The 144,179-nt window shown below is 41.9% G+C and overlaps 1 protein-coding gene across 1 annotated transcript; it reads right to left on the bottom strand.

The window, feature by feature from the left end:
* Positions 1–26,089: 26,089 nt before the first annotated feature.
* actr1 (actin related protein 1, centractin) lies at positions 26,090–140,060 on the bottom strand. The gene is made up of 11 exons (XM_034191853.1): positions 139,874–140,060; positions 101,518–101,582; positions 101,310–101,385; positions 90,295–90,420; positions 81,827–81,951; positions 50,388–50,604; positions 50,200–50,292; positions 49,940–50,114; positions 45,229–45,290; positions 39,068–39,108; positions 26,090–26,223 (listed from the first exon to the last, which is right to left on the bottom strand). Exons 1-11 carry the CDS (start codon positions 139,991–139,993, stop codon positions 26,121–26,123), a joined length of 1,203 nt encoding a protein of 400 aa, XP_034047744.1. The 5' UTR covers positions 139,994–140,060; the 3' UTR covers positions 26,090–26,120.
* Between the last annotated feature and the right edge of the window lie 4,119 nt (positions 140,061–144,179).

The following is a 144,179-nucleotide window of genomic DNA, read 5'->3' as shown; positions in this document are numbered from 1 at the left end:
TCCGTGGCATCGGACAGCTCGGCTTTGACTTCCTCTTCGTGAACCCGGGACAAGTCGTCAGATCTTTGGTTCTTGGTCCCGGGACGGTAGGTGATTTGGAAGTCAAAACGCCCGAAGAACAGTGACCAGCGGGCTTGCCTGGGGTTCAGACGCTTGGCGGTCCGGATGTACTCCAGGTTCCGATGGTCCGTGAAAACCGTGAATGGAACCGCAGCTCCCTCCAACAGGTGTCTCCACTCCTCAAGAGCCTCTTTCACTGCAAGGAGTTCTCGATTACCCACGTCATAGTTTCGCTCAGCCGGGGTCAACCTGCGGGAAAAATACGCACAGGGGTGGAGGACGTTATCGGACTCCCTGCTCTGGGACAGCACGGCTCCTATCCCTGAGTCAGAGGCATCCACTTCAACAACAAACTGGCGGTTAGGATCGGGCTGCACCAGGACTGGCGCAGTCGAGAACCGGCGTTTCAACTCCCTAAACGCGGCTTTGCATCGATCCGACCAGGTGAAGGGGACTTTGGAGGAGGTCAGGGCTGTCAAGGGACTAACCACCTGACTGTAATCCTTAATAAACCTCCTGTACAAGTTTGCAAAGCCGAGGAACTGTTGCAGCTTCCTACGGCTTGTTGGTTAGGGCCAGTCTCTCACCGCCGCAACCTTGGCTGGATCAGGGGTGACGGAGTTGGAGGAGATTATGAACCCCAGGAAGGACAAAGAAGTGTGGTGGAACTCGCACTTCTCGCCCTTCACAAACAGCCGGTTTTCCAACATCTGCTGCAGGACCTGACGTACATGCTGGACATGGGTCTCAGGATCCGGGGAAAAGATGAGTATATCGTCCAGATATACGAAGACGAACCGATGCAGGAAGTCCCGCAAGACATCATTAACCAAGGCTTGGAACGTCGCGGGCGCATTGGTGAGGCCGAACGGCATGACCAGGTACTCAAAGTGACCTAAGGGGGTGTTAAATGCCGTCTTCCACTTGTCTTCCTTCCGGATCCGAACCAGGTGGCACGCATTCCTAAGATCCAATTTAGTGAATATTTGGGCTCCATGCAGGGGCGTGAACACCGAATCCAACAGAGGTAACGGGTATCGGTTGTGAACCGTAATTTCGTTCAGCCCTCTGTAATCGATGCATGGACGGAGTCCGCCGTCTTTCTTGCCCACAAAAAAGAAACCTGCACCCATCGGGGAGGTGGAGTTCCGGATCAACCCGGCAGCTAAAGAGTCCCGGATGTAGGTCTCCATTGATTCGCGCTCTGGACGTGAGAGGTTGTGCAGCCTGCTGGATGGGTACTCAACGCCTACGCACGCCGGTGCGGGGGGAGAGTGAGTGCCAGATCTTTGCTGAAGACGTCAGCAAGATCGTGGTACTCCTCAGGCACCGCCGTCAGATTGGGGGAACTTTGACCTCCTCATTAGCTGTCACACCGGGTGGGACCGAGGATCCTAAACATTCCCGTTGGCAGGTTTCGCTCCACTGCGTCACCCCCCCAGACGGCCAATCTATCCAGGGATTGTGCTTTACCATCCATGGAAATCCCAAAATCACTCGGGAGGTAGAAGGTGTTACAGAAAACACAATCTCCTCCCTATGATTCCCAGACACAACCAATGTTACAGGCTGTGTCTGGTGTGTGATTAATGGGAGAAGGGTGCCATCTAGTGCCCGTACCTTCAATGGTGAAGGTAGGGCCACTAGAGGGAGCCCTACTTCCTTTGCCCATCTGCTGTCCAGCAGATTCCCTTCCGACCCCGTGTCCACCAGTGCTGGGGCGTGAAGGGTTAGATCCCCACTCAGGATCGTAACTCGGAGTCGTGCAGATTTACGTGCGCACCCCTCGTGCGTGTTATGACCCACCCTTAGCCCAGTCTCTAAGGGCGAGTGTTGTCGTTTTGGCCGTTTGGGGCAGTTTTTCTGTATATGCTCTTTTGAGCTGCAGAGAAAACACTCCCCGTGGGCCAGCCTCCTCAATCTGTCATCTGATCTGATTTTGGCCCTGCTCATTTCCTTAACAACGTCATCAGGGGGAGCTGTTGCCACACGGAGCCCTCTGGCTGTGGAGCGTGGGGAAGACGGCTCCCTTTCGGACCCGGAAGGAAGAGGGACGGCTCGTGCCTGACCACGCTCTTCGCCCCGCTCCCGTCGACGTTCTGCTAATTGGTTGTCTAACCATACTACCAGGTCGATAAGCCCGTCTAAATCCCGCGGCTCGTCCTTAGCCACCAGGTGCTCCTTATGGACCAGAGACTGTCCGTTTACAAAGGCGGCGCGGAGTGCAACAGTATTCCAGCCGGCCCTCGCTGCCGCGATGCAGAAGGCGACTGCATACTCGGCTGCACTTCGACGCCCCTGTCTCATAGACAGCAGCACACTCGAAGCGGTCTCGCCTCTATGTGGGTGATCGAACACCAGTCTGAACTCCCTCACAAACTCAGTATATATCGTTAGGAGCCATGCATTCTGCTCCCAGAGCGCCGTAGCCCAGGCGCGTGCCTCACCTCGAAACAGATTAATAACATAAGCCACCCGGCTGGAGTCTGACGCGTACATAACGGGACGCTGTGCAAAGATGAGCGAACACTGCATCAGGAAGTCTGCCCACGTCTCTACACAACTTCCGTACGGCTCCGGAGGGCTTATGTATGCTTCAGGGGACGGTGGGGGGGGTTCATTGAACGACCAGTGGAATATCTGTATTCGGTGCCTGAACAGCAGGAGGAGGAGCTGCAGCAGCGCCCTGCGTGCGCGCTTCCACCTGGGCGGTGAGAGCCTCCATCCTCCGATTGAGAATAACGTTCTGCTCGGTCACCAAGTCCAACCGAGCAGTGAAGGCGGTTAAGATTTGCTGCAGCTCACCTAATATGCCTGCTGCCGGCGCCTGTGCACCCTGCGTTTCCATTGGTGGTTCACTCGATGGTTGATGCCCCTCGGGATCCATGACGTTGGCCGAGATATCCTGTTGGGAAAGTGTAGTTACACGGACCCACAACAGGGGGCGTAAATGAATGGACAATGGATAAGCCAAAATATAACAATTTAATGTTGTGAATTGTGCACAACAGAATACAGACAAATGCAGTTTGATAATGACAGTCAATTATACGAAACGTGACGTGTGGGCAGGCTTGAGGATAGAAGACGTCTGTCCAGAGAAGAGCCGGGTCCCCACACGGCTTCCACCACCAACGGATCTGAAGAACACCGGGGCCACCAAGTCCTGGGTCCCCAGGTGGCCACCGTCTCCAGCTGTCAGACCTGGTACTGCTGGCAGGAAGCAGAGACAGTTAATGGTGGGTGTGTGGATACACACCCAGTAAATCCGCAGACACTGATACAGTTCCTCCGGGAGGGAGCACCTCCACCTCCGAAGTAGGAACACACTAGCAGCTGCTGTTACCACTTATCTGGATGGAGTGAGAGGCGAAGACGTCGCTTCTCTCACTAAACGCCAACCCAGCAGAGAGTGCACCACAGGAAAAACAGCTGCAAAACAGATCAGACATAAGTCACAGTTTGGATACAGCAGAGAATATTACCTAAGCAGTAGATGATATCTCGATTGCAAGGTGGAGTTGCTGCCCGGCTTTTAAGGTGATGGTGATGATGAGTGACAGCTGGTGCTTGTTGATGAGTGACAGCTGTCACTCCGGCGCCCTCTCGTGCCTGAAGCCCGCACTTCAGGCAGGGCGCCCTCTGGTGGTGGGCCAGCAGTACCTCCTCTTCAGCGGCCCACACAACAGTTAATGTTACAATGTGTGCAGTCAAGGGTAATGTTAAACCTAACTAAACAGTTTATCCGCTTTTTAAAAATAACAATGAGTTGACTTATTTTGTAGCCTGTGTGTAGCTTTGTTCTGTAATGAACTACGTTAGCCAGCGTTACCAACAATTAGTGCTAGTTACTGTTTAGTTAAGATGGTCTTGTTTACCTGAATAAACAATCCACAGTACAAGTGTTTCTGCAGTACGTCGGTGAAAATTTTACGGGCTTCACAGAGAATAAGGACTGTTACTACAGCTTTAAGGATGGCTTTTAGGATGCCTGGCTCGCTGTGCTCCATGCCGCCATCGAGAGCCACAAACCACCGGATCATTTCTAAACGGATGGCTGTCTGGATCCGTGACCATCGTGTGCACTTTCTCTGGTTATCACAAGAGCTGGACATCAACTATTTTCCGGCAGATTTCACTTTTAACAAGAGATTTTGTCATGGAAAGCCAAGCGGAGGCTTCGCGCGTCACGATGCATTCGCTACTGGAGCGAGACAAAACCACCTCCGTTTTGGTCTCACAGGACGGCTTTGAGATGGCGTTCAGACAGCTGTCGGTGGTTTTTCCATCGAGTGATTATCCAAGAAATTGTGGATGTGCCTGGACATGCCAGAACATGTCCCGTGCTTCATCACGGCGTTGCTTTGCGCCATGCGGCACCGCCACGACGCGCGGAATTCCTCCGCACGTCTGTCTCAATGTGCCGAAAAAGTGCTGATGTCCACGTCTTTTCACAATTCCTGTGCTAGTCAGACGACGTCCCGGATAAAATACAGCGTCCAGTTTGGAAATGAATGGCACATTCCACTGTTACAGGAGTTTTTGTCATGGAAAGAGGAGCAGAGGCTTCGCATGTCGAGGCGGTGCCGCATGACGCACAGCAACGCCGTGATGAAGCCTCATGGGACATGTTCTGGCATGTCCAGGCACATCCACAATTTCTCGGATAATCACTCGATGGAAAACCACCGACAGCTGTCTGAACGCCATCTCAAAGCTGTCCTGTGAGACCAAAACGGAGGTGGTTTTGTCTCGCTCCAGTAGTGAATGCATCGTGACGCACGAAGCCTCCGCTCGGCTTTCCATGACAAAATCTCTTGTTAAAAGTGAAATCTGACGGAAAATGGTTGATGTCCAGCTCTTATGATAACCAGAGAAAGTGCACACGATGGTCCTAGCTCCACAGAGCCATCCGTTTAGAAATGATCCGGTGGTTTGTGGCTCTCGATGGCGGCACGGAGTGCGGCGCGCTGAGCGTCCTTAAAGCCATCCTTAAAGCTGTAGTAACAGTCCTTATTCTCTGTGAAGCCCGTAAAATTTTCATCGAAAGCCAAATAAATTTTTCAAATGCTTTCCAGCTGCCAGTCTCTAACAGTTTCTGAAAAACTTCTGATGGAAAAAAAGCCCAAATCATTCCGCCATTTCCTGACAATGAAAATCTGCCGAGGGGGTGGACCACTCCTCACTCAAAGCCAGCTCACAAGCGAATGACGCAACCGACAGGCGTGGAAAAACTCACGCATGCGCACGAGGGTTCAAGCTTGTCTGATGCAATCACATGTGATTCAAATCCATATGGTTTTTGAAAAAAATAATAAGGTTGGATACTTTTCTAATTGACCTCATACAACTAACTATACACAGTACAACAGAACTAGGCCAATACACAAGCTATATACACTACAGCTGTGTGATTTATGTACAGAGTTGTTGTGCAAAAAGACGGAGGTTTCATTCTGGGGTGAATTCACACTGTAATATTTGAATGAAGACAAAAATTGATGCTTTATTCAACAGGAATATAGACTTTCAAATCAAGTCATCCCTGGAAGTCAGTCATCACACAGCAGTTGGTCCACAGCTGCTTGACTTTCCCAAACAAGGTCAGAGGAAAAGCGCGCTCCCAGACAAGGTCAGAGGAAGAGTGCATTCCCAGACAAGGTCAGAGGAAGTATCAGGTCTGGGTGATGGTTCCTGCAAAAGCAGGACTCAGACAACTGGTTCTGTATGTAAAAGCAGTTTACTGAAACAGTAAATGGGGTCCGGTACACAGTATGGCAGTCCAACAGGAATAACAAAACTAGGAACATCAGGCAAAGGCGTGGTCGAGGATACAGGCAGGTGGTCGTAAAACACATGAAGCAGGCAGAACGAGATAACAGGATACAGAGCTGGAAAGAAGGCACTAGGCGCATCAATCTGGCGAGGGAATAAGTCAAAATGAGGAGCTTAAATACACCCAGGTGATGAGGTGCAGATTGAGAGCAGGTGTGCGTGAAACACACCAGAATGAGGGTGTGGCCAGAGAGGGGGAAACACCCACCACCAAGAGCCAGCAGAGACAGACAAGACAGAAAGTGACAGTGACCCAAACAGAAAAAAAATCCCAGCAAGAGAAAAAAAAAAAAAAAACAGCAAGTAACTCAAAAAACACATGAAAGCCAAGAAATAAAAGCAGACAAAACTCAAATCCTGACAGTACCCCCCCGCCCCCCCCCCCCCCCCCCCCCCTGCTTCGAGGGCCAACCCCAGATGGCCCAGGAGCAGCAGGATTAGCCAAACAAAAATCATGAATGAGACCAGGGTCCAAAATAAAACAAGAGGGAACCCACGACCTCTCCTCTGGACCGTAACCCTCCCAGTCAACCAAATATTGGAACCTGCGGCCACGACGGTGTGAAGCAAGCAGCTGCCGAACAGAAAAAACTGGCTTCCCCATCCACGCATTGGGCCGTAGGCGGGGGAAAGGCTGGAGGGCACAATGAACTACACTGGAAAGGTTTGTGTTGCTAACATGAAAAGTGGGATGAATGTGCATGGATGGGGGCAACCGGAGATGAATGGAAATGGGGTTGATAACCTTGGACCAACGAACCTGGGGGCCAACGAACCTGGGGGCCAACTTGCATGGAACCCCATGGAGAGATAAGCGGCGCGTAGACATCCAAACCTTTTGGTCTGCAGAATAGGCAGGAGCAATCGACCGCTTGCAGTCAGCCACAGCTTTATTCAAAATTGAAGAATGATTGAGGGCTCGACGAGTCTGCTCCCAGGTTCATTGGCACCTAACGACCAGACCGATGGAACCGGGAAACGCAGACTAAGGGACAAAAACAGAGATGGTTGATGTTGGCCATCAGCCATCTCTGTTTTTGCCCCTTAGAAATGAAATGTGAATACTGGGTATTCACGTTTCATTTCCAAGCCACATGAAACATGAATACCCAGATGAAGCAGAAGGCAGACTATGATGCGCTAACTCAATCCATGATAAATGTGACACCCAAGTGGATGGATTTTGAGAACATAAAATTCTAAGACACCTTTCCAATTCTTGATTAAATCGTTCAGTCTCACCGTTAGCTTGAGGATGGTACCCTGATGTGAGACTGGAAGTGCCCCTCGAGGAGACGGCAAAATTCTCTCCAGAACCCTGACACAAACTGAGGGCCCTGGTCTGAGACGATGTCCTGTGGGAAACCATGAAGACGGAACACATGGGTAAGCATAATTTCAGCAAGTTCCTTAGCAGATGGCAACTTAGACAAAGGCATGAATTGACACATTTTCGATAAACAAACTACAACTGTTAGAATTACCGTGTGCCCAATAGATGGCGGAAGTCCAGTGACAAAGTCAATGGAAATATGAGTCCAAGGCTGTTTGGGAATTGACAGAGGCAACTGCGTACCAGCAGGAGGTCGCGTGGTGGACTTGTGCATGGCACAAACCTGACAGCCATGTACAAACTCTGCGATATCTGCCCCCATATGAGGCCACCAAAACCATTGCTGCACAACAATCATAGTTTTCTTAATTCCTGGATGACAGGAGAATCAACTACTATGACCCCATTCAATGGCCTCCCCCCTGAGAGACCCTGGGACAACTTTCCCGTCGCCGATGCTGTAATTACATTCAGCTGCTGTTACCTTACGGGTCAGAAAGGCACACAGGTGTAGCCTTCTGTCAGTGGGGCACATCTGCGACAGAATAGCTCCCACCAAAACATCAGAAGCATCTGCTTCAAACTGCCGAGTGGGGTCAGGAAGGAGCAGCACTGGGGCTGCCGTAAAGTGTTGTTTTAGGACCCTGAATGGCTTGTCACACTCAGGTGTCCATTTGAACACTCGAAGTGATGAGGTCACATGGTAAAGTGGAGTGGCTACCAAGCTGAAATTACGGATGATTGCAGCCCCGTTTGCGTAGTGTGACATCGTCCCTCTGGTCGTTCACTTGGATGCTGGAGTGCAGCGAGGTGTTTAGGGTCATAAAACAAGGCTTTACTGTGGCTCCGTGTTGCTCCTTCCTGACCCCACCTGACAGCTCGTGGTTGAGGTCGATACGTCTGACATGGGTGTCAGAGCGGTCTTGTCACAAACTAATCCCTCCAATAACAAGCTGCACTCATGTGCTTTCCTGTCCAAGAAACTGACCAGTGCCAAACACAATTATAGCATCAGAGACTAAGAACAGAAATTCTGGCGGCCTGGTTTACTAACTATGTTAATGCCTGCCAAGTATGTGCTATGCACAAGTCCTTCATTCGTCCACCTAAGGGCACGTTACTTCTTTTGCCAGTTCCTATACACACGTGATCACATATGATCTTTGACTTTGTAACCAGCCTTCCGCCCTCTAAGGGAAACACTGTTTTATTGACTGTGGTAGATCGATTGTCTACAATGGCTCAATTCATTCCTCTGCCTAAACTTCCCTCAGCCAAAAAAATGGTCGAGGTCATGCTGTCTCAGGTTGCACAGTTTCCCTCAAGACCGTTTCTGACCGTGGACCACAATTCGTCTCAAGGTTATGGAGGTAGTTCTGCCACTTACTTGGGGTCACCTCCAGTCGGACGTTGGGTTACCATCCACAAGCCAATGGCCAGACTGAACACCTCAATGAGGAGCTTGTAAAGGGACTCCGGATCCTCACCTCTCAACATCCAGCTACCTTGTCATCTGTTATCATGGATTGAACTGGCTCACGATCTGCCTTCTTCATCTTCTGGATTCTCTCCTTTTCATGTTGTGTACGGTCACCAACCTCCCTTGTTTCGCTCCACAGCTTTAAACTCTTCTGTTCCCTCAGCCCTGGCTCTCATCCTCCAATGCCAATGAACCTGAGAGAGGGCAAGACAGGCCCTGCTATGTTCCTCGGTGGCCTACAAGATTGCTGCTGACTGGAAGAGAACCACTACACTGTACTCGCCCAGACAGAAGGTGTGGCTCTCCACATGCCACCTGCCCCTGCGAGGACTGCCCAGGAGACTTGCTCCCAGGTTCATTGGTCTATTCCCGATTTCCATGATTATTAATCCAATCTGTTCATCTTCCTCTCCTGAGATCCATGTGCATCCATCCCAGGTTCCATGTCATCCATGTCAAGAATGTTTGTTCCAGATCGTTGGCCAAGGGTTACAACTGGATTTCAGTAGTACCACTGCAGGGAGGCGGCTTCCTGCTGTTCAGGTGAACCTTAAGCAGATACCACTGACTGATGCAGGTGTGCTGCAACCACAGGTGTGGATGATGATCAGTTCCCCTGGCACGAAAAACACAGGAGGGAGGTGAGAAGAACAAAAAGGAGCCAGACTGACTCTCTAGACCACAACATATTTTGATGATCAATGGAGGAGAAAAATGAGTTGAGCCAGAAGGACAGACTCTGGACTTAACAGTCAATTGATGCTTCTGAACTTTGGGTAATGATTGGAACAACATGGATACAAACGAGAGGGCACCATCAGGTATCTGAGAACCTTGATATCCAGGATGGACTGGATATCCCATCCAGCTGAGGTGGATCAAAGATCTGGTGAAGATGTCCCCTGGTCGTCTCCCTAGGGAGGTCTTTGAGGCACGTCCAACTGGGAGACCCTGGACATGCTGGAGGGATTATATTTCCTTGCTGGCTTGGAAACACATCAGGATTTCCTAAGAAGAGTTAGACGACTTGGCCAAAGATAGGGAAGTGAGGGAGAAGCTACTTGGTTTACTGCCATCACGACCTGGATAAGCAGCTAATACATGAATGACTGATTGAACGGATGAATAGAAATTTATCATGAGCAAACTGATACATTTTGCCTGACAACATTTAGCAAACACACGTGCATGAGTAGGTGCATGTATACTCACTACTATTACTGTCTACGAGCATCATACATGCACTCAGACTGCACAAACGCGATGTGTGAACTTGGACTATGTACGAGTGCCGTGCGTGCACTCATCTTATCCTGTACTGGATCAGAGCAGTAAAAATGTCAAAAAAGGTTTGTTTTTTTTTCCCCCTTCACAGGGACTTGGAACTGCAGGTTTTCATTCATGATCCAGCAGTTAGTCTATTTATGGTCCAGCCTTTAGTCTGTATCATAAGATCTGCACTTCTACAGATGTAGAAATGTAACTGTGCAAACATCCAAACTGAAAAGACACTTTTTCTATGTTTTCTAGTGTTGTTCCACTGTTTGCCATGTTGCAAAAAACAAGCTGGCCCACCCTGAAAAAAAATACAAAAGTGTGAGACAGACAGACCATGTAAAACCTACATTCCAAAGTTTGTGCTCCATCTGTCAGCTTTATTTGGACAAGGGAATGTTCCCTTATTCAGAAACCACATCCCTCGCTCTCTCTCTCCCTTTCTCCCACACACACACACACACACACACACACACACACACACACACACACACACACACACACACACACACACACACACACACACACACACACTTGTTTAACCCATTGGTGGGGCTCCATGACAGTCAAATATAACACGATGTGTTAGGTCCACCTGCTGGTCCTCAAACAGCACAGTACTACAGCCGGGTTTTTACAGCCAGGTGGTTTTAATTGGGGTGACAACAACATATCAGAGGCGACAGTGACAATATCTTTATCTTTATTTAAAGATGACATCATATTCTACAATTTAAATTTAGATTCATATGGACGGCCCCACAAAGGCAAACTGAAACCAGGGTGTGTGTGTGTGTGTGAGTGTGTGTGTACATGTGTGCGTGTGTGTGTGCATGTGTGAGTGTGTGTGCATGTGTGCGTGTGTGCCTGTCCTCCATTGCTATAAAAATCCCTTTGATTTAGACTCTTGCCATGGACTCCACGAAGAAGAACAAAGAACCGTATGAAGGGAGCTTGCTGAGGGCCCCATTACGTAGGAGTCCAGAGTTCAGAGTGTCTGTGTCTATGTATCAGATTCTGTCATTGTTTCTATTTATTACTGGTGTTTAAGCATCGATTAATCCAACAGATCTATTCTGGGATAAATTGCTAAAAGATACTTCAATTCACTTTCAGTGATCCTGCATGTTTGATGTTCTGTGCAATCAAAACTGTTTTGACATGACACCTCTTAATGGGTGTTCCCCCACCCCGTGGAACCCTTGCCCAGTATGGAAGGTTGCGAGCCCATGACGGGTAAGATCCCATCTTAAACCCTGGGACAACCTCAGGCAGGCCCAGTTACGATTACTCGACCTTGTCTCTGTGACGCTCTGACTCACTAGGACATGAGGATATGGCACTGGGGTACTGTGGTGGGGTCAAATTTGCCCGTATGCCTACATGGTAGGCAGTGTATTGATTTAATTGGAGTATTGGATCATTGTCAGGAATTTAATTGTCATATTAAGATTGGCCTGCATGTAATAATGTAATAATGGGCTGCGGTCGTAAGTCATGGACATTGCCATGTTTCCACGGCTGGGATGGTTGGACTGGTCAGTAATCATTTTGTGATGTTTGGATTTCAGGCATATGCAAAAACATTACTGCAGAGCATGTTTAATTTATGCAAAGCACAACCCACAGGGGAATGAGAGGCCAATACGAGGGAAATTTCCTACACCTCAATACCCGTTCCAAATAATCCACATGGATTTTATTGAATTGAACCAATGTGAAGGGAAAAAAAATGTTGCCTAGTATTGATTGATGCATATAGCGAATGGGTAGAGGTGTTCCCTGATTAAACATGCAGATGCTTTGACAGTTGCAAAGATTCTTTGTAGAGACATAATTCCAAGACATGGACTACCTGAAACAATGTACAGTGATAATGGTACACATTTTGTAAATAAAATCATCCAACATTTAACAGAACACTTGAGAATAAATGCAAAAACACATTGTGCTTATCATCCTCAAAGTGGAGGTTTAGTGGAGAGAATAAATGGGTCAATTAAAAATAGGTTCAGGAAACGGGGAGAAATTGGGTTTATTGCTTGGATTTGGTGAAATTGTACATACATATAATACCCAGTTCAGAGACTGGCTTTACCCCATTTGACATTTTGTACGGCAGGCCCTACAGGATACCAGACTCACAGAAAATAGCTGGGCCTGACAGTGAAGATGAGAAATTAGTTGATTATATGACACATACGAGGTCTGTCAATAAAGTAATGGTCCTTTTAATTTTTTTCAAAAACTATATGGATTTGATTCATGTTTTTACGTCAGACATGCTTGAACCCTTGTGCGCATGCGTGAGTTTTTCCACGCCTGTCAGTGACGTCATTCGCCTGTGAGCACGCCTTGGGAAGGAGTGGTCCCGCCCCCTCGTCGGATTTTCATTGTCTGGAAATGGCGGAATGAAAAGGACTTTTTTTCCATCAGAATTTTTTCAGAAGCTGTTAGAGACTGACACCTGGAAACCATTCGAAAAATTTATCTGGCTTTCGGTGAAAATTTTACGGGCTTCACAGAGAATAAGGACTGTAACTACAGCTTTAAGGACGGCTTTAAGGATGCTCGATGCACCACGCTCCGAGCTGCGACGACGCGGCACAAGCCACCGGACCATTTCTAAACGGATGGCTCTGTGGATACGAGACCGTCGTGTGCTCTTTCTCTGGTTATCACAAGAGCTGGACTTCAGCCATTTTCCGGCAGATTTCACTTTTAACAAGAGATTTTGTCATGGAAAGCCGCGCGGAGGCTTCGCGCGTCACGACCAATTCGCTGATGAAGCGAGACAAAGGAACACCTCCGTTTCGGAGTGTTAGAGGACAAGTTGGGACATGTCCAGCTCTCCACAATTTCACTGATACTTACTGGACTGGTAAGCATTGAAAGCCGAGATAGACAAATCTTCTTCTTACTACTTACTTATAAGGTTTTGAATAATCAGGTCCCATCTTATCTTAGGGACCTCTTAGTACCATATCACCCCAATAGAGCGCTTTGCTCTCAGACTGCAGGCTTACTTGTAGTTCCTAGGGTTTGTAAGAGTAGAATGGGAGGCAGAGCCTTCAGCTTTCAGGCTCCTCTCCTGTGGAACCAGCTCCCAATTCAGATCAGGGAGACAGACACCCTCTCTACTTTTAAGATTAGGCTTAAAACTTTCCTTTTTGCTAAAGCTTATAGTTAAGGCTGGATCAGGTGACCCTGAACCATCCCTTAGTTATGCTGCTATAGACTGCTGGGGGGTTCCCATGATGCACTGAGTGTTTCTTTCTCTTTTTGCTCTGTATGCACCACTCTGCATTTAATCATTAGTGATTGATCTCTGCTCCCCTCCACAGCATGTCTTTTTCCTGGTTCTCTCCCTCAGCCCCAACCAGTCCCAGCAGAAGACTGCCCCTCCCTGAGCCTGGTTCTGCTGGAAGTTTCTTCCTGTTAAAAGGGAGTTTTTCCTTCCCACTGTCACCAAGTGCTTGCTCACAGGGGGTCGTCTTGACCGTTGGGGTTTTTCTGTAATTATTGTATGGCTTTTGCCTTACAATATAAAGCGCCTTGGGGCAACTGTTTGTTGTGATTTGGCGCTATATAAATAAAATTGATTGATTTTATTTGATAAGGGCGGAGTTGACAGCTCTGAGGATCATGGAAATGCAGAATCGAATGGTTTTGGATCAATTAACAGCAGCCTCAGGAGGGGTGTGTGCCATGGTAGGAGAGAGCTGTTGTACATTTGTCCCTGACAACGATGACGATGGAGGGTCCATAAGTCTGGCCATACAGAATTTGACATTATTGAGGAGTACTGTAAGCAAGAACTTTGTTTCTAGTAATGGCTGGACCTCATGGCTCTTTTCTGGATCATGGTATCACATTCTGTTAAAACTGCTTACCCCAATTATTATTCTGTTGGGTGCACTAAGCATTATGATTTGTTGTATAATTCCTCTTGTTCGATCAATGGCTCAACGGATGATTTCCACCACAGTTGATGGCTTATTGCTAGAGCGTAACGATATTACGTTGTTGCTATCTGATGCTGATTCATGAATGGTTAAGTGTCTTGTTTCCTCTGAATGTAAGGTTTTGATGTTTCTATGATGTTGATGTTGCAGATGTAGACATTAATTTTGATTAAACAGGGGGGGAATGTCAGGAATTTTCAATATATTATCAATTATTGTCTTTACTTTGATTTGCTGTCTTTGATTTTGTCTTTGATGTCATTCTCCATATACACATTTATATACGTGTTTCAAATCAATATCAATGTGTTTCATTTTAATATTACTCTTTGTTAATCACTGAATTGCTAAAGTAGTTATATTCACTATACTGATACATATCTTTTCACTATATTCAGTGAACTGTTTAAGTAATCATTAAACTGCTCACAAGGGAAGATCGACCTTTGGCTCAGTGAGAGGGCAGACTGTTTTGCTGAGATCATGTTTTTGCTGAGCACAGATGTACGTTCTAATTAACAGTCCAGCCTTGAGCAGGGAGCGGTGTGACCTGCGTATTAGTTCAGGGTTACGCTGTTTACTTCGTGAGACTGGAGGCTTAAAGCCATAACAATTTCATATCGATGTGAGACCAGACTTTGTGTCGCTAACGTGTTTTGGTATTTTGTCGTTCCTATATGCTTGTATGTAACTTTATTCTAATAAATATGGGAGGCAGATGGGCGAGGCCTTTCAGGGTTAAGCTCGATCTGCTCTCTCCTGATCAGGAAAAGAAATTCAGTGTCTCCTGTGTAATTATTTTCTGTCTTAACTGAGTTGTTCTTTTCCAACTTTGAACAACTCTGACAGTTACTCATCATCACCCCAAGATGGCTGCCCCCAATAGTTCAAACTTACCACAAAGGCTGAGTTTTTGGGGGAGCGGCAATAGCCCAGTTGCTAGAGCGGTTCGTCCTATAACTAAAGGGTCAGTGGTTTGAATCCCAACCAGTCAAAAATCTGCATATTGCCATTGTGTCCTTGGGCAAGACACATTGCCTGTGGTGGGAGGTGCGGTAAGTGCAGAATGGCAGCCACACCTCCATCAGTTTGCCCCAGGGCAACTGTGGCTACACCAGTGACCCACCACCACCACCATATGTGTGAGTGAATGAATAATGCAACTTGTAAAGTGCTTTGGATGTTTTGAAAAGCGCTCTATAAATCCAAGTCATTAATATTACTAAAAGTGGAAAACAAATCAACAAGGTTAGAGAAATAATTTTGGGTGCCAAATATCGAGTTTGGTAAATTTAAATCAGTTTGAGTAAGATTTGCTTTCAGAGTGGAGGTTCCCTTTTAAAATTTAACGCTCAACACTATCCAGTGTTGAATTTAGACAACACTAGTGTGCAGTGTTAAAAGTCTACACTATATGTGAAATCTTTTTTATACACTGAATAAGAGTTGTGTAATCACAGCCACATGGCACTTATCATCAATCAGAACTGGGCTTTGATTGGTCCACGTGTGTGATGGGGAACAGTGTTTATTCCAGTTATACTTTTGGTTGCACAGGCCACGTAGGAGTTTAACAAAACATCGACAAGTCAGTATTCTGTACTTTAACATTTCCCATAATACCCCTGGTGGCTTCTTGTACTTCCTAGAATGCACTGTGGTGGCAGCAGAGTTCTGCCGTTTCACAACACACGTAAACAATGGCAAAGTGAGGATGTTGATGACGTTGATCCAGCGAGTTCACTGGAAATTATGATGATGACGACACATTCTCCCAAGTTGAGACGGTTATCTAGAGGAGGTGGAGCACCTGTGATGGACTTCTGCTGTGCCCTGATGTTGTCTTATTGTCCACACTTCACGAGGTGTGTTTACACTGTGAGTGCTGAACTCCTGACGCCGGAACTCTGCTGAAACCAACCTCTTGCATGAGTCACGGACCGCAAGACGGCACAAGTTTTACAAATGCGAAACAGAGAAGTTGATGGTTCATTCACTAGGGGGTGCTCAGTGCACACACAGAGGGGCCAGGTGTGTTCAGTGGCCAACCCTCATCACACATGTGAAGTTTCAAGTCAATCAAGCAAAGCATGAAGGAGTTATCATGACTTGATGTTCCATGGCAAAGGCTCAAAATGGTGGCACCATAGCAGCCACACCCTTCGACATAGAGAAAAGCTTTTGATCAGTATAGTCTCTGGACAATCTGAAAGAAATTTGAAGTGCATTGGACAAAATCCCTAGGAGGAGTTTGTTCAAATACAACATGTGAAAATCACATCAAAATGACACGAAAATTCAAAATGGCTGACTTCCTGTTTGGAGTAGACCAATGGTGCAAGAGACTTTTTTGTCCGTCTATGCAAGTCACACATGTGTACCAATTTTCATCTCCCAACTCCAAAAAAAAACAAACAAAACCCCCCCCCCAAAAAAACCCTATGTGGAGGGGTTTTTGAATGTGGGGCACTATTGATGCATTTTGCCTCGCCCATCGGCGACACCTCTATGAATTGTAAGAGGTTGTTGTGCTTAACCTGGGTATCAATTTTCATGATATGACAAAATTAAAGCCGTCAAAAGGAAGAACGTAATTTCATGGCGAAGGCTCGATATTCAGCCGCCACACGGACGTTACTCATAGCTTGATGGCGATCATCGCCTATGTTCACCAACTTGTTCTAGAAGTGGAATGAAGTTGATGGGGTTAACTATGTGACATCAGTACCTGTTAAAGTAAAAATAGGTCATTTCCTGTTACCATGGGGGGGCGCTATGCATTAAGTTAAATATATGCAGACGTTCAGGGCAGCACCCTCATCATGTCCAGCAAGTTTGAAGGATCTACGATGAAGTATGTGGGTGTGACAGCCGTTCAAAGTGAAATAGCATGCTCCGAAACGCTCGCCAAAGTTTGACGAACCCTAGCAGCCACACCTTTTGACCTACAGAAATTATTTTGATAACTTTTGATCAGCATGGGGTCATGATGATGTTGACCAAATTTGAAGACGATTGGATGAAATCCCTAGGACGAGTTTGTTCAAATGTAAATAGTGGACATGGCCAAAAATGACCTCAAAATTGAAACATAAAATCAAAATGGCCGACTTCCTGTCGACACTTCACCATGACGTTAACAGACTTTTTTGTGCATCCCAGCATGGTAAATAAAATAAAAAAAATAAATATAATAATAAAAAAAAACCCCAATGTAGAGGGTTGTTTTTTTTTTTTATTTGTAGGGGGCGCTATTTTGCCATTTCCAATTCAACAATTTTCATCTTGATGATGGGCCAATATTCGGCACGCCGCCACACCGACGTGTTACTCGTAACTTCACGGCGATCATCGCCTACATTCACCAACTTGTTCTGCATGTTTTAGAAGTGGAATGAAGTTGATTGGGTTAACTATGTGACTTCAGTACCTGTTTAAGTATAATGTTCCATGGTGAAGGGTCAAAATGGCGGCGCCATAGCAGTCACATCCTTTGACAGAAAAACGCTTTTGATAAACTTTTGATCAGTATCATCTCTGGATGCTCTGAAAGAAATGTGAAGGGCACTGGACAAAATCCCTAGGAGGAGTTTGTTCAAATACAACGTGTGGAAATCATGCCAAAATGACAAGAAAATTAAAAATGGCCGACTTCCTGTTTGGAGTAGACCAACAGTGCAATAGACTTTTTTGTACGTCTATGCAAGTCAAAAGACGGGTGAGTACATTCTTTATGGTTGAAGATGTCATTGTGTGTGTGAATATATGAATTATGCTTGGCAATAAAATGTACATAACTCTTAACCCTCTGGAGTCGAATGACGCACCCAGTCATCAAAAGTACCATGACATAATTAAGAGGACACAATCTGCTCCACTCTGTGTGTTTGAATGCGTGTTGAACGTGTGGAATTCTACCTCCATATCACTTTATGGGGGAGAGAAATCCTTAAATAACTAAACCATTCAGAGATAACAGAGTTTTGGATAGCGAGCTGTCTAAAATGCTGAGTTTTTTTTTTGTTTTAACTGTGTGTGTGTGTGTGGAGATGCTGCAGCTGCTTCTCACAGACAGGGGCAGGGCTGAAGGGAGCAGCGTCTCAATGCGCAGCAATAAGCTTTAGGGCCCTGTCCCACTGGGGAGAGGATTAATTGCGCATGAATTGAGTATACAAAGTACGGGTATTCGTTGTCGTCCGCAACAAAAATGGCCAAAAAATGACTGAATGAAAGTGTGAATTATAGATATACGAGTATTAATAATATATAGTGAATATATGATGAACAGTCACGGTTGTATAATGCATGTAGTGAGAAAACGAATGCGACGCATTGCGATTATCTCAGCAGTTATGGGTGTATTATGAATGCATCGCGCACATGTTGCGCGTGCACGGCATCTGCATTGTGTCATAAAAGAAGCGCACTCGGGACGTCAGCATCACTATTCACAACAACAATACAGCCTCTGGAGCATTTGCTGGACAAGTTGACTGGAGTAAACAAGCAGTGAACAGGGCGAGTGGTGACATCAGTGGATCACATCACATTATAACAAGAAGCTAAATCTGTTATAAACACAGGAATAAGTACTGTAACAGCTGCAGACAAGAAGGAAAAAACATGCAACTGTTTTATCAAGCCTTGACAATGTAAACAAGTCAAATAATTACCTTTTTAGACGGCTCAAAATGCTTTCTGCAGCTCGTTAGCCGTGCGCGCGTGAACGGCCCAACTGCATTTTCCTCTGTGATTCAGGAGGTGATTAGAGCCGTTTTCAACAGGCAATTTGCAAAATACAATGATTAATCCACCACAAAATAATTATTTTATATACAAGCATCCAAGCGCAGAGCGCGTGGCAGCCGGTAGAACAAAGAACGGTGTCCAGCTGTGAACACAGCACATCTGATTTGCATCCGCCGCAAATCAAATGCAAAGCAGACGTAATAAAAACGCTTTATTCGTGGCCAGTCTGTATGCAGTCGCTACAACTTATTTTAGTCTGGGGACATGATGTCAGTTGCGGATATCAGCAGATGACAGCAAATATACAGCGCATAGATTGAGTATGTATGGAGTATGTAAGGCGGATGTCATCCGCAGCTCCAAAATCCTGGCAACAGAAAAACGTGCCTCTGCGGATAACTGCGGACGTGTGCGGGTGTTGGCCGACTCATACAAGCATATTTCATGGATATTGCGGATGTTAAGTGAATATGAGCCAATTCTGTGCGCAATCCATATGCAAATCCTCCTAAATGCCAGTGCGACCGGGCCCTTAATCACATTAAGCAGGTGAGAGCTCGGAACTTTAATAAGCTTTTATTTTTTAAAAGTATTTGTTTTAGATGGTGAGTTGATGTCGCTGGTTTTATGTTCAAGCAGAAGATGTGATTGAGGAGAAAAACAGGATGAACTCCATCATCACACTAAAATGTACTCCAGTCAAAATAAAAATACAAGCGGCTAATTTTTGTTATTTTTCAAAGTTTTTAGGCTGTGTGTTTTATTTATTTCAAAGTAAGTTACCTCTTTTTGTTATTTTCAAAAAACATGGGTAGTCAAATCAGCCTGCTTTGTTCTGTTCAATTTATCAAAGTTTTTCCTGCACATGTTCAGGTATTTTTTCCTTCTTCATAAGAGTTTGGTGTTTACATTCATTCTACAAAATTTAAAAAAAAGAATAAAATGGTAGCACTTTTCTTTGTAGCAGTTCTGTACTTTCAGAAATGCAACAGAAAACAACCACAAATCAGAAAAAGTTGGGACTGTATGTAAAATAAAGATAAAAAAAAAAAATTTGCATTATTGCCAGTTTCTCCACTCACACCCACAGAAGACACAAGTTCTTCCAGAATTGTGTCTTGGTGGCTTCCCTCACTTGTCTCCTTCCAGTATGGACATTTAGTTTTTGAGAACTGCCTACTTCACTCAGATTTACCTTAAAGTACCACACTTGGGGTACTTTAGGGCAACAACCCCAACATTTGGTGTTCTTGTCCAAGTGTTTGACAGTTTTTTGTTTTTCTCACATTAGCCCTAATCTGTGTAGTCTGTAGTCCTTGATGTGTGGACATGCCAGGAAGCAGGTATGTAGGGTTTTAAACCAGATCTACAGTAGTGTTCAGAATAATACAACCCCTGGCAAAAATTATGGAATCACCGGCCTCGGAGGATGTTCATTCAGTTCTTTAATTTTGTAGAAAAAAAAGCAGATCACAGACATGACACAAAACTAAAGTCATTTCAAATGGCAACTTTCTGGCTTTAAGAAACATTATAAGAAATCAAGAAAAAAAAATTGTGGAAGTCAGTAACGGTTACTTTTTTAGACCAAGCAGAGGGAAAAAAAAAAATGGACTCACTCAATTCTGAGGAAAAAATTATGGAATCACCCTGTATATTTTCATTCCTAAAACTAACACCTGCATCAAATCAGATCTGCTCGTTAGTCTGCATCTAAAAAGGACTGATCACACCTTGGAGAGCTGTTGCACCAAGTGGACTGACATGAATCATGGCTCCAACATGAGAGATGTCAACTGAAACAAAGGAGAGGATTATCAAACTCTTAAAAGAGGGTAAATCATCACGCGATGTTGCAAAAGATGTTGGTTGTTCACAGTCAGCTGTCTCTAAACTCTGGACCAAATACAAACAACATGGGAAGGTTGTTAAAGGCAAACATACTGGTAGACCAAGGAAGACATCAAAGCGTCAAGACAGAAAAGTTAAAGCAATATGTCTCAAAAATCGAAAATGCACAACAAAACAAATGAGGAACGAATGGGAGGAAACTGGAGTCCACGTCTGTGACCGAACTGTAAGAAACCGCCTAAAGGAAATGGGATTTACATACAGAAAAGCTAAACGAAAGCCATCATTAACACCTAAACAGAAAAAAAAACAAGGTTACAATGGGCTAAGGAAAAGCAATCGTGGACTGTGGATGACTGGATGAAAGTCATATTCAGTGATGAATCTCGAATCTGCATTGGGCAAGGTGATGATGCTGGAACTTTTGTTTGGTGCCGTTCCAATGAGATTTATAAAGATGACTGCCTGAAGAGAACATGTAAATTTCCACAGTCATTGATGATATGGGGATGCATGTCAGGTAAAGGCACTGGGGAGATGGCTGTCATTACATCATCAGTAAATGCACAAGTTTACGTTGATATTTTGGACACTTTTCTTATCCCATCAATTGAAAGGATGTTTGGGGATGATGAAATCATTTTTCAAGATGATAATGCATCTTGCCATAGAGCAAAAACTGTGAAAACATTCCTTGCAAAAAGACACATAGGGTCAATGTCATGGCCTGCAAATAGTCCGGATCTTAATCCAATTGAAAATCTTTGGTGGAAGTTGAAGAAAATGGTCCATGACAAGGCTCCAACCTGCAAAGCTGATCTGGCAACAGCAATCAGAGAAAGTTGGAGCCAGATTGATGAAGAGTACTGTTTGTCACTCATTAAGTCCATGCCTCAGAGACTGCAAGCTGTTATAAAAGCCAGAGCTGGTGCAACAAAATACTAGTGATGTGTTGGAGCGTTCTTTTGTTTTTCATGATTCCATAATTTATTCCTCAGAAATGAGTGATTAGATATTTTTTGCCAGGGGTTGTAGTAGTGCTATGTGACTAAAAAGATTAATCCAGGTTTTGAGTATATTTCTTGTTACATGGGAAACAAGGTACCAGTAGATTCAGTAGATTCTCACAAATCCAACAAGACCAAGCATTCATGATATGCACACTCTTAAGGCTATGAAATTGGGCTATTAGTAGTAAAAAAAAAAAAAAAAAGTAGAAAAGGGGGTGTTCACAATAATAGTAGTGTGGCATTCAGTCAGTGAGTTTGTCAATTTTGTGGAACAAACAGGTGTGAATCAGGTGTCCCCTATTTAAGGATGAAGCCAGCACCTGTTGAACATGTTTCTCTTTGAAAGCCTGAGGAAAATGGGATGTTCAAGACATTGTTCAGAAGAACAGTGTAGTTTGATTAAAAAGTTGATTGGAGAGGGGAAAACTTATACGCAGGTGCAAAACATTATAGGCTGTTTATCTACAATGATCTCCAATGCTTTAAAATGGACAAGAAAAAACCCAGAGACACGTGGAAGAAAATGGAAAACAACCAATGGATAGAAGAATAACCAGAATGGCAAAGGCTCACCCATTGATCAGCTCCAGGATGATCAAAGACTGGATATATCAAAATACTTGAAGAGGTCATGTTGCCTTATGTTGAAGAGGACATGCCCTTGAAATGGGTGTTTCAACAAGACAATGACCCCAAGCACACTAGTAAATGAGTAAAATCTTGGTTCCAAACCAACAAAATTAATGCCTTGCAGATGTGAAGAAATCATGAAAAACTGTGGTTATACAACTAAATACTAGTTTAGTGATTCACAGAATTGCTAAAAAAGCAGTTTGAACATAATAGTTTTGAGTTTGTAGCGTCAACAGCAGATGCTACTATTATTGTGAACACCCCCTTTTCTACTTTTTTTTTTTACTAATAGCCCAGTTTCATAGCCTTAAGAGTGTGCATATCATGAATGCTTGGTCTTGTTGGATTTGTGAGAATCTACTGAATCTACTGGTACCTTGTTTCCCATGTAACAATAAGAAATATACTCAAAACCTGGATTAATCTTTTTAGTCACATAGCACTACTATTATTCTGAACACTACTGTATGTGTGTTGCAGGTTGAGCAATAAAAATTTAGCATGTGTTAAGTTATTGTGAAAGAAAGATGAAGTCATTGGTTTTAGTTTGTTTAGGAAGGTATTTCACCTGAGCTCAGTTTTGAGCTTCATGGCAAAGGTTGTGAATACTTGTCATTTACTAGGTTTTTTTTTTTAATATAAATTTGCAAAACGTATGTCATGGGGTAAAATTATGGGATAAAATTATTTTTATTATAGTATTAGTAGTATTATGAAAAATTGTCTTTAAAAGTGGACCTTTAATCTAAAGGTGTGGAGGGGGAAGCACGCCTCCTCCCCCTTTCCGCCTGGATTCGCCCCTGCTTTTCCATCTGTGCAGGAAGAATTGATAATGTGTATTTATGGAAAAAGCACAACTAGATTGAGAGATAGGGAATTTATTTTACATTTTTCAGCATTTTTGTAGTCATGTCATCCTCAGAAAGAGACCTTGGGAGCATTTGGGTGGGGAAAAAAAAAACAAGCGTTAGCACTTGCTAATGTGTAGCGATCAACTATTTTTGCCAGGACCCAAACGGAACGGCACAGTTTGAGAAAAAAAAAAAAAAAAGTCTTAGTAAAGCTCCGTGCAGGTGTGCTGCCATCACTGCACTTTGAGAGACAACAGATGAAAAGTTTGCAGCATCAAACACTGTGGGAGAAGTGGGCATTTCTGTCAAATTGCAACCTCCACCTCACACGGGCTGCTGTGATCGACCCAGAACACAAACAATGCATTGAAAGGTTGACATCACGCTGCTGTAAAGGATTATCAGGTGTCTAGCATCGGAGCAGTTTTATAATTACAAGTACACGTACATACATACGGGAATGGGCCGATACCTGATACTAGTATCGGCATCAGTGCATCCCTACTGGGGATACAAAATATCTTCATATAAAATTAATAACGATATTAAAGCAAACAAACCTCTGGTATTAGAATGGTATCGGTATCAGCAGATATCCAAATTCAGGTATAGGGATCAGATCTGAAGTGACAAAAAAAAAGAAGAAAAAAAAAGTGGATCGGTGCATCCCTACCACTTGGCCAACATGCTGCCCATATCCAACGAGTCCACAATATATCACATAATCACTTTCAGAAATATGTAAAAAAACAAAAAAAAAACAAACAAAAAAAACATTTTCATGATTTTCCAGCCAATTCCTGGAGGGTGGTGATCTGCAGGTTTTCTATCATATTCAGGTTTATTTAAAAAAATAAATTAAAAAAAATAACGAAGAAAAATGCGTGATCGCATGCAGTGAACGAGATAAAGACATCCTCATCACCTCCACAACGATCAATCAAATCACACCTGACCTGTCAGTTTGTTGGTCGAAGATTATGCCCCCCGCCCCCGGTTGTTTTAATTTCTAATACAGTTGGACATGAATCCACAAAGTCTGGATTCCCACCTGAAGTCAGTGAGTGAGACATTCAACCAGCAGCCATTAACTTATTTATTACACAGTTAACTAAAAGTAAAAGCAAACACTTGAATTAATGGTATTGTACTTTTTTGTCATCTTATGGTTTCATGGTTATTCCTTCTGAAACACATTCCACTGTAAACAAGTCCAATGATCCAATTTTTGAAGACACCAAAAAAACAAACAAAAAAAACAAACAAAACCAAAGCGGATGCTTCAGCAGTGCCGACTCGATGGAGTAAAGTGGTTAAAGGCGTGGATCCAGTCGCCTCCCTGACTTTGTGATGCAGACATCTGCTTGTACACAGAGGAGACACCAAAGTTCAGACATCTCAGAGGTTTAGCTTTGAGACCACCAAAGACCATAGTGTTAAAACATAAACCACAAACTGAAGTGCAGTTTGAGCAGCATTTTAAGTCCCGGTCCAACTAACGTAGGACACCGAAGCCAAAACGAAACAAGAAATCTGGACTTACGTTGACTCTCAGACATCGTTTAACCATTGTCCAGCTTCGTTCCTGCAGCTGGCACTTTGTCAGAATTTTCAAACTGATGAAAAATGTGAACGAATCCTGACAACCTCAATTTGTCCGTATTCCGTTTTACTTTCCCATACCATCAGGGTTCCATTTGATTTTTGTCCAACCTCCCAAAGTCCGACATCTTGCACGAACATTGACAATATCTGAACGGATCAACAACTAAAGATTTGACTAGCTGAACGTGACTCGTCCATATGTGGGACGAAAACCAACGTTGTCATACAGAAACAATAGCGGCAAGAATGTTTGATCAACTACTTTATTTACACGCGTTCCAGTCATCTCTGGCTGGGATGTGCGTGTGCGCACGTTGTAGTGAAAACAAACCTGTTGTCAAGACAACCAGATCCTGCACCTGCAGGTGCTGTGGACAGCACAGGTTGGCACTCGGTCTGATACCCGCTGTCAAGTCACATCATCATGAATGTTTAATTTTGATTTTGTTTAATGCATCAAGGTCGATGTTTGCTTCATGTCTTTTGTTAGTTTTGGTTTTGTTTCGTTCTTTTACGCGGCCTGCACTCACAGGCTTTTCGGTGATGGGAGAAGTGCAGGCTCATTTGTCCACTTTTTGACGATTTGTGACTTTTTTCTTTTGTTCAGCTATCGTCTTGTGCTGTGCGACCGGGCCCTAAACCTGACAAAAGGACATCTTGGAGCATCATTTCCCATCAGCTGAAAGTCACACTCGGAACATCTGTGGGCATGTCAAGAAGAAGCAAGCAAGTTTTTTTTTTTTTTTAAGCCAATTTGTTAATTTATCCACACGTAGAACACCTTCATCAGGATGTTGTGTTTGTGTTACAGCGGCTCATTGGTAACCAAAGAAGAGACACTGGGAGGTGACCACAGTTCACTCCTTTGATCACTTTAGTAATCGACTTGCCACCAAACTCATTTACAACCAGGACTTAAAGTCTTTCTCCTTCCGTCTCATCACTGAAACCTGACCTGGCATACTGCATGTCCGCCATTTGTCCCTGCACTGTTAACCTCAGTCAGGTGGCTCAGCCAATCAGCAGCTTTGAAGAGACCATGTGACCACAGGGCCCAGAGAATCAGAAGATAAAGAGCTTTGGGTTCCGAGGACCTGGATGCAGAAAAACCGCTGTCTAGTACTACAGATCGTAATTAACACACAATACCATCTGTCAGACACTTTAAAACAAAACAAAAAAACCAAACAAACAAAAAAATGAACATGACCAGAAAACAAAAATCCACATCTTCGGTTTGGAATGAAAATGTCAACAGTAGAAAAAGAATCACTGACAATAGATGTACTACATCATACAGGTTTTATAGGCGAGACAGAAATACTTCAAAGTGTGTGTGTGTAGGGCAGGTACAGCTAACTGTGGATCAGAAGCAGGTGGGACCATGAAGCGTTCAGCATAAGGTTTGTGGATATGACTGGTGCAGGAACATGGGGTGTGATGGGGACATCTGAGGACAGTCCTGGAGTAACTTTAGAAGGTCTTCCTGTGTATGGCACGTGCTCTGTCTTCCTCATATTCTCTCTTTGACACCCACATCTTTTTAAAGGTGTCCAAAGATGCCAAGATAGAACCACTGCAGGGAAACAGAAGAAAAGCAATCAAATGAGGAATTATCACGTTTCAACATCTAATGCAGCAGGGGGGGGGGGGGCATGCAGGACAGAAAGGTCAGAGACATGGAGTAGGCCAGGGGTGGCCAAGTTCAGTCCTTGAGAGCCACCTTCCTGACACTCTTCGTTGTCTCCCTGCTCCAACACACCTGAATCCAATGAAAGACTTGTTAGGAGACTTTTAATGAGCCTTTCATTGGATTCAGGTGTGTTGGAGCAGGGAGACAACGAAGAGTGTCAGGAAGGTGGCTCTCAAGGACCGAACTTGGCCACCCTTGGAGTAGGCTGACATAAAAAAAAAAAATCCAAAACTGGTTGAATTGCAAATGCTGGGAAGGGTGTGCGAGGGCTCCAAGGGGATGCCCCTGGGAAAAATCTTTTGAAAATGATGTATCAAATAGTACAATTTGAGCACAATTTTAAACATGAAAAGAAGAATAGAAGAACCTTTACTGTCTGTTGCAAAAAGATCACAGAAATTCTTCTTCAACAGGCTCATAAAAACACATTAAGTACTTACAGAAAATGACAGCATCTGGTCTTATTGTGTTCTGCGACAGCAGAGGGGGGTGAAAGAGTTCTTGTGTTTTGTGGGGACAGAGGGACTTTATATCACTGCAATATCACCCAAGTCATCCAGAGGCATACATATTTAACTTATGGTTCAAATTTTAACCAAACTAATTTCGGACAAGTTATTTAAATTAATGTCACATCTGAAGTTTTATAAAGTGAAAATATCAGATATATGTTTTAGTTTTAAAGTAATGCGCTAATTTTTAAGGTTTTAGTGTGGATATATGCTGTGTCCAGGTGCATTATGGGTAAAGGATAGAGTAATCTCAGTACGTTCATGACATGAGAAATGCATTTCAGACACTCTGTTCAGGCTCCACGGACAACAGCATTAAACTCTAGTGCCTAAAACTCTTGTGAATATATTCTCTGGGTTTATAGACATTATTGTGTTTGTGTTTACTAAATTCCACGCATCTTAAATGTAGCAGACACGGATTATCTGGAATTTTGTTTTGGCAAGTTTTTACGGTCTCTACTGCCATCTACTGGCTAGTAGTGTTCTTAGCAGTATTCAAACTGAAGCTGGGTTGATATTTTTAATCATTGTACTCGGTTCCAGCTCAAACTGTACCACAGAACCGCACAGTGTAAAAGTTCAGAGCGCCCGATTTATGTTCTCATACACACTGTATGTTCAAAAACCACACGTCGGACTCGTGTTTCCAGAAGCAAAACATAAACAAACTTTTTTCAAATTTAATTTACATTTCTTATTTTTTACAAAAACTCTTGATGGGAGACAAAGTTAAAAAAAAAAATACAAGACAGGTCTGCGGTGTTTGCACTTGCACAGTGCGAGCGGTTGGATGCTTGTAGCTCTTCAGCAGCGAGATACCTGCCTCATGACGGCCGACCAGAATATCAAACAGGTTTGATTTTCATCTGACCATACGATCAGCGAGCAGGAGGTGGTCGTCAGATGTTAAACGCAGCTTGTTACTCCATGTATACTAAACCTGAAACTCAGTGCGATCCAAAAAATTCTCGCACAAATGAAAAATCAGCTGAAAAAGGGCCAAAACTCGCACAGTGTAAACCCAGCTTAAGTACTGAACGTCTGGCACCAGTAGATCATGACAGTGTTCTATTTATTTTGACACTGGTTATCTAATTACAACTTGGCTTTTTTTTTTAAATTCCTGTTTTTACAAATAAAAAAAATGGAATATTTTACAAAAGCACATTTATCTGTAAACACTAACCCACGACACACGTCATATTGCCTTGGCTTGCCTCTACTGGTGGTTGGCTCTCACTGCGGTATTGTATCACTTCCTGTTCCGGAGCACAGCGGTGTTTTGCTGTATCTGTTAGCTGTTTAATCTGCGCAGTTAAATTGATCTAGTTACCTAGATAACGATTTGTTTCACAGTGTAATCTTCATGTGCCTTAACTAAAGCACTCCCTCTGCTGAATCACCTCTAAATTATTTACACATTATTCACTTTGTGTGTCTTTAGGAATCCGCTAGCTTAGCGCAGCTACTAGTTCTTAGCCGGTTTAGCATGGCAGCTTCTCCTGTCTTTTCTGCACTTTTCTGCTCTGGGTGTGAAATGTTTAGTTATTCCTCGGCCTCCTTTAGCAGTAATGGTACTTGTAATAAGTGTAGCTTATTCGTAGCTTTGGAGGCCAGGCTGGGCGAATTGGAGACTCGGCTCCACACCGTGGAAAATTCTACAGCTAGCCAGGCCCCTGTAGTCGGTGCGGACCAAGGTAGCTTAGCCGCCGTTAGTTTCCCTCTGGCAGATCCCGAGCAGCCGGGAAAGCAGGCCGACTGGGTGACTGTGAGGAAGCGTAGTTCTAAACAGAAGCCCCATGTACACCGCCAACCCGTTCACATTTCTAACCGTTTTTCCCCACTCGACGACACACCCGCCGAGGATCAAACTCTGGTTATTGGCGACTCTGTTTTGAGAAATGTGAAGTTAGCGACACCAGCAACCATAGTCAAATGTCTTCCGGGGGCCAGAGCAGGCGACACTGAAGGAAATTTGAAACTGCTGGCTAAGGCTAAGCGTAAATTTGGTAAGATTGTAATTCACGTCGGCAGTAATGACACCCGGTTACGCCAATCAGAGGTCACTAAAATTAGCATTGAGTCGGTGTGTAACTTTGCACAAACAATGTCGGACTCTGTAGTTTTCTCTGGGCCCCTCCCCAATCGGAGCGGGAGTGACATGTTTAGCCGCATGTTCTCCTTGAATTGCTGGCTGTCTGAGTGGTGTCCAAAAAATGAGGTGGGCTTCATAGATAATTGGCAAAGCTTCTGGGGAAAACCTGGTCTTGTTAGGAGAGACGGCATCCATCCCACTTTGGATGGAGCAGCTCTCATTTCTAGAAATCTGGCCAATTTTCTTAAATCCTCCAAACCGTGACTATCCAGGGTTGGGACCAGGAAGCAGAGTTGTAGTCTTACACACCTCTCTGCAGCTTCTCTCCCCCTGCCATCCCCTCATTACCCCATCCCCGTAGAGACGGTGCCTGCTCCCAGACCACCAATAACCAGCAAAAATCTATTTAAGCATAAAAATTCAAAAAGAAAAAATAATATAGCACCTTCAACTGCACCACAGACTAAAACAGTTAAATGTGGTCTATTAAACATTAGGTCTCTCTCTTCTAAGTCCCTGTTAGTAAATGATATAATAATTGATCAACATATTGATTTATTCTGCCTTACAGAAACCTGGTTACAGCAGGATGAATATGTTAGTTTAAATGAGTCAACACCCCCGAGTCACACTAACTGCCAGAACGCTCATATCACGGGCCGAGGCGGAGGATTAGCAGCAATCTTCCACTCCAGCTTATTAATTAATCAAAAACCCAGACAGAGCTTTAATTCATTTGAAAGCTTGACTCAGTCTTGTCCATCCAAATTGGAAGTCCCAAAAACCAGTTTTATTTGTTATTATCTATCGTCCACCTGGTCCTTACTGTGAGTTTCTCTGTGAATTTTCAGACCTTTTGTCTGACTTAGTGCTTAGCTCAGATAAGATCATTATAGTGGGCGATTTTAACATCCACACAGATGCTGAGAATGACAGCATCAACACTGCATTTAATCTATTATTAGACTCAATTGGCTTTGCTCAAAATGTAAATGAGTCCACCCACCACTTTAATCATATCTTAGATCTTGTTCTGACTTATGGTATGGAAATTGAAGACTTAACAGTATTCCCTGAAAACTCCCTTCTGTCTGATCATTTCTTAATAACATTTACATTTACTCTGATGGACTACCCAGCAGTGGGGAATAAGTTTCATTACACTAGAAGTCTTTCAGAAAGCACTGTAACTAGGTTTAAGGATATGATTCCTTCTTTATGTTCTCTAATGCCATATACCAACACAGTGCAGAGTAGCTACCTAAACTCTGTAAGTGAGATAGAGTATCTCGTCAATAGTATTACATCCTCAATGAAGACACCTTTGGATGCTGTAGCTCCTCTGAAAAAGAGAGCTTTAAATCAGAAGTGCCTGACTCCATGGTATAACTCACAAACTCGCAGCTTAAAGCAGATAACCCGTAAGTTGGAGAGGAAATGGCATCTCACTAATTTAGAAGATCTTCACTTAGCCTGGAAAAAGAGTCTGTTGCTCTATAAAAAGCCCTCCGTAAAGCTAGGACATCCTACTACTCATCACTAATTGAAGAAAATAAGAACAACCCCAGGTTTCTTTTCAGCACTGTAGCCAGGCTGACAGAGTCAGAGCTGTATTGAGCCGAGTATTCCTTTAACTTTAACTACTAATGACTTCATGGCTTTCTTTGCTAATAAAAGTTTAACTATTAGAGAAAAAATTACTCATAACCATCCCAAAGACATATCGTTATCTTTGGCTGCTTTCAGTGATGCCGGTATTTGGTTAGACTCTTTCTCTCAGATTGTTCTGTCTGAGTTATTTTCATTAGTTACTTCATCCAAACCATCAACATGTCTATTAGACCCCATTCCTACCAGGCTGCTCAAGGAAGCCCTACCATTATTTAATGCTTCGATCTTAAATATGATCAATCTATCTTTATTAGTTGGCTATGTACCACAGGCTTTTAAGGTGGCAGTAATTAAACCATTACTTAAAAAGCCATCACTTGACCCAACTCTCTTAGCTAATTATAGGCCAATCTCCAACCTTCCTTTTCTCTCAAAAATTCTTGAAAGGGTAGTTGTAAAACAGCTAACTGATCATCTGCAGAGGAATGGTCTATTTGAAGAGTTTCAGTCAGGTTTTAGAATTCATCATAGTACAGAAACAGCATTAGTGAAGGTTACAAATGATCTTATGGTCTCAGACAGTGGTCTCATCTCTGTGCTTGTTCTGTTAGACCTCAGTGCTGCTTTTGATACTGCTGACCATAAAATTTTATTACAGAGATTAGAGCATGCCATAGGTATTAAAGGCACTGCGCTGCGGTGGTTTGAATCATATTTATCTAATAGATTACAATTTGTTCATGTAAATGGGGAATCTTCTTCACAGACTAAGGTTAATTATGGAGTTCCACAAGGTTCTGTGCTAGGACCAATTTTATTCACTTTATACATGCTTCCCTTAGCAATGCCGTCTAATAATACTGCCTTAAATTTTCATTGTTACGCAGATGATACCCAGCTTTATCTATCCATGAAGCCAGAGGACACACACCAATAAGCTAAACTGCAGGATTGTCTTACAGACATAAAGACATGGATGACCTCTAATTTCCTGCTTTTAAACTCAGATAAAACTGAAGTTATTGTACTTGGCCCCACAAATCTTAGAAACATGGTGTCTAACCAGATCCTTACTCTGAATGGCATTACCCTGACCTCTAGTAATACTGTGAGAAATCTTGGAGTCATTTTTGATCAGGATATGTCATTCAAAGCGCATATTAAACAAATATGTAGGACTGCTTTCTTGCATTTACGCAATATCTCTAAAATTAGAAAGGTCTTGTCTCAGAGTGATGCTGAAAAACTAATTCATGCATTTATTTCCTCTAGGCTGGACTATTGTAATTCATTATTATCAGGTTGTCCTAAAAGTTCCCTGAAAAGCCTTCAGTTAATTCAAAATGCTGCAGCTAGAGTACCAACGGGGACTAGAAGGAGAGAGCATATCTCACCCATATTGGCCTCTCTTCATTGGCTTCCTGTTAATTCTAGAACAGAATTTAAAATTATTCTTCTTACTGATAAGGTTTTGAATAATCAGGTCCCATCTTATCTTAGGGACCTCATAGTACCATATCACCCCAATAGAGCGCTTCGCTCTCAGACTGCAGGCTTACTTGTAGTTCCTAGGGTTTGTAAGAGTAGAATGGGAGGCAGAGCCTTCAGCTTTCAGGCTCCTCTCCTGTGGAACCAGCTCCCAATTCAGATCAGGGAGACAGACACCCTCTCTACTTTTAAGATTAGGCTTAAAACTTTCCTTTTTGCTAAAGCTTATAGTTAGGGCTGGATCAGGTGACCCTGCACCATCCCTTAGTTATGCTGCTATAGACGTAGACTGCTGGGGGGTTCCCATGATGCACTGAGTGTTTCTTTCTCTTTTTGCTCTGTATGCACCACTCTGCATTTAATCATTAGTAATTGATCTCTGCTCCCCTCCACAGCATGTCTTTTTCCTGGTTCTCTCCCCTTTTTCCTTCCCACTGTCGCCAAGTGCGTGCTCACAGGGGGTCGTTTTGACCGATGGGGTTTTTCTGTAATTATTGTTTGACTTTTGCCTTGCAATATAAAGCGCCTTCGGGCAACTGTTGTTGTGATTTGGCGCTATATAAATAAAATTGATTTCATTTGGAAATGAGGCTTGATACATTGTGATACTTTTCGCATGTACTACATATTGTGTTGAAAAATGCTGTAAAACCTAAGGCATCACACATGTGAAACGGTTGACCCTCACCTGTGTGTGTGTATATATATATATATATATATATATATATATATAAACAAATGCTATATAAATAAAATTGATTGATTGATTGATATTAACGTGTTGGTTTACATAATGAATGACAACCAAATCAGTGTTAGCGGAGGCACATTTTACCCAGAATCCTTTGCGATCTGTCTGTGTTTGTTACAAAACTTCAGAATTAGTGCATTATTCAAAATTAAAAGATATATGTTATATTTTAACTTTGTACAAATGACAGAATTGACATTAATAGAGTTATTCTCTCAATATTCATTTTATTTATACACCAAACCATAACTCAGCATTGCTTTATTTTCCAAGACCTCTGCCTGACAGCAGCGTTGTTATTGAGTAGAGAGTTGAGCTTTGTGGCTCCGCTCAGCTTGCTTCTGTGCTGGAAGCCATGTAGTAAACAGGAGCTTCCAGCAGGGGGCAAGATGTTCAAAGACAGAAGTGCTGGGTCACTGTTTGGGTCTGTTGTCGCTTTTGATGCTTCCAGAAGTGATCCTGGTGTTAAAACGCAAAATCAGCTTGTTTGTAGTTGCAAGTGTACCAGAGACAATACTGGAATTTATTGGTTATCTGCAACTTCTGATACATTTTTGGGTGGTTTATCATTTTATCATTATCAAAGACAACTTTTCAGTTATCTGATTATCTGTTATCGAAGTTAATTTTTTGGTTATCTGTGCCCACCACTAGGTATTTGAATGATTGAACCTACTCCATCATCTGACCCTGGATGCTGAGTGGCTGGAACAGTGAAGCTGGTGTTTTGTCTCGGCCCCCACAGCACAGCTCCTTGGTCTTAAAGATGTTCAGTTCCAGAAATCCCACCTCCACCTTGAATGAATCTGTAATACTGCGCATCTCACTGCTGTCACATAATCCTTGTACATGTCCTGCACTACCCTAACACACTCCTCTACCACTCCAGACTTCCTGAAGTTATTGTACTTGGCCCCACAAATCTTAGAAACATGGTGTCTAACCAGATCCTTACTCTGGATGGCATTACCCTGACCTCTAGTAATACTGTGAGAAATCTTGGAGTCATTTTTGATCAGGATATGTCATTCAAAGCGCATATTAAACAAATATGTAGGACTGCTTTTTTGCATTTACGCAATATCTCTAAAATCAGAAAGGTCTTGTCTCAGAGTGATGCTGAAAAACTAATTCATGCATTTATTTCCTCTAGGCTGGACTATTGTAATTCATTATTATCAGGCTGTCCTAAAAGTTCCCTAAAAAGCCTTCAGTTAATTCAAAATGCTGCAGCTAGAGTACTGATGGGGACTAGAAGGAGAGAGCATATCTCACCCATATTGGCCTCTCTTCATTGGCTTCCTGTTAATTCTAGAATAGAATTTAAAATTCTTCTTCTTACTTATAAGGTTTTGAATAATCAGGTCCCATCTTATCTTAGGGACCTCGTAGTACCATATCACCCCAATAGAGCGCTTCGCTCTCAGACTGCAGGCTTACTTGTAGTTCCTAGGGTTTGTAAGAGTAGAATGGGAGGCAGAGCCTTCAGCTTTCAGGCTCCTCTCCTGTGGAACCAGCTCCCAATTCAGATCAGGGAGACAGACACCCTCTCTACTTTTAAGATTAGGCTTAAAACTTTCCTTTTTGCTAAAGCTTATAGTTAGGGCTGGATCAGGTGACCCTGAACCATCCCTTAGTTATGCTGCTATAGACGTAAACTGCTGGGGGGTTCCCATGATGCACTGTTTCTTTCTCTTTTTGCTCTGTATGCACCACTCTGCATTTAATCATTAGTGATCGATCTCTGCTCCCCTCCACAGCATGTCTTTTTCCTGGTTCTCTCCCTCAGCCCCAACCAGTCCCAGCAGAAGACTGCCCCTCCCTGAGCCTGGTTCTGCTGGAGGTTTCTTCCTGTTAAAAGGGAGTTTTTCCTTCCCACTGTAGCCAAGTGCTTGCTCACAGGGGGTCGTTTTGACCGTTGGGGTTTTACATAATTATTGTATGGCCTTGCCTTACAATATAAAGCGCCTTGGGGCAACTGTTTGTTGTGATTTGGCGCTATATAAAAAAATTGATTGATTGATTGATTATACAATACCACAACTCTTCTGTTGGCACCCTGTCATAAGGTTTCTCTAAATCCATAAACACACAATGTAACTCTTTCTGGCATTCTATACTGCATCAGTATTCTCAGAGCAAACATCGCATCTGTAGTGCTCTTTCTCAGCATGAAATCAATATTGCTGCTCACAGATCACCTGTTTTCTAAGGCTAGCTTCTACTACTCTTTCCCATAACTTCATGCTGTGATCAACTTTATGCCTCTGTAGTTACTGCAGCTCTGCTCATCACCCTTCTTAAAAATAGGAACAGCACACTTCATCTCCACTCCTCAGGCATCCTCTTACTTTCCAAGATTTTATTAAACAATCTGGTTAAAAAGTGTGCTGCCATCTCTCCAAGACATTTGCATGCCTCCACTAGAATATCATCTGGACCAACTGCCTTTCCGCTTTTCATTCTTTTCATAGCTGCCCTCAACTTCATCCTTACTAATCCCATGCACTTCCTGATATACTCTCTCCAAACCATCCAGCCTTTTCTCTCATTTTCCTCATTCATCAGCTCCTCAAAATATTCCCTCCACCTTTTCAACACACTTTTCTCACTTGTCAGCACATTACCATCTGCCTCTTTTACCACCCTAACCTGCTGCAGAAACTTTCTTGCTCTGTCCCTTTGTGTGGTTAATCGGAACAAGTCCTTTTCTCCTTCCTTACTATTCAACTTCTTGTACAGCTCACTAAATGCCTTTTCCTTAGCTTTTGCTACTTCTCTTTTCGCCTTACGCCACTTCATCTCCTTGTACTCCTGTCTACTTTCTTTATCTCTCCGACTATCATAATTCCTTCATGCCAACCTCTTTCTCCTTTTGCTTTCCTGAACATCTGTTCCACCACGTTTCCTTGTCTTCCTTCGGCTGTCCAGATGCCACCACATCTGCAGTACCTGTGTGCACGTTCCCCCACTCTTAAATGTCACCCTGTGCTCCTTCCTTTTCTTAATGTAGGTGTTCACCACAGCCATTTCCATCGTTTTTGCACAATCAGCTACCATGTGTCCTTCCACATTCCTGTCCTTGATACCATATCTACCCATTACTTCCTCATCACCTCTGTTCCCTTCACCAACATGCCCATTGAAGTCTGCTCCTATCACCACTCTTTCATGCTTGGGCACACTCTCCACCACCTCATCTAACACACTCCAGAAATCTTCTTTCTCCTTCATCTCACAACCTACCTGTGGGGCATATGCAGTGATGACATTCATCATCACTCCTTCAATTTCCAACTTCACACTCATCACCCTGTCAGACACTTGCTTAGTCTCCAACACACTCATAACACACTCTTCCTTTAAAATGACCCCAACACCAATTCTCTTCCTCTCCTCACCATGATACAACCACTTGAACCCACTGCCGATGCTCCTGCTCTTACTTTCCTTCCACTTGGTCTCTTGCACACACAATATGTCTACCTTTCTCCTCTCCATCATATCAGCCCGCTCTCTCCCTTTACCAGTTATACTGCCAACATTCAAAGTCCCAACTCTCACTTCCATCCTTCTAATTTTCCTTTTCTCCAGCTGTCTGGGCACACGTTTTTCTCCTCCTCTTCTTCACCCAGCAGTACCCCAATTTCCACCGGCACCATGTTGGGCAACGGCACCAGTGGCAATCGCCGTTAACCTGGGACTCGACCAATCCGGTATGGAAATTCGATTTGTACTCTGCATCTTTGTTTTTGGCTTGTTTTACACCGGTGTAACAGTATAATACCCCCCCCGGGATAGCTTCCCCCTCACCCTAGAAATCTCTCCCCACCAACACCTGACAGGCAACATTCCAACATTCCACTCTTGGAACTCCAAAATGAGTTCAGACTGAAAGAGCTAGTGCCACTTAACACTTTAAATCACTCTTCATGGCTCTGACCTGTAGATGTTATACCTGATTGTATTATCTCATTCAGGTGTCTGTTTTAACTCTGCCTCTTGGCCAGGACACTATTGAAAACGAGATTCTTCATTTCAATGAGTTTTATCCTGGTTAAACAAAGGTGATAAGGCCCAGTCAGGATAGAGTAACCTTTAAACTCTATATTTCATGGATGTTTTATGGTCCCAGATGAAGGTATTTGATTGATGGTGAACAATATTGGTATTCTTTCTGTATGTATCTATCATTATCTACAATAGTAATATTTCCTATTCTGAAATCCCCCTTCCAAATATGCTATACAAATATATATATATATATATATATATATATATATATATATATATATACCTGATTGACAACGTGAAATATGTGATGTGATAGAAAATACTCTAATTTAGTTTTGGATAAAATATCCAGATATGTGTAGAACACACAGTAGTGTGTGCACACACACACAACCACATACACACAGACACAATAGTATGCAAAGAAACGTATCTTTAAAAATCATAATGAAAATGAGGGGCCTATAAGTTGTTTAGTTGAACCTAGTGTTTGACCTTCCTGTGACCTTGACCTTTGACCTTGAGCTTAATCCTTTTGTGTACTGAAAGGTACCTTAATAGGACTGCTATATTTCAAAAATTGCAACCAGGAAAGTTGTGTAGTTGAAATTAGTGTTTGACCTTCCTGTAACCTTGACCTTTGACCTTGATCCTTTTGTGTACTGAAAGGTACCTTACTAGGGCTGCTTATATGTGAACTTGCAAGAGTCTGCGATGTAAACTGTGTGCTGCACAGCGAGTTAAAGGTGAAAAACGCAATGATTACAAACAATTTATTTTTCAATTTATTAATTTATATAGCGCCACCTCATTACACTCAGAATGTACTGGCTGCACACACCATGTGGCTGCAAAAAGTGTTTTCCTTTTTGTATTTTACATATTTACAGAGTGAAAGTCGCAGGAAAAAATTGCACTCATTTGCATGACAACTTTTCATTCATGACACAGAAGTCAAGCCACAGCGAGGACACAGTTATACAAAATTTGATACTACACAGCAATGCAAGTAAACTGACTGAGCAATACTCAAAACTTATTTGAACTGAATGGACAACAACTACATTCAATAGCAGAACAACTTTGTCATTCACAGCTATAGATTCAAAACGAGGTTCTAGATGATATGAGGTAAAATAATAAATTTTAATATTGCATGCCAGTGCTATGGATGCAGGGCCCGTCAGCGAGCGTCTGGTGGCTGGCCTTGCCACAGAGCCTGGTCAGGCACAGACTGAAAAGGCAACGTGGACCTTCCATCTCCACCCTGTGGGCTCACTGCCCGCAGGGGGAACCGCTGGTGTCGGGTAAATTGTCCTATCGGTGGCAGTGAAAGTCAAGGGCCTCGGCAGACCAGACCCGAGCGGCAGGGGCTAGGTCTGGGGGTGTGGAACTTCACTTCACTGTGGGGGAAGGAGCTGGAGCTTGTGTGGGAGGTGGAGCGATACCAGTTAGATCTGGTGGGCCTCACCATCATGCACAGCCTCGGCTCTTTGGAGTATTCGGCCTTCTTGGAGTCCCTGAATGGAGCCCTGTATGGGGCTCCGGTGGGGGTCTCCATTGTTCTGCTGGGTGACATGGGAAATGACAGACACCTGGAGAGGTGTGATTGGGAGGAATGGCTTCCCTGATATAAATCCAAATGATTGTTTGTTATTGGACTCCTGTGCTAGTCAAAGACTGTTCATAAGGAACACCACGTTCGAACATAAGGATGCTCATAAGTGTACATGGTACCAGAGCACCCTAGGCCAAAGATCGATGATCGATTTTGTGATCGTATCGACTGATCTGAGGCCACATGTTCTGGACACTCAGGTGAAGAGAGGGGCAGAGCTGTCAACTGATCACCATCTGGTGGTGAGTTGGATCTGAGGCTTTTGACAGACCTGGTAAGCCCAAATGGATAGTGCAGATGAACTGGCAACGCCTGGAGGAGCCCACTGTCCGACAGATCTTCAACTCGCACGTGCGGTAGAGATTTTTGAGCATCCCTGTGGAGGTTGGGGGCACTGAACCAGAATGGGCAATGTTTAAAGCTTCCATTGCTGGAGCTGAAGTAGGAAGTTGTGGCAGGAACTAGAAAACGCATGATAACAGTTTGCAGAGACACAGCTATAAACTGAACATTTGTATAAGATTTCATTCAAATCCACAACACGCAAGATGTCCAGTGGACAAAGGAGGACCAAAAAGGAGACATCACATCTTAAGACAAATAAGAAAAAAGTTTTTTTTTTTTTTTTTTTTTACCCAATCCATGTGGAGTAGAGCCGTTCCTGAGGAGCAGAGATCTGGACAGACACACAAACGCAGAAAATCAACACCTTGACAGAACAGCTGGCAGTGGAGACCTTTTTACAGGATCCATTTACAGATACTTGTTAAATCCATCAGAGTGAATAAGTGAAAAATGATTACGTGATTTTTTTTTTTATTTGAGTTTTTCCTCTGACTTGTACATTAGAAATATGAGAAGTAAAAAAGCTTTTTCCCGACTTGTAGGACACTGGAAGCTGAGAGACACTAATCTTTTTTTTATTTTCTGGTCTGCCCTCTGTAGAGATTAGATGGCTTCAAGACTTCTTACAATAGCGACCTTAGATAGTTAGATATACGAGGTCTGTTAGAAAAGTATCCGACCTTTTTATTTTTTTCAAAAACCTGATGGATTTGAATCATGTGTGCTTGCAAGAGCCAACCTTGAACCTTCGTGCGCATGCGTGAATTTTTCACGCCTGTCGATTGCGTCATTTCCTGGTAAGCAGCCTTTGTGTGAGGTGTGTGTCGTGCGCTCGGCGTTTTTTTCATTCCAAGGAAAAAGACGGAACAACTGGAGCAGCACGACTGCATCAAATTTTACCAGAAACTGGGTGACAGCCAGGTGGAAACCATTGGGATTATTCAGACGACTTTCAGTGACGATCCTCTGGGCATCACACAGATTAAGGAGCGGTACAACCGGTTTAAAGACGGCCGCACAACGGTGGAGAGCGAGCCACGCGCCGGTCAGCCATCAACATGCTGAAATGACCAGATCATTTCCAAAGTGAACGATGTGATGATGCGGGACCGTCATGTGACTATCTGAAAAATTGCGGAAGAGGTGAACATCAGCACTTTTTCGGCACATTCCACTGTGAAAAAAGATTTGGCCATGTACAGAAACAGCATTAGTGAAGGTTACAAATGATCTTCTTATGGCCTCGGACAGTGGACTCATCTCTGTGCTTGTTCTGTTAGACCTCAGTGCTGCTTTTGATACTGTTGACCATAAAATTTTATTACAGAGATTAGAGCATGCCATAGGCATTAAAGGCACTGCGCTGCGGTGGTTTGAATCATATTTGTCTAATAGATTACAATTTGTTCATATAAACGGGGAATCTTCTTCACAGACTAAAGTTAATTATGGAGTTCCACAAGGTTCTGTGCTAGGACCAATTTTATTCACTTTATACATGCTTCCCTTAGGCAGTATTATTAGACGGTATTGCTTAAATTTTCATTGTTACGCAGATGATACCCAGCTTTATCTATCCATGAAGCCAGAGGACACACACCAATTAGCTAAACTGCAGGATTGTCTTACAGACATAAAGACATGGATGACCTCTAATTTCCTGCTTTTAAACTCAGATAAAACTGAAGTTATTGTACTTGGCCCCACAAATCTTAGAAACATGGTGTCTAACCAGATCCTTACTCCGGATGGCATTACCCTGACCTCTAGTAATACTGTGAGAAATCTTGGAGTCATTTTTGATCAGGATATGTCATTCAAAGCGCATATTAAACAAATATGTAGGACTGCTTTTTTGCATTTACGCAATATCTCTAAAATCAGAAAGGTCTTGTCTCAGAGTGATGCTGAAAAACTAATTCATGCATTTATTTCCTCTAGGCTGGACTATTGTAATTCATTATTATCAGGTTGTCCTAAAAGTTCCCTAAAAAGCCTTCAGTTAATTCAAAATGCTGCAGCTAGAGTACTGACGGGGACTAGAAGGAGAGAGCATATCTCACCCATATTGGCCTCTCTTCATTGGCTTCCTGTTAATTCTAGAATAGACTTTAAAATTCTTCTTCTTACTTATAAGGTTTTGAATAATCAGGTCCCATCTCATCTTAGGGACCTTGTAGTACCATATCACCCCAATAGAGCGCTTCGCTCTCAGACTGCAGGCTTACTTGTAGTTCCTAGGGTTTGTAAGAGTAGAATGGGAGGCAGAGCCTTCAGCTTTCAGGCTCCTCTCCTGTGGAACCAGCTCCCAATTCAGATCAGGGAGACAGACACCCTCTCTACTTTTAAGATTAGGCTTAAAACTTTCCTTTTTGCTAAAGCTTATAGTTAGGGCTGGATCAGGTGACACTGAACCATCCCTTAGTTATGCTGCTATAGACGTAGACTGCTGGGGGGTTCCCATGATGCACTGTTTCTTTCTCTTTTTGCTCTGTATGCACCACTCTGCATTTAATCATTAGTGATCGATCTCTGCTCCCCTCCACAGCATGTCTTTTTCCTGGTTCTCTCCCTCAGCCCCAACCAGTCCCAGCAGAAGACTGCCCCTCCCTGAGCCTGGTTCTGCTGGAGGTTTCTTCCTGTTAAAAGGGAGTTTTTCCTTCCCACTGTAGCCAAGTGCTTGCTCACAGGGGGTCGTTTTGACCGTTGGGGTTTTACATAATTATTGTATGGCCTTGCCTTACAATATAAAGCGCCTTGGGGCAACTGTTTGTTGTGATTTGGCGCTATATAAAAAAATTGATTGATTGATTGATTGAAAAGAGCTGCAGCAAAATTCATGCCAATGGCTTCAGCACGAAGCTGCTGATGGAGCAAAAGCGCCTTTGTGTTGAAGCCTCACAGGACATGTTGTGACATGCCCACCTCTTCCACAATTTCTCGGATAGTCACATGACTGAAAAGCCACCGAAAGCCGTCTGAATCTTCCGAATGGTGGAAGAGGTGGGCATCATTTTTGTTAAAAAATCCGCAGCGCTGCACGGTCTCGGTAATCGCAGCCGCAGAGCTCCGTGGCCACTGAGAGAGGTTTGTATCTTTTTAATGACTTGGATTCTTTGCGAGTCCCGCAACGGTAACACCGGAGGCTAAAGACAGTAGATTTTCCAATGCGACACCACTCAATCAAATGGGCGTATGAAAAAGTCCCCCAAAATAATTTTCAAGCAAAAATAAATGTGTACTCACCAAACGTGTCACAATGTGAAGTTTAAAAAAAAGTCGATCCTTCCGTATAAGACAATAAAAAGGTGCTTTTGTAAGAGATGCAAACTGGCGAAAATCCACAAATTACAGTTGGAGTGCGCAATGCATGCTGGGATAGGGTCTTCTCTTTGACGTCTCGGCAATGTCCCGGATGTGCTGACAGTTTTGCGGAGGGCTAAATTTTAGCTGTAAATTTGTCATTTTTAAACAAAGATTTCTCCGATGAATGACAGATCTGGACTTGCAGATTTACTTTACTACAACCCCTGGCAATAATTATGGAATCACCAGCCTCGGAGGATGTTCATTCAGTTGTTTAATTTTGAGAATGCAAGCTGTTATAAAAGCCAGAGGTGGTGCAACAAAATACTAGTGATGTGTTGGAGTGTTCTTTTGTTTTTCATGATTCCAGAATTTTTTCCTCAGAATTGAGTGATTCCATATTTTTTCCTCTGCTTGGTCTAAAAAAGTAACCGTTACTGACTGCCACAATCTTTTTTTCTTGATTTCTTATAGTGTTTCTTAAAACCAGAAAGTTGCCATTTGAAATGACTTTAGTTTTGTGTCGTCTGTGATCTGCTTTTTTTCTACAAAATTAAACAACTGAATGAACATCCTCCGAGGCCGGTGATTCCATAATTTTTGCCAGGGGTTGTACATTCAGAAGGATCTTATGTATAAATGTCATTTTTTTGGTCCAAAGATCTGACCGCATTTATTTCAATGCAGGTCTACTTTAAATGTATTCCTGGGGCAGGGTACCCAACACTGCCTCTCACCTTAGGGTGCTGATGTCACATAAGGGCAGACAGACAAAGGAACATGACACTAGACACAGCCACACAGTTATCAACATCGGCACCAATGATATTAGGATGAGGTACTTGGAGGTCACAAAAATGATCATAGAGAGGACTTGTGACCTCGCCAGAAAGATGTGTCAACATTGATTAATAGTTCTGGTCCCGTCCCCTCCCGGGATAATAATGAGGCATTTAGCAAGTTGACGTCATTGAATAGGTGGCTGGTGAAATTTTGTAGACAGCAAGGCTTTAAGTTTCATTGATAACTGGCCACCTTTTTGGGGTTGCCGTGTCTTGCTGATGCCGGACGGCCTTCACCCTACCGGGGAAGGCGCCACCATCTTATCTGCAAAAATAGACAGAACTTTACAGGGAGGGTAACATTAGGACTTCACAGCAGGCCACAGACCAGGTGTTAGTGAACATGCTTATGACTAATGTGGGCGTGGAATCCATTAACTTATCGGGGAAATTAGCACCAAAAAATGGTGATAGTGCAGTTTATGTGGCAGTGAGGAAAATTCAGCAGGTTGATACTGTGGCCTGTTTCCACTGACTGTTCCTTCAACATCAAATATTATGTGTCTGCTACCTACAACCAACGTGGAACTTCTTAGACCTAAACCTGATTTTAGGCATCTTGTATATACTACACTGAAACCACCCCCAAATCCCAACAGTCAAATTGTCAACCCCACTGAGGTCCTCAGTTTGGCTCTTATTAACATAAGGTCACTTTCCTCAAAATGATTTTTGATAAATTATCTAATTATGGAACACCACTTAAATATTATTGTTTTTTGTGAAACCTGGCTTAAACCTACTGCAGTCCTCCCTTTAAATGAAGACATGTCTCTTAAGTCAGTGGTCTCTGATCACTCATTTATTAAGTTTACAGTCTTGTTGCTGTGTTAACTGGAAGGAGAACCTTGTCTATCATTGTGCGACATCAACTCTTCAACTACAACTTAACTTTGAGGTAGACTGCCTGATATTTTAGCATCACTTAAGGACCATTTAGTAGAAAGTCTTGTGGACAGTTTAAACTCAGCGCTCACAACCACACTTGACATGATTGCGCCACCTACATTAAAAGCAAGCCCTCCCCCAAAACACAGTTGCCTTGGTTCAATGATTACTTATGTGGGGTCAAGCATAAGGCTAGAGGTCTAAAATGAAAATGGCACATTTCAAAACTAGAAGTACAGTGATTTGCAAAAGTATTCAGCCCCTTGGTAATTCACATATTTTAATTTGTTTATGGCATTTTAAATACAAAAAGTAAACCAGGCTTCCCAATATAAAAATTTCTAAAATTACCTTCCTTAGACTCAAACTAAAAGTAAATCTCTACAAACTGATATAAATTAATTAAAAGTAATCAGCCCCTTTGGTAAGTAATCAGCCCCTTTGGTATAATACCTGTAAATAATCAGTTTTATTGCCAGTTTTCTTCAGACAAGTCAGGGGATGGATACATGAACATTTTCAAGTCACTGAATATGTCTTGAACTTTATTTACATCAATTATGAAGAAATATAAACAGTATGACACGCTACGGTAAATCTGAATGGAGCAGACAGTTCTCAAAAACTGAGTGACTGTGCAAGAAGTACAAGAGTGAGGAAAGCCACCAAGACACCTAGACAACCCAGAAGAAGTTATAGGCTTCTGTGGCTGTGACTGAAGAAATTGTGCACAGTGCAAGTTTTGGATTTTATATCCCCAGTTATACAGCTTCATGATGAAGTGGTATAGAGGAGGGTCTTCTTTCATTAAAACATCAAATCCAGGCTTGCATCTCAGATGTACCTTCTGGCAAAGTGTAGGGGAACTTCTTTAATTTCTGGATCTGTTCCTAAATGTTTCAGATCTGCAGTGACTAAATCATTACTTAAGAAACCTAATCTTGAACGTAGTGTATTGAAAAACTATCGGCCGATATCAAATCTATCATTTTTCTCTAAAATTCTGGAAAAAGTGGTTTCATGGCAGCTCGTGGACTATCTTACTGAGAATAATCTCTTTGAGCCACTGCAGTCTACTTTTAGAAAGTATTATTCCACAGAGACAGCTCTCACAAAGAAGGTATTCTATCCTTAATTTTGATTTTCCAAAAGCATAACAATGTTTTTTTTTTTTTTTTTAAGAATATTTAATTATTTTCTGTGATTTCGTTTTATTGTAATTTCTTCATGTCTGCATTTTCAGGTCTTTTTATGGCTCCTTTGAAGAACTGCTTGTTTTTCTTAATTTTTTTGTTAATTTGAGCACACACACACACACACACACACACACACACACACACACACACACACACACACACACACACACACACACACACCACACACACACACACAGAGAAATGACAACCTATGCATACCTTAATCTTGACATCTTTGGGTGCAAGCTTCTTGACTTCAGTTAGTAATCTTTCCCCAAAGCCTAGGACAAGCGACAAAGACTGAATGAGTGACTGAGTGAGACAGTTACTCCAAACTGTTTGCAGATGCTCGACAGCACTTTACAGTGGTCACCTGGCTTGATCTTTGATGCACACGCACGAACCACTTAAGAGTTACACCTATTTTTATGCACAGTGCTGTCCTCTTCAGAGCCCAAGAAGTAATTAAGTCAAATCCGGGAGCATGCACTGGTGCCGTGTTCTGTGGCATCCACGACACCACGGGAAGTTATTGGATCTTCAGGGTTTCCCTGCAGCATTATGAGCCTCACGGGCCACTAGCCTAACCAGAACCCAGAGATATTTTCCTAAGAACAGCAACAAAAAATACAGCCAAACATCCATTAATGTGGATGTGAATAATTGTTTCAATGCATCCAGAGTGCAGAAACACACCAATCCATCCATCCATTTTCTATACCTGCTTACTCCAGTTAAGGGTAACAGGGGGATGGAGCCTATCCCAGCAGTCACAGGGCATGAGGCGGGGTTCACCCTGGACAGGATGTCAGTGTCACTGGACCCACTGAACTATACACTACGTGGAATGGGCGTCACGGCTGAGCAAGCCAAGCCAAGCCGCTGCATGGTCGGCCATCTTGCTTCCCCCAAAAGGTGCAAACGCTGCACAGTGGAATCAGGTCAGTAGTATAGGGTCAAACTCACCAATTTCTGCAGAATTAAGCCCTTTGTCGAGTTATGTAATAGTATTAAGCTCTGTTAAGACCATTTATAAGACTTGTACACATAGTGTAGTTTTTGGTAGATTACTAAAGCAAATAGAAACAAAAACTTGTTAAATCTATGGACATTATAAGCTCTTGCAATGCAACACTATTTGAATACTTTCTATCATATTATACGCTTGTGAACACGCACAAAGCCCCCCCCCCCCCCCCACACACACACACATAATGTTCATTTGACACACACACATACACACACATAATGTTCATTTGACACAACACACACAAACACTCAAACCACCCCCCAAACGGTGCACATCAACCACAATCAAACACATAAATACTTTTTAATGTTGTTCACACATGCAGAAAGGCACACAAGTAACTGGTCAATCAGTTAAAGCAAATATTAGAATGCATTATAGTTTTGAAGAAGTAGGAACATTGCAACAAATCACAATCACAGTTGATGTAAAGCAGTCAATTCATTCACACGTCAATGTACTCTATCAAATTGAAAATTAACTGTGTGACAGCTTTAGTGAAACAACAAAATACAACAAAATACAACTAGAGCAATGGCCCAATTGTAAATGAGTTGTTTACAGTTATTTACATTTCAAAACTTTACAGCATCTGATTAACATATTTTGAAAAATACCTTTTTATGTATGTACAGAGCGTGTACTCACTTTCATCATCAGATGGAGCAGCATCTTATTTGGATCCAATATAAAAAAACAGTATAGTAATATTATTTGATAATGCTCTATAGAAGTTGACATTTTCAAAGAAGCCAGACCAAGTTAGAGGCTGAAAATTTCAAAATGTATATTACATGTATTATATATATGTATTATATAATACATGTATTATTATTATATTACATATATTATGTTATAATATTATATCATTATTATATTATATATATTATATGTATTACTGTATATGTATTATATTATATGTATATTACTGAATACTGTATATTACTGAATCTGGTCTGTCAACTTCATGGAAAACTCATAATAATAAAGCAAAGCTGAAAATCAAGGTTCAGGTTTGTTGATGTGAATGTTGAAAGATTCTAAAAATGATGGTATCTACATTTATCTACTCAAAGATCAAGCTCTACCACAACACCACGAATGTACAACCAATTCCTGAGACTTGAATGAAACATTATTAAATCCCAATATTGTGTTGCACTTTAATTGACAGTTATGTGGAAAAAGTTACATTACCATTATCAATTAAATTCAATATTTTATTTCTTAGAGTGTAGTCGTCAGCCTCACGGCACAGTTTGATTAACAAACAAGAAAGCGTATGGCTGGGACATACCTGTGAAATGTAAGTCCTCTCCCACGATTTTCACAAGTATCAGGATTCGTGCAATTAATTGCAGCGCAAGATGTCATCTTGCGGTGCAAACAAAGCTAAATCAAATCAAACAAAGCTAAATGGGTGAATATTAATCTAAATTGTGCATGTGCTACGTTCGTCTTTTTTATATCGGCGTTCGAAGTTCTGGGGGACACAAGATGGCGTTTTCTGTACTTCTGCCGGCTTCACGCCTCAGCGGCAAATCAAGGCGCAGCGATCGATCGGGCCCATTCCACGTAGTGTAGAATTCAGTGACTGGACCACATACAGACAAACATTCATACCTGCACGCACACCTACGGTCAATTTACAGTTTCCAAATCACCTGACCTGCATGTCTTTGGAACTAATCCTCTATTATTTTTTAATCATACCGGCGGTCAGCTGACTGCAGCGAGACGTTATAAGCTCACACTGTGCTCCGCATCAAAGCTTTCAGTAGAAGGTGTCAGATTCTGACATCTTCCGAACAGGTTCACTTGTTTTAAAAAAAAAAAAAAAAAAAAAAAAAAAAAAAAAAAAAAAAAGGATGGAGAGTCTAAGGACTGCACCTCCATGTGTGCACTACACACTTTACCTCCATGAAAGACTCACAATCTGCACTGAAACTCAGTGACTCATTTCACAGAATCAGTGCTGATAAATCCAATGTCCCATTAAAAAGCATTTAAAACTGATTCTTAATCTGCTCTAACAGTTTGTGGGACAAGTCTGTCGTTCAGCAGCACATATACACAGTAGTGTTCAGAATAATAGTAGTGCTATGTGACTAAAAAGATTAATCCAGGTTTTGAGTATATTTCTTATTGTTACATGGGAAACAAGGTACCAGTAGATTCAGTAGATTCTCACAAATCCAAGACCAAGCATTCATGATATGCACACTCTTAAGGCTATGAAATTGGGCTATTAGTAAAAAAAGTAGAAAAGGGGGTGTTCACGATAATAGTAGCATCTGCTGTTGACGCTACAAACTCAAAACTATTATGTTCAAACTGCTTTTTTTAGCAATCCTGTGAATCACTAAACTAGTATTTAGTTGTATAACCACAGTTTTTCATAATTTCTTCACATCTGCGAGGCATTAATTTTGTTGGTTTGGAACCATGATTTTACTCATTTACTAGTGTGTTTAGGGTCATTGTCTTGTTGAAACACCCATTTCAAGGGCATGTTCTCTTCAGCATAAGGCAACATGATCTCTTCAAGTATTTTGACATATCCAAACTGATCCATGATACCTGGTATGCGATATATAGGCCCAACACCATAGTAGGAGAAACATGCCCATATCATGATGCTTGCACCACCATGCTTCACTGTCTTCACTGTGAACTGTGGCTTGAATTCAGAGCCCACAAAATATTCCTCCATTTCTCTTTAGGCCAGTTGATGTGTTCTTTGGCAAAATGTAACCTCTTCTGCACGTCTTTTATTTAACAGAGGGACTTTGCAGGGGATTCTAATAATAAATTAGCTTCTCACAGGTGTCTTCTAACTGTCACAGCACCTACAGGTAACTCCAGACTGTCTTTGATCATCCTGGAGCTGATCAATGGATGAGCCTTTGCCATTCTGGTTATTCTTCTATCCATTTTGATGGTTTTCCATTTTCTTCCACGCGTCTGTTTTTTTTGTCCATTTTAAAGCATTGGAGATCATTGTAGATGAACAGCCTATAATTTTTTGCACCTGCGTATAAGTTTTCCCCTCTGCAATCAACTTTTTAATCAAACTACGCTGTTCTTCTGAACAATGTCTTGTACCTCCCATTTTCCTCAGGCTTTCAAACAGAAAAGCATGTTCAACAGGTGCTGGCTTCATCCTTAAATAGGGGACACCTGATTCACACCTGTTTGTTCCATAAAACTGATGAACTCACTGACTGAATGTCACACTACTATTATTGTGAACACCCCCTTTTCTACTTTTTTTTTTTTTTTTTACTAATAGCCCAATTTCATAGCCTTAAGAGTGTGCATATCATGAATGCTTGGTCTTGTTGGATTTGTGAGAATCTACTGAATCTACTGGTACCTTGTTTCCCATGTAACGAGTAACGATAAGAAATATACTCAAAACCTGGATTAATCTTTTTAGTCACATAGCACTATTATTCTGAACACTACTGTATTAGGGGCACTAACTGGCACCCCATGGGACGCAAACATAATTTGGCTTTAATGCTGAAAATAGAAAATGTGTGTTCAAAAAATCTTTAAATCACAAGTTCATATACATTTTTATTCATGTGGACAAACTGGTTTAGTGTCAAATAAGTTTCATTGGCAGTGCTCGCTGACAACAGACAGAACAACAACCTTCATATGTGCTAATCTTGGTTGTTGCCAGGAGGATGAAGAATTAATTTTTTTTTTAGTAGCCATGCTTGTCTTTTTCCTGAATAACCCTAAACATGATTTTCTGCTTTATATCTCATGTGGTCACTCTATAATAAGAGAATAAGATTAAAGCTACCTGAATTTTTGAGATTTCATTTTCACACAATTTTGAAACTAGAGAAAACAGCAATGTTGTCATTTTCACAACTTAAGACCAACCTTTAATTAGTGTTGAACCACCACATAACACGATCGTAGAAAATAGTGTGCGTCGAAGGTCCATGTCGGACTTCTGGATGGCATACGCCAGTACCTCGTGGATTCCTGAGCTTTCATCTCCAATCAGGTCAGGCCGGAAAAGGAGTTCAGGAGCACGAAACCTGGCCGGACCAATCTAAAAGGTAACATTTATGCATCGCTTTATTAAAACTATGGCAATTCCCCTTTCCATGATGAATGACAGTGATTGATGATCTCACATTCAAAGTGCTTCCATCAGGCAGGACATACTGAGCCTTCTCTGTTTCTAAGGTCTCATCCTTTTGTGGGTTGAGAGAGAGGTAACAAGCTCTCTGGAACATTGAATACACAAACATTACGAGACACCTGGAGGGGTTTTTTGCAGTTTAAATTTCACCCACACGTCAGTAGAGGCCAACTACCTTACCTCTTTGATGGTGCGAACAACCTCAAACTCTGCAGATGTATTGAAGTTGTAACCTTCTTTGCGCAGCAGCAGACGGAGGTACCGAGAAACATCTCTTCCAGCGATGTCAACACGCATGATGGAGTGTGGGATGGCAAAACCCTCATAGATGGGCACAACGTGAGTGACGCCATCGCCAGCATCTAACACGACACCAGTGGTACGGCCCGTAGCATACCTGCACAAAACAAGATCACATCATTGGCACCCATGTCCTGATACAGAAACCTGGATGGATAAATCTGGCAACATGGAGCGAGAAATCCTGTGCAGGAAAATCTTGGCTCATGCTGGCAGTTTGTCAGTAAGGGAGGAAGGAGGAAGACGTTTGCATTTCGAGAGCACTTTTCCATCCAGTAGGCGCTCCAAGTGCTTTACATCCTGTTCACTAAACATTATTTTCCATGAAATTACCAAAAATGCTGTGGTCCTCAATATGGTTCTGTGTAGCAGTAGCCAGGGTTTAAGCATTGTGACAGACTGAGGAAATGTATGAGTAACAGAAACAAAATTCTGATATGTTTGTGTCCATTTTTGTCCTGTACAAGTCTTTTTCTCATTCATTAAATGTATTCTGGCAAGTCCTTCAGAAAGTTTTGTGTTTGCTCAAAACTTTGAGCGGACATCAGATGGAGAGCTTCCTCGGTCTTTGCACATTTCTTTAGTTTTGTCCTGTACTAGTTGGTTGCCATTTGTATTTAACTGTGACTGACACCGCCCACTGGATTTTATATTGCGAAAATGTATTTTTGTTTGCATGTTGAACAATATTTTTTTAAACATATCTTTGTTATTCAAACCTTCATTGTGTCACAAATTCATTTTCCCCCCTTTTCTTTTCCATTTATGTACCCCCGAACAACTTCAAAACACACCCCACAGCACAGTCTTATCTTACAAATATAGTGATATTCAAAAAAGTTAAAAAAAGAAGGTACATATAATATTCTCAAAGGACACAAAAAAAAGAGAATTACAGACAACCAGGCTCCCGTACAAATTCAGATCCCTTGAGATCCATTTCAACAATATGCTTTTGTGTGCAGCCTATGTTAACATGTACAGTAATTTTCTTCTGTAAGTCCCTTTGATTTGTGCGTGTCCTAGAAGAAGACATACTCGATCCAGGCCCATGTCTTCATTGAAAACTAGATTTAACTTAGAGACTGCTTTTATCCAAAAATCCTGAATATGGGCACAGGTCCGTATAACTGCCAACCTCCTTACTACACTTAGCACACACATCTGACTTTTTAGGGTCCATTTTATGTAAAATTTGAGGTGATATCGGAAGACAGTAATATCCTGAATTGCAGTTCCTTTGCTCAATTACATATAGATATATAACTAGCACATTCCCATATACCAGTCTCTGTAGCTTCATCTATCTCTACTCAAAGATCTTGAGCCCACATTTGCAGGATTGTGTTCTTTGTTATTGGATTTATAAAAGGGCCTCATAGCAGCGTCTTACTCAAAATCTATTGCTACATGTTTTATTAATTAAATGTCCAATTGGTGACATTTCCAAAGTGAATGTACGGTCAGTGTGATTCTGAATGAAACTTCTATTTTGCAGGAACCTAAAAAAATGTGTTCGAGGCAGATTATATTTTAACCTTAACTGATCAAACGACATCATTCTATCACCTTCAAACAGATCTTTCAAAGTTTTGATACCTGCAGTCTCCCACAAAGAAAACCCATTATCTATCAACCCTGGAAGAAAATCTGTATTTCTTCATATTGGGTAACAGGCGAAATGACATTAGTTCTCTTTTCCCATTTCTTAATCATATCCCAAGCCTTTAAAGTAGATTCAGAGGTTTCTGAAATGAAAGGGAGACTAGCCAATGCTAAAGGCTTACCCAAATTAAATGCTTCAATATCTAGCCAGACAGAGTCCGGGTCATTCCATATCCAGCCTACCAGATACCGCAATTGAGAAGCTAGCTGATAAAATTTAATATTAGGGACTGCCATCCCTCCCTGATGGTAACTGCAATTTTACAAATTTAACTTGTGGTCTCTTATGGTTCCAGATAAATGTTCGTAGCCAATTATTTACTGTCTTAACAGTATTATTATTCTTTAGCAGGATTGGAATCATTTGAAATTTGTAAAGTAATCTAGGCAAAATATTCATCTTGATCAGAGAGACTCTTCCCAGCATTGAGAGTGATGGAGCGGCCCATCTCTCAAAGTCATGCTCAATACATTTAAGCAAAGGCTGGAAGTTGGTTTTGTACATGTTTTGAAGCACAGGAGTAATATAAATACCCAAAGAGACAAAGCCTTGTGTAGCCCGTATGATGCACTTGGCTCAATGGTATTGCCTCTGATTTCTTAAAATTTATTTTATATGCAGAGAATTCACTAAACTGATTAATAACATTAAGGACTGAGGCAACAGATATTTCTGGTTTTGTAATAAACAATAAAACATCATCCGCATACAACGAGATTCTGTGCTGTTTTTGATTCTTTGATCTTCCATAAATATCAGGATAATTTCTAATGGCTTCTGCTAGCGGCTCAATTGCAATTGCAAACAGCAATGACGACAGGGGACATCCTTGCCGGGTCCCTCTCCCCAGCGTAAAGTATGGAGAACATTTTCCATTTGTAATAACGGCCGCCATCGGATTATGGTATAGCAGTCTGACCCATTCAATAAAATCTTTGCCTAAATCAAATTGTTTGAGTGTGAAGAACAGAAAATACCATTCTATGCGATCAAATGCATTTTCTGCATCCAGCCACACAATCAAACCCTTAATATGTTTTTGTTGACAGTTTAAGGATATTAAGTAATTTTCTAACATTATTACAGGAGTTCCTTCCAGTAATAAACCCCATTTGATCATTGTTAATGATATGAGGAAGGATTTTTTTTCCGGCCTCAAAGACAAAGATTTAGATAGGAGCTTAAATGTTTGTGTTGTCGTGAATTATGTGAAGCACCTTGGGGCGACTTTGTCGTGATTTGGCGCTATATATAAATTAATAATAAACTGAATTAAAGTCTGTGTTCAACAAGCTAATAGGGTGGCAGGAAGAACGTTCATCCCCTGGTTTATCCTTCTTAAGAATCAAGCTAATGTTTGTTTCTGTAAGTGTTTTTGGAAGAGCTCCTGTTTCAAGAGAATGATGAAACCTATTCAATAAAGGCTTCACCATCAGTGACCTAAACTGTTTGAAAAATTCTGAACTAAAGCCAGGGCCTTTTCCTGATTGTAATATGGACAGCTTCATACACTTCTTCTAATGTTATAGGTTTATTCAAATCTGATTTTTGTTCAACACTAGGCTTGAGAAGAGCTAAGTTAAAAAAAAAAGTTCACCAATCTTGTGGCCTTGCCTGACTGTTTACTCACATATAGTTTTTGATAAAATTCTGTAAAAACCTTATTAATACCATTGCTATCCAACTGAACGTGAGCAGAGGAGTCCTTAACAGAGGGGATGTTTTGGGAATCAGCTCTTTTTTCCACCAAATGAGCCAAATACTTGCTGGGCTTATTGCCAGACTCGTGCAATTTTTGTTTTGCAAATCTTATACTTTGCTCTGCCCTTTAACTGAGCAATGAATTAAGTGTCGCCCCTTGTGGCCAGAGTGATTTTTAAATTAACCTCAGTTGGGTTCTAGTTATATGCACATTCACATTCAGAGAGTTGTAATTCTAGCTTCCGTTGTTCCTCTAGACACTTCTGCTTTTTGCTTTTTTCATAAGAAATAATTAAATCAATTAATGGATGGATATCTCTGGTGTATTATTATTAGTAGAAAATATTTGGAACTCAGTTTGGAAATAAGAAATAAACTGTGGGTCATTTAGCAAATGTGTATTAAATCACCATCTTTTCGAATGTTGTTGCGCGTCCCCATGTACAAATTTTAAATAAACTGAAGCATGATCCAATACCGTAATACTCCCAATATTGCAGGCCAGAACACAGTACAACATTGTCTTTGGAGCAACCAGATAATCTATTCTGAAACTGTTTTAGTGCACTGCCGAAAAGAATGTGAATTCTTTATTATTAGGATTAAGCATTCGCCATAGGTGCAAATAACTCAACTCATCAAATGTATCAATCATTGTCCGTGCTCGTTTAGAAGGATGATTATTTTCACGAGGAAATCTATCAATGCGAGGGTCTAGTATACAGTTGAGATCCCCTCCAGCAATAAGCAAAGTGTGCAATGCATTTGGGCATGCGTGGGTCAAACGGGACAAAAATTCCAGCTACTAAACAAACACACACTGAATTTCGTATACGTTAGCGGACTGTGAAAGTTAAGGCTTACAGGGATTGTTTCAAAGGCTTTAAGCCTTAAGCGATGCATACAATAATGACAGGTGCGCATTGTGCTGTTTTCAACTGCTCAAATGGAATTTATAGGCTTGAAAGGTGGCTGAAAACACACGATTGCAAGGCTCCGCCGAGTCCACCCAAAGACGGAAAGAAGAAGAAATGTGGTTGTAAACCTCTGTTCATTCTCTACAATTTCCCCACAGAAAAGAAAGATCCAGACGGACCTAAAAGATGGACTAAAATTGTAAGTTTCTTGCACACATTTATTCTGTCAATATCCTGAAACTGTGCCGACTTAGGTGTTTGATGGTGCCATTTTCGTGCATCAGTTTATGACTGTAATGTCGTGCCATGAATGACATCATCAATCAGCAAATATACTGACTGTAAAATGACACAGACTATGCAGATCTACATATATTTAAAATGGATTTAATGGAAAACATTCAAACATAAAATTGATTGAAGCTGCAGGCCTATACGAAGCCCGCCTGGACACATGGTGGTTAATTTTTTGGGCCCAGATTATTGTGTTCCCTCGCAATAACCTAATATCATATGAAAGCTCATGCCTATCAGAGCACACAGTGAGTGGAATCAGGTGGAGGGAGACTGAATGCATATGCACGCGCACGCACACACACACAGCAGATGGCAACAGGATTCACGAGGGGACAGTAAAAAAAAAATTAAAAAAAAAACAAACGTTCATAACAGGGGTTGCTAATTACTATCACTGTTGTGTAAATAAACTGTATTTCATACGGAGTCTTACAGCTATGCAAGTTGTAGCAACATACTCCCTCATCTCTTGTGAATCCTGTTGCTGTCTGCTGTGTGTGTGCACGCGCATATGCGTTCAGCCCCCCCACCTAATTCCACTCACTGTGTGCTCTGACAGGCATGAGCTTTAATATGATATTAGGTTATTGTGAGGGAACACAGTAATCTGTGCCAAAAAAAATTAACCACCATGTCCACAGGCGGGCTCCGTACCTGTAGATGTGTGTTCAGATTTCTGATTAACAACTCATACTTTGCAGGTCAACCGTCAACTGCCCCAGACAGACAAACCAGCCAAGCCTTGGGAGCCAACAAAGAACAGCAGAATTTGTTCAGAACATTTCCTTGGTGGAGCACTTCAATGGAGTACGCAGATCCATGCTTGAATCTAGGTATGCATTAAATATTTCATAAAGGTTATCTGAGGCAAACAGTCAGACCTAGGACTTGTTTTGTTGCATTCCTATATATGTGTAAATATTAATAGTGCATGTCATAGCACATAAGGTAAAGGTGTTTTTATACCAATTTATTAAAATCATGCATCCTCATCTCTTTAAGCAGTGTGCTCTTTTATTAGCCTTTTTCCTGGATGTAAGTGTGGTCTGTCACATGTCCTTTTTTTCAAGAAACTTTTAAAAAATATTGAAAAAGAAATTCCCAAGAAATTTCCTCAGGCAATTGTCTTTATTTATGGTTTTAATGACAATATTGCTAGAGATCTTGAAACAGATTTTTTTTGCTTGTTTCATAAATGTACACAGGAATAAGTTTCTCATTTTTTACAGGTTATCATGATATTCGCAGTCTAAGAAGCGAAAAGCACCCAGTCAGAACAACTCCAACCCCAGTACCTTGAAGAAAGCGACTGCATTCGGAAGACCTTGGTGAGTGCATCAAAATGTGTAATTTAAAAGTTTCCTTTTTATTTTTCTAAGAACTGTAACAGAATTTTTTTTCACTAATAACATCTGCATTATAATTATTAGTCAGATCTCTTGAGCACAACTATATGTTATAGTTGCTACTCAACTTATGGTTAATTAACAGTATCATATTTTTCTCTGGGGGGACAACTATATGTTAAAGTTAACATTTTCATCAATCAGATGTTCATTATGAATTACTTTTTCCAATTTAACTTTTCTTTCCCAGAATAGACACTCCAGTAAATCCAGCAAGAGCCAGAGAACTTGTTTCTCATGAATCACAACTACATGCAGCAAGAGAATAAACCTGCGTCTGGGTCCAAGCATGATCCTGAGTCCACACCCAAGTGTGAACCAGTGCATGAGCCTAAACATGGAGTTGAGCCTGCCACGGGCGATGCATGTCCAGCGTGTGCTGAGAAACAAATTGAAATTGATCAACTAGCTGCTAAGGTTAAAATGTTGACAATTAAGTCAAAGCAAAAATATGTCAGATGTGATAGTTTGATAAATACTGATTCTAAAGTACGCCGTCACACCGGGCCGCAAACTTGTGATGTGTTCAATACAATGTTGGAATTTCTGACACCCAAAGAAAGTCGTATGCATTATTGGGAGGGCCCGAAAAGAGTTCTTGCAAGTAAGATTAGGAGATACAAGAAAACCCCAAGAAAATGTGGACCACAAAGGAAACTGTCTGTTAAAGGAGAGTTTGTAATGGTGCTTTTGAAGTTGAGGGTGGGTCTAAAAAATAAGTTACTAGCTGCCATTTTTAACACGACAGAGTCCACTTATTCTCGAGTGGTTCACACATGGGTTCAGTTCCTGGCACATAAGCTGAAGAATCTGTAACCTGGCGCAAACTGCCGCAATCACAGGGGGACTTTTCTTCAGCCAGGAAAAGCAATTAAATTCTTTTCAGACATCGTTTTCCAAAATCAGGCTTTATGTGGCAATGTTTTCATCAGTCTGTGAAGATGATCTCACTGAAACAAACAGGTAAGACTATATTATTTACTCCTTGTGTGAATGGTTTTAATATTTAATAATATGTTATGCTACCAACATACAGTACACTGACTGTATTCAAGAAGGAAACAAGATTTATTTTAAAAATAGCTGATATTTTCAGTCCCTCGAAGGTGCTGTGTCATTTTTCAGATTTGAAATGTATGTACCTGTTTCTTCTTCTTTGTCTTTCAGCTGTTCCCGTTAGGGGGCGCCACAGCAGATCAATTGTTTCCATCTCACCCTGTCCTCTGTATCTTCCTCTGTCACACCAACCACCTGCATGTCCTCCCTCAGCACATCCATAAACCTCCTCTTTGGCCTCCCTCTTCTCCTCCTGCCTGGTGGCTCCATCCTCAGCATCCTTCTCCCTATATACCCTGGATCCCTCCTCTGCACATGTCCAAACCATCTCAATCTCGCCTCTCTGACTTTGTCTCCGAACCGTCCCACCTGAGCTGTCCCTCTGATATGTTCATTCCTAATCTTGTCCATTCTTGTCACTCCCAAAGAGAATCACAACATCTTCAGCTCTGCCTCCTGTCTTTTTGTTAGTGCCACCGTCTCTAAGTCGTCCAACACAGCTGGTCTCACTACTGTCTTGTAAACTTTCCCCTTCACTGTTGCTGATATTCTTTGGTCACAAATCACTCCTGCCACCTTTCTCCACCCACTCCACCATGCCTGCACTCTCTTCTTCACCTCTCTACCACACTCTCCATTACTTTGAACAGTTGACCGCAAATATTTAAACTCATCTACTTTCATCACTTCTACTCCTTGTAACTGCACTATTCCACTGGGCTCCCTCCTGTCCACACACATGTACTCAGTCTTGCTTCTACTGACTTTCATTCCCCTTCTCTCCAAAGCATATCTCCACCTCTCCAGACTAGACTCAACTTGCTCTCTACTCTCACTACAGATCACAATGTCATCTGCAAACATCATAGTCCATGGGGACTCCTGTCTGATCTCATCCGTCAACCTGTCCATCACCACTGCAAACAAGAAAGGACTCAGAGCTGATCCTTGGTGTAATCCCACCTCCATCTTGAATGAGTCTGTCATTCCGACTGCGCAGCTCACCGCTGTCACACTATTCTTGTACATGTCCTGCACTACCCTAACATACTTCTCTGCCACTCCAGATTTCCTCATACAATACCACAGCTGTACCTGTTTCTAAGAAGAAGAAAAAAATCCACACTTTCTCATAACTTTTTTCTGATGTCAAGGATAGTAAAACTAACTTAAAAAAAATTATCAGTTGATTATGGCCAAAGAGCTGGCTAGAAAAAGTTCATCTCCACCCGCATGACAAAACTGCCTGCATTATCTGTACTCACCATTCTGTTCTGAACGCTGCCAAAATCATCACTGTTGTCAGACTGAAGTTTTTCCTGCAAGGTTTAGTCTCCCTCATTGTCATCTAAATAAGGCTCAAAACCATAAAGCCCCTTTCACACCAGGGCTGCTCCCAGTTGCGTCGTGTGTTATGACGACGCCACATGGAAGCAACTCAGTGCGAAGATGATGCAGCTCGGTGCCACAACAGTGCAAGGGGCGCAAACAAAAATTAAACATGTTTAATTTTGCTTTTGCGTCCTCTGCTCGACGCAGAATTAAGTGGTTTCAGCACAAGTCAGAGCAACAGGACAGTACTCAGCGTGACTGGAAGGCACACCCTCACAAGACAACGTTATGTGACGCCAATTCCTGCTGTGTACCACTGTTCCCGAAGTATAAATCACGCAGGATTGTTTTTATACCATGTACTCAATGCAGTAAAAACTACATGCTTAAAAAAAAGACCATTGGAAAAAAAAAATGCTGACTGCAGCTGCTGCTCCTCTTTGTGTGGAGCTGTCTGGTGAAGAGAGGCTCTGTGAAGCAGCTTCTTCTCTCACAAATGTGTTTAAATAAAATCCATAAAAGTCCTCCTCACAGACTGATTGCCAGAGACATCCAGTTAAAAAGTCTGGACATCTCCAGTCCACTCAGACAGTTGGTTCACGTGCGCACATGTGAACAGTAAAGAAAGGGGGAAAAAACTGTCTGGCTACAGTCATTGGTTCCTTGTTCTCCCCTCAAACTCTCATCACTGTGTTTAAAAAAAGGACAAAAAAGGACATAAGTCCTGCTCACAGATTGATTGCCAGAGACAGGACATGTCAACATCAAGTAGAACTCCAGACATCTCCACATTTGCTCATGGATGGTCAAAGGAGGAAAGATAAACTATAACAGAACTCAGAGCGCAGACCTGCAGCTCAGCACAAGAACACATATAAAGTAGAAGAGAAGTCAGAGTGCACAGTCTGTCTGCAGCCAAACTGTGCACTCTGATTTCTCTGTGCAGAGAACCTGCAAGCTGCGTTCTCACCTCCACTCTGCCCCCTGCTGCGCACACCTGACGCAGAAATTCTTGCATTGTCATGACGCAACAGGGAGCAACTGGGAGCAGCCCCAGTGTGAAAAGGGCTTAAGGCTGTGTCCCCCACAGCTTCTTCAGAATCACCTTCAAGACTGGACTTAAAAAAAGCTCCACATTAGAAAAAAAAAGGTCCAAAAGAGCTCGTATTTGCAATCGATTTGGGCTTGAACCAGCGGGTCTCGTTCTCTCAATGACATCACATCAACATGGCCCGCGGCCGAGAGCTGAAACAGAGCGCAGGCTTCGGATAGCGGTTGTTTATCCTTCACCTGCACACTTATCATTGACTTTTATTGTTCAGGATTTTTTTTAAATCTCAACATTTCGATCGTTCCGCTCTAGCTCACGAAGTAACCAGTTGCATGGAGGAGCCTCTCTCCTACCCTACATCTAAATATCTCTTCAGAACTCACGAGGTTGGACTTCATTCGACATACACTATCATATGAAGAGATAAACTTTACACCAGGCCATAAAACATGTATGAGGATGCCAAAATCCCAGGAGAAAAGCGCATTGACCACCAAAGCTAATTCCCAGGTGAATCAAGCTAAATGCTAACAGCGCATCTGATTTGGAGATACTCAATGCCATAACTGATCTGAATGCGGAGATTCAGAAGGACAGCAAACATAATATGGACAAACTGACAAAGGAAATCAATGGCAAGCTGGACAGCATTGCTAACAATATGCAAGGCCTGACTGAGTGGATGGATGAGGCGTAGTCCAGGGTAAATCAGCTGGAGACCTGGGTAGAGGAGGCGACAGTGGCGCTGAGCACATGTCTGAAGGAGCAGAAAAACCGCCAGAAAAAAATGTACTGACTTGGAATCACGGGCACGAAGAAATAACATTCACATTTTTGAATTGCCAGAGGGTGAAGAGACCACTCCCATGCCACAGTTTATCGACACATTCTTGAAGACCCAGCTGCAAATACCAGAGGATTTTAATCTGAAAATCCAGCATGCGCACCGTTCCCTGGCGAAAAAGCCCCCACTGGAGGCATCACCGAGACCTGTTGTCATTTACTTTCAGGAATATTCAACTAAAGAAATGGTCTTGAGGGAAGCATGGAAAAAGAAAATTAAGGTGGGCCACAGATTAATTTATTTCCACCACGACTACCCAGCAGAGATCGTTAAGAAACGCAAAGAGTACAAAGCTATAAAGAAAATACTCAAGAACATACGTTTCCAAACTTCGTTTACTAACATGAGGACCCACTGGGAATCTGGCACTCGCAAATACAGGAACACCCAGGATGTTTACAGCGAGTTAAGGAGGCGCGGATTCCAGGCGGAGGAACCAGTCCCCGCTGAAGAAGGGACGACTGCAGCGTCGCATCTCTGAGAGCTTCTGGGCTGGCAGTCAGTGGGAAACAATGGTCTCGCAGCGAAGGTTAAACTACAGGGCTTCCAGAAAGACCCGGTGAATTAACAGTGAGGCACCTTTACCTTTAGTCAACACCAGCCTGGCCTGTTTTCAGTCAACAATCAGGTGGGAGAACTGGCTTTTTTCAGTGTATTTGAAATGCGTTGGACATATAGGACGGAAGTGTTTATGTCTATAGACACAAAAGCGGTCCTTCCAGGGCCCCCTCTTCCTGAGGGGCCTTCCCTTCGGCCCACCAACGGGGCCTTTAAAGAGGAGTGAGAGTCTTCTTCTGTTTTGGAAGTTAAAATGTTAAGTCGCGGTCCCACCGAATAATGAAGGACGAAGAAGGAGCCACGCACCCTGTTTTTTTTTTTGTTTCGTGAGCTATCGTGGCATTATAGTGGCTCAGAGTGGCTCTTAGAGGCATTATCTTCAGTTAACGAGGCTCCTCTCTGAGCGTGGCACTAATTTCAAGATGTTCAAAATTTAGCAACAACAGCGTGGCGCAGTTTGTGTTCGAGTTACTGCGACGGCTTAGAGGCATTTGCGTGGTGCTTACGAGTCTGCAAAAAGTCCATTATCCGTTCGCCTGGCACCTTCGCAGGACCTGAGAGGCTATTTTTGGAACAGCTCTCCTCTTGCTCACACAATTCCACCTGCTCTGTGCGCTGGACTCTATATAAAATAATTATTTTGTAGTGGATTAATCATTTTCTGCCAAACCTTGGATGCTGAAAACACCTCTTCTAGAATCAGCTGACTGTTTCATCTGGACGCTTTTTTTTCCTCTCTTAACTGCTCCATGTGGGATGTATTTTGAACAGCTTAAGGTAATTATTTTTAATGTTTTTTATAGCTTGATAAAACAGTTCCTTGCTGTAAAAGTATGTCTGTATGTTGGTATCTGTTGTATGTAAAAGTATGTTGATTTAATATCTTGTTAATGGATCACATGAGCTCCGCTGTGTGTGCGCACTGAGGCAGGACCTGAGAGGCTATTTTTGGAGGGCTCTCCTCTTGCGCACACAATTCCACCTGCTCTGTGCGCTGGACTCTATATAAAATTATTGTGTAGCGGATTAATCATTTTCTGTCAAACCTTGGATGCTGAAAACACATTTAATCACTTCTGGAATTAATGGATCACATGAGCTCCGCTGTGTGTGCGCACTGAGGCAGTGACTCATCATCACACTTCAAACGAGCATTTAGGCAGAACGCCAGCTCACAAAAGAGTGATATTTCAGTCAATATTGGACGAACACAAAGTTAAAATTTGGGTGACTGCGTGAAAGTGGATGTGTGTTTAAAAGCCATGGAAGATAATAACTCCAGTGGAGCACCTGAGAGCAGGAGCTGTGCGGCAACACAGGTGGAGAGCGCGCAAAAGACCAATTTTGAAGACATAACACAAAGTTAAAAGTTGTATCATGATAACTTGTAAGCTGCGGAAGAAATAAAGAATTTTTTTTTTTTCTGAAAATGATCCACAGGTGTATATAATAAAACGGCACCTCATTCTGTATGCAGAACGGCACCGCGCACAAAAGAGTGCTTTTGCAGAAATAAACGGACGAACACAGTCAAAAGTGGATTCACGTAAAAATGATTGTGTTTAAAGCTAGGGAAAAAATAAAGCCAGCAAGCCTATGGATGGAAAGGAAGCCACTTAGAAAGGGCACAGAGGCGGCTGTCCATGAAAGGACAACAGCAGCGCGCACGTGCAAAAGAGCGATTTTACAGAAATAAACGGACGAACACAAAGTTAAAAGTGGATTCACGTTGTAAAAATGATTCTATTTAAAGCCAAGGAAAAAATAAAGCCAGCAAGCCACGGATGGAAAGGAAGCCACTTAGAAAGAGCACAGAGGCGGCTGTCCATGAAAGGACAACAGCAGCGCACGTGCAAAAGAGCGATTTTGCAGAAGTAAACGGACAAACAAAGTTTTGTGTGTTTAAAGCGCAGAAGAAAAGCCAGAGAGCCGCGGAGCCAGTGAGGAGCACAGAGGCGGCTCTCCAGGAACCCGTGGTTCGGGTCTAGCTGGTCTGGTGCATTACAGGTGGACAGCAGCCTGGCGCACAGCGCACAACTGCGGAACTGTGCTGGAGTGTCTATTTTTGGACTGCGTTTAAAAAAAAAAAAAAAAAAGAAGAAGGGACATCTTTAAATGCTGCTGTGAATCTGTGAATTGAAAACCCACACTTTAAAGGGACCAGGTGTGGGAGGGCTGGAGGTTTGGACCAAACTCATGCCTAAACGTGCACCAACATGGCGTTATCATGGCGCTATCATGGCACTACGTGGATTAGTGTGGCTGATGTGAGCCATTCAAGGCTGTAATGACAGGTCGGTCATGGCTCACTAGAGGCTGCTATGCGGCACATGCGGGGTACAGAGAGGCACACAGTGGCACCTTCATAGTGGATACGTGATAGATCAAAACGTGGGTCATTCTTCAAATAATCACCCCACACCCATGCGTGGCTCCTTCTTCAGCCTTCATTATTCGGTGGGACTGAGGCTTTACTGTACACTTGGTTTTTTACTGTTCACTTGTGTTTGTGGAGTGTCCTTTACAACTACTTTCGTACGAATGACTAAATGTTAAATACCTTGAAAATACTTTCTATAAATATAAATGGGATGTCCAACTAAAAGGAAGAGATTGGAAAAATTGAAAAAAGATGGGGCACATGTGGCTTTTTTGCAGGAAACATTTGTCAAAACAAGAACATGCTAAATTCAAATGTTTTGGTTACTCAAACTTGTATTAGTTCCTGCAGCAATAGCAGGCAGAGAAGTGTAGCAACTCTAATTTCTAACTCAGTAAATTTTGAGCTGCTCGCTGAGCTCGGAGATGAGGGTAGATATACAATAGTTAAAGGAAAGATAGATGACACTCTGATTACATTAGTAAATGTGTATGTTCCTCCAGAATTTGACAGCAATTTCCTGAAGCCTCTTTTTGATAGCGAGCGAGGGGATTCAAATTTTTGGTGGAGATTGGAATACAATTCTAAATTTTTCTATGGACACTACGAGTTGCAAGAGATCTCAAGAACTGCATACTTAAAGAAGACTAAAAGATCAACATATGATCACTTAGAAAAAGAGCTTAGAAACCTGGAATTGCAATTTCAACAAAACAATGGGGACCAACAATCAACTAAGAACAAAATTAAAATTTATATGGAGGAGCAACTGGAAAGGAAATTAAGATTTTGCAAGCAAACCTTCTACGAATCGGGCCCAAAAGCAACTAAAATGCTAGCAAGACGTCTCTGGAAGCAAGATCTAAAACCATGCCATCCTCAAATTTAGAGACCCCTCAACAGGTAAATTGACCTATGGTCCAGTACAAATTCACACAATCTTGAGAGAGTACTACAAATCACTGTATTTGAGCCCAACACAAATAAAAGGGAGCAGAATTAGTCAATACCTCTCATCTTTAGACCTACCATCCATAGGGCTAATACAGAACAAAGCTTTAACCACACCATAACGAGAAAAGAATTGGATAATGTAATTAATAAGTGCCCTGGTAGTGATAGATTCACAAGCAAGTGGTAGAAACTGTTTAAAGAGAAACTTGCCCCACCTCTGCTTAAATCATTCAATTGGACTCTTGATAGGGCTGAAACACCACCATCTTGGCGAGAGGTGACCATATCAGTCATACCTAAAGAGGGTAAAAATAAAGAGGTTTGCAAATGTTATGGCCTGATCTCTATCCTAAACGTAGACTACAAACTATTTGCCTCAATCTCCAAAAGATTAGAAAATTGCTTGGTAGAATTAATACATGAAGACCAGACCGATTTATAAAGGGCTGGTAAACTCATGACAGTATACGATGAACACTACATATTATAGAGGAAGCAAACAATGACAAACTTAGAGCAGTAATCGCAAGCTTGGATGCAGAAAAAGCTTCTGACCGTGTTAGTTGGTCCTTTTTAAAGTATTAGAATGTTTTGGATTTAATACAAAATTTATTGCTTGTATAAAATTATTATATAGTAACCCAGTGGCCAAGATAAAGACAAATGGACATCTAACTACTAGTTTTCAACTGCACAGAGGTACGCATCAGGGGTGTAGACTTAGCCCCGCCCTTTTTGCTTTGTTCATAGAGCATGGGTTAAAGCAATAAATTTTCATTTGACTGAAATTTTTATCCTGGCAAAAATTAATGCCAGCAATTCCCTAAAATGTGGCGTAGTGGGGGCACACACTTTTTTCCCCTCAATAAATACAATTAACACATTATACAGCATACAAATCTATTCTAAATAGCCTCTAAAGCCCCGTTTACACAGACGGAAAACTCTCCCGGAAGCGTCCCGGCAGAGAGTTTGCCCCCTCCGGGCCGTTTTAGGGATCACACGCCGTAGTTAACGCCGGCGCACAGGGGCGTGGTTTGGTTCCGGCTTCACTGGGAATCGTCAAAAAAATTATTCAACATGTCGAATAATTCCGGGAGCGCTCCCGGAGAAGTGGCCTGACGACAGAGCCAACGCAAACAACGGCGTTTGATATTTTTTAATCGCCGTGTCATCCCGCCCCTTCGCATAGTCCCGCAGTTTACACTGCCGTTAATTGGCGGCCGGCGTTGTATCCCTAACCAATGGCGTGTAAAACGACGATAGAGCCCACATCGGAGTCCTCAAAGGCGTTTTAACCGGCGACAGAGGCAGACAAAACGGCGGCGCTAGAGGACAGTACGCTGTTTTAAATGCCACCTCCTGGTTATTGGCGTTCCAAACGGCCGATAGGCGGCGGTCAGTATAAAAAAGCTAGCGCGCTGCATGCAGGTCTCTCACTCGCGGCCAGCTCCAGATATTTTTGCAGAGAAGCTCCAGTATGCCTCCTAAAATAAAATTGGCAGCGGCAAGGACTTACCAAGAGGTCTGGTTCAGAAGCAGAGGGTAGTCCTGTGGTGCAGACGAGCAACACGTTGAGGAGGGGAAAAGGAGAAAAAAGAAAAGGCTGAGAGATGAGCTCCCTGTCACTCCCTCCCCCTGCACTGACAGCTGCTTCAGCCTATTATACTCTGGGGGCGGTGCCTATAAGCAAAAGTTCCTGGAGTAACGCAGGATTTGCCTGGATAAATCCAGCGGTACACAGGGCATTATCGGCGGCAGCAGAACACCGCCGTTTTCACGCGCGTCTTAACCTGCGATTGTAAGGGATAGAACTGAGTATTAACCCCCGTTGCCTGACGTGTGCCGGATGCTACGGCGTCAAAACTCCGCTTTATTCGGGGGATTTAGCGGCGTTTTATCCGCGTATTTGCAGCTAGTACGGCGCTCAAAACACAGGCGAAATGCTCCGCCCCTTTCCACCACGAAAACAGCCAGAACTACCACGAACTTCGGTCTACGTACTACCTGCGGACAAAACCGTCTATGTGTAACCTGGGCTTAAGGAGAGACAGAAAAAGCATAAAAAGAATGCAAAACTTGAACACAAAAGTACATAAAAGGGTGGTGGGGGTGGGGTGTAGTCTTGATGCTGGGGGTCTGGGGGTGCCCCCCAGAACATTTTTTAAAGACCAAGTCAAATTTTGTGTATTCTGGTGAATTTTAATGGGTATGAAGCCCTCTGAAACAAAACTCACTTCAATCTGTGAAGTAAAAACATAGTATTGATTATGGGGGTGCTCCCCCAAAACTTTTTTAAAAGAGCAAGTTAAATTTGTATATTCTGGTGAATTTTAATGGGTATGAAGCCCTCTGAAACAAAGAAAACTCATTTCAAACTATGGGGGTCTGGGGGATCTCCCACAGATTTTTTTTTTTAAAAGAGCAAGTCAAATTTTGTATATTCTGGTGAATTTTAATAGGTTTGAAGTCCTCTGAAACAAAGAAAACTCACTTTAAACTGTCAAGTAAAAATTCTCTGTCTTCTGTACAAATGGGTGCTGTGTCGCTGCTGTACAGTTAATAAAATACAAAATTAGGGCCTAAAGCAACTGACAACGTTGTTCTGCTGTGCACAAAGTACACACCGGCCTCGGAGGATGTCCATTCAGTTGTTTAATTTTGTAGAAAAAAAGCAGATCACAGACATGACACAAAACTAAAGTCATTTCAAATGGCAACTTTCTGGCTTTAAGAAACACTATAAGAAATCAGGAAAAATAATTGTGGCAGTCAGTAACGGTTACTTTTTTAGACCAAGCAGAGGGAAAAAAAATATGGACTCACTCAATTCTGAGGAATAAATTATGGAATCACCCTGTAAATTTTCATCCCCAAAACTAACACCTGCATCAAATCAGATCTGCTCGTTAGTCTGCATCTAAAAAGGAGTGATCACACCTTGGAGAGCTGTTGCACCAAGTGGACTGACATGAATCATGGCTCCAACACGAGAGATGTCAATTGAAACAAAGGAGAGGATTATCAAACTCTTAAAAGAGGGTAAATCATCACGCAATGTTGCAAAAGATGTTGGTTGTTCACAGCCAGCTGTGTCTAAACTCTGGACCAAATACAAACAACATGGGAAGGTTGTTAAAGGCAAACATACTGGTAGACCAAGGAAGACATTAAAGCGTCAAGACAGAAAACTTAAAGCAATATGTCTCAAAAATCGAAAATGCACAACAAAACAAATGAGGAACGAATGGGAGGAAACTGGAGTCAACGTCTGTGACCGAACTGTAAGAAACCGCCTAAAGGAAATGGGATTTACATACAGAAAAGCTAAACGAAAGCCATCATTAACACCTAAACAGAAAAAAACAAGGTTACAATGGGCTAAGGAAAAGCAATCGTGGACTGTGGATGACTGGATGAAAGTCATATTCAGTGATGAATCTTGAATCTGCATTGGGCAAGGTGATGATGATGGAACTTTTGTTTGGTGCCGTTCCAATGAGATTTATAAAGATGACTGCCTGAAGAGAACATGTAAATTTCCACAGTCATTGATGATATGGGGCTGCATGTCAGGCAAAGGCACTGGGGAAATGGCTGTCATTACATCATCAATAAATGCACAAGTTTACGTTGATATTTGGACACTTTTCTTATCCCATCAATTGAAAGGATGTTTGGGGATGATGAAATCATTTTTCAAGATGATAATGCATCTTGCCATAGAGCAAAAACTGTGAAAACATTCCTTGCAAAAAGACACAGTTTCAATGTCATGGCCTGCAAATAGTCCGGATCTTAATCCAATTGAAAATCTTTGGTGGAAGTTGAAGAAAATTGTCCATGACAAGGCTCAACCTGCAAAGCTGATCTGGCAACAGCAATCAGAGAAAGTTGGAGCCAGATTGATGAAGAGTACTGTTTGTCACTCATTAAGTCCATGCCTCAGAGACTGCAAGCTGTTATAAAAGCCAGAGCTGGTGCAACAAAATACTAGTGATGTGTTGGAGCGTTCTTTTGTTTTTCATGATTCCATAATTTTTTTTCCTCAGAATTGAGTGAGTCCATATTTTTTTCCCTCTGCTTGGTCTAAAAAAGTAACCGTTACTGACTGCCACAATTATTTTTCCTGATTTCTTATAGTGTTTCTTAAAGCCAGAAAGTTGCCATTTGAAATGACTTTAGTTTTGTGTCATGTCTGTGATCTGCTTTTTTTCTACAAAATTAAACAACTGAATGAACATCCTCCGAGGCCGGTGATTCCATAATTTTTGCCAGGGGTTGTACATTTGACTCTTTTACGACAACAAACACTAAGCCATTAATTATTTATTATAAAGAAAACATGCACACAAACTGTGCTGAGATGCAAACAGCTTAATGCTAATTTTAACACTGAAAACGCCATAGACATGCTAACGCGTTAGCACTGGTCCTGTTTTTAAGTTATAACATACGTCTATCAACTGTTTTAGAAGACCATAACAGGTCGGTTTAATATAAAAAGGTAAATATTACTCAGACATATGCTCTTTAGGGTTTTAGCGAGGGAAAAGTAAGATAAAATGACAAACCACTGAAGCAGAGTCAGATCAATGCTTCATTGGTTCAAAGCAAAGCCATGCCCCGCACTAGTTGGGGAGTGTCTGCCAATGTTCTCACGAAGACAGGGAGGAGAAAGACCGCGGCTCATGGCAAGCAGTAAACAGAGCGGGGAGGAAGGAAAATTCACACAGTCCCTTCCTCCGCAGTCCACACTGACATTGCTGCTGCTTTGATTAGTGCAGAATGGGATGTTGCTTTGACAGTGAAACTATCATATTTCGGCCCCAAAACATGCATGACACCACGTGCGCACGCGTATGTGTGGTTAAATTTTCCAAATGACGGAAATCCGTCATGGTGACGGAGAACTTTAACCCCATGTCATAGAACCCCTGGCTCAGGCAATAAGGCAAAATGCAGAACTAAAGGGAATCGCCATATCGAACACTGAACATGTAATAGCCCTTTTTGCAGATATTATTGCTTATCTGCAGAACCCAGAAGAATCATTCTCTAAACTCATGACAATACTGAAAGAATTCAGGTACCTGTCTGGCTATCAGATAAATATAACAAAAACATGTCACTACCACTTAGAATTCCTGATTCACAGCTTAATTTTGGGGATAAATTAATATCATGATTTATTTGGGCAGGAGCAAGGCCAAGGATTAAATTTAAAACGCTCCAAATCGATAATAATCACGGGGGCCTTGCTGTCCCCAGCCTGAAGGAGTATTATTTTGCAGCCCATTTGAGACACATAGTTGGTTGGTGCTCTCCAGAAGTTGATGCTCAGTGGAAACAAATTGAGTCAGGGATGGGAGAGTCCCCACCCCAATCACAGCTAGGAGAAAGAAAAAAGATTAGAACTCAAGGAAATTGTATTGTAATAAACATATTTCTGATTTGGCATGATGTCCAAAAATACAATTTGGCAAAGGAAATACAAATTTTGACATGGCCTCCTTTCTTGCAACAGTTCCCACCTGGTAGGCTGGACCCACACTTTTTGGGCTGGACTGAAAAGGGTTTAATGGCCTTGTGTTTGTTTGTGGAGGGAGGGACCTTCAAATCATTTGAAAAATTGAAAATTGAATTTAATTTGGAAAATAAGGACTTGTTTAGATATTTACAAATGCATCATTTTTATGACAAAGAAATGAATAAAGGTGCATCCCATCCCACTACTGATTTTGTCAGCATTTTTTCAGAATCTTATAAATGTCTCCCCTCCAAAACTGTGTCTAAGCTTTATAGAGGGTTACAAGCCCGAAATGGAAACAACACATCATATGTAAAATTTAAATGGGAAAAGGAGCTGAAGATTGCATTGTCAGAGAGTGATTGGCTTACAGTGTGCAACACACAACAAACATCAATTAGCTCTAAAAGATGGAGGGAATTTTGGTGGAAAAGTCTGATAAGGTTCTGTATTACTACTCATATAATAAACAAATTCCAGGGGCCTCACCAATGTGGTCACTCAAACGTCAATCACTCTCATATCTTTTGGACATGTACAGAACTAAAACTATTCTGGGAAAGTGTGTTTGAAATGACGGACTGTATTATGGCCTATGTTATCCATGGTATGTCAGGATGGGCGACTGCCTGACAACCTCAGTGGCTGGACCCGCAATGCAGACTCCCACACTTGGTGTTGGAGTGGGAAAAAACATGGTCTTTATTTCAGGCTTAGGTTCAGTGCACAGGTGGTCAAGCGGTGGAGCAGATGTACAATTGGGGTCAGACAAAACGTAGACATGATCAAGCAGGGGTCAAGGCACGAGCAAACAGCAATCAAGGACAAGGCGAAAAGCATGGTCAAGGAGAACAGATCAATAATCGGTACATGGCTTGGCAAAAAACAGGACTGAGAACAAAAGGCTGGGATGCGTGCAAGAAGCAACAACAAACTGGCAACGGAGTGGTGGCTGGGAGAAGATTAAATAAGCAAGTGTTAACAAGGTACACATGAGGAGAAGGATCTAGAAGGGGGTGTGGCTGGTAAACAGAGTACAGATGGGGCAAGACTGTGAGGAAGGGAGTGTGCAAAGTGGCGTGATGTAATAGACAAAGACACGTGAGATGGTGCAAGAGCGTAAGTGAATGGAAACAAAACAGACTGAATCAAAGTGAGGGAAAAACATAATGGCAGGTGCAGGGTGTGGAGTGAACCTAATTAACTGGGCATGAGGGAAACTAAGAACTATGGACAAAAGTAAAATAAAAACTGAAGGCAGAATAACATAACCAAGAACGGTATGAACATGAGGACTGAAAATGGAACGTAAATACTTAAGCAAAACTAAACTTGGAAAACAAGGTGGTAAACAAGCTATAAAAAAAACAAACTACAGAAGGCAAAACAAGTGAAAAACAATGATCAATAAACAGCGCAATTACAATAGGGTCCTCGTAGGACGTCGCCTACTCGGGCCCTAATGCAAACACAAACAAACAAAATAATGCAAACAGAAACACAAACCAGTGGAACAAAACTAGAATGGAACTGGATTATGGCTCAAGAATGAAAAGTAACAAAACAAAGTAACACAGCAAAACTGGAACAGAAGATAACCACATTATGACAAAAAATAACTAATACATCAAAGCTGGGGCAGGAGGTGAGTAAAGGGAGAAGCAAAATAAGGATCAAGGCCTAGACCCCGGCCGAGCATGACAGTACCCCCACCCCATGCAGGAGCTACCGGGCGACCGCACCAATAACGCCCCGACACCAGGCGGAGGTGGGGGAATCCAGGATGGGGGGAAAACAGAGGCAGAGGGCACACAAAGGAACTGACAGGCTGGAAATCCCAAGGACGACTGACAACAAGGCTGTAAATGGGCCAGGGAACCAACGGGCAGTAAAAGGCAACAGGCGACTGGACCCCAGGCACGACCTGGTGCCGAACAGCGGGAGGCCGGCGTGAGACCAGGTCCGGGGGGCGGCCAGGAGGCCCTTCAAAATGTGCAACACCATCAGGAGGCCGACTCCTGGGGACATTGGACTCAGGATGATGTATAGGGACAGACTCAAATGGGAAAGATAAAAGAACCTAAGAAATAACCAAGCCCAAAACATCCCAACAGCCCAATGAAACCAACACGTTCCCTGCATACCTAAACCCCCATCCCAGATAACAACCCCTCCAAGGAGTCAGAGAACCGGTCAGTCGCATACACCTTTCAAATAAAATGCTACGGAGAACACCAAAGGATAGCTGATGTGAGGCACTGAAGTGCTCAAACCAAAAACATAAAGATCTCACTACCCGAAACATCCCACAAACCACATGAGTCGAGACGTTATCATATGTCGCAAAATCCCACATCCAATTAACCATCTGTCTTAAAAGAAGCAAAAGCCAGAGACCTAACTGACGCAAATGAGGCTTCACTAAATCATACACCGGATCAAAGAGGGCTGACACAGAGATCTTAAATGAATCATACAGGTGTGAAATCCAGACACATAAACTGTCCCTTGCCCAATTGTGGGATGCAGAACATAACCCAAAACATGACAGAACTTCTGAGTATGAGCTAATATTAAGAATCATTTCCTTCCAAAGGTACAAATGATAGCTACCCCTTCCCGATAAGTTCACAACATGAGCCGAACTGGGAAAATGATCCGAAACCCACTGATTGGACTTGGCACAAGCTTGAGTGGAGTTGCATCTCCCAAACTGATAAACTCTTTCGGGGAAGGAAGTGAAGAAAACAACTTGCCTGCAGCTCAGCATGACAAATATGGTAGTCAACAACAGCAACAGAAGCTGGCATGTAACACATTTCAAAATGAGACGTGGCAACATAGGCAGTTTCTCCATAAATTTACAAAAACACCCTCTCAGATTCAGGAATGGTGCATGTGACAGACTTATGGCAGATTCATAAGAAAACTATTTCAGATTGATACGTGGCATTGTAAGCAGATTTCTAACAGACTCACTGACAGTGAAACAGAACAGCATAAACCAGACACAAAAAGGAAAATCACTGACCATCCCTTTAATGCTTGTCCTTAGAAGTCATCTTCCAGGAGAACACAGACGATGGAGCAGGGCGTAGAGGCTCTGGGATGGCAGCACTGTGCAGCTGCGTGTGTGTGTGTGTGTGTGTGTGTGTGTGTGTGTGTGTGAACAGCACTCTCAGATCCCGTTACTGGTCATGAAGCAGGATTCGTTCCGACTCTTCCAACAGTTGAAAAACGGCGGAACGTGCAGAGGCTAGCACGATAGCAGGAGACATCTCGGCTGGCATCACGGCAGCTGCTGAACTGGGTGACATCACCAATGACGTTGCAATGGCGCCCAATGAAGCCATGTCGCTTGCTGATGACAAAGGTACTGATGAGGCGATCAAAGTGTGCGCAGTGACGAAATCAACTGGAGCCGTCGAAAAAGCAGGTCCGGGCACTGCTGAAGTAGCTGGAGCAATACCCCCTGAGGCAGAACCGATTAGTGAGGACAACGCTGCTCGTCCATACAGAGCAGACGAAGTAACCACCAACATGTTTGAGGAGGCAGGGCTGGCCGGCGGTATCGTGTACGAAGATACAGATGATTCCACGGGAGAGGCTGCAGCCGGACGTGCTAAAGTCGAGCTGGCAGGAGCAGCAGAAGAAGTGGAGGTTCCCAGAGAGGTTGAGATCATGGTTCTTTCGGTCAGAACCACAGGTAGTGACTTGCACGTTCCCGACGGCCCAACTGGCAACTTAGGGATCTCGGCCTGTCCCAAAGGGCTGGTGTGTGTAGCTGCCAGCGGGAAGTCGGACAAAGCCGGTCTGTCGGCGTTCGCCAATGGCGCAATCTCTGAAGCAGGAGACAGCGATGTCGGCTGGGGCGCCCGTCTTTTCCGAGGCACAGAAACTGGGACGTCATGGAGCTGACAAGCGGTGGTGCTTGTGACCGGGACATGCTGCTCCACTGGATCTGAAGGCCTGACTGGGGACACCACATGGTTCCTTCGCTGGTTGATGAGGGGCAATGGCAGCGTCTGAGTCTAAAGTGTGATTATCCGTGGTTTATCACAGTAGGCGGTGGTAATTTCAGATTCAACGAAAAAAGTCCATCGGGTCTTCTATACATGGAGGCACCCAACGCTGCTGGAACTGCGTTTTAATGTTTTTCAGTTCTGGCAAAGAGGTTAACAACCCAGGCTCGGAATAAATGATCTGGGCAAGAGCTGAGAGAATCCGCTGTTTGCTCCACTGACTGCGGCAGTCCTGATACTGAATAATAAAGTAGCCGTGTCCTGGAGTACTGTCTGCTCTGACTCAGAATTATCATCCTCTTCCACATCAACCCAGTCAGCCTCATCATATTCAGAAGGCAGGTAGGCCTCAGGGTGCCTCATCCAATCTGGAAGTTTTGGTTTGCAAAAAACATCATCTAGGCTCAGTAGCTCAGGGAAAAATTCACCAACTCCCAAGCTTGCTCCAAATAATCAAACTTTTCTCTGCACGCATAATACAACCCCTGGCAAAAATGATGGAATCACCGGCCTCGGAGGATGTTTATTCAGTTGTTTAATTTTGTAGAAAAAAGCAGATCACAGACATGACACAAAACTAAAGTCATTTCAAATGGCAACTTTCTGGCTTTAAGAAACACTATAAGTAATCAGGAAAAAAAAATTGTGGCAGTCAGTAACGGTTACTTTTTAGACCAAGCAGAGGGAAAAAAATATGGAATCAATTCTGAGGAAAAAATGATGGAATCATGAAAAACAAAAGAACGCTCCAACACATCACTAGTATTTTGTTGCACCACCTCTGGCTTTTATAACAGATTGCAGTCTCTGAGGCATGGACTTAATGAGTGACAAACAGTACTCTTCATCAATCTGGCTCCAACTTTCTCTGATTGCTGTTGCCAGATCAGCTTTGCAGGTTGGAGCCTTGTCAAGGATCATTTTCTTCAACTTCCAAAGATTTTCAATTGGATTACGATCCGGACTATTTGCAGGCCATGACATTGACCCTATGTGTCTTTTTGCAAGGAATGTTTTCACAGTTTTTGCTCTATGGCAAGATGCATTATCATCTTGAAAAATGATTTCATCATCCCCAAACATCCTTTCAATTGATGGGATAAGAAAAGTGTCCAAAATATCAACATAAACTTGTGCATTTATTGATGATGTAATGACAGCCATTTCCCCAATGCCTTTGCCTGACATGCAGCCCCATATCATCAATGACTGTGGAAATTTACATGTTCTCTTCAGGCAGTCATCTTTATAAATCTCATTGGAACGGCACCAAACAAAAGTTCCAGCATCGTCACCTTTCCCAATGCAGATTCGAGATTCATCACTGAATATGACTTTCATCCAGTCATCCACAGTCCACGATTGCTTTTCCTTAGCCCATTGTAACCTTGTTTTTTTCTGTTTAGGTGTTAATAATGGCTTTCGTTTAGCTTTTCTGTATGTAAATCCCATTTCCTTTAGGCGGTTTCTTACAGTTCGGTCACAGACGCTGACTCCAGTTTCCCCCATTCGTTCCTCATTTGTTGTGCATTTTCGATTTTTGAGACATATTGCTTTAAGTTTTCTGTCTTGATGCTTTGATGTCTTCCTTGGTCTACCAGTATGTTTGCCTTTAACAACCTTCCCATGTTGTTTGTATTTGGTCCAGAGTTTAGACACAGCTGACTGTGAACAACCAACATCTTTGGCAATATTGCGTGATGATTTACCCTCTTTTAAGAGTTTGATAATCCTCTCCTTTGTTTCAATTGACATCTCTCATGTTGGAGCCATGATTCATGTTAGTCCACTTGGTGCAACAGCTCTCCAAGGTGTGATCACTCCTTTTTAGATGCAGACTAACAAGCAGATCTGATCTGATGCAGGTGTTAGTTTTGGGGATGAAAATTTACAGGGTGATTCCATAATTTATTCCTCAGTATTGAGTGAGTCCATATTTTTTTCCCCTCTGCTTGGTCTAAAAAAGTAACCGTTACTGACTGCCACAATCTTTTTTTCTTGATTTCTTATAGTGTTTCTTAAAGCCAGAAAGTTGCCATTTGAAATGACTTTAGTTTTGTGTCATGTCTGTGATCTGCTTTTTTCTACAAAATTAAACAACTGAATGAACATCCTCCGAGGCCGGTGATTCCATAATTTTTGCCAGGGGTTGTAGTCAAGAAGACAGATGAAAAAGAATGAGGTCTGAAAAAATCCTTTACGTCTCCTCAATGTCAGGATTCGAGGCAAAAGCATCTGTGGACGGAGTGGAGCCTGCGGGGACAATGTTATGGCCAGTTTGTTCTGTCAGGACAGGCGACTGCCTGACAACCTTAGTGGCTGGACCCGCAATGCAGACTCCCAGACTTGGTGTTGGAGTGGGAAAAAGCATGGTCTTTATTTCAGGCTTAGGTTCAGTGCACAGGTGGTCAAGCAGTGGAGCAGAGGTACAATTGGGGTCAGACATAAACGCAGACATGATCAAGCAGGGGTCAAGGCACGAGCAAACACAGTAATCAAGGACGAGGCAAAAAGCGTGGTCAAGGAGAACAGAGCAATAATCGATACATGGCTTGGCAAAAAACAGGACTGAGAACAAAAGGCTGGGATGTGTGCAAGAAGCAACAACAAACTGGCAAAGGAGTGGTGGCTGGGAGGAGATTAAATAAGCAAGTGTTAACAAGGTGCACGGGAGGAGAAGGATCTAGAAAGGGGGTGTGGCTACTGAACAAAGTACAGATGGGGCAAGACAGTGAGGAAGGGAGTGCACAAAGTGGTGTGATGTAATAGACAAAGACACGTGAGCTGGTGCAAGAGCATAAGTGAATGGAAACAAAAAAGACTGAACCAAAGTGAGGGAAAAACATAATGGCAGGTGCAGGTCGTGGAGTGAACCTAATTAAGTGCGCGTGAGGGAAACTGAGAACTATGGACAAATGTAAAATAAAAACTGAAGGCGGAATAACATAACCGAACAGAACAGGGTATGAACATGAGGACTGAAAATGGAATATAAATACTTAAGCAAAATTAAACTTGGAAAACAAGGTGGTAAACAAGCTATAAGAAAAAAAACTACAGAAGGCAAAACAAGTGAAAAACAATTATCAATAATGCAAACACAAACCAGCGGAACAAAACAAGAATGGCACTGGATTATGGCTCAAGAATGAAAAGTAACAAAACAAAGTAACAGAGCAAAACTGGAACAGAAGATAACCACATGATGACAAAAAAATAACTAATATGTCAAAGCTGGGGCAGGAGGTGAGCCAAAGGGAGAGGCAAAATAAGGATCAAGGCCTAGACCCCGGCCGGGCATGACAAGGTCCCAAAGATCTTCTTACTGGGTCTGATACCCACAGAGACAGTTCTTAAAGAAGACAAGTACATCCTTAAAATCCTCATAATTGCATTACCCCACGAGGTCAGATCTTGCATGGAGCTCCAGACTGAGAAAGACTGACACTCATCTTATATTTCTTCCATTTTCTAATAATTATGCCAACAGGTGTCTTTACTACAGGTAACAAGTTCAAACAGGTGCAATTAATACAGGTAAAGAGTGCAGAATAGGAGGAATTCTTAAAAACTAACAGGTCTGTGAGAGATATGTTGGTCGGTGATCAAATACTTATTTCATGCAATAAAATGCAAATTAATTATTTAAAAATCATACAATGTAATTTTCTGAATTTTTTTTTAGATTTTGTCTCTCGCAGTTGAAGTAAACCTACAATAAAAATTACAGACCTCTACATTCTTTGTACGTGGGAAAACTTGCAAAATCAACAGTGGATCAAGTACTTATTTGCCTCACTTTAAGTAGGTACATTAAGTTCACGGTGGATATTATTAATTAAATTTTCCCATGAATTGTATAGCCCAGTCTGGTTGGAGGTGGACAAAGTGAGAACAGGATAAGAGTTCCCGACAATGGTTTAAAATTTATATTTATATATATATATAATCCATTTTCTTCCGCTTTATCCGGAGTCGGGTCGCGGGGGCAGCAGTTCAAGCAAAGCCGCCCAGACCTCCCGATCCACACACACCTCCTCCAGCTCCTCCGGGGGAACCCTAAGGCGTTCCCAAGCCAGCCGAGAGATGTAGTCCCTCCAGCGTGTCCTGGGTCTTCCCCGGGGCCTCCTCCCAGTGGGACGTGCCCGGAACACCTCTCCAGCGAGGCGTCCAGGGGGCATCCGGAAAAGATGCCCGAGCCACCTCAACTGACTCCTTTCGACGTGGAGGAGCAGCGGCTTGACTCCGAGCTCCTCCCGAGTGACCGAGCTCCTCACCCTATCTCTAAGGGAGCGCCCAGCCACCCTGCGGAGGAAACTCATCTCGGCCGCTTGTACCCGCGATCTCGTTCTTTCGGTCATGAGCCAAATCTTATGACCATAGGTGAGGATCGGAACGTAGATCGATCGGTAAATCGAGAGCTTTGCCCCCCTACTCAGCTCTCTCTTCACCACGACGGTCCGATACAGCGACCACATTACTGCAGACGCTGCACCAATCCGTCTATCGATCTCACGCTCCATCCATCCCTCACTCATGAACAAGACCCCGAGATACTTAAACTCCTCCACTTGAGGCAAGGACACTCCAACGACCTGAAGAGGGCAAAGCACCTTTTTTCGGTTGAGAACCATGGCCTCGGATTTGGAGGTGCTGATTTTCATCCCGGACGCTTCACACTCGACTGCAAACCGCCCCAGTGCACGCTGAAGGTCCTGATTTGACGAAGCCAACAGAACCACATCGTCCGCAAACAGCAGAGACGAGATTCTGTGGTTCTCAAACCAGACCCCCTGTACACCCTGGCTGCGCCTAGAAATTCTGTCCATAAAAATAATGAACAGAACCGGTGACAAAGGGCTATATATTTTTTTTTTTTTTTTTTATGGCTCTGTTTTCCAGCCAAAATGCAGGATATATGTCAAAAAAGGGGCAGCTCTCCAAGGAAATATGACACCTGTAGTGCACAAACTCCATGTGAAACAACAACACGCACAAGGGCCGCTGAAGTAGTTACACAGAAAGGTGTTGTCGCTTCACCTCTGCAGATCAGGCACCTTTTAAGCCACATGACAGATTCACAACTGCTGCCACCCTGTGTAAAGGGGCCTTAGAATTATTTATAGGAGTTCATGTTGAAACTGTAAAACCAGCATGGTCAACCAGTTGATCGTGGGCAGAGTTCCAGTCGAACGCATGTCCAAAAAAAAGTCACGTGTTTTTTTCTATCAGCAGATGCGCAGGGTGGAAAGGGCGTGAGAAGCTACAGTAGAGTGAGTAGCAGAACCTAAAATGGCTAAAACCTTTCATTCAGAGTGGGAGGAGGATGATATTTTTTGTTTATTCGAATACCAAGTCCATCCGTCTTATCTGCAATGCAAATGTGACGTTACTGAAGAAAGGGAATGTGGAGCGGCATTTCAAGACAATCCAGAAAAGCTATGACGCATACTTCCAGGCTTAATCACCTCTGCGCGCCTGAAAAGTAAAGGAACTGAAAAGTCTCCGAGCAGGACAACTGTCCGTAAATATGGATGATGTGATGGATGTGGCTAACAGGATTACATGTTCTGTTCAGGCCAGGAGTCTGCAGAGGCAATCATTCTGTGTGCAGCTGGAGGAGATAGGGGCAGAACACACACTTGTTGCACACAGACGTTAGTTGGCTCAGCAGAGGTAAATTTCTGCAAGGGTTATCTGAATTGTTGTCCAGAATTAAAGAATTTCTGAAACATTCAAACCATGCTGATGATGCACAGCTAGAAGACAGTTAGGCTAAATCCAAGAGCCACTTTCTTAGGCTGGGCATACACTGTACGATATTTTCAATCACAAACTCGGCTCCAGCTCAAACTGTGCGACAAAACCGCAGGGTTTAAAAGTTCAGAGTGCACGATTCATGTGCTCACACTGTATGGCCTGATGCTCTGATGCGATCTGACTGCTCATGTTGAACGTTCAAAAACCACACGTCAGGCTCGTGTTTCCAGAAGCAAAACGTAACAGAAGCTTTTTTTTTCGTTTAAAAAAAATTTATTTCATGCCTATCAAGCATGCACAGTGAGTGAAATCAGGTGGGGGGGAGACTGAACGCATATGCGCGTGCGCACACACAGCAGACAGCAACATGATTCACGAGAGGACGGTAAAAAAAGGAAAACATAAGCATTCATAACAGGCGACTTACACTGTTGTATAAATAAACTATATTTCATACGGAGTCTTACAGCTGTGCAAGGTGCAGCAAATTACTCCCTCATCTGTCGTAAATCCTGTTGTCTGCTGTGTGTGTGCGTGCGCGCATATACGTTGAGTCTCCCCCCCACCCGATTCCCCTCACTGTGCGCGCTGATAGTCATGAACTTTAATATGATATTAGGTTATTGCGAGGGAACGCAAAAAAAAAACAAAAAAAAAACACAAGACTTTACATGAGATCACTGTTTGCTCTCTCCGGTGTTTGCTCATGCACAGTGCGCGAGGTAGTCAGCACGTAGACGCTTGTAGCGCTACTTCAACAGAGGGGAACCCTCACAAGTCATAACGGCCGACCAAAATATCAAACAGGGTTGATTTTCATCCAACCATACGATTCCCGATCGGGAGGTGGTCATGAGATGTTAAACGCAGCTCATTACTCCATGAAGCCTGCACTCGGTGCAAAGCTGAAACTCGGCGCAATCCAAAAATTTTTCGCACGATTGAAAAATCGGCTGAAAAAGGGCCAAAACTTGCACAGTATAAGCCCAGCCTTACCGACCTGACTGACAAGCTCAGTAACTTGAATCTAGAGCTGCAGGAAAAGGACAAACACATTAACATGATCAGCTCCGTGAACATGTTTAAAAGCAAGTTACACCTGCTATCAAGCAGGTTGCACACAGAACGTAAGCACTAGGGCAAAGACTGTGCGGAGCTTGAGAGTGTACATTGTGATGATCACGTGCAGAGCATCTTGTCAGAATTTGACAGGTGCTTTACTGACTTTGCATCCATTAAGCCTGTTTTCTATTTGGGGAAAATATTGATGTGGACTGTATAATGTCCAAAGTGGCATCACTCTTCAGCCTGGCTAACTGTGCTATTGAGAATGAGATACACTATCAACTTTAAAAGGAGATTTTGGTTCAAAAATGCTTGGACAACCCTGCTGTAAAACATCAAGGTTCAGTTACATTCCTTTGTCATAAAGGTTTGATACTGTAATTTTATACTCCTTAATATCTGTATCTCCCATTCCACAAAAATCTGCATCAGCTGGGCTCTAACAAATGGAAAAGTTGACCACACAAAACATGAAATATCTTGAGTTCATATTGTCTGCAATGAAATAAAAATCAAAGTAAATGTAAGAATCACTGCTTTTCCCCCTTTTAAGATTTGGATTTTCCATATTGTCCTAGCTCTTCATGATTTGAGGTTGTACTTTTCTGTGATGTTCTATATTGGTGTTCTATATAACTCACTAACCAGTGATTTGTTTTTTCAAAGTGCTACAGAAATTTATATTGCACTATTACTTTCTAAAGCTATGTGGCAGAGTGTTGCTGATGAAGTGGCAAAGAAACATAAAATGTGAAAAAAGCACAGACAGCGGGTCCTTACAAGCTAAGAACAGCTTGCATAGAGATGAAGAGTGCAGGAACATTGAAGGTCTCGAAGAAAACCTCTGCAGCCTTTTCCCGGTTCTTGCTGGGATTAAGTGGAGCTTCGGTCAGCAATACTGGATGCTGAAAATGACAAATAGTTAGATGCAAGCAGAATAACCGTACCGGTGAGTAAATCATAACAGATCTTTAAAGTGTAACTGACATGGTTTGATATGCTTTACATATCAAATATAATGTACTAAGTCCTAAACAATACACTCACAATGCTGCAAATGGACAGCCTTTTAGAAATAAACTTTGTGAGAATTCTGCATACTAACTTCCCACTTAAAATGCGATGTACATACAACTTCACTTCACTTTCCTCAGTCCACGGATGCAGGACCGCTGAGGTTGATAAGAAAAGATTTTGTTCAGCGTGCAAATATGCCCCCCGAGGCGCTTTGTGGCTGAGTGTTCAAATGGAGACAGACAACAGGCAGAATGTGAGCATAACTTCGAACATGGAGAAACTATAAAATGGATTATATACTAACTGATACAACCCCAATTCCAATGAAGTTGGGACATAAATGTAAATAAAAACAGAATACAGTGATTTGCAAATACTCTTCAACCTATATTCAATTGAATACACCACAAAGACAAGATATTTAATGTTCAAACTGATAAACTTTATTGGTTTTATGCAAATATTTGCTCATTTTGAAATGGATGCCTGCAACACATTTCAAAAAAGTTGGGACAGTGGTATGTTTACCACTGTGTTACATCACCTTTCCTTCTAACAACACTCAATAAGCTTTTGGGAACTGAGGACACTAATTGTTGAAGCTTTGTAGGTGGAATTCTTTACCATTCTTGCTTGATGTACAACTTCAGTTGTTCAACAGTCCGGGGTCTCCGTTGTTGTATTTTGTGCTTCATAATGCGCCACACATTTTCAATGGGCGACAGGTTTGGACTGCAGGCAGGCCAGTCTAGTACCCGCACTCTTTTACTACGAAGCCACGCTGTTGTAACACGTGCAGAATGTGGCTTGGCATTGTCTTGCTGAATTAAGCAGGGACGTCCCTGAAAAAGACGTTGCTTGGATGGCAGCATGTGTTGCTCCAAAACCTGGATGTACCTTTCAGCATTAATGGTGCCATCACAGATGTGTAAGTTGTCCACGCCATGGGCACTAACACACCCCCATACCATCACAGATGCTGGCTTTTAACTTTGCACTTGTAACAATCTGGATGGTCTTTTTCCTCTCTTGTCCGGAGGACACGACGTCCATGATTTCCAAAAGCAATTTGAAATGTGGACTCATCAGACCACAGCACACTTTTCCCACTGTGTGTCTGTCCATTTCAAATGAGCTCGGGCCCAGAGAAGGCAGCAGTGTTTCTGGATGTTGTTGATGTTTGGCTTTCGCTTTGCTATGGTAGAGTTTTAACTTGCACTAGTAGATGTAGCGACAAACTGTGTTAACTGACAATGGTTTTCTGAAGTGTCCCTGAGCCCACGCGGTAAGATCCTTTACACAATGTTGTCAGCTTTTAATGTAGTGCCGCCCAAGGGATGGAAGGTCATGGCCATTCAGTGTTGATGGCATTGTTCTTAAACTGTTTATTTTTTTCACGTAGTTATTCACAAATTGTTGATCCTCGCCCCATCTTTGCTTGTAAATGCTGAGCCTTTTCGGGATGCTCCTTTTATACCCAATCATGACACTCACCTATTTCCAATTAACCTGTTCACCTGTGGAATGTTCCAAACACGTGTTCTTTGAGCATTCATCAACTTTCCCAGTCTTCGTTGCCCCCGTCCCAGCTTTTCTGAAATGTGTTGCAGACATCCATTTCAAAATAAGCAAATATTTGCACAAAAAGTTTATCAGTTTGAACATAAATATCTTGTCTTTGTGGTGTATTCAATTGAATATAGGTTGAAGAGGATTTTCAAATCATTGTATTCTGTTTTTATTTACATTACACACAACATCCCAAATTCATTGGAACTGGGGTTGTATATACAACCCCTGGCAAAAATTATGGAATCACCGGCCTCGGAGGATGTTCATTCAGTTGTTTAATTTCGTAGAAAAAAAAGCACATCATAGACATGACACAAAACTAAAGTAATTTCAAATGGCAACTTTCTGGCTTTAAGAAACACTATAAGAAATCAGGAAAAAAAAATTGTGGCAGTCAGTAACGGTTACTTTTTTAGACCAAGCAGAGGGAAAAAAATATGGACTCACTCAATTCTGAGGAAAAAATTATGGAATCACCCTGTAAATTTTCATCCCCAAAACTAACACCTGCATCAAATCAGATCTGCTCGTTAGTCTGCATCTAAAAAGGAGTGATCACACCTTGGAGAGCTGTTGCACCAAGTGGACTGACATGAATCATGGCTCCAACAGGAGAGATGTCAACTGAAAAACTGAAACAAAGGAGAGGATTATCAAACTCTTAAAAGACGGAAAATCATCACGCAGTGTTGCAAAAGATGTTGGTTGTTCAGAGTCAGCTGTGTCTAAACTCTGGACCAAATACAAACAACATGGGAAGGTTGTTAAAGGCAAACATACTGGTAGACCAAGGAAGACATCAAAGCGTCAAGACAGAAAACTTAAAGCAATATGTCTCAAAAATCGAAAATGCACAACAAAACAAATGAGGAACGAATGGGAGGAAACTGGAGTCAACGTCTGTGACCGAACTGTAAGAAACCGCCTAAAGGAAATGGGATTTACATACAGAAAAGCTAAACGAAAGCCATCATTAACACCTAAACAGAAAAAAACAAGGTTACAATGGGCTAAGGAAAAGCAATCGTGGACTGTGGATGACTGAATGAAAGTCATATTCAGTGATGAATCTCGAATCTGCAAGGTGATGATGCTGAAACTTTTGTTTGGTGCTGTTCCAATGAGATTTATAATGATGACTGCCTGAAGAAAACGTAAATTTCCACAGTCATTGATGATATGGGGCTGCATGTCAGGTAAAGGCACTGGGGAGATGGCTGTCATTACATCATCAATAAATGCACAAGTTTACGTTGATATTGGACACTTTTCTTATCCCATCAATTGAAAGGATGTTTGGGGATGATGAAATCATTTTTCAAGATGATAATGCATCTTGCCATAGAGCAAAAACTGTGAAAACATTCCTTGCAAAAAGACACATAGGGTCAATGTCATGGCCTGCAAATAGTCCGGATCTTAATCCAATTGAAAATCTTTGGTGGAAGTTGAAGAAAATGGTCCATGACAAGGCTCCAACCTGCAAAGCTGATCTGGCAACAGCAATCAGAGAAAGTTGGAGCCAGATTGATGAAGAGTACTGTTTGTCACTCATTAAGTCCATGCCTCAGAGACTGCAAGCTGTTATAAAAGCCAGAGCTGGTGCAACAAAATACTAGTGATGTGTTGGAGTGTTCTTTTGTTTTTCATGATTCCATAATTTTTTCCTCAGAATTGAGTGAGTCCATATTTTTTTCCCTCTGCTTGGTCTAAAAAAGTAACCGTTACTGACTGCCACAATCTTTTTTCTTGCTTTCTTATAGTGTTTCTTAGAGTCAGAAAGTTGCAATTTGAAATGACTTTAGTTTTGTGTCATGTCTGTGATCTGCTTTTTTTTCTACAAAATTAAACAACTGAATGAACATCCTCCAAGGCCGGTGATTCCATAATTTTTGCCAGGGGTTGTATGTCAGAGATGGCATCCTTAAAAGGTCACCACTCAATGTCAGGCAACACTAGGGATGGGTATTGATAAGATTTTATCGATATCGATGCCATTATCGATTCTGCTTATCGATACGATTCCTTATCGATACCTCTTGTGAGTTTTCTGTGTACTAAAAGTAGGCTTTATAGGTCAACAACAGGTCAGCTATGTCAACAACATTTTACTGAGGCTTAAAGTAAATAAATATGAAATTGGTCACTGGATGCTTGATCTCTGTACATAAATAAAAATAAACAAAATCTGTAGTTTTTGTCAAAAGCATTTCCTTTCAGACATTTTGGCATGAATGTCTCTCCATACCTCTGAGTCGAGCTCAGCCGGCTGCTGCACGCCAGCGCAGGACGTCTCATTTTGGGAGGAAAAAAGTGTTTTGATCGACTGCAATTTGTTTGTATTACAACAGCGTTTCGCTTTGAAGTTATTCATTCCGACTGGATTCTATCATTCTAACTTGACTCGGCAGAGAGCCGCGCAGCGTTTGGAGCTGTGTGAACAGAACGGAGGATGATTGTCGTTTCTTTCTCACAACAAGACAGGAGTCCCAGTTAGTGACTTTAATCTGCACAAAAGTGACTCACAATTGACATATTCAGGTATGAAAGTGGTGAAAAACAGAAAAAAATGAAACCCAAAATTACCCCCAACACCACCCACACAAAAATGTTTGAATTCTCGAAGCTCTGAAATACAATCTGGGACTATTCCAGACAATAAACTGCAGTGAGTGCTGCATCCACGTAGGTGAGAAAAAACACAACTTTCCTTATTCAAATTCATTTCAGTAGTATTCTGCTCTCACTAGGATGCAGCAGTTTTCTAGCTTTGCAGATAGTTCTGGAGGAAATCACTTAAGAAATTAACATTGAAAATATGGTTTAACCGAAGCAAATTGTCATTAAACTTAAATAAAACAGGGCGGAGGTGTAAGAGTCACTAGGTGTTCACAAGAAAGTTATTTATTTTGTATATGTATTCATGGTCATTGTTAGTTTGATATTTTATTAGATTTATTTAATCAGGTTCTTTTTGTCTCTTTCTCTAAAATTGTATTGTAGCATTATTAGTTATTATTACTATTATTGTTGTTGTTGCTATTATTATTATTATTATATATAAACAAAAATAAATAAAAAAATATTACAATTTGTAATACATCTGACTCTTTTACGACAAACTGAGCCATTAATCATTATACAGAAAACAAATGGACACAAACATGCTGAGATGCAAATGGCTTAATGCTAACTTTAACATTGAAAATGCCATAGACATGGTAACGCATTAGCATCGGTCCTGTTTTTAAGTTATAAAATACATCTATCAACTGTTTCAGAAGACCATAACAGGTTGGTTTAACATAAAAAAGGTAAATATTACTCACAGACATATCTTCTTTAGGGTTTTAGCGGGGAAAAATGAAGATAAACCAACGAAGCAGCAGGTCGGATCAATGCTTCATTGCTTCAAGCTTCAAAGAAAGAGCTGTGCTGCAGAAACGGTTGATTACAGGACCCTGCAGGGGTCCTGTAATCAACATAGACACATGACCATTTTCCCAACAAACACCCCCCAAAACAACGGCCACTCTGAAGGACCGATAAGGGAATTGTTAAGCAAAAAGGCTATTGATGTCGGTGGATCGAATCATTTCTTAACGATACCTGAAAAGAACCGGTTCTTAATACCCAACTCTAGGCAACATGCAAATGAAGCAGGGCTCTCCACAGAGAAGGCCCTGCATGATCTTCTTATGAGAGAACTCCATCTTTTCGACAGTACGGATTAGGTTGTTTTTCGATATTCAGGGAGCATTTGATAATGTCTCGGTTGATTCTATCAAAGTGGCTCTGCAGTCCAAACGTGAACAGCACCATCATCAGATGGATTGTTGCCATGCTTCAATGTAGGACAACCACTTCATTCGGTGACAGTACAGTGATGATGGCAGTGAAGCACAGGCATTGTCAAGGAGGGTTCTCTCTCCTCTTTGCTGGTTACTTGTTGTGTTCAGCCTTCTCACTGAGTTAAATATGTCAGACTGTACACCCAAAGGGTATGCAGATGATTTAGCTGTCTTTATTGAGAGACAGCCCCAGCCTCCCCTATTACCATTATAACTGGTCTGCTGTCCCAAAAAAGATCACAGCTTTGACCCCCTAAAACAAACAAAAAAACATCACTCATTCGTTTTATCTTAAATTTTCATCCTCGTTTCCACACCAGGAGCAACATTGGGGAATAAATCTGAGCAGCTCGTCAGCTGAGCTGAAGTGGATCCAGAGGAGTCAGTCCGCAGCTGGCAGAGGTGGATGCGCTCCTTTCCACCCCGCAGTAAAGAGCGCAGATCAGCAGCCTCCGTGATGTGTGCGCGCTGACAGTGTGAATGAAGCCTGACACGGTTTATAACGAGTCAGACAAACGTCTCTCCTGCAGTTGTCATTAAACCACGAGAAAGATCTGATGTGCGCACCTCCATGCGCCTCCAAAAGAATCCCCGCGAAACTTTGGTGTCATTGATTTGATTAGTTTTGTCCCGTTTTAAACCTCCGAAGAGTTCTTCAACTTACTCCGGCAAAACACACAGAGACAAAATAAAAATAAATAAATATAACTCAAACGTCGTTGTCACCATCATCTCTTCCTGCCTGACTGACTGACTGACAGCAGCTGCAGCAGCGTCACGTGTATCACTGACTGTAATCTAACGTTCCCGCATTTTTGTAGCAAGGGCTAAAATTCCAGCACCCCAAAGCCATTAATTTTGGCAATGTTGATTTGCCAAATATTTATTAATTTTCCCTAGCAACTACATACAATTGGTTATTTCGCTGCACTTCAAGGGCGCTTTGAATGACCGCCCAAGACGAGGAATGATACGTTCTCTGCTTCTGTCGGTGGAAATGCACTGTTGAATGAGAGTCAGTTGGAGGAAGTGTTGTTTTAATCATTCATATTACATGTAGGCACATACTATTAAGTAAAACTGACATTAATAATACTTTTTAAATATATATATATTATGACTTTTCCCCTCCACATCTAGGAGGGCAGCGCCCGAGCGACCACTATGGGCCGGCCGCCACTGGTAGAAATGACAATCCAGTCCTGTACATGTGGCAATGGTTAGATGAATCAAAATCATTATATATAAAGAGCTGTTCTGGAAGGAAGAATTCACGTTGTGGATCAGTGATCAGCTGGTGGAACAACCGCACGTGAGTCAATGCGCGCGTTCACACGCACTGATTAATTTACTGCTCTGATATATTCAATCATCTTTACACTTATATTTATTCTACCTTTTGACAGTTTTCTGTTATAAATCAATATATACGTATATATGTCTTAGAACATAATACAGTGACCACAGCACAATTTATTTATTTATTTTTTTTTTTTTAATTGGAGGAGGCGGAGCGCGCAGCGTGTTGACAGACAGTGTGGATTCTGATAATGATGGAGATGATCCCTCTTTTGTTCTGGATGAGGAATCAGAGCAGGTGGTCCACCGACGTGCACACAGATCTCCAAAGCTTCTCTTTGCAGTTTCTCCAGGACTCAGACGCTATGAGCTCCGTCCCAGCGCTGAGTCCTGGAACGCAGAGATACAGACACTCTGCTGCAGCTGTGGCTCCAGGCGCGTTTCGTCAAGATCGTGAGCTTCGGTTTTGTTAAGTTCCTCTTTCGTCCCTTTTGCTCTCTTGCTTCGCAGACTGCTTGGTGATAAAAGCTCTTTCGTCCACCTTTTCGCAATGAATTGTGCCGTTTTTTTACTTTTTCCCTTCGTTCAGGAATCGTCGTGTGCCGTGTGACTGGGCCATGACACAGGAAAAGAGCTTTGCACTGGGCAGATACATCACCGTCTGTCACGCTGAGGTGTTTGCTGTCATTCAGTTTTAGGGATAAAAGAATTTTTATTTACTCAGCTCGTCAGGCGTGTAGAAGAGCCATTAAAGGGCCACTCCCCTCATCAGCTTTAGTGTGGGAGTGTGTCCAGGCACTGAACACACTAATGAAGTTACAGTGTGGGTACCTGCTCATACAGTTATTCCAGGTAATGAGGGAGCGGACCGGCTCACAAAGTCGGGGAGCTCAACTAAATTTGTGGGTCCATGTGGGAGGAGACCACAGGGAAGACCCAGGACTAGGTGGAGAGATTATATCTCCACACTGGCCTGGGAACGCCTCGGGATCCCCGAGTCAGAGGTGGTCAATGTGGCATGGGAAAAGAAAGTCTGGGGTCCCCTGCTAGAGCTGCTGCCCCGCGACCTGAACCAAACCCGGAAAAGCGGTTGAAGATGAGTGATTTTTTTCCAATATGGTAATGTTTAAATATGGTGCGATTCAGATTCATTGTTTGGCTCAAACCTGACCGCAAAATGTAACTGCCACCTTATATTCATTGTATGTCCAATACGAGCTTTCAGACAAGAACAAAATAATTTTCTTTGGAGCTGCTTGGGGGTGGCTGAGATTATTCTGAGCTAAGCGAGCCTGCTGACGTACCTCTATGACGCCACAGTGAGATCGGCACATTTCAATGACAATATTTTCAGCAGCAATATTTTCCCAAAGTAAGATGTGTTTGGATTACAATTCAAGCATACAAATGACAAAATAATCAGCGATTAAAAAATCATGTCAGTTGCACTTTAAATGAGGAGACATTCTGTGGCAGGAATGAACACAGTAAAGAATTAGACGAGCTCACCTCCTCTGAAAATGTCTGCAGCTGCTCCTTTGAATACACATACTGCCAGATCCTCTCCATGTCATTCCAGTCCTTCACGATGCCATGCTCCATAGGATACCGGACAGACAACAAGCCCCTGTGCTCCTACCGGCACACAAGAACGTGGGACAGAACCCATATGGTGAAAAGAAACAATGCCAGAACACAGGTCCACTGACACAGCTGTGACTGACAGGGTGTGTGTATGTTTGTGGAGGAAAAGACAACCTGCCAAAGCAAACTAATCATGCACTTCCTCCTGGACTGCTTCATTTCAAACGGGCACCCAAAGGATCACATCATGTTGTTTACATGAAGAAGCAGGCATCGACATTAACACTTGACCGATTGTCCGGGACAAGTGTAAAATGTGATCGGACAACCAATAGCTCTAAATCGTTGTCCGACTGGACAAGTGGCATTTTTTGGTTTAAAACATTAAAATTCTTTATTTTCATCGCTAGGAACCAAAATACCTGACCGCTGCCTTTTTGTTTTTTTATTTACATCACGTCTTGTCTTGCACCTCGCGCGAAAGAGTCTTCGGCTTTTCCAGCTACTAACCCTAACCACGCAGCGGACAATCAGAAAACATGATATCAATGTGTGCGCTCCACTGTATGGAGTGTGGGTTCGTAGTAGACGCTGACATTTTTACGAGAATTCCACGGGATGGGAGTCAACTTTGCTATTTATCACGTGATTGGGACGGTACGGGATTAAAAATTCAAGGGAGCAGACGGGAGCGGGAACCAAGGTTTTAGGCACCGAGCCGTCCTGCCGTCATCTGAACGGTCAATTTTCGAAAAAGACGCCGAAAAAAATAGCGGGCGGCTTTGCTTAAAGCCGTCTAAAATTAAGACTGGGTCCGATCGTTGCAGCCGTGTGTGTGCTCAAATTAGTTGGGTGGCTGCGAGGAGGAGCGCGTTGAGCGTAGAGTGAAACGCAACACAAACTAAACTGTGTCTCTGCCTTTCGCTCTGGACTGTTCTGACGTTGCGTCCTGTTCACACCGTGTGCACGTGTCAGTGACAGACTGAAATTATGAGATGAAATAAATTTGTCAAAATTCCTTAAAATGAGAATATAGGAATGAAAAGAATAAAAATCACACACACGTGTGATTAAAAAAAAACCCTGATGTGGAGAAACTCAGAAGCAGAAATCACATAAAGCAGCTGAGAACTCAGAACTTTAACAGGCTCGTATTTTACAAAGATATTTATTTTAGATGACTTAATGTAGTTGTTTAATGTTCAAGCACAAAACGTGACTGAGGAGGAGAAAAATAGGAAATGAACTCTAGTCTGAATAAAAATACAAGCTGCTGATTTTTATTTTTTTAATTATTAGGCTGCAGGTCTGCATTTTACTTATTTCAAAGTAAGTTACCTCTTATTATTTTCAAAAATCACGAGTCAAATCAGTCTGCATTGTTCAGTTTTTCCTGCACGTTTGCACATTTTTTCCAGCTTTATAAGAGTTTGGTTTTTGTGTTTGTTCTATAATAAAATGTTAACACTTTTCCTTATAGCAGTTCTTTAATTTTTGAAATGGAACAGAAACAACCACAAATAAAAAAAGTAGGGACTGTATGAAGATAAAAATAAAGATGTTATATTCCCAGTTTTTCCGGTCACACCCACAGAAACCAAACATTCTTCCAAATTTGTGTCTTGGTGGCTTCCCTCACTTGTCTTCTTCTAGCATGGACATTTAGTTTTTGAGAACTGCCTACCTGACACAGATTTACCATAAAGTACAACACTGTATTTCTGAATGATTGATGTAAAAGTCTAAGAAATATTCAGTGAGTTCGAAATGTTCATGTATTCATCCTCTGACATTTCAAAAGAAGTATGACAGGTTTTTATTAAGTGACAAGTCAGAGCAAAGTATATGTGAGGTTGTCTGGACAACCAGCTTTTCCTATAGGACAAGTAAAGTGCCAGGGTTACTTGTCCTATGGACAAGTACACTAAAAAGCTTAATATCAATGCCTGAAGAAGTGTTGAAAAATACACAAAATGTGCATAAAGTCCAGCACTGCTGTCATCAAACTGAACTCCATATGTCCCAGTACACCATCCTACAGCTCTACAATGCTGCACAAGCCACCAGTCTATGCAACATATTCACGCCCTCACTCACACCTACAGATTAGAACAAATTTATCAGATGAAATTTAACAATTTCTTCAAAATTTCCCCAAGTGCTTTTTAGCAGAGCAAGGAAATTCTAACAGCATTTCTAAACATCCTAGTTTTATATTGGATACTAACAATATTTTGCCTTGCACACAAACAAAATTATTTCATGTAATGGAACAGACAAAAAGGCTGCAGTATAAATGCACATTTTATTGTGTTCACTCGTTAAAAATGACAACTGCAGACTTCCTGCATCTTGATTTTTAATACCGTTTGGATATTTATTTAACCCTCTGGGGTCTGAGGGCATTTTTTGGACAGTTCACTTGCCTGGCATAAATGTTTTATTATTGCTGTTAACAGCATCCCACAATCATGTTTTATGTCTCTGTTTTCTGGACAGCCTGGACTTTCAGAATATATATGCGACAGTGGTGTTTTATAAGTGTAATAAAGGTTTACAATCAGAAATAAAGGAAAAAGTAAAGCGGAAAAAATTTCCACACATTTATTCAAACACACAGCAAACTATAATAACTGTTTTGACACTTTATAAAGGTAATTTGGGTTCTTGTGTGAAAGACTGTACAACAAAAAGGTTCAAACAATAAACACAAATGCACATTTTAAACAATATACAAAATGATCGATGCGTTTTGTTTGTCTTCATCTCAAAGTCTGCTATTACACAAAGGTCACATCACAAACTTCTACTATGAAGTTGACTGTGTGTTCTCTCCTGCTCTGAAAGCAACATTCACACTTTGAGGCTCATTCAGTTTGAGGAGCGCCCTCCCCCCTCGCTCCATTGATATGGAGCGAGGGGGGAGGGTGCTTTACGCCGGAGCTAGAGAGCTTGCCACAGGCTTATCCAGTAACATTCACAGGAAAACTAGTCGAGCAATCCTGATACTCACACACTGTTTGAGCACATGAGACTGTATGAGAGGCTCTCCGTCTGCTCACGTTCAGTTTCGCTTTGCGTAATGGTGCAGGGCGCATTGCAGCAGCCAGGGAGATATTCAAATGGGCCAACTAGTAACATATCACTCCTAAAAACAATCTTTGGTGTGTCACGTGAGGTAAATCTGCCCTACGATTGGATTTTGGAAAACCATGTGACGGTGAACCAATTCCAATTGGGGACACACATTGCGCACATCATCACACAGCTTCTATGAGGAGTTTAAAGATGGTGGATGACTGGCTCGAAAGTATGCATTGTTAACTTTTCAGCAAAAAAAGAGTAAGTCTCTATCTCATATCATTAAAAAGTCATTTATAATTTAGTAAAACTTGAACACTGAATGACATGTTGTGTTAACAATGTCATTTAACATACTTCTCTCCCACCAAGTTGTGCCTTAATTGAGAGAGTGGCAACATGACGAGTCGGGGGGAAAAAAAAACAAAAAAAAAAACATGACTCATGGTGTCATCTTGGGTTCAAAACAACGTTCGCTGTTCGCATATAAATCCAGCTTTTTTTTATTTATTTGCTGAAAATGCCGAGTTGTGCATTTGGATGCACAAATACAACAAGTGGTTCAACATGTACAGATTCCCTTCAGATCCGAAAAGAAAAAAAAATTGTGAAAATAAAGTCAGCTGTGTGGGATGGAAGCTGACTTCATTATCAAAGCTTTGAGAGGTAAATTTATTGTTCAGTCTCATGTACAGTAAAACTCAAGTAACCCATCATCCTATAAACCAGATATTCACAGTCACCAAAAGTGACCAAAGTTTTTGTATTGTTTTCCATGTAATAAACACTGCATATAACAGATTTTTCGCTCACATTGGATAAAATGTCACATCCGATCGCAATGTATTTCCATTAAAAACCCAGAGCAGTCTGGACGTGCACAGTAACAGAGGTACAAATTAAAGTTCAGCTATGACACTCGTCGATTTGAGAAAAGCGGAACCGATTAAAAGTCCGACTGTTTTTTTTTTTTTTTTTTTCCACACTGTGTACAGACTCGGACACAAAAAGTTGTGATTTGACACTTTTCTGCTTTCATTGCTTCATCTGCCATCATATTTTAATAGTTTTTGCAGCACGCATACATTACAAACGGATCAGGAAAGTCCCCACATTTACAGCACAAAGTCGGAAAAAGAGGAGATTGTACAGCTTACCTTTGATTTGGAGGTGATGATTGTAGAAAGAAAAGCTTGTTGAGGGTCAAATTAGTGCATAATAAAGCATAATCCAGAGACAGAGAACTCTGAATGGAGTTACAGTGCAGCAGCTGCATTAATCAGGCTTTAAATTAATTAAATAAATCATCATAAATTGTAAATTTGTGTAAATTTGATGGCTTATTTCAATTTCAATTTATTTTCATTTATATACAACCCCTGGCAAAAATTATGGAATCACCGGCCTCGGAGGATGTTCATTCAGTTGTTTAATTTTGTAGAAAAAAAAGCAGATCACAGACATGACACAAAACTAAAGTCACTTCAAATGGCAACTTTCTGGCTTTAAGAAACACTATAAGAAATCAGGAAAAATAATTGTGGCAGTCAGTAACGGTTACTTTTTTAGACCAAGCAGAGGGAAAAAAAAATTATGGAATCATGAAAAACAAAAGAACACTCCAACACATCACTAGTATTTTGTTGCACCACCTCTGGCTTTTATAACAGCTTGCAGTCTCTGAGGCATGGACTTAATGAGTGACAAACAGTACTCTTCATCAATCTGGCTCCAACTTTCTCTGATTGCTGTTGCCAGATCAGCTTTGCAGGTTGGAGCCTTGTCATGGACCATTTTCTTCAACTTCCACCAAAGATTTTCAATTGGATTAAGATCCGGACTATTTGCAGGCCATGACATTGACCCTATGTGTCTTTTTGCAAGGAATGTTTTCACAGTTTTTGCTCTATGGCAAGATGCATTATCATCTTGAAAAATGATTTCATCATCCCCAAACATCCTTTCAATTGATGGGATAAGAAAAGTGTCCAATATCAATGTAAACTTGTGCATTTATTGATGATATAATGACAGCCATCTCCCCACTGCCTTTACCTGACATGCAGCCCCATATCATCAATGACTGTGGAAATTTACATGTTCTCTTCAGGCAGTCATCTTTATAAATCTCATTGGAACGGCACCAAACAAAAGTTCCAGCATCATCACCTTGCCCAATGCAGATTCAAGATTCATCACTGAATATGACTTTCATCTAGTCATCCACAGTCCACGATTGCTTTTCCTTAGCCCATTGTAACCTTGTTTTTTTCTGTTTAGGTGTTAATGATGGCTTTCCTTTAGCTTTTCTGTATGTAAATCCCATTTCCTTTAGGCGGTTTCTTACAGTTCGATCACAGACGTTGACTCCAGTTTCCTCCCATTCGTTCCTCATTTGTTTTGTTGTGCATTTTCGATTTTTGAGACATATTGCTTTAAGTTTTCTGTCTTGACGCTTTGATGTCTTCCTTGGTCTACCAGTATGTTTGCCTTTAACAACCTTCCCATGTTGTTTGTATTTGGTCCAGAGTTTAGACACAGCTGACTCTGAACAACCAACATCTTTTGCAACACTGCGTGATGATTTACCCTCTTTTAAGAGTTTGATAATCTCTCGTGTTGGAGCCATGATTCTTGTCAGTCCACTTGGTGCAACAGCTCTCCAAGGTGTGATCACTCCTTTTTAGATGCAGACTAACGAGCAGATCTGATTTGATGCAGGTGTTAGTTTTGGGGATAAAAAGTTACAGGGTGATTCCATAATTTTTCCCCCAGAATTGAGTGAGTCCATATTTTTTTCCCTCTGCTTGGTCTAAAAAAGTAACCATTACTGACTGCCACAATTTTTTTTTCTTGATTTCTTATAGTGTTTCTTAAAGCCAGAAAGTTGCCATTTGAAATGACTTTAGTTTTGTGTCATGTCTGTGATCTGCTTTTTTTCTACAAAATTAAACAACTGAATGAACATCCTCCGAGGCCGGTGATTCCATAATTTTTGCCAGGGGTTGTAGCACCAAATCACAACAAGCTTGCCTCAAGGCGCTTCAAACAAGTAAGGTCTAACCTTACCAACCCCCAGAGCAACAGTGGTAAGGGAAAAACTCCCTCTGAGGAAGAAACCTCAAGCAGACCAGACTCAAAGGGGTGACCCTTGGCTTGGGCCATGCTACAGACAAATTACAAAACAATTCACAAAATGAACAAACAGGAAGTGTTGCCGGTGCACAGGACGGTTTCTGGAACAGATACCACATCCATCTCTGGATGGAGCTGCACCTCAAACAGAGAAAAGAAAAAAAAAGCAGAATCAAGCATCAGAAAGACAAATACAGTGTGATTTGTCAGCATTAAGCAACAAGAAAAACAAAATACTAAGGTGATCGCCAGCCGCTAGCCCTAAGCTTCACTACAAGACCCAGAATTTAGATAAAGTTGAGGCCGCGACCCGCTCTGTTTACTAATAAAATGAATTAAAAGAGTAAAAAGCATAGAAACATGTCAGTATGCTGCCATACGAAAGGGAAAATAAGTGCATCTTACGTCTGGACTTGAAGGTCTCTACAGAATCTGACTTTTATTGATGCAGGGAGATCATTCCACAGAACAGGGGCACGATAAGAGAAAGCTCTGTGATCCACAGACTTTTTATTCACCCTAGGGACACTAAAAAGTCCTACACCTTGAGAACGTAAAGCCCGGGCTGCTACATAAGGTTTAATTAGGTCAGCTAGGTAGGGAGGTGCCAGTCTGAACAATTATATAGGCTAGTAGAGATTATTCGTGTGATGAGGGTCGCCCCCTGTATGCACCTGCCCCCATCTAGTCACAAGGGCATGCGCTGGCCTGGGTAGGTGGTTGCATGGCACGAGGATACGTATATGACTGCTTGCAGTCCTAATTATTATTATTATTATTAGGGGTCTTATTACTAGGGGTCTATATATTATTATTATTAGGGCCTCACAAAATTCAGTACACATATTTACTATGTTGGGACACAAAAAGTCTGTTAACATCATGGTGAAATGTCAACAGGAAGTCGGCCATTTTGATTTTAAGGGGGTTTTTTTTGTTGTTTTTTTGTTATTTTTTGTCAATTTCCACTAGTTAATTTGAACGAACTCGTCCTAGGGATTTCATCCAATCATCTTCGAATTTGGTCCACATCATCATAACCCCATGGTGATCAAAAGTTATCAAAAGAATTTCTGTAGGTCAAAAGGTGTGGCTGCTAGGGTTCGCCAAACTTTGGCGAGCGCTTCGGAGCACGCTATTTCACTTCGAACGGCATTCACGCCCACATGATTCATCATAGATCCTCAAACTTGCTGGACATGCTGACATGTTAATAACTCTGCCACAGGGGGTGCCTTTTTTGATTTAGAAATAAGTTCAGCAACATGATAGCTAGCTTTGATGGCTTGCTCATTCACATTTGTGGTTTTTCTCATTAAAGTTTCCTGCTTCTCTGTGTTTTCACACAGGCGAACAAACTACTCGTAGACATCCAGCCTCTCACTGATGCAAGGCAATCCTTTAGTGTTTTTATAGAAGTGAGATTACCAGCAGTTATCGACATGTACCATTGAGTATCATCAGCATAACAATGAAAGGCAATCCCAAAATCCTGCAGTATATGCCCAAGGGGTGCTATATAAAGGGAGAACAGCAGGAGGCCCAAGACAGATCCTTGTGGAACCCCAAATTTCATATCACTAAGGTTAGAAGTAGTGTTATCATATAAAATGTAATTCAGGCGCACTAATTGACATGATGTCTACTGCTACGAGCACTATACCACTGATAATTTTAAAGAAAATACCAAAATAATAGTCATTCTTATAGCATCTGCCCCGTGGGAAACATGACTTACTTGCTTAGGTTTCTCCCTAAGCAAGTGGCTGGAATAAGGTCCGGAACTCCGGATGCTCAATATTGGCCCAGCTTCATCAACAAAGTGCTTTGAATAGATGTATTTGTCCTTCTTGACATGTTCGTGGGAGAAATTTGGTCGACCACAAGCACAACTCAAGTCCGCCGCTTATACTTCTCAGCGGTTTCAAAGATGGGATAAAGTTTACTCCTTCCATGTAATCCTTTGCGGGTATCTTGAATCACTCCACGTTCGAGACAGGCTACGGTGCTTTATTGCCACCGTTTTTGGCTTTAAGAGCTATTCTGCAGAAAATAAAGTGAAAAATCCGACTTGGTCCTTTTAGACGGAGGGAAAAGTTCAGTGCAGATTTTGCCTCCTTCAGCCGTGATGCAGAGCTAGCTAACGTTAGCTGCCAGTTTGTAAACAGAGCCAGAGATGCACACCAGGGGGGAGGGCGGCAGCGGCCGCCTCCGCTCTGCCTGTCAAGAATGATCATAACCCGCTCATATCGTAGGGACAGTATAACGGAAAATTTTAGTGGTTTTGATACCGTGGCTTTTTCATACCGCAGTACACAGTGAAAAAGGTTATTGGCTTATGTCTATATTCAGCATTAGTTGAAGAGAGTTGATTGATTTAGCTGGGAGACCAGGTAAGGGTGCATTGCCATAGTCTATTCATGAGACGTTTAGTGCTTGGACCAGTTTTTTGGTGTCACATGACGTTTAATTATGGATGCTCATGGTTGTTTATTTATTTCATCATCTCTTATCGTATTCATTCTATAATTATGGACGGGCTGACTGTATAAATGAATTATAAATGAATCTGAATGTGAGTACGTGTGTGAATGAGAGGGAGTCCTGTGGAACAGTAGGCAATAGAGTAGCGGTGGTGAAGACAGAAGAGTTTAAATACTTGGTCCCAACTAGCCAAAGCAATGAAGAGTGTGGTAGAGAGGTGAAGAAAAGAGTGCAGGCAGGGCGATGAAAGGAGTGATTTGTGACCAAAGGATATCCGTAAGAGTGAAGGTGGAAAATTTACAAGACAGTAGTGAGACCAGCTATGTTGTACGGCTGAGACGGTGCCACTAACAAAAAGACAGGAGACAGAGCTGAAGATGTTCCAATTCTCTTTAGGAGTGATGAGGATGGACAGGATTAGGAATGAACATATCAGAGGGACAGCTCAGGTGGGACGGTTTGGAGACAAAGTCAGAGCGGTGAGACAGAGATGGTTTGGACATGTCCAGAGGGACCCCGAGTATATACGGAGAAGGATGCTGAGGATGGAGCCACCAGGCAGGAGGAGAAGAGAAGAAGCCCAAATTATCCTCCAATATTTTCTGATAACATGCTGCATTTATCTTGTAATCAAATTTGATGAAATTCCCTGTGCTCACACACAAAAACCTCAGACCCAGTGCTGCCAACTCCTCAGTAAGAAAAGTAGCTTTTGGCTGTCCTAAAAGTCACCAGAAATTGCTAAATGACGCCATCATTTAATATGCATATTATTAGTATAGTATGTAGTAGTATAGTATGATGTCGTCACAGATGCTGTAGGAAAAAAAAACATTGTGGGAAAGATCATTGAATACATTATCAATGTTTAAATATGATTTGGTAAATTCCATATTCATAAATGCAGGGTACTGAAAAGGACTTTCCACAGACTTCTGGCTGAATCTGAACAATATATAAGCAGTATTAAGCTTATAGACTCTCCCAAATGTCAAAACTGTCACGCTCTATAAGGAACTTTTTGAAGCGAATTAATGTTAAAGAATGCCTTTACTTTTGTTATTGTACAATGTATCGTCCTTTGTTTGCTGTTCATTTTACTGTTAATGTATTTGTTGAAAAAAGTGAGTAAAACACCTTAATAATATTAAACTAGAAATAAACTTGATTGTTGGTTTGTTTATTTTGACATTAAAATTGGACATCACTTCTCAAAATAACATAACTTCTCAAGGCCAGGGAACCTCAAAGTCTGGAGACTAATTCGTCACAGCGCAACAAACGAGGTGAGTAAGGTTGAGAGAGTCCGAGTCAAGTTTTCACGTGTGTTTGAATGCGGAGGATTGTAGATATCCCACCGCTTAGTGCTTTGCAATCAGGCTCTATGGCTTTGCAGCAGCAGCGGCGAGAACAAAGACCAGATCTGAGTTGCCAAACACCACAAAAGTCTCCAGTGACGCCAGGAAAAGTAGCTGGATTTGTCAATAGTCACTTCTGAGAAAACAAGTCATCAAGAGGGTTCGAAAATTTGCCAGAATTAGCAAGAAAGTTACCAAGTTGGCAACAGTGCTCAGACCTTCACCTGAATCCTTCACAGATGGGATGGTGCACTTCTCATCAAAGGTCTTGTTGACTTTTGATCATAAAGTTCAATTTTGTTGGAGTTTGTTCAATGAATTGGTAATTTTTAATAACATAGGAGAGAGCAGGGTATATATTCCTTTGAGCTAGATGAGTAGGCGTGGCTCACGCTGTAGAAGTTACCAAATGATAATTTTGAGAGAAGCCAGCTCTGCTCATTTACTCAAGTACATCCATGAGCAGGTGGTGCTATAATAATGGAAAATACATTTTGGCCCAAAACCCTCAACGTACATCATGCAAGCAAAATTCACACATCTGAACATTCAGTAAGGTGTGATGAAGCTTTTGCTACAGCCCACGCTGCCGAACCCAATATGCGCAACATACTGATCTCTGTGACAGTCATTGAATAAATCTGACAATTAATCAAAACAAGCCTTGACAGGGTCCAATCAAATCACAGCCACTGTACTGGGACATGCCTAATTCTGACCCTGAGTTCATTTTACAAAATCCAAAATAAGTTGAAACACATCTGGCTTGTGGAGCAAACAAACCAAAATGCATTTTCATGTGTGTTGCCATCTGATAACTGCCAAAAATGCACTTAGAGATGCAAAGAAAGTCAGTCAGACAGCAAGTGTAGTGTGTGGCACCTCAGCTTTGGGTCCAATGAAAAGGTCTCCCTCCAGGGCTCCCGCCATCACACGAACATGCTTGGGGCGTCCCACACTGATCACAAAAACAAACAGTCAAAGTACAAAAGCTACAGATAATATTACAATAGATTGTAAGAACTGTGTCGGACAGGATAAATGGCCAATGGTGTGAGAGTTACACATGCAGCGGATAAAGAAAACTTACTAGTTTGGGAAGCAGTATTTAGGGATCTGGTCACCTGCAAAACCAGCCTTAATAACTCCTGAACCCTAAAAATAGAAAAATGGATAAGATCTGAGGGTTATGGTTGTTGAACAAGTCATGTTCATTACCAGTTAGAAAGTGAGAGTAGTCGAGCTTTTAGGAAGCAGACTAATTTTAGACAAGTTGAATTTGTTCTGTAGACTGGTGTGGGACATCACCCAGAGAAAGGGTTTTCCATCCACTGCATTTTCAGTAGGCCAGTGAGAATCACCTATCTGTTATGGGCAGGATTTAAATGATGATAAACAGGTTAACTACAGTGAGGCAAATAAGTATTTGATCCACTGTCGAGTTTGCGAGTTTTCTCACCTACAGAGAATAGAGAGCTCTGTCATTGTTATCATAGGTGCACTTCAAGATTTGTAATGTTTTGCAGACTACTGTAGAAGCCACAACCTATGGTAATTTAAATATGATGCAAATGCCACATTTTATATTTCATGTTATGCATAGGCCATAAATAATATTTATAAAGCTAAAAAGAATTAGATGGACATGACACCCCCCCCCCCCCCAATCACCCCCTTCTCTCCCTGCAGTCAGCTTAAACCAAAACTTGAACAGAACAGGGGAAGGAAACAGATCACGAATTTGATTCTTGCGTGGTGTAATGAATTTAAATAATTTGTAGTTACTAAACTTTGAGATTAATTGTGCCTCACACACGGGAACCATTAGATGTAGCCGTTTGAAACAATTATGGCCTGAGTAGGACAAAGTCCTGTGAGGACCCTATTGTAATTGTTCTATTTATTATTATCAATATTTATTATTAGGGCCCGAGTAGGAAAACGTCCTATGGGGACCCTATTGTAATAGCGCTGTTTATTAGGACTCGAGTGGGACAACGTCTTGCAAGGACCCTATTGTAATTGCACTGTTGATCATTAGGGCCTGAGTAGGAAAAAGTCCTACGAGGACCCTACTGTAATTGTGTTGCTTATTATTTATTATTATTATTGTAAGGGCCCGAGTAGGAAAAATTCCTATGAGGACCCGATTGTAATTGTGCTGTTTATTATTGTTATTATTATTAATATTATTAATTATTATCATTATTTATTGACTATTATTATTATTAGTCTTGATTTTAAGTTTCAATTTTGAGGTCATTTTTGGCCATTGCCACTACTTACATTTGAACAAACCCGTCCTAGGGATTTCATCCAATCGTCTTCAAATTTGGTCCACATCATCATGACCTCATGCTGATCTAAAGTTATCAAAAGAATTTCTGTAGGTCAGAAGGCGTGGCTGCTAGGGTTCGTCAAACTTTGGCGAGTGTTTTGGAGCACGCCGTTTTACTTCAAACGGCTGTCACTCCCACATACTTATTCGTAGATCCTTCAAACTTGCTGGAAATGTTGAGGGCTCCGCCCTGAACATCTGCATATATAAACTTTCCACCTAGCGCATAGCACCCCTGGTGGTAACAGGAAATGTCCTATTTTTACTTTAACAGGAGCTGATGTCACATAGTTAACACCATCAACTTCATTCCACTTCTAAAATTCAGCTTGGGACTCCGGCGGAGGCGGTCGCATCTCCTCCCAGCTATCGCTCAAGCCACTCCTTCTCCCCTCCGGGGGCTGCGCAGTTTTAGCTGGTCCCCGTTCCCTCCAAGCTGATGGGCGGCGCAACTCCTGTTGCAGCAGCTACCACACACTCACAGCCTCAATTTGGAAAACGGACTGTTTCAAGTTTAGTGGACATAATGTCAAATGTATATGTGTTGTCTTAATTCTGGTGTGTGCCATTATTACAGTAAACAAGTAATAATTGTGGATTAATTGCTGTCTGTGGCAATTTGAGTGTGGACGTAATCTCATTGTTGTTACACTTGCGATGACAATGACAATAAAGCTCATCCATCCATAAAACATGCAGAACAAGTTGGTGAACGTAGGCCATGATCGCCGTGAAGTTACAAGTAACAGCGTCTGTGTGGCGGCATGCCAAATATCAACCCTTTGCCATGAAATTACGTTCTTCCTTTTGATGGCTTTAATTTTGTCAGATCATCATGAAAATTGATACACAGGTCAAGCACGACAACCTCTTACAATTCATAGGGGCGTCGCAAAATGCCTCAACAGCGGCCACTTGCAACTCTCAAAAACCCCTCCCCAGAGTTTTTTTTTTTTGGAGTAGGGAGATGAAAATTGGTACACGTGTGACTTGCATAGACATACAAAAAAGTCTCTTGCACCATAGGTCTACTCCAAACAGGAAGTTGGCCATTTTGAATTTTTGTGTCATTTTGGCATGATTTTCACACGTATTTGAACGAACTCCTCCTAGGAATTTTGTCCAATGTACTTCAAATTTCTTTCAGATCATCCAGAGACGATACTGATCAAACGTTATCGAAAGCTTTTGTCTATGTTGAAGGGGGTGGCTGCTATGGCGCCGCCATTTTGACCCTTCGCCATGGAACATCAAGTCATAACTCCTTCATGCTTTGCCTGATTGACTTGAAACTTCACATGTGTAATGAGGGTTGGCCCCTGAACACACCCGGCCCCTCTATTTGTGCTCTGAGCACCCTTAGTGGATGAACCATCAACATGTCATAACTCTTTCATGCATTGTCTGATTTGCTTGAAACTTGAACTGTGTGATGAGTGTCTGCCCTGTACGCACCTGCTCACATCTGGTCACAAGGGGACGTGGTGGCGTGGACATGAGGGCCTGTATATTACTGCTTGCGGTCCTAGTTTATAATTATTATTCTTTGGTCACACGGTCGCACCAAATACGTGTAGTAAATTTTAAAATTGAATAATTCTTGAGATCAAAATTGAAATGTCACTTTCCATGTCACTTTAGTTAAAGTGTAGTAAGTTGCATTGCATTGTGTGTATGTTGTCATTAATTTCATAGAGCAATTTGTGACATTCATGAAACCCAAGTGAATGATGATGAAAAGATGACAGCAGGTCATATTATAGCACTGCTGTGGGATATATAATGTTCTCTGTGTCTCTGCAGATATTTCCCAGCTCTATTACATTTTATCTGTTTAACACTTAGAGTTTTGTGACCTTAACGCCCCCTGTTTCTTGGGAGGCATATCGACAGTCTGCATGCTGTACACAGCAGGTACATTTTAAGTAAAAAAAAAAAAAAAAAAAAAAAAAGCACACCTTAACTCTCAAGCAGTGCGTACTGGCCCATTCAAATTCTAATTAAAGTCCACCCTCACCAGCCACTACTACGTAGTAAGTAAAGTGTGATGCTGCAACCTGACCCGAGTACCATGTAGGAGGTTGTTTGCTAAAATCTCGCAATACATGACCCCGTCCAACCTCCCTTCAATACGGTGCAGTCGTCCTATCCCCTTTGCAGAAGAGCACCCCCAGAGTATGATGTTTCCACCCCCATGCTTCACGGTTGGGATGGTTTTCTTGTGGTTGTTCTCATCCTCTAAACATGGTAACTGGAGTTGATTCCAAAAAGCTCTATTCTGGTCTCATCTGACCACATGACCTTCTCCCATGCCTCCTCTGGATCATCCAGATGGTCACTGGTGAACTTCAAATGGGCCTGGACATGTGCTGGCTTGAGCAGGGGGACCTTGCTGCCCTGCAGGATTTTAAACCATGACAGCATCATGTGTTACTAATGTAATCTTTGTGACTGTGGTCCCAGCTCTCTACAGGTCATTGACCAGGTCGTCCTGTGTAGTTCCGGACTTTCTCAGAATTATCCTTACCCCGTGAGGCGAGCTCTTGCATGGAATCCCAGACCGAGGAAGACTGACAGTCATCTTGTGTTTCTTCCATTTACTAATAATTACGCCAACAGTTGTTGTATTCTCACCAAGCTGCTTGCCTGTTGTCCTGTAGTCCATCCCAGCCTTGTGCAAGTCTACAGTTTTGTCCCTGGTGTCCTTAGACAGCTCTTTGGTCATGGCCATGGTGGATAGGTTGGAGTGTGACTGAGTGTGTGGACAGGTGCAATTAATACAGGTAAAGAGTGCAGAACAGGAAGGCTTCTTAAAGAAACACTAACAGGTCTGTGAGAGACAGAATTCTTGCTGGTTCACCGGTGATCAAATACTTGCAATAAAAAAAATACAATTTAATTATTAAACAAACAAAAAAAAATACAATGTGATTTTCTAATTTTTTTTTTTAGATTCCGTCTCTCGCAGTTAAGTGTACCTACGATAAAAAAAAATTACAGAGCTCTCCATTCTTTGTAGGTGGGGAAACTTGTAAAATTGACAGTGGATCAAATACTTACAACCCCTGGCAAAAATTATGGAATCACCGGCCTCAGAGGATGTTCATTCAGTTGTTTAATTTTGTAGAAAAAAAGCAGATCACAGACATGACACAAAACTAAAGTCATTTCAAATGGCAACTTTCTGGCTTTAAGAAACACTATAAGAAATCAAGAAAAAAAGATTGTGGCAGTCAGTAACGGTTACTTTTTTAGAACAAGCAGAGGAAAAAAATATGGAATCACTCAATTCTGAGGAAAAAATTATGGAATCACCCTGTAAATTTTCATCCCCCAAATTAACACCTGCATCAAATCAGATCTGCTCGTTGACATTGACCCTATGCCATGACATTGACCCTATGTGTCTTTTTGCAAGGAATGTTTTTGCAGTTTTTGCTCTATGGCAAGATGCATTATCATCTTGAAAAATGATTTCATCATCCCCAAACATCCTTTCAATTGTCCAAAATATCAACATAAACTTGTGCATTTATTGATGATGACAACCATCTCCCCAGTGCCTTTACCTGACATGCAGCCCCATATCATCAATGACTGTGGAAATTTACATGTTCTCTTCAGGCAGTCATCTTTATAAATCTCATTGGAACGGCACCAAACAAAAGTTCCAGCATCATCACCTTGCCCAATGCAGATTCGAGATTCATCACTGAATATGACTTTCATCCAGTCATCCACAGTCCACAATTGCTTTTCCTTAGCCCATTGTAACCTTGTTTTTTTCTGTTTAGGTGTTAATGATGCCTTTCGTTTAGCTTTTCTGTATGTAAATCCCATTTCCTTTAGGCGGTTTCTTACAGTTCGATCACAGACGTTGACTCCAGTTTCCTCCCATTCGTTCCTCATTTGTTTTGTTGTACATTTTTCGATTTTTGAGACATATTGCTTTAAGTTTTCTGTCTTGACGCTTTGATGTCTTCCTTGGTCTACCAGTATGTTTGCCTTTAACAACCTTCCCATGTTGTTTGTATTTGGTCCAGAGTTTAGACACAGCTGACTGTGAACAACCAACATCTTTTGCAACATTGCATGATGGTTTACCCTCTTTTAAGAGTTTGATAATCCTCTCCTTTGTTTCAATTGACATCTCTCGTGTTGGAGCCATGATTCATGTCAGTCCACTTGGTGCAACAGCTCTCCAAGGTGTGTTCACTCCTTTTTAGATGCAGACTAACGAGCAGATCTGATATGATGCAGGTGTTAGTTTTGGGGATGAAAATTTACAGGGTGATTCCATAATTTTTTCCTCAGAATTGAGTGATTCCATGTTTTTTCCTCTGCTTGGTCTAAAAAAGTAACTGTTACTGGCTGCCACAATCTTTTTTCTTGATTTCTTATAGTGTTTCTTAAAGCCAGAAAGTTGCCATTTGAAATGACTTTAGTTTTGTGTCATGTCTGTGATCTGCTTTTTTTCTACAAAATTAAACAACTGAATGAACATCCTCCGAGGCCGGTGATTCCATAATTTTTGCCAGGGGTTGTATTTGCCTCACCGTATGTAAATTAATTAACATTTGCTTACATGATCCTCTGCTTTCATGTGAATGTACTATTTCGATCTGTAATTCTGGCCTTGTGCTCATCTTATGCAGCCCAAACAGCTGTGTAATCTCTACAATATCCGATTTTTTTGGGCATCAATTATACAGTTGTATGCACAAGTTTGGACACCCCTGATAGTTTTTTTTCATGATTTTCTTTTATAAATCATTGGTTGTCTGGATCAGAAATTTCAGTTAAATATATCATATAGCAGATAAATACACTGATATTTGAGAAGTGAAATGAAGTTCGTAGGATTTACAGAAAGTGTACAATAATTATTTAAACAAAATTAGGCAGGTGCAAATTTGGGCACCCTTGTCATTTTATTGATTTGAATACATTTAGCACTAATTATTGGAACACATAATTGGTTTGTCAGCTCAGTGACCCTTGACCTCCTTACACAGGTGAATCCAATCATGAGAAAGGGAATTTAAGGTGGTCATTTGCAAATGTTTCTCCTCTTTGCATCTCTTCTAATGAGTAGCAACATGGGAGCCTTTTAAACAACTCTCAAATGACCTGAAAAGAAAGACTGTTCAACATCATGGTTAGGGTTGGGTATCGAGAACTAGGGATGGGATAAGATTTTAATCGATATCGATGTCATTATCGATTCTGCACATCGATCCGATTCCTTATCAATTCCCTTAACGATACTGCTTGTGAATTTTGTACTAAAAGTAGGCTTTACAGGTTTTCTATGTATTTCATTGAGTCTTAAAATAAATAAATATCAAATTGGTCACTGTATCCTTGATCTCTGGACATAAATAAAAATAAACAAAACGGTGTTTCACTTTGAAGTTATTAATTCTGACTGGACTGTGAACATAACGGAGGGTGATTCTCGTTTCTTTCTCGCAACAAGACAGAAGTCCCAGTTAGTAACTTTAATCCGCACAAAAATGACTCATAATTGACATATTCAACACCACCTGCACGAAAATGTTTGAATTCTCGAAGCGCTGAAATGCATCTGGGACTATTCCAGACAATAAACTGCAATGAGTGCAGCATCCATTTAGGTGAGAGAAAAAAAAACAAACAACTTTCCTTATTCATATTCATTCCAGTAGTATTCTGCTCTTACTTGGATGCAGCAGTTTTCTAGCTTGGCAGATTGAAAATATGGTTTGACCAAAACAACCTGTCATTAAATTTAAATAAGACAGGGATGAAATGGAGGTGTAAGAGTCACTGGGTGTTCACAGGAAATACTTTTTTATTTCTGTATGTATGTATGTTCATTGTTAGTTGGTTTTATATTTTCTGTTGTGTTTTTATTCAGGTTCTTTTTCCTCTCTTTCTCTAAAACTGTATATAATAACTAATCATTATATTAGTTATTATTACTATTATTGTTGTGGTTGCTATTATTAATATATAAACAAAAATAAATTTAAAATTTGTAATACATTTGACTCTTTTACGACAACAAACTCTTATTATACAGAAAACAAATGCACCCGAACATGCTGACAGCTACAACTGCTTAATGCTAACTTTAACATTGAAAATGCCATAGACATGCTAACATGTTAGCGTCAGTCCTGTTTTTAAGTTATGAAATACATCTATCAACTGTTTCAGAAGGCCACAACAGGTCGATTTAACATAAAAAATGTAAATAATACTCACAGACATATGCTCTTTAGGGTTTTAGCGGGGGGAAATTAAGATAAAGCGAAAGAATAAAATGAACCAACAAAGCAATAGATCCAAGCACTGCTTCAAACTGCGAATCACTGCTTCGATTGGTTCAATGTTCAAAGCAAAGCCGCGCTGCAGAAAAGTTGATTACAGACCCGCTGCAGGGTCTCTAATCAATGTAGAGAAATGATCATTTTCCTGAAAAACACCGCTAAAAACAATGGCCACTCTGAAGGACCGATAAGGGAATCCTTAAGCAAAAAGCTTATTGATGTCGGTGGATCGAATAATTTCTTAAGCATACCCGAAAGGAACCGGTTCTTGATACCCATCCCTATCGAGAACCGCTTCTTATCGGGTATCCTTAAGAAATGATTCGATCCACCGACATCAATAGCCTTTTTGCATAATGATTCCCTTATCAGTCCTTTCGAGCGGCTGTTGTTTTTGGGGGTGTTTGTCGGGAAAATGGTCATGTCTTTACGTTGATTACAGGACTCCTACAGGGTCTGTAATTAACCGTTTCTGCAGCACGGCTCTTCTGTGAAGCTTGAAGCAATGAAGCATTTATCCGAGCCGCTGCTTCATGATTCTTTGTTTTATTTTGCTTTATCTTAATTTTTCCTTGCTAAAATCCCAAAGAGCATATGTCTGTGAGTAATATTTACCTTTTTTTATGATAAACCGACCTGTTATGGTCTTCTGAAACAGTTGACAGATGTATTTTATAACTTAAAAACAGGACCGATGCTAACGGGTTAGCATGTGTATGGCATTTTCAATGTTAAAGTTAGCATTAAGCTGTTCACATCTCAGCACAATTGTGTGCATTCTGTATAATAATTAATGGATCAGTGTTTGTTGTCGTAAAAGAGTCAATTGTATTACAAATTGTAATATTTATTAATTTATTGTGTTTATATATTATTAATAATAATAACAACAATAATAGTAATAACTAATAATGCTACAATTTTAGAAAAAGAGACGAAAAGAACCTGATTAAAACACAACAGAAAATATAAAACCAACAATGAAGATAAATAAATATTGAAGTAAATAAGTGTTTCCTGTGTTTCTTCAGTGATTTCCTCCAGAACTATCTGCCAAGCTAGAAAACTGTTGCATCCTAGTAAGAGCAGATTTTTTCTCACCTAAATGGATGCTGCACTCACTGCAGTTTATTGTCTGGAATAGTCCCAGATTGCATTTCAGAGCTTTGAGAATTCAAACATTTTGTGTGGGTGGTGTTGGGGGAGTGAATTTTGGGTTACAGCATTTTGTTTGTTTTTCACCACTTTCACCCCTGAATATGTCAATCACGAGTCACTTTTGTGATGATTAAAGTCACTAACTGGGACTCCTGTCTTGTTGGGAGAAAGAAACGAGAATCGTCCTCCGTTCTGTTCACACAGCTCCAAACGCTGCGCGGCTCTCTGACGAGTCAAGTTAGAATGATAGAGCTCAGTCGGAATTTATTTGCAGCTCTGAATATTTGAAAGGTGCGTTTACTTTTTTTTGTCTCTCCCACGACATTATTCTTTTTCCTAGAGCAGCTGTTACAACATCATACTATGAAAACTAAAGATAAGCTCAATTAGGTGTTATAACTCATTTATATAGACTTAGTTTCTTTCTGTAAGCAGTATATCAAATGTCTGATTATATAATTTGGCTGCAGTGAGCACACACTGTCTACAACTGTGCTACCTGAGGGTAAATTACTGCTAACTCCTGTTGATGAGGAGTCAGTCAACATTTGTTGAAACTGCAATGACTGAAAGGAAAGAAAGAAAAAAAAACTAAAAGAGGCTATCACTAAGTGAGCTACAGTATGCTATGCAATAGGGCTGAAACGATTAATCGAGCAACTCGAAAAACTCAATTACAAAACATGTTCAAGGGAAAATTCTTTGCCTTGAGGCTTTACTTAATGCTGTAGTATATATGCCAGGCCTGTATGTGGTGCTGTAATCCTTCCACATAAAATGGAGAAGACAATAGCGCATGTGCATAACTAATAAAGGAGCTAATCAATGTAGCAGGCGACACTACAACTTTACAAAGCCACACGCTGAGTAAAATAAAGCCTTTTAAGAGAAAGACTGTCCGCGCTGATCATCTGAAACAGACTTACTGCACATTTAAAATGAAGCAGTGTGTTTGTATTTTTTTTTAAAACAAGGTTTGGCCCACTGGCTGCTCTCCAACTCCGCAGATGAACTGAAAGGATGCACACTAAGTTAATCATCTTTTACTAGTCAAGAAAATACCATTATTCAGATTTGATAAGAGTTTTTAATCAACAGGCTGCACAGTTGATTTATCAGTGCAGCTTTTGTGGAAATGCTGCACTCCACAGCCATTTTTCAGGCTGTGTTCACCTTCACATACAGAATCAGAATTGCCTTTACTCACCAAGTATCCACAGAATACAAGGAATCTGACTTCAGTTTGAGTTATATATATATACACACACACACACACACACACACACACAATAAACACATCACAGTAATAAAAAGTGCAGTCAATCGCTACAAGTGCAAGTTAAAACTCTACCATGCAAAGTGAAAGCCAAACATCAACAACATCCAGAAACACCGCCGCCTTCTCTGGGCCCGAGCTCATTTGAAATGGACAGACACACAGTGGAAAAGTGTGCTGTGGTCTGATGAGTCCACATTTCAAATTGTTTTTGAAAATCATGGCGGTCGTGTCCTCTGGACAAGAGAGGAAAAAGACCATCCAGATTGTTACCAGCGCAAAGTTCAAAAGCCAGCATCTGTGATGGTATGGGGGTGTGTTAGTGCCCATGGGACACACAGGCATCCATTTCAAAATGAGCAAATATTTGCACAAAAACAACAAAGTTTATCAAATATAAGTTGAAGAGGATTTGAAAATCATTGTATTCTGTTTTTATATACATTTTACACAACATCCCAGCTTCACTGGAATTTGGGTTGTACTTTTGGTTTTACCTTCATAATTCAACTTTAAAAAAAGTGTTTATTTTGCCTTGTTTGGTGTAATTTTTTAAGTGCACCCTCACCTGTGTGACTTTACAGTTTTTTCTTCCATTCTATATTAACACAGAGCACCTAACTTCCTGTAAAAACATGAAATTCAAATATGAAAAAAGGTTGGCTTTTTTCTGTGAAAACCACAAACATCTTTAATGAACCGTTTTTATAACTTAGAATGCAAATATGAATGATAAATTTCAAAAACAAAGTTATTTACATCTATTTGCATTAAAATGCAGGAGTGCTTCAGGTGTCTGTTTTTTTTTTGTACAATTTACATGCAGTAACATGCCACACAAATGATATTTGAGCCACTCAGATAAACAATTCCTGTCCAAAACAAGACTTCTCTGACTAGTGTTGATTGGCCTTTGGAATTTGACATTTCTGCTGCTGGCCACTTGGAGGCATCATTTGCATCTGGTGGCATTTTTTTCTCTCTCAAGAACAATCCCATGTGGGGTCCACCAACAATGCACATGGAATCTGTGGTGTTGATTGGCTTACATCATGTGTTTTCCCACCAATGATAAATGTCAATGTTAATTTTATTTATATAGCACATTTACAACAACAACAGCTGCCCAAAGCGCTTCACAGTAAAAACAATATCAAAAACCATACCACAAAAAAAACAACAAAGCATTAAAATTCCAAAATATACAAAGACACATAATACCAGACACACACATCTTAAATTGTATTAAAAGCCAAAGCATAAAAATGAGTCTTAAGAACAGATTTAAAAGACTCTAGAGATGAAGCAGCTCTGATGTACAAAGGCAAATTGTTCCAAAGTTTAGGCGCAGCCACCGAAAAAGCCCGATCACCTCATGTTTTTAATCGAGATTTGGGCACATTTAATAAAAACTGGCTTTCTGACCTCACTGATCTGACCGGAACATAAGGAGTCAAAAGCTCAGAGAGGTATTCGGGAGCCAAACCATTTAAACACTTGAACACAAGCAGCAGAATCTTAAAATCAATCCTAAATGTGACTGGGAGCCAATGGAGTGAGGCTAACACAGGAGTGATGTGCTCTCACTTCCTCGTCCCTGTAAGCAGTCGTGCAGCAGCGTTCTGGACCTGCTGCAGACGCTTTAGAGACGACTGGTCCAGTCCACAGTAGAGTGAGTCACAATAATCTAGACAAGATGTTATAAACAAATGAATAACTCACTCAAAATCACACACTGGGAGGTAAGCCTTCACTTTTCTCAAGATTCTGAGTTGATGGAAACTGGTCTTTACCACAGAATTAATTTGCTTTTCCATTTTGAAAGAGCTGTCAAAAATGACCCCCAGATTTCTGACAGAATTACGCACACAAGAAGACAAAGGACCAAGCACATCATATGAACCAGATGACCATGCAGGGCCAAAACCAACTATGAGGTCTGTCAATAAAGTATAGGTCTTTTTTACTTTTTTCAAAAACTATATGGATTTCATTCATATGTTTTTACGTCAGACATGCTTGAACCCTCGTGCGCATGCGTGAGTTTTTCCACGCATGTCGGTGACATCATTCGCCTGTGAGCACTCCTTGTGGGAGGAGTCGTCCAGCCCCTCGTCGGAATTCCTTTGAGAAGTTGCTGAGAGAGTGGCGCTTTGTTTGATCAAAATTTTTTCTAAACCTGTGAGACACATCGAAGTGGACACGGTTCGAAAAATTAAGCTGATTTTCGGTGAAAATTTTAACGACTGATGAGAGATTTTGAGGCGATACTGTCGCTTTAAGGACTTCCCACGGAGCGAGACGTCGCGCAGCGGTATCAGTCGCTGTCGTCAGCCTGTTTCAAGCTGAAAACCTCCACATTTCAGGCTCTATTGATCCAGGACATTGTGAGAGAACAGAGAAGTTTCAGAAGAAGTCGGTTTCAGCATTTTATCCGGATATTCCACGGTTAAAGGAGATTTTTTCTAATGAAAGACATGCGGGCGGATTGCAGCGTCGGCTCGCAGCCGCCGCAACGCTCTGCCACAGGAAAAACACCTCCGTTGGAAGCCTTAAGGACAAGTTGGAACATGTCCAGCTGTTAAACAATTTCTCATATACTCACTCCACTGAAAGCCATCAAAAGCCGCCTGGATTTTACAAATGGTTATCAACACGGAGGTGTTTTTCCTGTGCCGCTGCACCACGCCGGCAAAAATTTTGGTTTGGTTTAGAATGTGCATTTAACACCAAATCATAAAGGGTCAGTCACGGTTTCTTTCACCTTGAAACTGCTGCAGGCAGAGAAGTCCCGTTCGCATGCGTGTTGGAAGACAGCATGAACCGAGAACTGCTCTACACACGACCAAAATAACGCAGCAAAAACCTTCCGAAAATGATTAATCATTCAAGTTTTACTGAGTCCATCAAAAAAATTTAAAAACTGGTCTAAAGTTTGAAGTCTACACGTTCAACAAACATTCAATTTTCAAACTGAAACTTAAAGGGGAATTCGGTGGAAGGAACGCTTAATTCGATCATGTGACTTTGGACATGGATATGCGTCTGTCAAGGATTTTGTACAGTTCATGCTCATAATTTCATTTATTTTTAGTTTATGCTTATTTTTCCTCTGTGAGAAGAGGAGGTTTTAGAAAGAAAGACTTGTTGTCTGCATTCTTCATGATTGAGCAAACTATTTTTCATTTTGCCTTATCCTGCTTTGACGAGCCACAAGGCTCATGTTGCAGGAATGGAAGGTTTCAGCTGTTACCTTGCTTTGCTATCACCCTCTTGCAGACATGACTCATGTGTAACCTCTCCCGACTGTCCTTGTTTGTTTTTTCTCATGTTGATGAACTAAATAAAAGGCTGGGCCAGAGGAGGAAATTTTAGGAGAGCTTTGCTTGTTCTCCTCCTCTGCGCAGAGCAAAAAATATATATATATATTTGTCTCTCTCTGACTGGTTTCTTTTCAGTGTTTGTGCCTCTCATTTCTTTAAAAACAGGGTGCAAACCCAACAGTTTTTTCTTGGCGCCCAACGTGGGGCGTCGACAGATCTTCTCGAGCGAACGGAGGAAGACACGCCGCAGACTGTGCATGGCCGATTCCACTAGAGGGATCGAAGGAAAGTCCTGAGGAGTGAATTCTCCGCCGGGCCGGTGACTATAGACGTCCACCTCCGCTCGCCGCAGTAGATTGACGACACCTCCGAACTAAATGAGGGGCGCAACAAATTAACGTAAGTAATTACTGCCTGCCTGTGAGGAAAATATGTTGAGGAGGGGTTCGAGTCCCCATCCAGAATAAAGTGTGGGGGAGGGAGTTAGAGTCTCCGGTCCTGCCGGCACAGGTGGCGGAGGGGTTCAAGTCCCCATCCGGCTGAGAAATACAGGAGGAGCAAGAATAAATTTCAGGAGAAGCAGTTAGAGAGATGCGAATTAATTGATTATTTCAAAAGTGAAACTAAGTGTGTTTGTGGTATGAATGAGAGAAATTTCTGTTTTTGTTGTTTTGTTGTAAGGATTTTGTTGTGTGATTTATGTCTTAATATAAAATGATTTATTATTTTTTTTTTGTTTAAGATGAGGGCTTGTCTGTAATTACAATCATTGATGAAATCTGTAATTTATTTTGTATATGTGTGAGAGTTGGAGCGGTTGTGGGAGTGTGTGTGTGTGTGTGACAGTATGGGACTGTATGTGTGGTATTGTTTGACTGAGTATTCCTTAGTAATAATAAAAGAATGAGACTGAGTGACTGAAGCACGGACAGCTTGATATCCCATTTTATCAGGGGATAAAAGTGGAGCCGTTGTCTGCAAAGTAGGTCATTTTAAGTCCATACGCACCACACTCACATATTCCCGACGAGTCTGCAAAGAGGGGGATTCCAAGGAAGGTCTGCCCCACGGGGTAGAAGCTTGACCTGAACTTTGCAGAGTGAAGGGGAATAGGTGACCAACATGGGAAACACATGCACAGAAAATAAGCCCCTATTTCAGGGCGACGAAAAATACATGCACAAACGCAATCCGGAAAATCTGAAGTACATAACTAAATGGAAAAAGAAATATGGCTTCTCAGGTAAATTGGTTATGCCAGATTGTGAAGGTTTTGTGTTAAAACGTACAGCAGCAGCAGCAAATAAAAAGGTAACAGGAAAGCAAGAAAAGAAGGAGAAATAGAGTGTGCAAGAGTATGGCTCAGTGAAGCACAGATGAGAGTAGAGACCATAAAGAGGAAGAAAGACCTGTGGTGACTCTTAAGGTAAATGGACAGGACATGGATTTTCTCTGTGACACAGGAGCATGTAGGACAGTGATAACAGACAGACCTCCCGGAACTAAATTTGCAAAAGAAGTCGTTTGGGTAAAATCTGCAAATGGACAGGTGAATTCAGAGAAAATATTGAAGTTTGTCAATTTTGAAGATCCTGAAACAAACCAAACTGCTTGTGTCTCTGTGGTTTATTCGCCCCATTGTCCAGTAAATTTACTGGGACGAGATTTGACGACTGCCTTATCTATAGGAGTCACACCAACAGTAGGTGGTGTGAGAGCTGTGAGACAGCCCGCTACTGTATATACAAATTTGGCCCAGGCCTGACAGTACTCTTTGGATCTGTCGGAGTTGAGACAAACTGAACAATTATTGGAGGAAGGTCTGATGACCTATGAAAACAGAGAACAGGTAGTAATGATGTCACCAAAAGGTCTACACATAACTATGCTATTCACTCCATGAAAGGATGAAAGGTATGGAGCAGGATTTCTGAAAATTCCATCAGAATTACAGACAGTAGCACACCTATACACAGACAGAAAAACCACCTCTGTGTGTAGTGTAGTGCTGACCCAAAGTGCAGACAAATGGTACAGAGGAAAACCTGAGGCTGTGCAACATATTTCACTGACAAGGGCAGACACTCAGTCCTGGAAGGACCTTGGAGGAATTGTTAAAATAGCTGAGGAAGCAACTGATTGGCACGAAGCAGATGCAGTGTCGGTGTGGGATTTCAGTCCATCCACAGGCTTGTATCGGAAATACATGTTTGTAAGTGCTTGGACGACACCGGTGATACATGAAGTAGATCTGGACGATTGAAATTTAACATCTGTGTTGTTGACACAGGAAGATGAGACTTTATTGGCCAAACTGCCTTCTCATCTCTGGGTGAATACACCCACAGATGTAGGACTGTTGGAAAATATTCCGCCAGTCAAAATTAAGCCACGATCTGATTGGAGACCACGGATTAAACAATATCCGTTAAAACCTGAAGCAGAAAAAGGAATTGAACCGTTATTGCAGAATTATTGGAAGCAGGAGTCATCAGGGAATGTTTAGATGCATCCTGTAACACTCCAATATATCCTGTGAAAAAAGCAGACAATCAGAATTGGCGAATGGTACAAGACCTACGTGCAGTAAATGCTGCAGTAGAAACTAGTGCCACTGTTATGTGTCAGACGCAGCTCGGAGAACCGACCAGCGTTTGAAGGACCCAGTATGAAATAAGCAGAGCACGGTACAAAGGCTAACTGAATTTAATACATAACAGTGATACAAAAAACAACAAAAGAAAGTGCGGTCTGGCGTGGTGCGCTCCCAGCAGCGCTAACGGTCCGGAGCCAGAAGCTGTTCGGAACCAAGGACCCCGCCGACACCCCCCAGGTGGCCGCAACAAACCGAGTCTGTGAAAGAAGGAACCATTATGTGAGTCCACACTCTACACACAGAGAGAACACTTAAAGGTGTACAAACAGCAAACACTTCCTGGCTTGATTACTAATCAGCTTCCCAACCTGCAGGCATGGAACATCCAGTTCACAAAACTCCACTGCAGTGGAAGCCGATACATGACTAACATACAGCTCAATATAAAAAGGTGTGAGGGACACCACATTTACTGACTGTATAAATGTTAGTCACAAAATCTAACGTACCTCAGGAAGTGTGCTGACGAGCGTGAGACCTCACCCCCTCCTCTTTCACAGACCGTGCATCAAACCCTGGACGTTCTCTGCATCCACTGATGATGAGATGGCTCCCGAGACGACGATCTCACCCGTCTGGTCACAAGGTCGAGTCTCTGGCAAATACACACTGTATACTCCAGTCTTAAATGCCACCATGTTCCAATCCATATAGATGCACCTCAGCTGTGAGTCCTGACGAGCTGCAGGTGATCAGGGTGAGGTCCTGATAACCTCAGCAACACAGCCACTCAGTCCAAATGCAAGCCACCTGGAAGGAAAAACAAAAGACAGAAACAAAAAGGCAGCCAGGCCCCCCAGCCATACAACTGCCCCTCTGGTACCAGACCCACTACGCTGCTAAATAGATTAAGTCCTGGAAACATGTACTTCTCTGTCATAGACATCAGTAATGCATTTTTCTCAGTACCTGTTCATGCAGACTCTCAATTTTGGTTTGCTTTTACATTCAAAGGGAAAAGATACACATATACAAGACTCCCTCAAGGTTCTGCTGACAGTCCGACCATTTTTACACAAGCAATAAATTGTTGATTATCTTCATTTACTCCACCAGAAGAGTCACAAATCTTGGTGTATGTAGATGACATTTTGGTGGCAGGAAAGACAAAAGACAGCTATACAAAAATGTACTATGATGCTTTTGCAACATTTGGCAGAAACAGGAAGTAAAATTAAAAAGCAAAAGTTGCTGTTTGTGCAACCACAAGTGACTTATTTAGGCCACGTCCTATCAGCTGAGGGGAAACAAATACAAGACGATCGAAAGCACGCTATTCTCAAAGCGCCTAAACCATCAACAAAAAAGGAAATGATGACTTTCTTAGGTATCTGTAATTATTGCAAAGCCTGGATTCCATGTTATGCAGAGAAGGTGCAGAAATTGCAGGATTTAATACATTCTATACCAATGGCTATGACTGACAAAATACAGTGGAATAAAGAAGCTGAAGAACAGTTTACAGCTCTTAAACAAGAACTTGTGAGTTCCACAGTATTTTCTCTGCCCAATTATGCCAAGCCATTCACTCTCATGGTGGACACAAAACAGGGATTCATGTGTGCAGTCTTGCTACAACAACATGGTAATAAAAATAAACCAGTTGGCTATTATTCCAAACGTTTGGATCCAGTGGCACAGGGTCTACCTCCCTGTGTCCAAGCAGTATGCGGAGTGGCAATGGCAGTGGAAAGTACAGCAGATGTTGTTTTGTTCCACCCATTGACTGTTAAAGTACCACACACAGTCAGTGTGTTACTCCTGCAAACAAAGATGACATTCTTATCGCCTGCTAGACAGATAGCATATACAGCAATGCTATTGTCTCAGCCACATATTACCATTGAAAGATGCAACACCTTGAATCCCGCCATGCTCCTACCTACTGAGACAGACGGTGAACCGCATGATTGTTTGGCAGACACACAGAAACAACAATTACCTCGACCAGACTTAACAGACGAACCATTTACAGATGGACTACATTACTTTGTGGATGGCTCATGTTTCAAAGATCAGAAAGGACAGACATTAGCAGGCTATGCTGTTGTTCAATTACCAAATACTGTTATTGAAGCAAAACAGATGGATCATTTTAAATCAGCCCAAGCTGCAGAACTCATTGCATTAACCAGAGCTTGTATCTTGGCTAAAGGACAGAAACTGACAGTCTATACAGATAGTCAATATGCATTTTCAACAATTTGGTTCTTTGCAAAACAATGGCAACAAAGAGGTATGATAACCTCTACAGGGAAACCAGTGACACATGCAGGCTTACTCACAAATTTGCTAGAAGCAGTGACATTACCATCACACCTGGCATTATGTAAATGCGCAGCCCACACCAGAGGTACAGATTTTGTCTCCAGAGGAAACTGCCTGGCAGACAAAATAGCGAAAGAAGCAGCAGCTGGTCGATATGGTACTTCTTCTATTTACACAGTTCAGATAGACAATGAACCATTAATAGATTCTGACCTTTTATTGGATACGCAAAAACAGGCACCAGCGCAGGAACGACATTTGTGGTTGAAAAATGGGGCAACCCCAAAGGACTTTATTGTGTACATAACAAACCCATCCTACCCAAAAGCTTATTCAAAGCAGCCGCAATTGCGACGCATGGGTTAACGCATGTGTCGACAGGGGGGATGGTATATATGGTAGATCAATACTTTACTACCTATGGATTTAATTTATACTCAAAAAATTTTTGTAAAGCCTGTGTTACCTGACTGAAACACAACCCACAGGGAAATATAAGACCCCGGAGAGGGCAATTCCCAAAACCACAGTATCCTTTTCAAATTGTTCATATGGACTTTATTGAACTAAATCGATGTGGACCTTATCAATACTGTCTAGTATTAATTGATGCCTTTTCAAAATGGGTAGAAATTGTTCCATCACAAAAAGCAGATGCTTTAACAGTAGCAAAAGCATTGTGTAAGACAATTATTCCGTATTATGGAATACCAGAGATATTGTACAGTGATAATGGAACACATTTTGTAAATGAAGTTGTACAAAGAGTAGCAGAACACATGAAAATTAAGTTAAAACATCATTGTGCTTACCACCCACAAAGTGCAGGATTAGTGGAAAGGACAAATGGCACAATAAAAACAAGACTAAGGAAATGTATGGAAGAGACAAAACGAACCTGGATTGAATGTTTGGACCTAGTAAAATTGTATATGAGAATAACACCAACACCATCAGGTTTAACACCATTTGAGATACTTTATGGACGACCATATCGTCTACCAATTTTTGACATGGATACTAAAACAGCAGATGAGGAACAAACATTAGCAGATTTTATGAAAAAGACATTAACACAGAAAGAGATAACTCAAATACATTTACTGCCGAATAATTTTGATCTCCCACAGGACGGCCTTCCAGTAGTCCAGCCAGGAGTCTGGGTGTTCATCAGAGTGATTAAGAGGAAGAACTGGTCCAGTCCTCGTTGGGAAGGTCCATACCAAGTGCTGTTAACAACACCAACTGCAATAACGATAGCGGAGAGATCAACGTGGATACATCTAAGTCACTGTAAGATACAGCGTGTATTGGCTGCCTCCACAGTGTAAGGGGAAGTCTGGCTACAAAGGGAGTCTATTTAATTAGCAATAGATTGTCTCAATGCCAGTGAAGCAGGGAGATCCTTGCACTATTAGGTGAGGTTGGCTAACAACACTGTATCCTAGCAATCATGACTGAACTACAGCAGACCCCGGAGCGGCGTGCTCAGCGCCGCCGCTGCCGGACTGTTGGTAGGGCAGCCGGTTGCGTTGTGATCTTAGTGTGTTTCGTGCTCCTCGGATTCCTGGCCTGGTGGTTGACCCAAGAATTGCAGCTCACTGTGAACCGAGCCAGAGAACAACGGAAGCAACATCAGAAGAGGTTTATTCATAATGTGAATGAGACAGATGGACCCTCATATATACCATACTAATATGTGGTACAGATATGTTCATTTATTGGCTATGGAATTACGTTACTAATTGTTATGTTTGTTCGCAAATGCCTAAATGCCTATGCCTGCCACCCAGCTCTGACGGCTAAACCGTACCCTGCTAGGGTGACAGAATGTCTTATCATACGGATGCATAATCAAACTGTATTTCGGGGGCAACAGTTCTCAGCAAATCTGACAAGACGTAACACCACTTGCCTCAGTGCAACCACTTATATGATAGGGATTTCAACAGAAGACGTACAAGCGTGCCCAAGTGCTGTTCCATTGACTAGACTGAAGGGAAATGCAAAAATATCATCACATGTTAAATTGTCATCACAACGGCCATTCCCGATTTGCTTTTACGGGACAGGGAATAAAACTGTAGGTAAAATTAAGAAACGTCTGTGTACCCAAACCTATGTTTTATCAAATAATTTAAGCCTAACCAAAACATATTATGTGGATGGTACTTATCTTCATCACATTGGACGGGGATGTAATTATACAGGCTCCTGTCCATGGGGAACGGATGAATCATGTGCTTATGTTAGTAAGTTTTTGCTACCACCTGTAAATGGTACTCCGGTGTATGATGACATCTATTGGCTTTGTGGTTCCAGACTGTACATGAGTCTCCCACCAAATTGGGGTGGTGTGTGTGCACCTACCCAGGTGACTGACCATACATATGTGGTAGTGCCAAGGACCTCCACAGAGAAGAATGGCAGCACCAGACGGAGGAGATCGATATACCCAGATGCGTTGCCACATGATCACATGTGGGGCTCGGATGTACCAAAGGACCAAAAATTGTGGTCTGTAGGAGATAAAATAGCACATTCATTGTTCCCCTGGATAGGAGTGGTAAAAAATTCATTAATGATTGAAACTCTGAATTATCGATTGGGTCTGTTCATGAATGTAACAGAGAAAATAGTAGCAGCTCAAAATACTGAAATAGATGCTTTATGTACCATGGTGATGCAAAATCGCATGGTTTTAGACTTGCTTACTGGTTCATAGGGAGGAGTTTGTGTTCTGCTGAACACAACATGCTGTACTTTCATCCCAGACTCCATTCATTCAGTGGATGTGCAGGACGCATTGGAAGAGCTGAATAAACTTCGTGATGCAATGCATAAAGACACCCTAGCCGTGAACCGGTGGAATCCCTGGTCCTGGTTGACTTCAGGACCATAGTGGCAGTTACTATTGAAAATGGTGACACCAGTTATTATAGTCCTAATTCTGATTGGACTTTGCATGTGTTGTGTGATCCCTTGTATCAAAACAATGGTTGGCAAAATGGTGTCAAATACATTTGTACAGTGTAATCTGGCTTTCCAACAAACTATGCCAAAATATCAAGCATTGAAACAGTCAGACCTTAGTGGAGAAAACTATAATGACTGTGTTGAGAATTATGATGATATTGAAAAGCTCACAACTCCAGTTCAAGCTTGAACTGTTGACGTGATGAGTTAACACACTCTTAGCCTATGAAGCTTTAGCTGAAAATGTAATAAGACAAGTGGTTAAAGTGGACAAATTTTCTATTGAAGTGTGTTTTGGACATGACAACCTTATGTAAATAAACGATAAACGGAGGATTATGTCAAGGATTTTATACAGTTCATGCTCATATTATCATTTATTTTCTTATAGTTTATGCTTATTATTTTTCCTCTTTGTGAGAAGAGGAGGTTTTAGAAAGAAAGACTTGTTGTCTGCATTCTTCATGATTGAGCAAACTATTTTTCATTTTGCCTTATCCTGCTTTAACGAGCCACAAGGCTCATGTTGCAGGAATGGAAGGTTTCAGCTGTTACCTTGCTTTGCTATCACCCTCTTGCAGACATGACTCGTGTGTAACCTCTCCCGACTGTCCTTGTTTGTTTTTTCTCATGTTGATGAACTAAATAAAAGGCTGGGCCAGAGGAGGAGATTTTAGGAGAGCTTTGCTTGTTCTCCTCTGCGCAGAGCAAAAAAAAAAAAAACAATATATATATATATATATATATATATATATATATATATATATATATATATATATATATTTGTCTCTCTCTGACTGGTTTCTTTTCAGTGTTTGTGCCTCTCATTTCTTTAAAAACAGGGTGCAAACCCAACAGCGTCAAACGACTCCAGAGGGTTAAAAACATATTTATTTAGGCTGGTCTTTAATGCCTGGTGGGGAGGTGACATGTTCTGTTTTTACTTTGTTTTATTGTGTGTTTTATTTTTAAGAATCTGTTTTTACTGTAAAGCACTTTGGACACCATCTGACTGCTGTAAAGCACTTCATAAATAAATGTTGATTGATTGATAAGCGCAGGTGGTCTGTGAAACCATCAGTCTGCAGACAAACTGCATATGAAGGTGAACACAGCCTGTGAAAAACGACTATGGAGTGCAGCATTTCCACAAAAGCTGCACTGATAAGTCAACTGTGCAGCCTGTTGATAAAAACTCATCAAATCCTAATAAAGGTATTTTTTGACAAGTTAAACATGATTCTTTTAAAGTGCGCATCCTTTCGCTTCATCTGTGGAGGTGGAGAGCAGCCAGTGGACCAAACCGTGTTAAAAAAAAAATACAGACACAGTGCTTCACTTTAAATGCCCTATAAGTTTGTTTCAGATGATCAGCATTGTTAGATATCTGTCTTAATTCCTTATTTTATTATTTTACGTTAGTTATCAAGTATTTATTTTTGTTATCTGTTTAGAAGTGTCTGGAACCTGGTTTTTAACTGGGTGAAAGTCTCAACAGACAGTTAAGTTTCACTTCCATTACGCATGGGCAGGCTTCAGATATAGGGAGTGCTTCCCTCTGTCTGTGGGGAGACAGTAAGATTAGGTTTGTGAGAATAAAACCCTCCCTCTGTACTGCCTACATCGTCTTTTATAAAAGCCATTTGTTGACCATGTTCAGGGTCTCAGAAGATGGACTCCTGGGTGGTCGGCGTCTCTGGGGACCCGGTGTAACAGTGTAACTTCCCCCCTGCATAGCTTTCCCCCCCCACCTGACAGACAACGAATTAACTCCAAAATGAGTTTAGACTGAAAGAGCTAGTACCACTTAACACTTAAATTACTCTTGATGGCTCTTGAAACAAACGTGTAGATGGTTTACCTGATTGTATTATCCTGTTCAAGTGTCTGTTTTCTATGTAAATGTAACTGTGTATGTAACTTTGCCCTGCCTCTTGGCCAGGACACTCTTGAAAAAGAGTGTCCTGGCACCAGGCGGAGGGAAGATGGCGGCGCCAGGTATGGCAGGAGCAGTTACAGCTCTCTTGATGCATGCACTGCTGAGTAATCTTGTCCTTTCTGACACTGGTCAAACACAAATAGACTACTACTCTTATGGAACTAAATTACCATCTTCAAATAAGCTGACAATAAACCGGTCTTACAAACACTTTGGATATGGCAAATACGTCCTGGCTGCCACTTTCATTCATCCGCACCTCCTCGGTCGTTCATCAACATATACTAAAGCTGCCCTAAAACCACGACATACCATTGCATTTAATATCGCCATCTGCTTGCTGCTATCTGGGGACATCCACCAGTGTCCAGGCCCGCTGAGCTGCCCAGCAGAGGAGAGCCATCATGTCAACACCACCACTAACAGGAGCAACATCCAGAACTTACAGGTATTTTCACTTTATTCATCCTACACCCCACTGCATCAAACTCTCCTCCATCCTTGTGTCCTCCCTGCGAGCGCCGAGGGGCTCACAGCGTCCCGGATGTGTGAGGCGATCAGCGGGACGGAGCCATCGAAGCCCAGGAGCGGCGTGTCTACCTGAGACAGACCACGCACGCTAGCCTCGCTGCAGCTACATCCCGGGCCGGCACATCATCCCCCGGTGGCTCCAGTCAGCTATGGGGAATGCAGACCGCACCACCATCAACCCCCACATGCACGCAGATCGCCCATATTCCACAAATTCTGAGATTATTCCACCAGTTCGTTTCCACCGGGACCCCACCGTCTCCACCGGCTGCATCTCCGTGGCGCTCACTCAACATGTCACCGGCTGCATCATCAGAGCACGACCAACACAAGGATCAATAAACCACAACACCGGAGGTCTGGAAAATGCGGGGTGGATTTCCGCCTTCTCCACACTTTCCCAAAATCCAAGTCAATTTCCAAAATAAATATAGAACTCTTCAACACCCAATCACTAACAAATAAAAGCAGTCTAATCTTTGATCACATACTGGACAAAAAAGTTGATATTATGTGCCTTACAGAAACTTGGCACAAACCAGGGTTGTATTGGCTTTAAATGAAGCTTGTCCTCCAGGATACACCTACCTGGAGAGGGCTCGGACCACCGGCCGGGGTGGAGGTCTCGCTGTCATCTACCACAAGGATCTAACTGTAACTCCCCTCCTACTGCCAGAGCTGACAACCACATACAGAAACAATATCAATACTCCTCATTTATCGCCCTCCAAAACCACACCCTGGATTCATTAATGAATTGCAGGATCTTCTTACATCACTCTGTGCAATAGCCCATAACACACTTATACTGGGAGACTTCAATTTGCACATAAACCCCCCCACAAACCGCCCTGCTGCAGAATTCCTTCAACTCCTGGACTCTTTGCATCTCACACAACACATCACAGTACCCAATCACATTAAAGGTCACACCCTGGATCTGGTTATTACAGATAGTGCTTCCATTACCAACCTGCAAGTAAATGACTTAGGCATGTCAGACCATAAGTGCATCTCCATGGAACTGCCTTTACCAGGCCCATACAATAAAACAAAACACCAAATCCATTTTAGAAACATAAAAGCAACAGACAGCAACCTTTTCAACCAGGATATACAAGACATCTCACGAGTCACACAGTTCACATCAGTTAATGGATCTGTTGACTATTACATTTCTAGCCTCTACAATATCCTTGAGTCTCATGCACCAATCAAAACAAGAACAGTTACATTTTCCAAGTCAGCCCCCTGGTACACCACAGAGCTCCGCAAAATGAAAACCGCTGGCCGTGCCCTGAAGCGGAAATACACCTCCAGTGGCTTACAAGTGTTCAAACAGGCCTACCGCGAACATCAAAAATCATACACCAGAGCACTCACCATAGCCAGGTCCCAATATTTCTCACTAAAAATCTCAAACAGCACTGGAAACTCCAAGCAGCTATTTTCAGTAATAAATTATCTGCGCAAACCTCCCACACACGCACATGCCGACAGATCAATGCAATAGGTTTATGGACTTCTTCACAAATAAGGTGGCATCAATCCGGTCAGCCCTCCCTGCTACAGCCCCATCTTCCTCTGACATCACTCTCTCAACTCAACAGTTTTTCTGTCTTCTCCACAGTCACTCCACAGTCTTCTCCACAGTCATCTTCACATCCATAACGTGTATGAAAAATTTCAGTCCGGTTTCCGATCAGCTCACAGTACAGAGACAGCCCTGGTCCGCGTCATGAACGACTTGCTTATGACTGCGGACCAGGGCTCACCATCACTCCTCTTATTACTGGATTTATCATCTGCTTTTGACACCGTGGACCACACCATCCTACTCCATCGCCTCCAGTCTATAGTTGGACTTTCTGGGACCACACTCAATTGGTTCAGGTCACACCTCACGGGCAGGACAGAGTTTGTGACCCTAGGCCAGTCCAAATCATCACCTCATACAGTTAGCTGCAGAGTGCCTCAAGGGTCGGTCCTTGGGCCGACCCTTTTCACCATCTACATGATCCCACTCGGTGAGATAATCAATAAACACAAGGTTTCTTTTCATTGTTACGCAGACGACACACAGCTGTATATAAAAATGGACTCCACTTCCACCACAGTTCTGCCATCTGCACTTCACTGTTGCCTGGAGGAGATAAGGGCATGGATGGCTGATAACTTTCTTCAACTGAGCAGCAGCAAAACAGAAGCCATCCTTATTGGTACCCCTCACCAAACCCAGTCCTCCTCGAACCTAAACAGTATCTCGATCTTTGACCATAACATTTCCCTGTCCTCATCCGTTACAAACCTTGGTGTCAGATTTGATTCACATCTCACATTCGATTCCCACATCCGTCACCTCTGCAAGGTCTCTTTCCTCCACCTTAAAAATATTGCAAAACTCCACCCCTCCTTTTCCCAACCCGACACAGAGAAGTTGATCCATGCCTTTGTCTCCTCCAGATTGGACTACTGCAATGTCCTCCTCGTCAGGATCCCTGGCAAAAGTCTACAAAAGCTGCAGCACATTCAGAACTGTGCTGCCCGGGTCCTGACGAGGAGGCGCAAATATCACATCACTCCAGTCCTCAGATCCCTTCATTGGCTGCCCATTCAACAAAGAATTCAGTACAAATTCTGCCTCCTTACCCACCAGTGCAAGCATTGAACTGCCCCTGCCTACCTCAGTGAACTCCTCACGCCACACACCGCCCTAAGACCCCTCCGCTCCACCAGGTCCACCTACCGCCTGCACCAGCCCAGATCCAAGTTCTCCACCATGGGAGACAGGGCCTTCCAGGCAGTCGCCCCACGGCTCTGGAATGCCCTTCCAGAGATCCTGAGGGCCCCACAGAGTGTGGGGACATTTAAAAAAGGCCTCAAGACATTTTTATTTAAAAAGGCCTTTTAAAATGTTAAAATGTTTAAAATGTTATGATTTTATCTGTGTGGTTATGCTTATGAATATTTTATTGTTTTTGACTCTGTATATTGTTTGTTTTTAGCCTTTGCTCTGTAGTACTTTGAGATTCTATGGAATGTAAAGTGTGTTACAAATAAAATGTATTATTATTATTATTAAGCCCCTTTCACACCAGGGCTGCTCCCAGTTGTGTTGTGTGTTGTCATGACAACACCACATGGAAGCAACTCAGTGCCAAGACGATGCAGCTTGGCGCCACAAGAGCGTGATGGGCGCAAAGGACGAAGCAAATCAGACGCCAAAAGTTAAACGTTTAATTTTTGTTTGCGTCCTGTGCTCGACGCAGAATTAAGTGGTTGCAGCGCAAGTCAGAGCAACAGGACGGTAATCAGCATGACTTGAAGCCACACCCTCACAAGACAACGTTACCCGACACCAATTTATGATTCCTGCTGTGTTCCATTGTTCCCGCAGTATAAATCATGCAGGATTGTTTTTACACTGTGTACACAATGCAGTAAAAACTACACGCTAAAAAAACAGGACAGAAAAAAAAATGTGGATTGCAGCTGCAGCAGCTCCTCGCTTTTCTCTCACAAATATGTCTGTATAAAGTCCAAAAAAATCCTGCTCACAGACTGATTGCCAGAGACAGGACATGTCAACATCAAGTATAACTCCAGACATCTCCACATTTGCTCACAGATGGTTTGTTTGCGGGCGCGCGCATCTCACGGTCAAAGGAGGAAAGATAAACTATATCAGAACTCAGAGAGCAGACCTGCAACTCAGCACAAGAACAAATATAAACTAGAAGAGAAATCAGAGTGCACAGTTTGTCTGCAGAAAAACTGTGCACTTTGATTCCTCTGTGCAGAGAACCTGCAGGCTGCATCCTCACCTCCTCTCCGTCCCCTGCTGCGCGCACCTGACACAGATATTCCTGCGTCATCATGAAGCAACAGGAAGTAACAGGAAGTGGGCCCGGTGTGAAAGGGGCTTTAATCTCAATGAGTTTTATCCTGGTTAAATTAAAAAAAAAAATCTTACAGGGCAGCACTGATTAACTCATACCTTGATAAGAGCCAATCAGGATACAGTAACCTTTAAACTCTATATTTTGTGGATGTTTTATGGTCCCAGATGAAGCAGTTTGATTGACGGTGAACAATATTGGTATTCCTTCTGTATGTTATCTATAACTATCTACAATAGTAACATTTCCTATTCTTAAGAATCTTTAAATCCTCCTTCCAAATATACTCTACAAATATATGGACCTGATTGACAACCTGAAACATGTGATGTGATGGAAAATACTCCAATTTAGTTTCGCATAAAATATTCACAGTATATGTATAGAACACAGAGTAGCATGTGCACACACACAAACACACAATAGTATGCAAAGAAACATATGTTTAAAAAAAACAATGAAAATGAGGGGCCTATAATGTCTGTCATCTTTCTCAAATCTTTTTTGTACAAACTAGGCCATAAATATAAAGAATGGCAGATAAGGAATCAACAGAATAATATAAATGTAGCATGAAATTGACAAATATGATTATTTGAAGCAGTGTGATTCTCACTGGATGAGCAGCTCGACAGAGGAAAGAATGAATAAAGATGTGTTCAAATCATTTTTATCCACTAAATATTAGGGCAATTTCACAATCACCTGGACCATGAGGAATATTTAATTTAACACCAATTTGCTGTGCTTCAACATAGTTTAGATTGTGATGTTTATAATTTTAATAAAAATGTATATTGGTATCAAGCTTGATGCCAAGTTTCAAGAAGATATATTCAGGATTTCTTTTCCTACATCCAGAAATGTGCCAATTTTGGACAGAAAAGCGTGTCTCATCAAAAAGTTTCAATAAGATGAACTTGCTTTTCTCAAAATATATGCATCCTGCCAGTCCTGTGGGTATCTAAAATGACAGGACCTTTATTAATGAAATTGCACATGGTCTTGCTTATCTATACCTGATACTTTTGTCAAAATCTCACCCCAGTACTTCTAAACCATTTTTTCCATCTAAAATGTCCACTCGTAGACAGTGACATATATCTTACAGTAAAATATACTCCCCTGTCAATGACACATTTTGAAGACCACTTGATGGGCTACTTAGAAAACATCCATCCACGTTTATATGTATCAACCAAGCGAAGCTCTTGGACCTTAAAAATATTCTGTCCAACAATGTCCACTCCGACACATTGAAAACACTTGGTGCCATAATTGGAGAGGAGTCGACTCCTTAGCATTTCAGACTAGAATCAAGCCACAATTATTAGAAGTTTAGAATAAAATAATCTTTGGTGAAAATTATTGAATATGATTCAATTTCAGCACAAGACAATACATGAAGTCCACATAATGTCCACTCCAACACATCAATATACTGTTTGTTTATCTGGCAGTCTGCAAGTTTCTGATATCTTTACCAGCCAATTATGTGTTCCTCTTGTGTTATACAATGTACACAAGGTTAACCTTAATATTTTGTACTTCAGCATAGATTTTATTGGTTTTCACAAAACCACAAATTTTAAAACCAGAAAGAGATCTGTTGGAATTCTACTGAATTAATAATGTAGAAAATAATTTCACATCTATGGGCATTTCTAGTATAAAAATGTATTTTGGGAGTTTTTAAGTAATGATAGCACTGAAACATCAAACACTTCATAATTTGAAACAGTTTTAAGCTGTGCCAAGGGCAAATTCTTATTTTGTGTTGGAGTGGACATTTTTGTTGGACTCGCAGACTTTTGCATTTCAGGTTTCAGCACTATGTGCATGTGTTTGATGCAATATTGCATGTTGTATAGTAGTGTTCTGTTTGTATCCTTGTCACTTTTTATGCTTGTAATACTTTTCCATCTATACACTTCTGTCTATTTGGTGGTGGTTTCATAACAACTCTTTCTTGCTTTCACTGTAGGTTTGGTGTTCCTGTAGCTCCATGCATGCATCAATCTATTAGCGCAAGTGAACATTAGAACTATACTGCTTTGCTAACTCGCCAAAGACTTGCTATAAACTCGAATAGGCCTAGTACCCTTAATCAAAACAATGACAAGAAAAAACACTGAAAAAAAAAATTGAATGCATCATTCAACTGGGACTTAAAGCGACGACATGGTCAAGTTGTCTCAGTTCCAGATCCTACACCAGCCGTGCAGTCAGTGTCAACACCGGCTGTACAGTCAAGGTCAACAAAGTATAGACAGAAATTGAAAGCAACAGATCAAGCAAAGTTTGAGGCTCAAAGAGAGACTGAAAGAAAAAGATGGCATACTGGAAAATTATCATGTGCACCATCTTCACAGGAAGAAACAATTGACCAACGACAGAAATGGGCTGCACAGAAAAGGGCCCAAAGAGCCAGAAAGAACAACAAACAGAATGAACCATGAGTGCCACCACAGAAAAAAAAATATGCAAGATGTCACCAGGAGAGAAAACGGACTATTGGAGGAGCCACCGCCAAAAGAGCTGCGAAGCTCGCTCCAAACAGAGCGTAGAGATCATCACCCCTTCACAAAGTGATACCTCGCAGGAAGCCAGAAGTCAAACTCGAAGTACAAGTCGAGCCACACTGTATCACAAGGTGTCCATGGTAAAGGAGTACATGTGTGAATCTCCTGGGAGCTACACAACCATAGTAGATAAGCTGATCTCCAACACAACACCCAGGAAAGCTGTTCAACTGGAATGTCGTGGTTTGAAATGAAAGCTGAACATGGAGGAACGCAGTGAAAATACAATTAAATCTGGAGTTAGGTGCAGAATAAAAACAGCTAAAAAAAGTACTGCACACCAACAACAGACAGTCCTATTATGAGTATGCCAATGCTGCAAAGAAGGCAAAACTATCATACAATCCTGGGGGATTTCAACGCCCACGTGGGCAATGACAGTGAGACCTGGAGGGGGGTGATCGGGAAGCACGGCCTCCCCGATCTGAACCTGAGTGGTGTTCAGTTGTTGGACTTCTGTGCTAGTCACAGTTTGTCCATCACGAACACCATGTTCGAGCACAAGGGTGTCCATAAGTGCACGTGGCACTAGGATACCCTGAGCCGGAGGTCGATCGACTTTGTAGTCGTATCATCTGACCTTCGGCCACGTGTCTCGGACACTCGGGTGAAGAGAGGGGCAGAGCTGTGGACTGATCACCACCTGGTGGTGAGTTGGATCTGCTAGGAGGGTAGGAAGCCGGTCAGACCTGGCAGGCCCAAACGTATCATGAGGGTGTGCTGGGAACGACTGGCAGAACCCTCTGTCAGCGAGGTCTTCAACTCCCACCTCCGGGAGAGCTTCTCCCAGATCCCGGGGGAGGTTGGAGACATGGAATCCGAGTGGACCAAGTTCTCCACCTCCATTGTCGATGTGGCTGCTCGTAGCTGTGGTCGCAAGGTCTCTGGTGCCTGTCGCGGCGGCAATCCCCGAACCCGGTGGTGGACACCGGAAGTAAGGGATGCCGTCAAGCTGAAGAAGGAGTCCTACTTATCTTTGTTGGTAGGTGGGACCCCAGAGGCAGCCGACAGGTACCGGCAGGCCAAGCGTGCCGCAGCCCGTGTGGTCGCAGAGGCAAAAACTCGGGTCTGGGAGGAGTTCGGGGAGGCTATGGAGGAGGACTATCGGTCGGCCTCAAAGAGATTCTGGCAAACCGTCCGACGCCTCAGGAGGCGGAAGCAGCTCTCCACCAGCACTGTTTACGTTGCGGGTGGGGAGCTGTTGACCCTGACTGGGGATGTTGTCGGGCGGCGAAAGGAGTACTTCGAGGATCTCCTCAATCCCATCGTCACGTCTTCCGAAGAGGAAGCAGAGACTGGGGACTCAGAGGCGGACTCATCCATTACCCAGGCCGAAGTCACCGAGGTGGTTAGAAAGCTCCTTGGTGGCAAGGCTCCTGGGGTGGATGAAATCCGTCCTGTGTACCTTAAGTCTCTGGATGTTGTGGGGCTGTCTTGGCTGGCACGCCTCTGCAACATCGCGTGGCGATCGGGGACAGTGCCTCTGGATTGGCAGACCGGGGTGGTGGTCCCTCTGTTTAAGAAGGGGGACCGGAGGGTGTGTTCCAACTATAGGGGGATCACACTCCTCAGCCTCCCCGGTAAGGTCTATTCCAGAGTACTGGAGAGGAGAATTCGACCGATGGTCGAACCTCGGATTCAGGAGGAGCAGTGTGGTTTTCGTCCTGGTCGCGGCACACTGGACCAGCTCTACACGCTCCATCGGGTGCTCGAGGGTTCATGGGAGTTCGCCCAACCAGTCCACATGTGTTTTGTGGATCTGGAGAAGGCGTTCGACTGTGTCCCTTGGGGCACCCTGTGGGGAGTGCTCCGGGAGTACGGGGTCCGGGGTCCTTTACTAAGGGCTATCCAGTCCCTGTACGACCGCAGCAGGAGCTTGGTTCGCATTGCCGGTAGTAAGTCAAACCTGTTTCCAGTGCATGTTGGCCTCCGCCAGGGCTGCCCTTTGTCACCGATTCTGTTCATTATTTTTATGGGCAGAATTTCTAGGCGCAGCCAGGGTGTAGAGGGGGTCTGGTTTGGGAACCACAGAATCTCGTCTCTGCTGTTTGCGGACGATGTGGTTCTGTTGGCTTCATCAAATCAGGACCTTCAGCGTGCACTGGGGCGGTTTGCAGCCGAGTGTGAAGCGTCCGGGATGAAAATCAGCACCTCCAAATCCGAGGCCATGGTTCTCGACCGGAAAAAGGTGCTTTGCCCTCTTCAGGTCGGTGGAGTGTCCTTGCCTCAAGTGGTGGAGTTTAAGTATCTCGGGATCTTGTTCACGAGTGAGGGACAGATGGAGCATGAGATCGATAGACGGATCGGTGCAGCATCTGCAGTGATGCGGTCGCTGTATCGGACCGTCGTGGTGAAGAGAGAACTGAGTAGGGGGGCAAAGCTCTCGATTTACCGATCGATCTACATTCCGATCCTCACCTATGGTCATGAGATTTGGCTCATGACCGAAAGAACGAGATCGCGAGTACAAGCGGCCGAGATGAGTTTCCTCCGCAGGGTGGCTGGGCGCTCCCTTAGAGAAAGGGTGAGGAGCTCTGTCACTCGGGAGGAGCTCGGAGTCGAGCCGCTGCTCCTCCATGTCGAAAGGAGTCAGTTGAGGTGGCTCGAGCATCTTTTCCGGATGCCCCCTGGACGCCTCGCTGGAGAAGTGTTTCGGGCACGTCCCACTGGGAGGAGGCCCCGGGGAAGACCCAGGACACGCTGGAGGGATTACATCTCTCGGCTGGCTTGGGAATGCCTTGGGGTTCCCCCGGAGGAGCTGGGGGAGGTGTGTGTGGATCGGGAGGTCTGGGCGGCTTTGCTTGAGCTGCTGCCCCCGCGACCCGACTCCGGATAAAGCGGAAGAAAATGGATGGATGGATGGGTGGACTACCACACCTTTATTGTTATACAATAAAACATGCTGCATCAATTTTAAAGTGACACAGAATAACGCCTAATTTCATTTAAAAATGCACGTTTCTGGTCATAACTTGTTAAATATTAGGATTAATCAAACCATTTTTTCGGCAACATGAAGTTTTTTTTCATATGCAGATGCTGAAAGCAAAAAGTACATCTTCATGACATATGATTTAGTGTTTCTGATATGATAACATCTGTATTTTGTATGTATAGCCTTTATTGTGACCGACCTGACTATGGAACTTTATCTCAACACATATTTTTAAGACATCAGGAGGTTTAAAATTTTTATTAAGATGCAATTACAAAGAGAACGGGAAAAAATTCCCATTTAACGCTCTAATTTTCACAGCTATTGTTATCCTGGTCCCTCGTTCATAAGCACAATTTTTCACCTCACAACTACTGCATATGGAATACAATAAATCAGAAATACATTCAAATAATATATATATATATATATATATATATATATATATATATATATATATATAAATGAAAATAAAATAAAAATCAAATCAATCATAATCTATATACCTATAAACCTTGGGGAATCTCCCTGGCAGATCTATGTGCAAGCATTCTGGGGTGTGCCATGAATCATATGAATGCAGTGTGTGCAGACAATTAAAATGAAATTGTCATTTCAACACTAGAAATACACTCGCGCGTGCAAAAAGTAGCCATAACTGGATGCTTAATTTAACCAGGAAGGAGTTTCATAAAGAAGGCCATATTTATAACACAAAGTGGATATCAATACCTTCAAAGGGGAATCAGTTTGAAGAGTTTTATTTACGGCCCACATGAGCTTTTCCTCTAATAAAATTGGAACACAAAATGTTTTTTTCAGATTTCAGAGGTTTCTCCCACAATAACTGTTTACCACAGATATGCCAAATTTACATGTTTCATAGCCAGTATAGCTGGCATTAAGGAGCCAAGAAATGGAAAGGCTTCTTTGAGTGTAATGGTATGCTTCAGTGTCTCAAACATGGCTCGCAATAGTCAGTGTAATATTTTCCATAGTATGAGCATACATAAACTTCACAGTTTAGTGTCAATGTCTGTTGTTTGACTATAGTCCAAGTCTGGGTGTCCATGACTGCCACAGAAACATCCAGGCATCTAAGTCCATTACTTGCTGAAATATTCTACCTTGAACATGGCTCCAGAAATGACGGCCATAATTTTTACCTAAAAAACGTCAGACAATCTGAGACAAAGTGCGTGAGGCCCCTCAAATATTCTTTGAATTGACATGGATTGACCCTTCTATAAGTATGATTTTCTGAACTAAAAGAAAAATTCCTAAACAAAATAAAAGGTAACTTAGTGACAATAATCTTTCTGGCAAAAATGATCAGTGAATATAAAAGTCTGTCTTTGACTAAAAGCCACTTTCATTTTTTATGCATTGCAATGATATTTGTCCTATAAATGCACTTACGTGCTACACGGGCAGCCTTATTTTGAATAATCTGTAATCTATTTATCATTTCTCCAGTAGCATTTGACCAAACTACTGGGCAATAGTCCAGATATATTAACAGTAGTGCGTTAATAGCATAATTCTTTGCAGTACAACTTAGAAACCTTGCATGTATTCTCATAATTGATATACCCCTGCCAATTTTTACAAAAATATTATATGTTGTTTCCATGATAATCTTTAATGTACCACTACACCCACCACTTGGTCTCATGTACTCGATTTATTATCATATTATTAATCTTAATGTTTAATATGGGGTTTTTCATAACAACAACTGGATCCAATAACATACAGTTAATCTTTTCTGTATTTAACACTATTTTTCAATTTCAATTTATTTTCCTTTATATAGGGCAAATCACAACAGAGCTGCCTCAAGGCGCTTCACACAGGTAAGGTCTAACCTTACCATCCCCCCAGAGCAACAGTGGTTGCCAATATCTAATAAGTTAGTGATAACACTAAGTTATTAGATGTTACCCACTCAACCACGTTGCGCAATTGCATATTTAAAACAGTTTCAAGATCACTGTGTGAGCGTGCCGATGTATAAATGGTTGAATCATCTGCATACATCACTAAACTAGCCTTATGTAAAATATATGGTAAATCATTCATGAAAATTGTAAATAATAATGGACCGAGGCAACTCCCTTGTGGCACTCCGCATAATACCCTCCTGGTGTTAGAAAAGGTGCCATTAAAAGCACTGTGTTCTGTTAGATAGGTAACTGTAGAACCAAGCTGATAGCTCAAAACCATAACAAGCAATTTTTTTTTTTCCCAATAACAAATCACGGTCAATGATAAGGCTGCAACAAACGATTATTTGGGTAATCAATTAATCTGATGGGGTTTTGACACGATTAATCGATTAATCGGATTAGCAGGGAATTTTTTAAAAATGTGCCAGGGAAACAATTTTTCTCTCCTTCCATCACTTTATTTAACAACAGAACATTATTTGAAAACTTTAAATACTTGAAAATCAACAAATTGTCAAATGTCCCCTGGCTGTTGAAATATAAAATAATAAAGAATAAAACAGTTTATAATAAAGAACAAAAATAATTATTTCAAATGGCATTGCTTTATCAAAGTGCTGAGTTGCCATAAAACAACATTGAAACATATAAATGTTATAAAATATATGGTGAAAAAAGAGGTATTTTTATTGCTGCAATTGAGCAATTAGCATAACCAGTTAACCATAAAGCCTAAATCAAAAACTGTAGCCTGACTCATTATATGTGCAACATTCTCTGTATAACTTGTAAACTATGTGGTCATTTCACAATGACACACGTGACTCATCCCACATCTCTGTCTCTCTGTCTCTCTCTGTGTGTGAGGGAACGAGAGACTCTTCACTCTCACACCGTATTTGAGCAAACTTTGGAAACATGAAGGCTTTCAACAGTAAAATAAAGCCTATAAATGAATTTCTGGAGCTATACAAGCAGAAACAGCTCGTTTTATGTGAAGACTTTGACAGAGTTTTTTTCCGCTGTAGCGCTGCTCGGCTCTCTGTCTGCGGGGGAGCGGCCAGTTCTACACAAACAGTCTGGCTGTATTTTAGAAAAACTACCTGATAGCACTACCAAACTACCTGTGACGGCGCTGTCAGAACACTGTGGCGCGGCATCGTTGTTCCATTATCTGGGGAGAACGCTATGTTATCATGTTTTCCGATTGTCCGCTGCGTGGAGTGTGGCAGGAAAAACCTAAGACGCTTTCTCGCGAGGTGCGAGAAGAAGTTGAACATTTTAAACCAAATAAATAAATAAATAAATAAAAAATGTCACTTGTCCGGTCGGACAACAATTTAGAGCTATTACTTGCCCGATCACATTTTACACTTGTCCTGGACAATCGGACAGGCGTTAATGTCGATGGTAGGACTTTGACAACATTAATAAAAAAAACTGTCAGTGCTGTTACTGTTCTTTCTTTTTCTCTCACTCTCTGCCCCTCACCTCACTGCTCTGGGAGACGCGCAGACAGCCTGGTCCTGACTAGATCCAACCGTCAGGCTTCATATCACTGCCTGACTTGTCATACTGAGACGTTACGACTGCTTACAGAAAAATAAACAAACATTTGTTAACTTGCCCAGACACTGAGCTCTCCCCTTCCTCGTTGATGACTCCGACATGCTTTTGTTTGAGATGCTGCATCATTACCGTCGTACTCCTGTGCCATGCGAGGTCCGACGTGCAAATGTCGCAGTTAACAAGCGTCTTTGCGTTGTTTAACGTAAAGTGCTCCCACCCTTTTGAAGTCTTAACTTTCTTTTGTCTACTTGCATCTGCCATATTCTAACTATGTAGTTCTACAAAACAGCGCCTGATCTGCTCTGTGCACTGGTCGCTACTGGCGTCAGCTCGACACAACACATCGATGACGCAATGTGTTGCCAACGCCTGTTGTCATCGAATTTTATCGATTCGTTGTTGCAGCCCTAGTCAATGATATCAAAAGCAGCAGAGAAATCGAGAAACGCCGTACCAACTATGTTCTTCTTTTTAACCTCTCTGAACTAATCATCTGACATATGAGTCAACACTGTGGCAGTGGAGTGACTCTATACACATGTTGAAAATCAGTGATTAAATTATTAGAAGAAAAATAGTTATTAATTTGCTCACATACAATAGACTCCATAATTTTTCCTAACACAGGAAAAATACTTATAGCTCGACTAAAGCTGAGAACAGAAGTTTCTTATTTTTCGGTAGTTGGATAATTTTAGCCTGTTTCCATGCTTGTGGACATACGTGAGGTGTGCCTTAAGAGTTTACATAGATGGTACCCCATAAACTGTGATTTCAAAGTTTCACGTAAATGTTGACCCTCTCTGTTCATTTTATCATGATGCTGAAGAATTAATTATTCATCTTTTGTGGGAATGTTCATACAATTTTTTGGAAGGACATAAGCCTGTTTGTGAATAGAAAACTTACTTTAGAACTAGATTTTGATTGTAGAGATATAATTTTTGGTATATTTTCTAAAAATGTCCCGCCTTAAAAAAATGTTTATTTTGAATCTGGTAATGATGGCAAAAATTAATGTTCATATCTGTAAAGACTCATCAAAAGCCCAAAATTGTTGTATTTGACTCCTTACTTCTTACTTAACCTCATTAAATTTTTGTACAAATACTAAAGGTCAGAAGACCAAAACCATATATAACGAATTTCTATTGTAAAAATATGTTTATATATTCATGTTTATGTTGTATATTTTTATAACATTTAAATCTTGTATGCTTGTTGCTTGAGCCTCGTGTCTTGTTCTTGTTATTATTGCACATTTTCAAACAGCAGGGTCCTCATATCATCGTATTTATTTATTGCGTGAGGAAACTGGAGCGCCTAAAGGAACCGTAAACTCCACTCAAACAGGAACGAGGACTTGAACCGTCTGTATGTGAGGCAACAGCGCTAAAACACACACATCCAGACAACTCAGGTTTGGGTTTCTTTAGCTGGAAGAGTCGCAGTCAGTCGTGAAACTCGTTAAACAGTCAAAGCTCCGACACGTTGAAAAACTGGAGTTCCAGAAGAGCTTTGTGTCTCATCAGCTAACAGTCTGAGCTAAGCGGCTAAAGCTAACTATCTCGGCGTTCCCACAACAAACACATCCACATTTTGTGTGCAACACTACGACTCTAAACAGAACTTGTTTCCGACAGTTTCCATTTGATAAAGGATGTTAGCAGCAGGGTTACCGGTTAGCCGGCGCTAACAGCTAGTGGCCTCGGTTTGGGTGACATCATACTTACATTATCAATCACAACAGGCTGGTTTGCCAAAATGTCATATGATTCCATGACCGTGCGGAAATCCAAGACAAGCTTTTGTCGACCCGTGCCTATATTCTTCCTGTATAAAGTTTGAATCATATAAAAGGAAACACTGTGTCACCCTGCACTCAGGCGTCGCACCCACTTCTTCTTCCTCGACGCTGATGGTGCATTTGATTTGTCCTTACAGCGCATACTGCCACCTGCTGTACCGGAGTGTGCAACGACATGCATATTTATTCATTTTCACTGACTTCAGTCAAGGGTCACAGGGGGGCTGGAGCCTGTCCCAGCAGTCATAGGGTGTGATGCGGGTTCCAGACTGGACAGGACATGTCAGCCTGTCACAGGACCATCGACAGAAAAAACACCTACAGTCTGTTTAAAGGGCATATCTCAGTCCAAGTCAACACTATTAAAAAAATAAATTCTGTACCACTTCACTTCACTTTCACTTTATTTATTCAATGTCTTCAAAGGAGTAACGAGCTGTACAGCAATGGGTATACAGAAAAGCACAGAATAAAAAGAAAAGAAAAGAAAAGCAAAAACACACCAAACATTCAGTACACAAGGGGGACACAGTACAGACCTGGATCGATGGAAAAGGAACCGAGTTACCTAACACGATTTGCCATCAACCCTATGTACCTGCTTCTCTCCTCCGATCAGCATTCAGAACAGAGATAGCCACAGGTACAAAGGAATGCTTATATCTGTTACTCCTCACTGTAGGAAACCTAAGCCTCGCTCCAGATGGCAAATAACAAAATTCACCATGGAGAGGGTGGGCCAGATCAGATAAAATTCTCTGAGCCTTCCTCCTCACCTGTCTGGAAAACAAGTCAGACAGTGAGGTCTGCTGGGCCCCCAAAAGCTTGCTGCACAATTCTACAATGTTGTGAAGTGGCTTCCTTGCTTTAATGCTGAGATTTCCATACCAGCACATCATCGAAAAATTTAAAACCGATTCAATACAAGATTTATAAAATAGGGTCATTATTGTCCTGTCCACTTGAAAATATGACAACTTATGAAGACAAAACAGATGCTGCTGACCCTTCTTATACAGCAGGTCTGCATTGTCATTAAAGTTCAACTTGCTATCGATCAGCGTTCCCAAGTATTTATAGTTGTCCACATACTCCACCTGTTGGCCTTTGATTGTAGTGGTTTTGGGTGAGGACATCCTTTTCCGAAAGTCAATAACCATATCTTTCGTCTTGTCAACATTCAGCTGCAAGAAGAAGTCGTCACACCACTGAACAATATCTGCCATGACAGGGCCATGTTCCCTTTCATCACCATGCAGGAGACTGATTATAACAGAATCATCTGCAAATTTTAATATATGGCGATTCTTATAGTAGCTGCAACAGTCATTTGTATACAAAATATACAAGAGAACCCTGTGGTGAGCCTGTTGAGGAATATAAAACATCAGAAAGGCAACCATTTACCCTCACTCGCTGAGATCTCCCTGTTAAAAAGTTCAAAATCCAATCTGCCATAGTAAAATCCAGTTTAAAATCCTTAACAAGCTTATTTATTAAAATACGTGGTTGGATAGTGTTAAAAGCAGAAGTCTAAAAAAAGAAGACGTGCATGTGCCTTAGAACTTTCTAAATGCTTCAGGACCAAATTTAAGAGCGTGGCAGTAGCATCCTCCACACCTCGACCAGCCCTATAAGCAAACTGAAGAGGATCGAGTAAATGCTCCACCTGTGAAAGAAGTTCATTCTTCATCAATTTTTCAAAAGTCTTCATAACTAGTGAAGTCAGAGCCACAGGTCTAAAATCATTGAAGACCTTAGGGGATTTGGTTTTGGCCACAGGGATTATACCAGATATACTCGTATATGTACCAGATTATAAATCTTGCGCAGGCATTGATAAAGCCGATAAAAGTAAAATAATCCAGAGTGCACCTGAAAAATGCACGACAGATTCACAGCCATTTTGCTCCAGAATCATGACATAACTGTTAATATATACTTCAGAGATATGTATGTTTGATTCAATTCACCGAATAGTAAGTCCCTTCGGCTGCTCCCTTGTTTGCACTCGGGGTCTCCACAGCAAATCCAAGGTGGATCTGCATGTTGAATTGGCACAGGTTTTATGCCAGATGCCCTTCCTGACGCAACTCCACATTCCCACCCCTGCGGTGGGATTTGAACCCGAAACCTTATGCACTGAAACCAAGCGCATTAACTACTTGGCCACCACCCCTGCCAATTCTCCAAATCACCTCCAGAAATTCAGTGGAGTCTTCCGTGCCCTAATATCTAATGTGGTGCAAAATTGGTGAGGATCCATTAAGTAGTTTTGACGCAATCCTTCAAGGCCTAAAGCGAAATCTGGATCCAGAATCTGGATCTGAAATCTTCATGCCCACTCTTAAAGTGTAGGTGACACATAATGTCATGTTTTCATGAATATTTAAGACTAAAATTAAACAACAGTTTGAAATTGAGCCTTTCCTGGTGCGCAGTTCTTGAAGAGATAAATATTCGGATTTTGAACTCCGGACAACTAAAAACCCTGAAACTTCCTGGCATGCTGACATTTGACAAAAAGGAGGAAGTGGCATCAGCTCTGGAACCATTATCTTAATTGTCCTATTAATTTATGGATTTTTACAGGCTACTGACAGCCCTGTGGTTCGGGTCGGAGCTGCACCATGTTTTCGGGGTCAGAACGGTTACTTTTTGCCGGCAGAATGGCAGGTGGAACACTTTTATTGACGAGCGCACACTTGCACAGAGTCCCTGGCTGCTCCACTCGACACGGAGACAAAACTGAGGCTCTTCAGATTATTTTATTGCTTTCTGGATCATCAGATAATGTCGTCGCTTGCAGACTGAAACATTACGAGCACATGAGGCGCTGGGTGTCGTCTTCTTTAACGGAGATGAGCCGCTCGTTTAGAATAGCCGCAGTAACGGGTAACAGACGGCGCTGGAACCTGGGACCAAACTCAAATGGAGTTTTCTTCAACCAGGACAGAAGGAATTAAATCATTTTTCAGATGTGGTTTTGTAAAGGTGGATAAGTTTAAAGATGATCTCACTGAAACACACAGGTAAGAAGACTAGATATTTACTTCTTGTGTGAATGGTTTTGATATTTAATAATAACGTAGTATTCAAGAAGGAAAACAATATTTATTTTAAAAATAGCTGATATGTTCAGTCCCTCGTGTCATTTTTCAGATTTTAAATTGTTTCTAAGAAAAAATAAATATATAAAAATATCCACACTTCCTCATCACTTTTTTTCTAATTTCACAGACAGTAAAACTATTTTTAATCAGTTGATTATGACCAAAGAGCTGGCAAAAAACAAACAAACAAAGAGTTTATCACCGCCTCCAGCACAAATACCACACCCATCTCTGGATGGAGTAAGTCCCTTCAGCTGCTCCCTTGTTTCGCACTCGGGTCGCCACAGCAAATCCAAGGTGGATCTGCATGTTGAATTGGCACAGGTTTTACACCGGATGCCCTTCCTGACGCAACTCCACATTACATGGAAAAATGTGGCAGGGGTGGGATTTGAACCCAGAACCTTCTACATTGAAACCAAGCGCATTAACCACTTGGCCACCACCCCTGCACACCCATCTGTGGATGGAGCCGTACTTTAAACAGAGAGAAAAAACAGAATCACGTATCAGAAAAACAAGAAATACAGTATAATTTGCCAGCATTAAACAAGAAAACCAGAAAATACTAAAGTGATTGCCGGCCACTAGCCCTAAGCTTCATTAAAAGACCCAGAATTTAGGTAAAGTTGAAACTGCGGCACTCTCCATGTCCTAATAAAATGAATTAAAAGAGTAAAAAGCATAGAACTATACTATGCCAGTATGCTGCCATACAAAAGGGAAAATAAGTGCGTCTTAAGTCTGGATTTGAAAGTCTCCACAGAATCTGACTGTTTTACTGACGCAGGGAGATCATTCCACAGAACAGGGGCACGATAAGAGAAAGCTCTGTGACCTGCAAACTTCTTATTCATCTAGGAACACAAAGTACTCCTGCACCCTGAGAACGGGTCGGTACATAAATTTAATTAGGTCAGCTAGGTAGGGAGGTGCCAGTCCATGAACAATTTCATAGATTAGTAGCAGAACCTTAAAATCTGATCTCACTGGGGCAGGAAGCCAGTGAAGGGATGCCAAAATGGGTGTAATGTGGTCAAACTTTGCACCATTTTGGACCAAATCGAGAGCCCTAATGCTGGACTGCGGTAAACCACAAAATAGAACATTGCAGTAGTC

Source organism: Thalassophryne amazonica, chromosome 17, assembly GCF_902500255.1.
Source record: "Thalassophryne amazonica chromosome 17, fThaAma1.1, whole genome shotgun sequence".
Lineage (NCBI taxonomy): Eukaryota > Metazoa > Chordata > Actinopteri > Batrachoidiformes > Batrachoididae > Thalassophryne > Thalassophryne amazonica.
This window is presented reverse-complemented; position numbering and strand designations above follow the sequence as displayed.

Coding starts and splice junctions, on each gene's coding strand:
- actr1 (XM_034191853.1), bottom strand. CDS start 139,993: ATGATTCAAACTTTATACAGGAAGAATATAGGCACGGGTCGACAAAAG. Junction 90,421..101,309: donor TCATTGGACCCAAAGCTGAG/GTGCCACACACT, acceptor GTGTGCCGGTAG/GAGCACAGGGGCTTGTTGTC. Junction 50,115..50,199: donor CTGATGGAAGCACTTTGAAT/GTGAGATCATCA, acceptor GTTACCTTTTAG/ATTGGTCCGGCCAGGTTTCG.